Genomic DNA, 143456 nt, shown 5'->3' on the forward strand with positions numbered 1-143456 from the left:
CGTGGCACTAACGGCTCAGTGCCCAGGGCCTCCGGGCTTTTCAGGGGCCTGTGAAAACATGTGAGCCCCAAGAAAATTTATTGGCTCTAAAATATGAAAAGAAAACAGCAGAATTGGAATTAATAAATGTTCTATTATATGTCTACAAAATGTAATATAATACCAACCTCATTAATTGTTAAATTTAGTATTGCTAAAAATTTCATTACATTTGAAAACAATTTGTTGGTTAGATTTCCTCACTTTGCAAGAATTCCCAAGTATGCACAGTGATTACAAAGAAATCAGAGCCAATTGGGAATGAAACGAGTTACTCATAGGCAAATAATTTCGAAAGCGGAATTATAAAAATCCTTTGAAATATTTTATAGCAAAAATTACATTTAATATGGGATGTGGGAGCATTTTCATATATATGACATGCTGTGGGGTGAAGCCTCTAAAAGTGAGAGTGCCTAGGGCCTGCCCCAAGAGAGAGGGAACAAGAGCCCCTCTGAGGCACAGTGGGATGGGGGAAGCATCCATGCACCATGGTGGGCACCCACCGCTCTGGTTGTTCCCCTCATCTCCTAAAAAACAAAAACAAAAACAAAAAACAACCAACCAAACAAACAAAAAAACACCAACCAAAAAACCACCCTGGCCACATGCGTATAGGCGCTGGCAGAATGGCCCTTGTGGAGCAGCCCTTTCATGTACTGCCCTCGGCTCTTATCAAAGGCCCTTTCAAGAAACAGGCATGCCTGTGTGCCTCTCATAATCAGGAAGAGAAATAAACATTATCTGACTAAAATTGAGAAGAAAACAACCATGTGTAAACGGTGTCTGTTGGGTTGTCAAGCCATTGCCCAGGACATTGTCCACTGGACTGCTCAGTGCCCCCCAGGCAAGGGCCCACATGAGGTGTTTCTCTCCCAATTTAGCACCGGCATAAACTTGGGGTCCCTTGAGTACCTGTCAGTTTCTTCCTCTCCGATACCGAAAGCGGCAGAATGATCTGCTTCTGGCTGGCTCACAATGGGAGACCGCCCCTGCACAGGCAGGGAGTGAGAAGCACACAGGCCACCACTTACTTCTACGTGACCTCGGCCAGGTCCCTTCCCGCTGAGCCTCATGTGCAACACGGGGTTAAGTCACAGGGTTACCGTGAGGGTGCACTGAAATAATGAATGTCAAGTGGAAAGAACGGGCCTCCGTACTGTTAAGAACGCCAGGTTGGGAGCGGATTTGCTCTCAACTGCTGGGACTTGATGACTCAGGCCTCCCACCCCAAGATGCCTATCTGCTCTGCAGGATCTCTGACATCCCAGCTCTGTGACCAACACATGCCAGCAACTTGACGAGGTCAAGCCCCTCCCTTGTCAAATCTGCATGCCCATGGATCACCGATGAGCTGGGAAGATTCCACCATGGCTTCCAGCTTTCTGGGAGCTAAGATGACTCATTCTCACCTAGGCTTGAAGTCCCCTCTCTCGCTAGTTAACCTTTTCCTGGTTTCTGATTTCTGTCCTCTTCTTCTTACCTCTTCAATGCAAAAACACAGTGAGGATACAGTTCGGCCAAGAGCTCTTTGTCCTACTTACTGCTGTGGCCAATGCAGGGATGAACGAGCCCAAGCAAGAGGCTGGTGGCATAATGCCAGCTCATCAATGGCAGACAGCATTGGGGCTAATCCACCATCTGCAGCTGGGCCACCCACTCTCCAGGCCAAACACCTTGCTACCAGCTCAGAAAAGACTCCACCCACTCTTTTGAATGCCATTTCTCCACTGCCCCATCCTCTCTCCCTCAACCCATCCTCTGCCTCCTCTTGTCCCCCACACGCCACTAGCCTTCCCTCCTTTGTGCTTTTACCACTTTGTATGTGCCTCCATTGTGGTCCTTAGCAGCTCTTGGCTCCTTGGAACAGCATTTCTGGGCTCTCGCCTCTGCCTCTCTCCGACCACCTCAAGAACAGAGCTTGTGTGGTTTCATCTCTGCGTCTTTGGTGCCCTGCACAGGGCTTACCATGGGGTGTATCTACTGAAGGAACGGAGTTCAGCATAGGTGAAGGGAACAGGGAGAGAAGTAAGAGTGACTCTGTCCTCTTGGGTTAGTTCTTCCAACTCTGGGCCAGGACTCAGAAGATCTGGGCTCAAATCCCTTACCATTTTTAGTTGTGTGGCCTTAGACAAATCACCTCCCTTTCCTTTGAGCCTCACTTTTAAGACCAGAAAAATGAGGATCCCAGTCCCTCCCCTGCCTCCTGCATGGGCTGTTGTGGAGATCAAATAAGCAAATGATTGAAGAAGTATGTTAGACGTTGTGAACTGCTAAAGTTCCATGTATTTTCCCATCCTGGGAATTCTCTGAGTTCATCCTTGTGAAGAGACTGCAAGCTTCCTGGGAACATGCAGACTGGTCAACTGCACACACAAACACCTGCCCACTAAACCACTCCATTGCAAGGGAAACCCAGTTTGTGTGCTTATCACATGATGACTCACATTTGTACTGTGTGATCCAGTTTACAAACAACATCTAGAGGGCTTTCTGTGCCCTTTCATTACCTTAATACCTGCTTTTCCCCCACGTGTCAGGCAACCTGAGCGCCATTTGGCAGTTGACGATCACTAATAATAAAGGCAGCTAGCACTTACTGAGGACTTACTAAGTTCTGAGTGTTCTGCATTTATTAACTTACTTGACAGGTACCATTATTTTCCCCATTTTTAGAGATGGAAAAACTGAAGGTCAAAGAAGTAACTTGCCCAAGATCACAGAATTAGTACACAGCAAAGGTATGGCTTGGTCCTAGGTATTCTAGCTCTAGAGTCTGTGAGTTTAATCACTGAGCTGTACTACCAGACAATAAATTGAGGTTCAGAGAGGGGAAGTGACTTGCCCGAGGTCATGCATACAATGGGTTAGTGGCATTGCCTGGATCCTCTAACTCAGATCTTTAGCACTTTCTACAACCTGGACTTTTCTGTTAAATACGTAATGATCTGTAAATGAACATTTCACTGTGCTCTATGGATGGAAGGGAGGTGTTGTATGAGGGAAGCAGATCAGAAATATTTCTTATGCTTCCAATTCAATAAACACTTTTTCTTGCTCTCAAGGAGACCCTAATTATAATATTCAACTGCAGGCACCAGAGGTTCATCCAGTAACTAACAATGGCCTTGGAAACAAAGGAAGGATCCTTCACTTTCCTGCTTGGGCTGGACCTGGGAGGGTGGAAGACCTGGGGATGTGGGAGTAAACAGAGAGGCATCTCCAGCAGACGAACTGCCTGAGCAAAAGTGTGGCTGTGGGAAAAGGCCTGATGTGTTCTGGAAATAGTGCTGGGTCCCAGGCCACTACAAGACTTTGTGGAACAGAAGTGGGGACTTGAATACCAAGCGAAGGAATTGGGACTTCATTTCTGCAAGTGACAAGGAATCCACTTACTTTCTGGTTGCCGAGAGAAGCTACACCCAAGGAGTAATTCAAGGGGAATAGACTCAGACAGTCATGATATGTCCCAGCTAGAAAGGACACTGAGACCTTCCAGAGGTGCCAATGACTCAGACAAGGTCAACCAGTGAGATTGTAAGAATCAGGCCTTTTTATTATTATTTTTTTTATTTTTATTTTTTTTGAGACAGAGTCTCGCTCTGTCATCCAGGCTGGAGTGCAGTGGCACGATCTCGGCTCACTGCAAACTCCGCCTCCTGGGTTCAAGTGATTCTTCTGCCTCAGCCTACTGAGTAGCTGGGACTACAGGTGCCCGCCACCACGCCCGGCTAATTTTTGTATTTTTATTGGAGACGGGGTTTCGCCATATTGGCCAGGCCTCGACCTCCTGAACTTGTGATCTGCACACCTCAGCCTCCCAAAGTGTTGGGATTACAGGTGTGAGCCACTGTGCCTGGCAGGAATCAGGCCTTAAGTTGGATCTCGGCAGACCTTGGAGATTTGTACAAGCAGAGACAAGGGAGGAAGGACCATAAGAGTGGGGAGTCCGGTAAAAGGGAGAAAAGGGACCTGACTTGGAGCAGCCCCACATCCCATCCCTATACCCACCCAGGCTGTCAGGTGTGACTTTGGGTAGGGGGCTTCCTAAAGGGGTAGTCAAGTCCCTGGAGTCTTCTTGGTTGCCCAGAATCCTGGGCCAAGGCCCACGTCTGGGTGTCGGGGAGGGACCCCAGAGCCACGCCCTTGGTCTCCTTCTCTGCAGGAAGCCCTCAGGGAAGAGCTTGTCAGGGGAATAGAAGGGCTGGCTGGGCCCAGCTGGCCAGGCAAGTGTCCTGGTTTGAGAGAGGCCAGGCCTAACTCAGAGCAGGCAGCTATCCCCAGCTGGTGGGGGAGCCAATTAGAGCCAGGGTTAGGTGGGGTCCTGGTGGCCTCTGCCCTGAGTCCTCCACTCCCAGCTGGCAATCATTAGGTTTGCTCAGAGGATCCCTTTCAGGAGAGGTCGACTCTGGGATGGATCAAGGTGAAGGAGAGGCTGGCACAGAGGACCCCACTACCTAGACCACACACTGAGCCCCCCACCCCACGGCTGCCGGCTACCTTGAGCATGTCAAAAAGACATTTAAAATACCTAGTCAGCCCCTTATCAAGCCATGTGTGCCCACATCCTCCCTGCCCCTCATTTGATAAGCACGTGTCCCGTTGTCATGGGGAAATGTGGGCGCTATAAGCTCACGGGCCTGCCTCTCAGAGCAATGGGCCCATTAGTCAAACAAAAGCTGCTAGGGGAGTGCTCCACTCTGGGACTGGGAACATGGGTTCCAGGAAGCCCCAGGATACATAGTCCCGGGGAAAACATACACAGGGGCTGAAGCCATGCCCCTTCTTCCTCCAACCTTCAGACCCAATGGCCTGTTCTCCAAAGTCCCAATGTCCTCATCTGTAAAATGGGCACAATTCCTTCCTCACAGGGCTGTTGTGAAGCTGAAACAAGAGACTGGATACAACATTCCCACCACAGTCCCAAGCACAAAGTAAGTAGTACGTGCTAGGCCAGCCCACCCACTTTTTGTACCTACAAAAGGGGTCAGGATAAAACTGGTGAAAATCCACCAGTCCATGAAGCACCTACATGTTAGAAGTTGGAGGAGGCGGGGCATATCCTCTGAACTCTGCCTCCTCTGCTCTACTGATGCAGCAGTAGAGGCCAAGAGAGGTTAAGTGACTTATCCAAGACCACATAGCTTATCAGTGGTAGGTCTGGGACTGGAATCCGGGTTGCCTGTATCATAGCACACTAGAGTGCTGCTCATCTCACAGCCCTGATTTGGCCCCTGCAGCAATATTGGGTGTTTTTCCGTACCCCTCTTTTGAATAGGATGTGATGAGGACACCTCTAGGTAATGTCCTGGCAGGGCTGGGCCTGCAGATAGGGGGTCCTCTGCCTTTACTCTGTGCTACAGCAGTGTGGCCCCATTGCAGGCAGAGAGAGAAAGAGAGGGAGAGAGAGATGCTGACTTCAGTGGGCTACCATATCGCATTGCAAGCTCATATCTCATTTGCTGTTCACCAGTCCCTGGCCCCCCTTTTCTTGCTCTTTCCCGGGCAGAGCTGCATGGTTTGCATTATTCCCCTTCCCGCCCACCTCCATCCCCGGATATCTTGGTTCCATATTTTCCACGCTGAGGCTCAGTTTACTCCTGGCTGGGCTCTGGGCCTGCACCTGGATTCTAAAAGGTCTGGGGGGTTGTGAGAGAGAGAGAGAGTGAGAGAGAGTGTGAACGTGTGTGTGTGTGTGTGAACGTATGTCTGTGTGTGTGTGTGTGTGTGTGTGTGTGTGTGTGTGTGTGTGTTTTGAGTGGGGGAATGCTGCTGTTATCCAGCCCTTCTCTCTGTCCTGGGTGCAGGCCACCAGAACATCCTCCCTACCCTCTGCCTTTCACTTTCTGCCTCTAAGATGACATTTCTCAGAGTAATGACCACAGACCCCTGCTTCTGAATCACTAGAAATAAGGACTTCCCAGCCCCACCCAGACCTATAGAATCCACATCTCTGGGGCCAGGGCTCAGAAATTTACATTATGACCAGTGTTTCATTCATAAAGATTCCGCTTGACTTTTTGCCTTTAAATCTTCACTGGCAAGGAGTTCATTTTGATACCTGATGTTGATCACTCCTGTCCCAAGTTCACTTAACAAATATTCACTGACCACTCAACATTTTCTGGGTTTAGCTACTAACTCTCTGGCTCTCAGAGCAATGGGCTCATTAGTCAAACAAAAGCTGCTAGGGGAGTGCTCCACTCTGGGACTGGGAACATGGGTTCCAGGCTACTGTCTCTGTTTCCTTTGCCAGCTCCTCTTCCTCGCCTATTCCTTGAATGCTGGAAGGCCCCGGGGCTCAGTCCTTCCCCCTCTTTTTCTGTGCTACCCAGCCTCCCTGCGTGAGCTCATCTTCTGTCAGCTTCAGTTCCTATTTGTGTGCTGAGAATCTCCACCCCAGGTCTCCCACCCAGTCCTCTCCCCCGAGCTGATTCAGCCCCATCCCAGCTTGAATGACCTCCAGGCCCCTCAAATTCAACAGGACCCATACTGAGCTCATCTTCTTCACACACTCAGTGAACTTTCTGAAGCACACATCTGATGACCTCACTCAGAAACCTTCTGGGACTCTCCTTGGCCCACAAGATCAAGTCTATACTCCGTAGCCAAAAGACAGAGCCTGGCCGCTATTTACCTCTCCAGCCTACCCTCTCCCCACTCTCCTCTCCTTGGCCTTCATCCCTGACTGCCCCACTCCAGATCGGATTGGCTGAATGACTCACAGTTCTATAAATGTACCAGGCGCCCCTCACCCCTGGTCCTGCATGTGTTACTTCCACTTCCTGGAACACAGGGGCATAGTGAGAGGAGGGCCAAAGGGGACATCTGTCTTTGAGCACCAGTCTATGGGGGTGCTTCTGAGATTCTAGTGGTGGTGTCCTTAGCCAGCATGAGAGGACAAAGGGGGCAGACATTTCCTTAGCACAATTGACTCTAGCCATGCCATTGTTGGCACACCCTTCTCCCACAGCTTCACCAGGCCAAATTCCATTTCCTCTAGGAAGCTTTTCCTTACTCTTCCAGGCTGAACTGTCAGTATGTTAATGATCAGAGATAAACCTCTAGGAATAGTGCCTGGTACACACTAAGCACTCAATAAATATTTGTTAATGACTGAGCGAATGTGTTATCTTATTTTCCTCTGTCAACGTATTCTATTATGATCCACAATTTCAAGACTATCTCCCACCTCCACCCTTATCCCATCCCACCCCCACCCCCACTCCAGACTATGTGCTCACCAAGAGCAGGGCAGCATCTTCTCTATATATCCATCCCCAGTGTACAGCAAACAAGAGCAGGTGCTCACCAAGTGTTCGATGAATTAGCTTATTGAGACCCCTCTCTGCCTGGCACTAAACTATGTCCTAGGGAAGCAAGCAATGATTAAAAGACAGAATATCGTGTCCCCTGCTCCTGAGACACTGGAAACTCCAGCTGGCATACTAAGGGTAGACAGGGCAAGTTGTTTGCTTTTTGGAGGCGAACAAAGTGAGGAGGAGAGAGTAACTTTTGACCAGTGCCTTGTTGGATGTGGAGGGCTCTTCTAGTCTTTGTCTTTGATTATAAAAACCAAGGCTTTTTGGTCAATTAAAGCTAAGTGCTGCTCATTCAATATCTCAGTTAATCCAGATATCAATCCCAAAAATAGGGATTCTCATCATCCCTGGTTTACCAATGACCAAGAGGAGGTGCCCCTGGTCATTCGTGTGGTGAGTAGCGAAGTTGGAACTTGGTCCCAGATTTCCCTGATCCCAGAGTTCACATGCTTACTACCACATCCTCTGCATCCAATTCCATACATATTGTAGACCATTTCAAACACACTATGTTCTAAAAAGAATCCCCAACTTGCCCCATTAGGTAAAGTTAGGCACAGATGCTTCCAGGCCTTTCCTCTTGCTGTTGCCCTAGAAATGAGAGGCAGCAAAGTGTGATGGTTCAGAGCATGGACTCTGGGGCAAGGCCACCCCGGTGTGTGCTCCAGCTCTGCCACTTACAAGCTGTGTGTCACGGAGCAGGAGGCTGTACCTCTCTGGGCCTCTGTTTCTTCATCTGTAAAATGGTGATGATGATAATGATACCGAATTCATAGAAGAATAAATGTTATGTCCATTGTTTAATGCTTATCTATTGTTATGAAGATTAAATAAGGTATAAAACACTTAGAATAGTACTTGGTGAATCTAAAGACAAAAAATATAGTACCTGGAACATAGTAAGTGCCCAACAAGTCTAAGTCATTATTAGGTACATTTTCTACAAAAAAAAGGGAACTCTACTAAACATGTAGCTTGCTATCCTGCTTTTTCCTGTGCAGCAGGATTCCGTCAGGTGGAGAAAAGCATTCTAAGCCAGTGGGGAGACATGTACAAGAGCATGGAGGTGGGGAAATATGTGATGTGTGTTAGGAAGATCAGAGAGGGTGGAGATGTAGACGAGGGCTGGATCCCAAGGGCCTCAAAGGCTCCCTTTACATGACAGGACTGGGAAGAAAGCCCAGGACTCCTCAAGACACTGAGAGCACTGCCCTCACATCATAGATCTGGCTTCTCAGCCCTCATCTCAGCTTGTCTGGCAAACCTCTAGCAGGGTTGCTGGAACAGGGACTGGACTTCCCCAGGCACCAGGGTTTCCGCTGTCCAGACAGCTGTTTATCTCTGTCTGCCCAGATCCGGCCTCCAGGACTGGTTCGTACTCAGGCATCTAAAGCATTCTCTTCTCCTCAAAAGCCAGAAGCAGGGGGAGGAGGTTGGCAGGGGCAGGGCCCTCTCCACATCTGGAGGTGCCACATTGGGGTGAGCTCACCTCTGAAAGCCAGGATGGGGAAGGCAAGGTGAAGGGGCCAGGGCAGCCTGCCAGGATGAGCTCCCCTTCTCAGCCGAGGTCTAATGGGAGCTGACAAGAGCAGCTGTGGGCCTTTGATCTGCCCTTCAGGTATGTGTCCCAGCTCAGGTTGGGGAAGCCAGAATGAGGAATGCTGATGAGGGTGGAGATAAGAAAAGATCAGTCCAACCAGGCAGAAAGGGCCTGGACCACCAGGCCAGGGTGCAGAAGAAGAAGGAGAGAAAAGCCTATGCTAGAGAAAGGCCTGCACAGCCCCAATCAGTGGCTGCCTGACCCCTTCCTTCCCCACAAAGGCGAGAGAGGCTCCTCTGGACTCAGCCAGGCCCCACTTGCATGGGTGGGGTTCACCCTGCCATGTGGTCTTCATTTCAGGTCTTCACACACACACACACACACACACACACACACACAAGTTCCACCCTGCCCTGGGGAGACATAAGGTGGGCTGAGCTTGGGACTTAAGTCAGCCTCAGCAGGTGAATTGGGGTGGGGGCCTCCTGGAGCTGCCAGCCCTGAGATGAAGGGTCCAGCCCAGGCCCAGTGGGTATTTTTCCAGTTGGCTTTGTCCCAGGAGACACCAGCTTGGCATGGTCTAGAAAGATCCTCAAACCTTTTGATTGCAGATTCTCAGGCCACCAGGACTCCCTCAACAGTGCTCTCCCAAGCGGTCAACCAGCATTTTCTTGAAGAGTGCCAGGGACAGGTTGCTCATCACCTCTCTAGGCAGGCCAACTTGCGGACTTACTTTGTCACACCTGGCACCTCTGGTCACACCTACAGCCCCACCATGGGCTGACTCTGTCTACCTTGCCTTCTGCCTCTTTAAACGAAATCCTCAGACACTGACCCAGAGAAAAGCATATGAGCCCACGGAAAATCAGGCAGCAGAGGGAGAGGAGCCAGCTGCTTATGTGAGATTCTAGGCTCTGATCATTTCTGTTGCAAGCAGACCCTGGTGAGATCCGAACCCAGGCCTCAGGGAGGAAAGCCAACCATTGGGCAATGAGGAAATGGAAGCTCAGAGAAGGGAGGAAGTTGCCCATGGCACATAGCTCTTTTGTAGCCTAGTGGACCATGGTCATTCTGGGTCCATTTCCCAGGCTGGCAGGAACCCTGAACGCCATCCCATTCCACTCCCACCTAATGCCCTGCCAGAGGACTTCTTGCATACCCCTAGCTTTGGGGTGCGGTTGGGGGGACTCAGTACCTTTCCCTTCTTGGACCACTCTAGTTGTCACAAAGTGGTTCCCTATTAAAAGTCTGGAGTCACCTCCCTGGAACCTTCCCCCTTGTGCCTGTTCTGCTTTCTATATTTTTCATAGATGGGGAGGGTACTTGGCCAGGGGGATGGGGTGGAAAGAGCAGTACATTTGAGAGCCAGCCTCCCTGGCTCATCTTTGGATGGTCCCTTCCCCTCCAGATTACATCTGATGATTTTTATTGAGCTCTAAGATTTTTTTGTCAGTGTTCTGCCCTATGACAGCCTTTCAGACTTCTGAGGATGAAGACCACACCTCCCACACTTACTCACAGCTTTCTCTTTTCCAGGATCAACAACTCCAGATTATTCAACTGATCCTTCTAGGGCATGAGTCCCTGTCTCCTCCCTGCCAGGGAACACCCCTCAGTGACAGGGGAAGTGGGGGAATCCAGAGTGACCTATACGCAGAACTGTGTGCTGAGAGGAAGAAGGAGGGAAGGAAACAAATTTGGACTTTCGTCTTCTCTATCTTTTTTTTTTTTTTTTTTTTTTTTTTGAGACGGAGTCTCGCTTTGCCGCCCAGGCTGGAGTGCAGTGGCCAGATCTCGGCTCACTGCAAGCTCCGCATCCCGGGTTCACGCCATTCTCCTGCCTCAGCCTCCCGAGTATCTGGGACTACAGGCGCCCGCCACCTCGCCCGGCTAGTTTTTTGTATTTTTTAGTAGAGACGGGGTTTCACCGTGTCAGCCAGGATGGTCTCGATCTCCTGACCTCATGATCCGCCCGTCTCGGCCTCCCAAAGTGCTGGGATTACAGGCTTGAGCCACCGCGCCCGGCCCGTCTTCTCTATCTTTATGCAGTCTTCTCCTTGACCTTATAGTTGCTCAGTTGCCCTTATTACTAAAGCCCCAAGAAGCAAGACCTGAAGCAGACACCTGAGACACTCCTGATGCCTTCTCCCCTCCTGTCAGGGCTGAAACTAAGATCCCCAGGAATCAACCCCCATCCAGTTTCCCTTCCTTCTGGAATCCTGTCTGAAGATCCTCAAAGGCCAGGCCTAGAGATCTCCTACAGAGGCTGGTTTGGGGGAAATGGAATCTGCTTCCATTTAGAAAGTAAGAGCTGGCCACCTTGAACTCCTGGCCAGCCGGCCAGCTACTGCTGCAGCAGCATCAGAGGTGGAGCTGAGATTCCAGGCTAAAGCCTGAGGCTCGGCCCAGAACCCCAGGCTCCTGGGACCCTGGCAAGCCCTCCAGGAGATAACAGCATCAGCAGGAGCTTGCAAGTGAAAGAAGTAGGCCAACCTCCTCTCCTGCCCCCTCCTCCTACTCTTCAGGCCGCTGAGGAGTTGGAATGTTGCCCTTTCTCCCTGGGGTGGTCACCTGCTTCCTCCCTACCTGAGCGCTAGAGCTGCTGAGTAGGTGGAGGAGGGCGGGGGAGGGGCTAGGAACACCAGCTAACCTTGGCTTAGAAGAATGTGCGGAACAAGCAGGCCACAGGGCCCCTTTCCCCGCCAAGGACCCAGTGATAAGGAAACGGGGAGGGGGCAGCTGGAGGCAGCAGCAGGAGGGAGAGGGGAGAGTGTAGGAGAATGTGCTGTGTCAGCCGGTTGTGCTCAGGCTCGGCCCTGAACTAACAACTCCCTCCCCTCCCCTCACCCTTTTCCCTCCCTTCCTTCCTTCCCTCCTTCCTCCCTTCCGTCCTTCCCATTCTATGTCTCCATAAGCCTTTCTTTCTGTCTCCATGTTTCTTGGTTTCTTTCTCTCTTTTGTGTCAGCCTGTCTTTCTGCCTGCTTCTGTTTCTCTTTCTGGCCTTTCTGCCTGCCTTTGTCTCTCTTTTTCATCTTTGAACCCACTCTCTGTCTCTCTGGCCCTCTCCCTGGCTCCTTCTCCCTCTGTGTGTGTCTCTGGCTTTACTTCTCTACCTGTCCCTTTCTCTCTCTCTGTTTGCCTTTCTCCAAACCTGTCTTCTTCTCTAGATGGGTCCATCTCTCTGTGTCTCTGAGCATGTCTTTCTCTATCTTCTCTATGTCTTCTCTCTCTCTCTCTCTCTCTGTTTCTCTTTCTGTCTCTCTTCCTCTCTGCCCCACTGCCCTCCTCTGCGATATCTCCCTTTCCCTCCCCTGAGTGGCTCCCAAGAGGCTTTCAGCAGCAGCAGAAGCACCAAGTGTGAAGCCTGGCCCTGTAGTGGGCTGGCCAGCCATGCTTCTGAGCAAGGCCAGGCCCACGGCTGCTTTTCCCAGCAGAGAAGGAGCAAAGAGGGGAAGGAGAAAGGCACCAGTCCCTGCACACAGGATCCTGGGAAAGATTTGGGAAGGAAGGAAGCAACCTTTTGTAGCACCTCTGCTCAGCAACCCTTTTTACCATGTGATGGAAAGACTCTTTTATCCCCATTTTTCAGATGAGGACACTTAGTCTCAGAGAGGGAAGTGACTTGTCCAAGGTCACAGAGTGAGTCTGTGGCAGAGCTGCTGGATTTGAACCCAGGACTTTCTGCCATCATTTCCCCCTGGGAGAGGGCTTGCTCTTTGGCTTCTCTTAGACCATGCTCTCTAAGTCCACGCTGGCCTCTGCCTGACAGCTCTCTCTAGGATCCTGGTCTTTGGGCTTTCTTAGTAAGAGACCCAGTTGAAAACCTCCTGGGAAGCAGGGCTGGTGAGGTCCAATGCATCACAATGATGTCACCCAAAGCTGACCCCCAGGACAGAAACCCCCAGGGCCTCTTGGGAGACATGGCTGAGAAGACGGCATCTGATGGGGTGACATGGACAGTCTGAGCTGAAGGAACCCTGGGAGCCACACAGTCCAGCCTCACTCACTGCACAGATGGGGAGGTTGAGGCCCATGCATAGGGAGTGAGTCCAGACCACCTCAAGGCACAGCTCTCAGGGGAGCAGGACAACATTTGAAGAGAAAAATTGTCAGGGACTAGTCTGTTCTGTATAAAGAACATGAAAAGTCTACGTAAGCAAATCCACCTCGCTCACTGCCACCAAGCCATTCATATTCCATCTCTGGACAAGGCACTTGGAGAAAAGCCTGGGGCTAGTCCCTGTGCCCAGGCCCTTCTCATCTCTGGGGATGACTGAGGGTAGAGTCAGACTGTCTTCCGGGTCTCATGGTCTGCAGCGCTGGGCTTGCCTGCTCCTTTCCCTGCCAGGGGCGGTATGGAGGCAATACCAGCCCAAGTGGGCAGTGCAGCTGGTGGGAAAGAGCATTTGCTACCAAGACATGATGGGGTGGTTGGGGGGCGGCAGGGATTATGGGAAAAAATGATCATAAAAGAGACAGAGAGAGACAGAGACAGAGAAGGAGAGGCAGAAGGTGTGAGCAGGCTGGGCCGGGGGCCTGTGCACAGGCCTGCAGGGAGTTATCAAAGGACAGCGACTGCCTTGGCGGGTCAAAGCAGCACCAGTCTCACTCAAGTAGGGCTTGCTGTTTACACACACAATCTAATTTTGCTTCTCACCACAGGCCTGTGACATTGGTGAGGCTGAGATTACTGCTGTCCCTTTGCCAGAAGGGTAAACCAAGATCCAGGAAAGCAAAACCACTTTAAACTCTGGGGCAGCGAGTGAGCTGCTGACCCAAGCCCTTGAGCAAGCTTCAGGTGGCCTTTGCCACTTTGCCCTCAGTCCTGCTCTGGGAGGCAGTGGCATGTGGGTTCCACTGAAGAATTCTCCAGTGAAGTACAGTCAAAGTAGAGGAGCAGGAGCCAGACTCGCTGGAGGGCATTTAGAGGGAGAGAGAAAATGATTTAGGCAGAAGAGGCATTGGCTGCGAGAGGAAGATGAAAGGATCCAACAGACAGGGCTTGGCTCAGGGATGAGTCAGGCCTCCCGAGATAGTAATCTACAAATATCTCTGAGGTGTAAACAGCCAAGTAGGCTTCAAGGAGGAGGAGGAGGAGGAAGGCAGCAGGAGCTGGAAGGGGAAGGGAGGGGTGGGAAGTAGATTGCCTTGACCAGTCAGTGCAGGGACACCCACCTTGGGAGCTGCGCTGGGAGAGGTAGGCTGAGTCAGGGAGCAGGGCCCTGGAGGACCGCCCTGATGAGCTACAGAATACCTCAGTGGGAGCCCCATCCTGCAAGGGTGCTGACCTCCCACCCTAGGCCCTCCCATGGAGTGGGCAGGCCACTTCCCATTTTCTGCCCCGCTCCCTGGAGAGGGGCTTAGTGCCAACTTGGGTCTCTTCCATCTCTAATAGGACTGACTCTATGAGCACATACTGCATATTCCCAGGTCTGGGCCTGATTGTCCATCCACACGTACTGCCTCAGGGTTGCTTGGCAGCCCAGGGCTGGGAGCAGGAGCCCACCTTTCTAAGCCTGTCCCCTCCTGCCTCCCAGGGGCCCCAGGTGCCGGGAGACCTGGCTTGCCGGAGCAGGGCTTAGCCCCCTTGCATCAGCTCAGAGAAGAGGCCACACAGAGATGCCACCCATGGAGGGGCAGGGGCCAGAGCCTCAGCCTCACACTCACATACTTTTCTATGCTCTGCCCAATGTCCTGGTGAGAGGGCCTGGGGAGCTGGTCCTGCTTTAAGCAAAGAGGGAAACAATGTTCCTGGGTTTGAGATGAAATGTTGCTTATAGAAGGCAGAGGAAAGGAGACAGAAGCCATTTTTCTTGAGGGGTTGGAAATATTGTTCCACCCCACCAACAATCCACGTTTACACAAAGCTCACACACACAGCCACACACGTGCACATATGCATGCAGGCATCTCTTCTGCACTCTCTGCTGGGGTAAAATGGAAGGGCCTGGACAGGAGCTCAGAGGAGACCAGAAAGGCCGAGTATAATTCTTGTGTAGTGGCTTTCCACCTAGCTCACTGGTGCCTCGCCTCAGCTCTGCAGGGTAGAGCTCATAACGTCCATTTCACAGACAAGGAGACTGAGGCTTAAAATGATGAGACTTACGCTCCCTCAGCTAGAAAGTAATAAAAGATGGGGCATCAGACTCGGGTGTGTGTGTGTCTGCCCATGGGCTTGGCCGCCTCCTGGGGGGCAGTGTGATGGGGACCCTGCCGCTCCCTCCCTTCCTGTTCACTTTGATATTGCAAACCTAGCCCCTTGGGAAGTTATCCTCTGGGTGTCCTCTAAAGCTCCACTTTCTGGGGAAATGAAAGCCTGGCCAAGTCCACTAGCAAGAGGGAGGTGACCCAGTTTCTGCTCTTCCAGCAGGTAAGATGAGCCCCTGGCTGCTCCTCTTTGACTTCCTGCCTGGAAGAGGGGTGGGAGGATCTGGGAAGTTCCTTCAGAGCAGGCGTGCTAGGCCTTCCCATTTGAAGCCCATGATCTGCACACTGGAGGCACCCTGGCAGAGCCCACAATGGATGCCAAGTGGCAGTGAGGCCCTGGGGAAGAAACAAAAGGATGTGGGGCAGGCATAGTGAGAATGATAACTCCTGTGTGTGCAGCATGTGTCAGTCTTCAAAGTGCTTCCAGAGGCATGCCATGGAGACCTAGCCCCTATGAATGAGGGAGGGAGGAAGGGATTGCCATCTCTATTTTCCACATGAGAAAAATGAGGACAAGAGAGTAGAAGGGGCATAGCTAGACTATGGACCAGTGCTTTGAGTTGCTATGGTTGATTTTTCTTTTTGTTGTTGTTGTTCTTCTTCTTCTTTTTTTTTTCTTTGAGACGGAGTCTTGCTTTGTCGCCCAGGCTGGAGTGCAGTGGTGCAATCTCACTGTAAGCTCCGCATCCCGGGTTCACGCCATTCTCCTGCCTCAGCCTCCCGAGTAGCTGGGACTACAGGTACCCGCCACTACTCCTGGCTAATTTTTTGTATTTTTTTTTTTTTTTTTAGTAGAGACAGGGTTTCACCATGTTAGCCAGGATGGTCTCGATCTCCTGACCTCATGATCTGCCCGCCTCCACCTCCCAAAGTGCTGGGATTACAGGCGTGAGACACCGCGCCCGGCCCGTTGTTGATTTTTCATTGCAACTCATGGTTACAAAACCAACAATAACAATATTTATGTGTGCGTATAAAATCATTTTTTACATCAAGACCCAGTACACATTTATGTAAAAATATATAAGTGTATATAAAATGGAAACAAAAGCTTCATGAAACTACTTATCCTTACTGCATGGGATGTACTCATTTTTTATTTTTATTTTTTAGAGATAGAGTCTCACTCTGTCGCCCAGGCTAGAGTGCAGTGGCGTGATCATGGCTTGAACTCTTGGGCTCAAGCAATCCTCCTGCCTCAGCCTCCTGAGTAGCTAGGACTACAGGTGTGCACCATCACACTTGGCTAAGTTTTTAAACAATTTTTGTAGAGACAGGGTCTTGCTGTGTTGTCCAGGCTGGTCTCAAACTCCTAGCGTTAAGTGATCTTCACACCTCAGCCTCCGAAAGCCCTGCGATTACAGCGATGAGCCACTGCACCTGGCCTGTGTGGGATGTACTCTATTCCATTTTTTAAAATCCTGATCTAGACTCACAGAATTGATTGTATGACTTGCTAATGAGTTGCAATACGCAGTTTGAAAAAGACTGCTCTGGGGGCTACAGGCCACAGCCTCAGTTCTGCCTCCAAAGAGAGAGAGGGCTGTTTGCATCATGCTGTCCTGCCTCATTTTGAAAGAGAGGGGATGGGACCAGCCATGGTGGCAGAGGATTGGACTGGGGTGCTGTGGTTCATTAGGCCAGAGGAGGCCTCTTGGTGAGGGCTTCCTGCTCCTCTGAGACAAACATGGAGCACTGGCAAAAGTCATAGAGATCTCAAAATGCTGGCCCCTGAAAGAACATAGAACCAAGATGCTAATACTGGGGCCTGATGGGGTGAAGCCTGTGCAGAAGGAAAGGGATCTGACAGAGGGGAGAGGGAATCATCCTGTGAAAGGTGCAGACACCCCTGCACATGAACTCACACATTCACTCACACACATGTGCACATACATGCACACATGCACACGCACCTTCCTTTGCAGCCCCCTCCCACCCATCCTCAAAATTCCAGTTCATCCCCTCCCTCCTGCATACACAGACACACATGCATGCCCTCCCATACCCTCATACCACATACACAGGTGGCTGTGGGTGTCAGGCCTCTGGTGCTGGAAGGGGAACGGCTGCCCCTCCTTGGTGGCCCTTGGTGACCATCGGCCTCTCAGACGGCAGAGGGTGGGAGAGGCCAGTGGCTTTTCTGGCCCAATTCTGGCCCACAAAAAGGACCTAGCTGGGGAGAGAGAGGTGCTGGGCGCCCTAAGAGGAGTGAGAAGGTCTGCTCAGGGCTGTTTCTCACCAAGAGGGCATGGACCCTGGGCACCTGGAACTCAGAGTTCAGAGAAGCCAGGAAAAAGATCAGAAGTGGAGGATGAGAGAAGATGATTTCATAGCCCAACACACTCAAAAAGAAGATGGTTCAAAAGCTCAGGAGGCATAGGAGAACCTAGACATTGGACTTGAATGGTAGAACTGCCTATAGTCTAGACAAAATGGGGCAGTTATTGGAAGTAAGAAGCACAACAAAAGGATTTTCCAAAGGAACTCAGAAATGGCAAGGTTATACACCAAGGCTGCAAAGTAGGGCAGAGAACCAAGCCATGGGAGAACGGGGTAAAGTCAGAAGGACTAAAGTCAGAAGCAATGAGGACAGCAAACAGCGTCAGGCAGCAAGAAGACTGACAGGAAGTCCACAACCTAGTTCTTCTACCTTCTGGCTTCTCTATCCCTGAAACAGCTGTATATTGAGAAGGAAAAGCAAACACCAACAAGAGGGCATTGAAGCTCAAAAAGAGCTGAGAAACAGAGACTCGAATGACTTATTAGTTAAGAATATGTGTCTTACAGTCAGACAGCCCTGGCTCAAAGGCCTGACTGCCACATCCTAGTCATGTGACCCTGGGCAAGTCAATTAACGTTGCTGAGCCTCAGTTTCCCCATGTGTAAAATGAAAATGATCATGGTACCTACTTCACAGGGGGGATGGTGATTCCATGATAATGTGTGTAAATTGCTTGATGCAATTTCTGGCACATAGTAAATATTTAATAAATAGCAGCTATTATGATTACTCCTCATTTTTCATGCTACAGACCTCAAGCAAAATCCCCCACCTCCATGCCTTCACTTGGGCTCTTCCACCCAACTAGAAAATCGTTCACCCCATTGCCACATATCCAAATCTTGCTCATGCCTTAAGGCCCAGCTCAACTGTTAACCTCCTCCACAAAGCCTTCCCTTATCACCTCCCAGCTGCCTCTCAGCTCTTTCTCCTCCAAACCTCTTAACACTGTATCTGTCCCTCTTTTCTGGCACTTGCCACCTTCTACCTCTTATTAGAACTATTCGTTGGCATGACTTACCTCTCCTTCTAGACAGATGGGCAGCTTGCTGAGTAGAGGAATCACATCTTGCTCAGCCCTGGTTCGCCACCGTTTCCAGCCCAATGATGTTGAATGCACTTGTTATTGTAAATGACTTTGTCTCCAAGTCCAGATACCAAGAGCAATTGCAGATACAAGGTTAGAACTATCATTATCCTTCTAAGAACACGTGGAGACTGGGAGGTTTACAAGTACAGCAACAATTCTCCAAAATAGGGAAAGGTAGACTTTGGCAATATCAAGCCACTTTGCTCAGTCTAGAACTTTAACAAAATTCTCAAAAGAAGTACTAAGTTGCTGGTTGTCAGGAAACCTCTGAATGAAGCTGGGAACATAAGGAAGCAGTGCGTTCACTACGAACATGTCCGGGCCAGTTAGGCCTCATTTGATATTGTGACTATGTTTGTCTCGAGTTCAGCAAAGCTTCTGACAGTGACCCCTACGCTGTCCTGGTGAATGAGATAGAGAACTGTGGGCTGGAGAAGGTCAGGCAAGGTGAGTTAGTAGCTGAATAGTTGAACTTAAAGTGTCTTGACTGATGTCAACCTGGAAGGAGTTATTTAGCAGCTGCCACAGGGCCCTGGGCCTTGATCCCATCCTGCACACCAAGGTTATCAGTGATCTGGAGGAGGACACAGAAGGCCTGGTCACCACCAGATCTCTGAAGACCAAGAGCTGCACGAAACAGCTAATATGTTGATTGGGAAAAAAAAAATGTTTTTTTAATTCTTGACAGGCTGGAAGCAGGGGCCAAAACCAGCCAGATAAAATTGAACAGGGGTAGATGTAACGTCCTGCTTTGAGATTCAAAGTCCAACTGCACAAATACAGGCTAGGGAGACAGAGTTTAACAGCCGCATGTGTGAAAAAGACCGAGGGCTTTGAGTTGACCACAAGCTTCACAAACGCCAATAGTGTGACGTGGTGGCTAAAAAAGCTAATGAAATCTCAGTCTGTATGAATAGAAATACAGTTTTCAGATATGGAGAGGTAATAGCTCTACTGTACTCCTGCCTGTCCAGACCATCTGGAATATGAGGCCTGATTGTAGGCCCACATTTGTCAAGGCACATTGATAAACAGCCAGGGAAGGTCACCCAGGCTGGGGAACTGCCACATGTGAGAAGTGGTAGGAGAAACAGCGGCCATTTCCCCTATCCAAGAGTACTCATGAGCCTTGGCCTAAAATAGCAGTGTTCCGCAGAGACTACTCACAGTGAGCGCTTACTCTGTGTTACTCACCATGGGAGAAGGCTTTACCAACATGAAACCCCCAACAGCAGCCCTAAGGGGAGGCGTTCTCACTCTCACTGGACTCAGGAGGTGTGGAGTAACTTGCACAAGGTCACACATCTAGAAAGTCCCAGAGCCAGCAGCACACAACCCAGATCTGCTTAGTTCCAAAGACTGTACTTTTGTCCAAATAGCTGAAGACCCACATGGGGCAGAGAAAATAAGGGTGGTCTGTATGGTCTGAGAAGGCATATCTGGGCTCTGTGGGTGAAAACCACTGGAAAGTATGATTTCAGCTCAATACATAGATGGTGTTTGTGGGGTTTTGCTTGGTTTTGTTCTGTTTTGCTTTCACTTTTTATTATGGAAAATTTCAGATATATGTAAAAGTAGACAGAACAGTTTCACCCCCATGTATGTACCCATCACCCAGTTTCAACAATTGCCAACTCATGGCCAGTGTTGTTCTATCCCCGCCCCAACCTACTCCTCATCCAAGGATTATTTTTGAGCCAATTCCAGACATCCTACCAGCATGTATACAGAGGGTGATTTTAATGGTCAGCCCTGTCCTGAGCTAGAACTGGTGTCCAGGAGAAGGAGGAAAGGGGCTCATTGGCACTGGAGGGCTATGAGTATCCCTGAGGCCATTCTCCCTTATGACCAGTTCCCTCTTCTTTCCAACATAAATGAATTGACGGGGTGCAGGTCAAGGAGCAGAGAGGGTGGTGCTGCCATCTGAGCAGTGAAAACTACAAAAGTGCCTTGGGCTTGCAAGGTTTTTCCTCAGCTAGAGAGCTCCCTACTCTCCCCAGCCTGCAACTGGCACTGTCCTACCGCCGGTACCCCAGATTTGCTCAGAAAGAAAGAGGCACATATCTCCCTACCCCTAACACACACACACACACACACTCTCACACACACACACACACACTCAAACACATTCACATACTCACACACCCTATTAGAGACTTTGGAAGGCATGTCCTAGGCCGCCTCTCACACCTTGCCCTGGAGCCCGGGATGAGTCACCTCCTCACCATGGACATGCAGGCACAGGTCTTCATGAGAGCCGTGGGAGCAAGCAAACTTCAAGGCTTTAGGGGCCGCCAACCGCCAGGCCTGAGCTACACTTCTAGCAGCTGGTTCCTCTCAGCCATGCCCAGCACCCCCAAGTGCCCTTTAAGAGTGCCCCTTCTTTATCAGTTCCTTCCCTGGCCTTCAGCAGGGCCTCCAGCCCTAGTAGGGGACAGTTGGAGACAGAGGTGTGGTGGGTGCAGTACTCACATCAACCAGGGTAACAGCATGTGACCCATTTAAGGCCCAATATGCCCTTGACCTTGGCAGGGTTCTGGCCTTTGACCTGAACAGATGGTCACAAACAGGCAGTAGCTCCACAGGTATGCACACTGGTTTTGGTGGCTCCCAAATGCCTGTGTCTATGTTAGTTTATCAGCCTTTAACCAGAAGGCCGGGATTGGCCTCCCGCTGTTCTCTCCAGAGACCAATGGCAATTTGGCCTTTAAATAAGTAAATATATTCCAGAGAAGGTGGTGGAGGAAATAGATAACAACAGTGAGTGGAAATTATGACTGGAAATATTGGTAGTTGTTGTTGATAACAGTAATAGGACAAATAGTTAAAGTTGCTGCTGATGGTGACGATGATGGATTGTGTTAAGTTGGTGATAATGGTGATGGAAGCAGCAGTGGTGACAATGAAAGCAGTCACTTACCAAGTTTGTGCTCTTGTGAAAGTCTTTGCGCTTCCCTACACCTAGTTTTCTCATCTGGAAAATGGGCTAAAATTCATACTTTGCAGAGGATTGTATGACATACTTCTACACTGGGCCTGTCCAGTGTACTTGGCCAATTCCCAGTACATGGTGGGCATTCCACAACTAGCAGTAGGTCCTTTTCCTCCCTTTGAATCTCACCGAGAGACTGGTCTTCCCTAACACGTTATCCATGTGGTGCACCAGAACACCCCAGAGAGGGAGACTAGGTGGCCAAGAGGCTCATCTTGCTACCACTTGACCCATTTCACTGGGAAACCTCCAGGTTAGGCTCTGGTCCATAAGGAGATCTCCCAAAATGCCAGTGGGTGATGATCATCTCTTTGTGGCCAGGAGAGAGGAAAATGGCCCTTCCCCACTGCCTTGGGCAGATGTGGCAGGATTGACCAAGAAGAGGACACTGTGTGGCTTCTCCCTGCTCTGTAGTCTTCTAACAAGCCCCTCCATGTGGCACAGAGAATGTGCTGTCTGGAGACATCTCCTGCATTGTTGTTAAGTCCCTTGTATTATTTGACTTGGCGTGCAAATCTATGTGTGTGTCTGGGTGTGTGCAGTCTCTTCAACTAGACTGCAAGGCCCCCAAGACCTGGAAGTACCCCTTCATCCATTCTGTCCACTCTTCTCGCAAGGGTGGCCACCTGGAAAGTTTCAGGCCAAACTAGTTCTTGCTTCTGTGGCTGGGCAGCTGTTAAAGGTCCTTCCAAAAAGGGTGAAGATTCCAAATCCTTCCTAAGCTCTAGGTCTCTGGGCTGAGGGGCCTTCCTGGACCTTCAGAGACTGTCTTCCTGGCTCTGTCTTCCTCTAGGAAAACCTGTACAGACCTCTGAACCGAGATTTCTTGGGTGTATCTCTGTGCCACCGTCTCTGTGAGTGAATGTCTTCCAGTCTCTGGGAAATGAGGGCGGAGCCAATGCAAACATTGCCGCTGAATAGAATCTTTGTGGCCTAATGATTTTGGAAAACGATTTCCACGGCGGGCTTATTATTCTGAGGATGGGAACCAGCTGTTCCCCCTCTCCCTGACAGCAGGATAAGAAGGAGCAGATGAAAACTCCAGTTGGAGAGACTGAGGTTTCTGACCTAGAGGGCTCAGTGACGCAGGGACCATAGGCCCTAGATTTGGGTGTGCAGCATTCTTTCTAGAAAGCTCTAAGATCAGGTCACCTTCCATTCCAACTCAATCTGGGCAAAACATTCTTCTCTCTGGAATCAAGGCGTGGACATCATGACCCCAAGAGGCTCAGGGAGCAAGAAGGCACAGCATAAGCGGCACTGGGCAAGAGTTTGGCAAGACCTGAACAGGAAGCAGGAAGTAAGAGGGCCTTGTGAAGCCCTGGGATAGAAATTTGGGACTCTGAACTGGGAGCTCCACTAAGCAACTGTGGATGGCCAGAGGTGAATGGCCCCATTTCTCACTGCAGACCAACTACAGATCAGGACGTGCCCCTGGTGCTTCTGAATCTATCGACCTCATTCACCCCTCAAGGCCAGCCTTTGAAGCAAAGGGATTATTGTGCTCGTTTCGCTGATTAGGAACCAACCTGAGGCTTATTCAGAAAGGTGAAGTGATTTGTCCAAAGTCACACCCAGACAGCAATGACAGGGCCAGGATTTGAGCCTAGGTCTCGCTCCTAAGTCGGTGCTCTTTCCACTGTTCCAGAAGCCTTAGTGTCCAAGGAGAGCAGTGACAAGTTGGGCCACGGCTGCTGGTGGAGAGGGAAGTGGAGAAGAGCGTGGCACTGACCTACTGGCACTTGTCAGGAGCAAGCCTGCTGCATCAGGCCAGGCCATCACGGATGAGGTTCCTCATGACCCAAGCACCCTTGACCCTTGATGTCCCAGGGTACCAGGGCTGGCTGAGGGCAGTGTCTATGCTAGAGCCCTTTCTGACTCCAAAAAGAATAGGTGTAAGGGCTCTAGGCTCAGCAGTTACTGAAAATGGATTTGTTCTCATTCAAGGCAAAGCTCCACCAGGGCATCCAGGGTTCTCTGCCGGTGCCAAGATAGTGCCCCTTGAGATACAAGGAGGCTAGTCCCACTCTCACAGAGCTATTGAGAGGCTGAAACAAGAAAACACATGTGCTTGTGCCCAGAGATGGTGCCATGCACCTGGGTGCTCCACGAGTGTTAGAATCTACATGGCCGAATGAAGGACAAAATAGTGAGGAGATCTGAACCCATGTCAGGGAGGCAGGGGGAGCTAGAAATCCATGGGGCCTGTGGCTGGCACACTCCAGAGCCCACTGCTTCCTCGAGGGGGCCTCTGCTTCCTTCCATAAGCCACAAGCAATGGGTTCAGCTCTCTTTCTGCTTCTCAGCTGCCCCACCTGCCCCTCCCCTGCCCACTGGGGAAAGGGAGATCGTTCCCAGCATCTCTCCTCCCTCCTGTCTCTGCAACAAATCCACAGCCCTTTTGTGTTTTAGCTTTACGGTTACTCGGGACAGAGAAACAAGTAAAGAGTGGGGGGTGTCACCAGAATAACAACCAAAGGGAAGCCTCAGAGGGTCAAGAGAGTAGAGTTCCAGTTGCTTTTGGCATTCATTGAAATGGAAATGGGGCTGGGGCAGCCGTTCTCATAGGCCTTTCCCAGACTCCTTTTCTTCCATGGTCCGTGGACATCGCTTGTTAACTTCATTCTATGTTTTATGCCTGAGCTTGGGGCTCCTGTGTGCCCTAGCAAGGTGCCCTCATGATCAGCTCCCACCCCCATCACTCCTCACAATCAATAGAGTCTGGGGGGTAGCAGAGACTGTCTTAGGGCAAAATAATAAGCATCGTGATTAACACCATTCAAGCTCGAGCAGACTCAAGTGCGTCATTTACATGGACCCTCGAATGCTCCTGCTGAGAGGGAGCTTAGGGATCATCTAGGTCATCCCCTCCCCCGTTCCTACCCTTTTGGGGAACAAAGAAGGAAACTGAGCCCCAGAGAAGGGGAGACCTCAAGGTTCTACAGTGAGTAAGAGGCTGAGCCAGAAGCAGAGGTCATGGTTCCTGATGGCTCAAAGGGCTTCAGCCATGCTTTTTGTTTCCGACCCTGACGGTTTGTGGCCTGGGCCTCTGAGAATGAGCCTTAGAGGGTGCATCAGAACCAACTTTGGCCTGCTTTACACAGGGGGGGCCAGAAGAGCTTTTCCCCTAGCTAAGGGCGGCTTAGGCCATCCTCCAAGGGGCAAAGGAAGGAAATTCCCATCCGCTGCTGGTCTACTATGTGTAAAATACTCCCACATTGGTCATTTTATTCCATCCTCATAGCAATCCTACCTAGGAAGAAGGCAGCATGATTATTCTTATTTTGCAGGTGAGGAAACTAAGTGTCAGAAATGTGAAGAGACATTTCAAGGTCACCTAGCTTGAAAGTGCTGTTCTGGCATTGGAGCCTGTGTCCTATGACCTCCATCCTCCTGCCTCAGAGGGCTCCTCAGAGCTCATCTCAGCCAGGCCCCAGCCCGGCCCATGCTCCCTTCCCCTTCCACCTCCAACCCACCTCCAATTCACTTAGCTTGACCCCGATAGGAGTGGCCAGGTGGGGGATCCACAGCTCAGTGCTCCTGGGAACACACAGGCTCTGACTCAGCCACTTCTAAGGACTCAGAGGACTTAGGAGGCAGCTCTCAGCACACTGTGGAACAGACAGGTGTTGGTGACAGGCACTGTGTTCAAGTCTTGTCTAGGTATGGTTCTGTGTATATGCACATATGCGTGCACGCAGGATGACTGGGTGTCTGAGTCGATTTGCAATTGTGCAGGTCTGTAAATGTGTCTGACTCCAAGCACTTGGGGCTCTGTTTGCCTGGGTGGAAACAGATGTCTGGATGTGTGTGCCATTGTATACATGTATCTATTCACACATACCACTGTGTCTATGGATGTGTGTTTCTCTATGTAAATCTGTAACTACAACTGTGTGTGTGCAGGATTGCAAGCACGTGAGATAATCTTTCCAGTGTCCGGGTGTGGCTGGGTGTGGACGCAGGTGCCTATACCAGTATCTGTGCCTGTTGACTGTTGACTCAGATTTATGTGGGTGCCAGGTGTGTATAATATCATGTGTGTAATTTATACGAGTCACTGTGTCTGCAGGAGTGTGATCATCAGGGTCTTTGTGCATCTGGGAGAGCGTCTCCACGACATGTGCCTGGGTCTAGGGATATCTGTAATGGCATATATACGTAGAGCACACACTTGAGTATGTCTGCACGTGCATCTGTCTGTGTACACCTGAGCCTCTGAGGGAGCCTGGTACATGCAGACCTCGGTGTATTCTCAGACCTGATCTCAGTCTCCACTGGGGAGTCTCAGTAGTCCCCCAACATCCCCTGCAGCCTCCATGACCCTCCCCCACATGCCAAGGAAGCAGGACCCATCCGGTGCAAGCATCCCTCTCACACCCTGCCAAGTGCACTAATCCCCCTGGGGAAGTGATTACCAACAACCATACACAGCCGGAGTTGCTTAATCACTCTTAAGAAATTTCTTTATAATCTGAGTAAATTACTTTAATTACTTGCAACTACCAATTAGTGTTTGAAGGTTTCCCTTCCAGAGAAACAAGCCTCCCCCTCTGGCCTTCCAGCTCCCTCCTCCTTGAGGCTGAGGGGTGCTCACCTGGCTGCCCCTCCTACCAGGCGCCAGACTGCCCCCTCCTCCATCCACAGGGCCCAGGCACAGTGGCCCAGACCCCGGCTTGGCTTCAGGAGGGCTCAGTCTCTCAGTGGTGCTCTGGGCCCTCCTTCCTGACCCCAGGGCCCATGCCAGAGAAGGAGGCTGGAGAGACTGGTGGTTAGCACACCAGCAGGCCCCAGCCCGGCTCACCCGATACACCCCCATGGGGCCTGGCTCAGCTCTGATCCTGTTCCGGGCTCTGCTGCCAATGGCCAGAACTTCCCCTCTCTGGGCCTCCCTCCTCTCCTGCCATCGCCTGCCTCTTCCCTGGTATGCAGGGAAAATGGCTGCTGCCTCTGAGCTCCTTGCACAGACGGGGCAGAGTGGATGTAGGTGTCTAAAGGCCAAGCAGTCCTCCAAGTCAGGCTGCTGCCAGCTTCTGCTGAAACCCCAGAAGAGACACTGACTTTACCCAGCTTCCACCCCCAGCCTAGGGAACCCCCTGGAGATTTCCAGAGAAAAGGCAGTGTGCTGTAAGAGGGGGAAGAGGAACACTGGCTTTGGGTTGGAATCCTGGCTCTGCTTCACCTGCATGCCCTTGCACACGTCATTTCCCACTCTAAGCCTCAGTTTCCTTATCTGTAAAATGTGGAAGATGACATTGACTTCACACTTTGGTGTGAAGATTAAACCCCCAGCCCCACGGCAGGATGCCAAGCACAGAGAAGACATAGAGTACATGCTAATTCTCAGCGTACTATAGGCTGCAGACACAGAGAAACAGGACCCTTTTGCTGCCTTCAGGAAGCTTCCAGTCTCGTATGTGGAGAACAACCGGAACAGAAGAAGAATTGTGGTACTTGTCCCTAAAAACAGACACACAAATTATTGGGAATGGTCAGGAAAAAAAAAAAAAAAAAAGTAGGAAAAGTAGGGTTAGTGAAGGAGATAATTTCATTTGGCATTCAACTCACCACCCAATTCCCGTTTGTCCTTCCCTGTGTTCATTAAGACCCTGGACACCTGGGCAAGAGCGTCTTTGTGTGGCACAGCCATCTAGGAAGCCACAAGACCCCCCACAGTCTGCTCCAGCTCATTTGGTGCCTTTGTGCACGTGCATATGTGTTTGCATGTATAGGACAAATGTGTATGTGTGTGTGCACATGTTCATGAGAATCTTGGGGGAGAAAAAGAGTGGGTGAAGACGAGGCAAGAGAAGCAGGCGGCAGGGAGAACGGCTCCCGTCTCCCCTCTGCCAGCTCCTCTCTCCCTCTTCCCAGTGCTGGGTGGCAGCCCCTGCTTACAGAGCTCAAGGAGGTCGACTACCCACCCACTGCCCCACTTCAGGCCCCTCTCTTCCACTCGGCACCCCCTTCCATCCCTGATATTCCTGATTTCTTCCCATCTGTACTTGTACACACAGTTCTCAGAGCATTTGCCCCTCCCCTGTCCCATTAGATTGGTCCCACAGTTCTGACAAATAGGTGCTATTAATATCCGTTTTAAAGATGGGGAAACTGGGGCACAAAGAGATGATATGACACATCCCCTCCAAAACTTGTGCTCGAAGATAAGCTTCTTAGACCCTAGTCCCTTGGCCTCTAGAGGGGAATCCCACCAACTCTTTGAGGGGCGGGGAGGGGGATTGAAAAGGAAAGCTGCTTCTTTGTCTGGGGGCCAGGGGTCACTTGGGTTCCAGCTCCACGTCCTTTCTTCGTGCTTCAGTTTCACTGCCCCCCACCTTTTCCTCACCCCACAGAGATGAGGGAACTGGCAGGCTCCTGAGCAGGCAGTAGGGCTGTGGGGGTTAATTAACTGTTTCCCAAAATGCTTTGAAGATGAAGGCTCCTGCAGGAGGCAGGCAGTGCAGGCCAGCTTGCAGGCAGGCAGAACTGCCAATGAGTTGGGGCGCCAGGTTGTTATTAAGGAAAAATTCCCAGCTTCTGGCCTCCACTCCACCCACCCCCTGCCAGGTGCTCTGTACTCCGCAAGCTCTCGGGACTCCGTGGCCTATCATGCCTGGGCGAGCTTTTTGAAGGTATGCAGCCCTGGTGGAGGGGGAGCTGAGACCCTGGTCTCCAGTGGGCAAATGAGGAGGGAGGGGAATGACCCAAAGCTGGAGGTTATACAGGTCCCAGAGCCACGTGGAGGGGAGGCTGGAGGTGCTGCCCAAACATCCTGCCTGTCCCGGCTCGATTTGGCTCTGGCCTTAGTTCAACTACACCAGGTTAGCACGGCACACTCCTCTGCCATGTGCCTATGTGTGGGCGTGATCCAGAGGGGCAGAAAGATGGCTCCTGATTCAGTGCCTTGGGTCCTCAGAAGGCCAGAATTGGGATCTGAGATGTTTTTCCCCAGGAAAACCAGGTGAAAAGTAAACTTGTTCCCACCTTCAAGCCAGAAAGTTTCCATAACTGCTTTTTTATTCTCTTTCTTGCTTCCTTCCCTCTCTCCTGGTGCTGCAAATGTAGAAATGGCAATACCCTGACCCTGGACTCCTGGAACTTACAGTCTAGTTGGAGCAACCGAGTTGTTAGATAAAATACAGCCATTTAACCCAGCATTCCTCTTCTACGAACCATCCTGTACTCATGCACGGGAAATTGTACACAACCTAAATGGCCATCATTAGGGGGCTGGTTTTAAAAGCTACTCCATACTATGAAATACAATGCAGCTGGTCAAAAGAATAAGACAGATCAATACATGCAGAATGGAAAGATGCCCCACACATACGTTAAGGTTATTTTTATTTTATTTTATTTTGAGACAAAATTTCATTATGTTGTTCAGACTGGATTCGAACCCCCAGGTTCAAGTGATCCTCCCGCCTCAGCCTCCTGAGTAACTGGGACTATAGGCACGCACCACCACGCCTGGCTACCATTAAGTTTAAAAAGCTGTAAAACATTGGGTGCACGTGAAGTCGGATCCCACTTGTGAAAAATGAAACCAGGCTGAGCGCAGTGGCTCACGCCTGTAATCCCAACATTTTGGAAGGCCAAGGCGGGCGGATCACCTGAGGTCAGGAGGTCAAAACCAGCCTGGCCAATATGGTGAAACCCCGTCTCTACTAAAAATACAAAAATTAGCCAGGTGTGGTGGCAAGTGCCTGTAATCCCAGCTACTCAGGAGGCTAAGGCAGGAGAATTGCTTGGACCTGGGAGGCAGAGGTTGCAGTGAGCCGAGATTGTGCCATTGCACTCCAGCCTGGGTGACAGCAAGACTCCTTCTCAAAAAAAAAAAAAAAAGAAAAAGAAAAGAAAAGAAAAAAAAGAAACCAATTCTACATGTCTATCTGTACTTATTCACGTATGTGTGCAGATATACAGAACAAAGTGCCGGCTTTCCCTCGCCCCTCCTGGACAGCTCCACTAGCCCTGGCCTGGCCTGCAGGTGGGGCCTGACACTTCTTCACTGATCTTCGTCCCACAGTGGCACAACTACAAGACAGGAACTAAGAAGAAGTAACTGAATGCTCACTCTAGGCCAGGTCCTTGCTAGGACTGAACATGTGTTTGTTGAGGGTGGCTAAGTCTCAGCTGAGGCTGACCAGCACCGCCAGAAGTCATCCCGTTGTGACTCCTGCCTCCACACCAGATGGCTTCTTCCCACACCAGTCAAACCAGGGTCTCCCTGATCTCTGGCAATGCATGTCTCCCTTTCTCCAGGTCTGGGACCAGGGGTCAGCAAAAGGGTGTGTGCTCTGTGGCCCATGCTAAACCCTGGGAGGGGAGATGGGGAGCCAGAGGAAAGAGTATCTGCCCCCACAGTCTGCTGGGGGTGGTAAAAGAAGTAGGGTTCTGATGGCACATATGGAAACCAAACTTCAGTCAACTTGAGCTACAAAGGAATTATTACCGAGACTCACGGAAGGGGTACTGACAGAACTCATGGGAACCAAAGAGCCAGACTTGAGAGCCAGTGGAAGCCAAGGTTCAGGAAACGTGATGCACAGTGCCTGTCTTGTAACCAGCACTGCCTGGTCAGGACGCTGTCACTGCCACACAGCCCTCATGGCCAATATCCACCACTCCATTGTGTACCTTGCTTTCATGGCCAGCCCCCTCAACCACCTTAAGTTGAAGCAGTTATCTTAGGTTACACCCCAGTAAGACCATAAAATAGGAAGAGGTAATTCCTTCAAAAAAAAAATCAGGTTGCCAGCCAGGGTGGTTCACGCCTGAAATTGCAGCACTTGGGGAGGCCGGGGCGGGCAGATTGCTTGAGCCCAGGAGTTCGAGACAAGCCTGGACAACATGGCGAAACTCCATCTCTACAAAAACATTTTAAAATTATCTGAGCAAGGTGGTGCATGCCTGTAGTCCCAGCTACTCAGGAGGTTGAGGTGGGAGGATTGCTTGAGTACCGGAGGTGGAGGTTGCAGTGAGCTGAGATCACATCACTATCACTGCCACTGCACTCCAGTCTGGACAACAGAGCCAGACCCTGTCTCAAAAAAATAAAATAAAATAAAAAAGAAAAAGAAAAAAAGAAAAGAAATCAGGGGGCAGGTGGACGGGAAATGGGCAGCTTCCAAATGGCAAGTGGCCAGGACAACGGATGCTAGGACATAGGTATCAGACAGAGCTACCCTAGACCAACAAAGCCTTCTGTGCTGAGGTCATGGGTAATGGCCATCCAGGCATGTGGGGAAGAAGTGTTGAGCACCTCCTCAAGGCTGGCCTTGCACCAGGCTCTTTCCACATATCATGACCTTCATCCTCACTTCAGCCCTAAGACATGGGCAGTATCATCTCCAAATACAGATGGGGACCTGGCGGCTCAGAGGCAGGAAATGACTTGCCCGATGTCATCACCTACCAACAGGCTGAATTGGGACTTGAACCGGGATTCTGGCTGTTCTCTCCCCCTGCTCCCCACCCACAATGTGGGAAAGCCACTGCACTGCTGTTTGACCAGCTCCTCAGGATCGCAGCAGGGCCTTCAGAACTCTGTGTTAGCGGCACTCTCTTGGGCTCTCTTCTCCCTCTCCCTCCTTTCCTCATTCCCACCTCTAGAGCTCAATCTATCTAATCTAAGCAAATCTCTGAGCTTGATTTAGAAAGGGTGCTTGAGGCCTTTGGTGCCAGGCGGCCTCGTGGGCAGAGGCAGGGTGAGCTGTGGTCACATTTCCTGGAGGCTTTCCTGCCAGCTCTCTGCAAGGCTGGCCTGGATCCGTTGGCTATGGGCAGGGCCTGGGAAAGAGCTTCAGTCCTGGAGGGGACAGAGCAAGGAGTTCCTATTTCTCTGCTGCCTTCTACCCACTCCAGCAGCACTGAGGCAGGCATGAGGCTGCGTGGAAAGCAGGGGGAGTGCAAGATGGCTACAGAAGGTAACCCAGGCTATCCAAGGGAGAAGGAGAGGATTCTTCTGGCTGGAGGGTGGCCTGGAGGGTTCTCGTGCTATCCTACCCCTCCTCTGAGCTGACTACTCAATCAGCCACATTGGTGGCTGGCTCTCCTACCCTCCCTCCCCACTCCACTGCCAGAGCACAACTATCAGGACTCAAGCCCTTTCCAGGCACTTAGACTACTTCATGGGCTCCTGGCTTCTCACTCACACTAGGTGAGTTGCCTTCTTAGAGAGATGAGTCTTGGGGGACCCTGGATGGGTCTGTTCAGGGCCTCAGGCAGGTCTAGGCCACTGGCTTTGAGGCTTATACTCTACAGCCACGGTTCAGGGGGATTAGCAGTTCTTTGAACTCACACTTAGAAATCCTTGACCTGTTCCTCTTGGCCCATCAGCTATATGGTAAAATTAAGGACTGTAGCCTGGAGAAAAAAGTTCCTTCCCGCTGTTGCTTGACTGAGCTGCCATGGACAATGCCAGGAGGTACGTGGGTGTCAGTGAATAGGACAGAGAGACCTGCAGGTGCAATTCCAACCCTGCCGCTATTCGCTGTGTAACCTTGGGTAAGGCCCTCCCCTCCCTAGCTTCCTATTACAACCCCTAGGTCACAGAATTGCTGGAGGCTCAAATGAGTCAATGGTTATAAACAAACTTTGTAACACAAATAATTTATTGAGTGCTCACTAACTGCCAGGCACTATTCTAAGCACTTTCTAGTATTAACTCATTTAAGTCTCACAGCAACCCTGTGACCTAGGAACTTATGGTTATCATAATTATACAAGGGGACTGGGGGAGACCTAAAGCACAAAGAGACTGTCTAATTCACCCGAAGTCACAGAGCTACTAAGTAGTAAACCAGGAGTTAAGCCCAGGAGACAGGAGTTAAGCCCAGGAGACTTGGCTCCAAACATTTCCCTTTAAACACTACGCTACACAGACAGTCCCTAACTTATAATGGTTCGACTTAGATTTTTTTGACTTTCCAAAGCTGCAAAAGCAATAGGCATTCAGTAGAAACTGTAATTCAAGTACCCATACAACCATTGTTTTACTTTCGATACAGTATTCAATAAAATACATGAGATATTCAACACTTCATTATAAAATACACTTTGTGTTAGATGACTTTGCCTAACTGTAGGCTAATGTAAGTGTTCTGAGCACGTCTGAGGTAGGCTAGGCTAAGCTAGGATGCTCAGTAGGTGAAGTGTATTAAATGAATGTTCGACTTAGGATATTTTCAACTTATGATGGATTTATCTGGACATACCCAACCTTAAGGTGCATCTGCACTATTAAAGGCTGCACATGCCTCCGTATGATTTTTAAATAACTGCCTCTAACTAAGGCTGACTGTGGTGTTCTTCAGAGAGGAGGCTCTAAGGGAAAGCAAATGAGGATTTGGGGAGGAAAAAACAAGTGAGTGCCCGCTTTTTGAAGCTGGTGGAGGTATGCAGAGGTCAGCTTGTGCCTGTCCTGGCTAGGAGCCTGGGGTCCCTTGGATTTGGGGGAGCCTCTGGGCGGCTCCCGTTCGCTCAGGTCGGTGGGACGGGAGCAGCGGGTGAGCAGCTAATCAGAAGCAGCGGGCCTGCCCAGGCTGCGCCCCGACCGCTTGGCTCGCTCCTATGCAGCAGCGAGCGCCTGCTGAAAGGCCTCCGCTCCACCCCGGAGCTACTGGCCGTGGCGGGGGCGGCGGTAGTGGCGGCGGCGACGGTGGTGCGACGGCGGCGGGGTGAAGATGAAGAGCCCGCGAAGCCCCTCCCCAGGGGCAGGCTGCCCGCCACTTTGCTTTGATAGCCTGATCCAGGAGGCAAGTCCGCAGTCCCGCAGCTCCTCAGGCGCAGCACGCATTCTTCCCGGCCGAGAAGGAACGCGGCGAGCTAACGGGATCCAGATGTAGGAGTCCTCTGGGCTTGAACCCCAAATACCCCAAATACCAGCCAGGCCACTGGGAGACCTGGGGACGTGCAGGAGGCGTGCTGGGGACTCCCGGCCTCATGGCCTCATCGAGGGCCTGGAACCCACCCTCAAGCCCCCTCCAGTTGTGCTCCAGTGGCCTGAGGGCAAGATCTGGAGCCTGGGCCCAGGCCTCTCCTCCCTCTTGATTCTGTGCTTGGTCCTGGTGGTTAGCCTGCCAGGCTCCCCAGCTCTTTCCCCATAGGAGATGAGGAGCCTGGTGGGTAGCTCTGAGGCCCCAGAAGAGGTTACATGCTCCTGTTGGACTCAGAAGCCCTATCCTCTGACACTGCCACCACACTCGGTTCTGTCCCCAACCTGAGCTGTCCCTCTTTGTCCAGAGGGGACTTTGGGCAGCCATGACACCCAAGGATCACAAGACTTGAGTGCCAAGTCTTGGGTGCATGTCACTTCAGTTTTCCAGGGCTCAGTTACCTCATCCCTAGAATGGGAGTATGTGTGGGCAGTTCTGCCATATGAGGAAAAACGGATCCCAGCCCTGAAAGCTGAACCTGGCACCTGCTGGCTCAGAGGGAAAGGAGGCAACTCTCCAGAGACCTCTGGAGTGGTGCCCCGACCCCTACTCTTACATGCTTGCTTCTTCTCCCACAGGGCCTGGCCACGCTAAGCAGAAGGAAAGGGACTGGCAATGTGTGTTTGGGTCCCTGCTGCAGGAACTAGAGGCTGGAAGCAAAGTTTGGGCAGGCAAATCTGGGTGCCTCCTTGGACATACTCCTTTAAGAGCGGTGCGACTCAACCTATGGCGGTAAGCTGTGATCCCAGACCAACAGGCATTACCGAGTATGTGGCAACACAGAGTATTGGATAAATGGTGTGTAATATAATATGATGGACTCTTAAAACTTCCCTCATCCTCAAGCTCTTTTTCAGTCTCCAACAAGCCCAGAGAGCCTGAAATTGCACCATTAGCACTTTACAGCAAGTTATCATTTGCCATTGACACCACAGTGTGAATTAGTTGATTAGCTTGCTGGAGGACCAGGAGTGATGGGCGTGGGGGAGATCATTTCAGAGCCTGGAAGGATAGATCTGGGCCTGACTCAGGTGCAGAGACAAGAGTGCCAGGCCCCCAAGGAGCTGGCACAGGGGGACTGCACCTTCCAGAGCGCTGGACTGAGAAACAGAAAACCCACGTTCAAGTTCTGCCATTGTTACTAAGTTGTATGCCCACAGTCAGGTCATGCCCCCTTTCTGAGCCTCAGTGTCCTCATCTGTGCAGTAGGTAGAGCCTGCTCTGGATGGGGACAAGGAAGGTAGAGTAGTCTCTAAGTGCTATCTTAAGGAGAACATTCAAAGATTTTAATGTCCCAGCAAAGCTCTGAGCTGGGCCCAGCCCAGAGTCTCCCTATGGTCTTGAGAAAGCGGAGGAAACAAGGTCTTAGGGGGAGAAATTCTGGGCCATAGGAGTGGGGAGTAGGGGGTTCCTGCTTTGTGGGAGACCCAATCCCTGGTCTATACAGACTCAGAAAGGTAGATAAAGAGGGGAGGAAAGAAGAGGGAGTGAGAGGGCTAACTCCAGCCTATTCCCCTCACTGCATTCGCTTTTAAAATAAAACCCATTTATATATAAATGTTGGCCTGATGCCCAGTCTCTGTAGAAAAGCTTTTCTGTATTAAACGCTACAATGAATTAAATTAACCATAATGATTTCTTTGTGAATGGAAACCTCTCTCTCTCCTCTCTCTCTCTCTCTCTCCCTCCCTCTCTCTCTCCCCCCACCCTTTCCCCCCTCCTTTGTGACATGGTTTTGATCAGGTTTTCTCCTCCCTCTTCAACTCCAACACCCCCCACCCCATCTCCCACCCTCCACCCTTCTACCCCACCACCACCCCTGCCAGCAGCACTGCCCTCCCACCAGTGACTAGTTCTGTGGGCCCTTCCCAGGTTAAACTGATGCCTTCTGGCTTTCAATGGGGAGCAGAAATCAGCCAACTTAGGGGACTCGTGTGCACAAATGTAGCTGAGGGCACGCCCTGGGAAAGCATGTGCCCACCGTGGCTTCCATGTGAGGTTTTCCAGCTGTACAACACTTCTCTCAGTCTCACTTCACCTGCAAACTGGAGTGAGTGGTATTGAGGTCAACAAATGAATGCGGGGAAAGTGTAAGGGGGCTATTCCTGTGGGCATGTGTGTACACTGGCTGTGCACAGGAAAAGAGTAGATGGGGGTCCTTTGTGGGACATGCCTGAGAACATACCTACCCACAGAGCAATCTCCAAATGTGGGTACCTGGACTCTTGTCCTTGCTCATACATTTAGCCATGTGTGTGTGCATGGCAGGAACATGAGTGCATATGCAGCTTGATCTTCTAGGAACCTCCCCCAGGGCTCTGTGGAGAGAAATCAGACATGGGCTTTGCCTTCGAGGCACTCACAGATGCTGTGCAAGGAGAAATGACCTGAAGAGAGGCTCGGGCTTCCAGCTGGGAATAACCGAGGAAGGCTTCCTGAGGGTGGTAGCTCTTAACCTGGGGGCCAGAAAGGGCGGGCCGAATAACAATAACCTTTCCCATAGACAGAGAGCTTTACATGTCCAAGGCCCTTTTATAGGCATTATGTCATTTCTCCCACACACCAAGCCTATAAAGTATGTGTTATTATCCCCATTTTAGAGATGAGAAGACAGGACTTCAAGTCTCCAATACCAGTTTACTCTACAGCCATAGCCTGGCCCCAGCCCATCACACATTTGATCTCCACCAGGCCAAGCCAACCAACACAATGACTCCAGTCCTCAAGCTGTGACCCACACAGCTTTCCCCTCCTTTTGCACCATCACCTCACAGGTACATCCTTTCCATACCTCAGTATCTCCATCTGTACTATAAGAAGTGCCCCCAGAGCCTAACCCACAGCCCTCAAAATTACCAGGCCATTGTATGCCTCTGAGTCTCTTCCCAAACTGCATCCTCTGCCTCCTTGTCCACCTTCCAAACACCTGTTTACCTTTCAAGTCTCCCAGCACCCCTCAGTACAATGCAGTGGCTGCCTCTTTTGCCCTCCCTCCCTGCACTCTGAACAATATCCCAGCAGGACACCTAAATAAGACATTTGAATGCTTTGTGGACATGTCTGTGCCTCCCACCAGATGGTGAGCTCAGAGATGGTGGGAGTGATCTCTGATGCATTTCTGTTTCTCTGGGGCCCAACGCAGTACAAATCACTGGGATGTTTGTGGAAGGGGTGAGGTGTAGGGGGCTGGGGAGAGGGGCAGATGGTCTTTTCAATGCAGAGTCTACTGAGGTACTTGTGGCCTTCATTCAATCAAAAACTGTTAGGATAAATGAGCCTTTATGATAGTTCTAGGATATATCAATTTTGAGATGGTGAGGGCAAAGCCAGGGTGCTGCCATCCATTGATTGCAAGCTGGAAACAGGAAAGACAAGTGTACTAAGGTTGGGGGTAGTGATGTGAGATGGATGACTCCCAGGGCTATGAAGCCTTCCTACTGAGGCTAAAAAGCCTCTGGAAAAATAGGTCCCAACAGCCACAGGGCACAACAGGCAGATGCTGCCGGCCCAAAAGAACAAATCCATCACACAAAGGCAGATTTCTTTCTAGAAGGCTGGAATCCTCTAGAGACTTTGTGGAGAGGGGAGACACAGGAGCCTGATAAAGGGGCAACATCTTAGAGTCTCACAGGCATGAAGGGCAGGGACGTGGAAGGGAAGTCTGCCCCTGCCCTTTCTGTTTCACTCAAGTGCCCTAAAACTGGTGGGCACTGGCCCAGCCCCAGGGCTTGTAGGGTTGTGCCTGGATTCTAAATGTATAGATAGCCGTATCTGACAGAGGCCAGAGATGTTAATGAGGCCATTCCCCAGCCTCTATGCCTTTGGAGGTCCCTCAGTAGATGGTGGCCATGGGGGTCACATAGGAGGGAGACCAGGCTATGGGGCTGGCTCAGAAGAGTTTGGCAGGGTGCCAGCGGGCCTGCCCTGGCACAGAGATGTGAACGCATGGCCGTTGCAACTGGTCTAATTGCTGTCTCATCAGCTCTCCCAGGGGCTCATTCCAGAGCTAAGCAAAGGGAGGTTTCTGCTGTGAGACTTGAGGAAGCCTGAAGAGAGGTGGAGGGGCCGGCACTTTGAAAGGCACTGACAAACCCCAGCACGCCCAGGGCAGAGACCCAAGTCTGGGGGCTATGGCGGGGAGAGGCAGGGAGCAAAATGGCCAGGAGGGAAGGGACTAACTTTCCCATCAGCTGCTCTTGGCTCCCCCATTGATCCTGTGTCTCCCTAGTTAATGTTCCATATCTCCTTTTCCAGGGTCTTCACTGGGCTGTCCCCACTTCCCCATCTGTCCTCCACACCTAAGACCACTGCTGACAGCTTCCCACCCCTACTTCAGCTCTCACCCAGGACCTCAAAAACCTAATTACAAGAAGTCAGTGGACACTTTTTCATCCTTAGCTCGTGGAACCTCTCAGCCACATTTGATATTTGTGACTACTCCTAATCCTCTACTCTCTACTTAGACATGGCTTTCCTAGTTCTCCTCTGGCTTGACAATTCTTTCTCAGTCTCTTTCCCAGGCCCCTCTTCTCCAGTATGCCCCTTAAGTGTTGGGTCACCTCCCCTACAGATGCTCTCCCTGGCTCTCTCAGCCCCTCCTGCGGCTTCCACCACCTCCTCTCAGCAAGTGAATTCCATGTAACCTCAGCCTGGGCTACTCCCCCAAGCATCAGCCAGTACAGACATTTACCCAGTGGTCATCTTCAAAGACACTTCAAACTACCTTGCCCCAAACAGATTTATACTCCCAGACCACACATCATTTCTCCAGACCCACACCACACTTCATTTCAGCTTTATTCTCCAGGGGTAACCCCACCATCCACCCAAGTTCCTGGCTAGAAACCTTTTCTCCTCCCTCTCCCTTGCTCCTCACATCTAATTAGTTTCTGTGACCTGCCAATTTTACCTCCTTAATAGCTCTGGAATCCATCCCAAGCATTCCATCCCTACAAACACGGCCAGAATCCGGGCCTTTATCATTTCTCTGCCACCAGAGTGCGTCCTCCTCAGACCAGCCTCCACACAATAGCCACTCAGACCTTTTCTGCAGACAAATCTGAGCATGTAATTCTCCAATTCAAATCTGCCAGTGACTCCCCACTGCCCCCAGAGGAGAGTCTAAGTTCCTGAGCCTGGCGCACAGGCCCTTCAGATCCGGCCCCTGCTCACCTATCCCACCTCCCAGCCCTGGAAGGGATTGTGCTTTCATGCTATGCTCTATAATCTCACCTTACTCTTCTGCTGGCAAGTTTCTACTCACACAAGCAGCTTGGTGGAGTGGTTGAGAGTGTGGGCTCAGGGCCCTGACTGCCTAACCAGGAAAGTCACTTATCCTCTCTGGGCCTCAGTTTCCCTATCTGTAAAATGGGGGTGAAGACTGTTTTTACCTCTTAAGGTTGTATTTGTCTTACAAGGGAATTAGATCATGCATGTAAAGCACTTATAACAGTGCTTGACACACGTTAAGCACTGTATAGTGTTAGCCACTATTTATTATTCCCCTTCAAGAACCAGTGCAGACTATACTGTATCTGTGAAGCCACACCCTACTCTGAGACTACGTGCTCCTCTTCTGGTTCCTTCTGGGACTCTAGAGCCCTGGCTAACTTCTATCACAACACTTGAGACCATCTGCCTGCTGTTTGACCTTTCTCCCTTGCTATTTGATATCAAGGACTGAAGTCTACCCATCTTTGCATCTCTAGCACCTAGCCCATGTCTTCTCATATGGGCCTCAGACTAGCCTGAGATCAGACCAGTACTGTAATATTATCATGTCCATTTTGTAGATGAAGAAACTGAGGCTCAGAGAGGTAAAGGCAATTTTCCAAGATCGCACAGCTAGAAATTAGCAAAACGTGGGTTTAAACCCAGGTCTGCAGGATTCTGAACTCCATGATCTTTCTACTTTATCTAACTCCTTGGGGGAGGGGAGTCTTGAAATCTTGTCCTAGAAGGAAGGATTAAAGAACTAGTGGATGCTCTGCCTAGAGGACAGACAACTCAGGAGCAAGGAAAATCCCTTCCCTTCCCACCCATCTGTCTGAAGCCTACTGGTGCTTATATGTGTGTTTCAATGTTGATGCCAACGCATGTGTTGGACACGTGTGCAATGAGGTCATGCCAGAATGCTAGAGATGGAAACCTTAATCTCAGAGCCCCTGCTCACCTTTATATGGTTCTCCAGAGTTTACAAAATGCTTTTGCGTCTCATCTTGTCATTTGATCAGCCTCACGCACCTGGGATGTGGCAGTCATGCCCTAGACAGGGCAGTGAACTGCCGCAAGTCACCCAAAAGTGGCAGAGCTGGGACTCCAACATTTAGTCAATGCATAAAGTCTGCAGCAAGCCCCTTCCTTCCAGCAGGAAGCCTGAGGATTCTGAGACTGTGGCTGGGGAAGTCATTCCCCCAAAGAAAAGGGGATGTGAATGCTGGGTGTGGCCCAACCTAGAGAGAGGAGAGGTGAGAGAGAAGGTCTCTCAGACTCAGGGTTCCCATCTACAAATGGAATAACACCCCCACCCTCACGTGGTAGGTGTTAAGTCTCAAAAGAGATGATATACGTAAAATGAAACAAATGCCTGGTGTGTCCTAAGCACCCAACAGATACAACACTGCACCTTTTTTTTTTTTTTTTTTTTTTTTTTTTTTGAGACGGAGTCTCGCTCTGTCGCCCAGGCTGGAGTGCAGTGGCCGGATCTCAGCTCACTGCAAGCTCCGCCTCCCGGGTTCCCGCCATTCTCCTGCCTCAGCCTCCCGAGCAGCTGGGACTACAGGCGCCCGCCACCTTGCCCGGCTAGTTTGTTTTTTTTTGTTTTTTTTTTGTTTTTTTTTTTTTTGTATTTTTTAGTAGAGACGGGGTTTCACCAGGTTAGCCAGGATGGTCTCGATCTCCTGACCTCGTGATCCGCCTGTCTCGGCCTCCCAAAGTGCTGGAATTACAGGCTTAAGCCACCGCGCCCGGCCAACACTGCACCTTACCTCGTGGAAAGTTTGTTTGAAACAGTGGCAAAGGTGTTCAAGGAAAGTCTGCCTGTCAAGAATTAGGCAGAGGTGGGTTTTGAAATGCCATCTCTGCCCCTTACCAACTGTGGGGGCTTGAGAAAGTCACATAAACCCTCCAAGTTTTTGCTGCCTCATTTGTAGGATGGAGACAATGAAGTCTACCTGACAGAACCGTTGTGAACGGCCACATGCCGAGTTTGTGTGTAAAATGGCTGACACAGGAGCTGGCACTAATAGTCATGATTATTGTTCTCACAGATTAGATGGCAGAGCCAGTGAAGATGACTCTGGAACCATACCACCTGGGTTCTAAGCCCAGCTTTATCTACTAGCTATGTGACCCTCAGCAAGTCACTTCACTTCTCTGTGCCTTGGTTTCTTCAGCACACAGATGGTTAGGATTAAATAAGTGACTACATGTCAAATGCTTCCAGCACAGGGTACATGCTCTGAGTGTTGGTGAGCATTGTTGTTATCAAAGGCCCGAGAGGCATGAAATAGCGTCCCTCTTCGCCCAAGGCATCACATCCCCTTCATGAACAAAGACATTAGCTGAGGCCAGTTGGAACAGATTAATGGGGTTCCTTTCATTCAGCTTCCTAAAGGCATAAAATGACCCCTCCCTAGCTGGGGCCCTGCTTGTAAGGATAGCTGTGTGCAAGCCAGACTTCAGCCAAAATGCCCTAGGCTCTCCCCCAGATTCAGCCAGAACTGTCCAGATTCGTTGCAAAGGGCTTTGTTGGGCTCGGAGAGCTCAGAAACCATTACCTGCTATCCCTCTCCCTTCTTGGGAGGCCGGAGGTGGCCGTTAGGGAATAGATGCACCGCTCACACACCTAACTCTGGCCCCCATGGCTGTGGGCGGTAGGGGTTTGGCTACATGGGCTCAGCAGCAGCAGCAGGAGGGCCGGGTGGGGCAGAGTTGGGGGCCAACACCTGGGGTCCAGGCCCAGACGGTGGAGGCCCTGAAGTTCCTGTTCTGGCTCCATTTACAACAGCCTTCCTGGAGTCACGGTGCATTTTCCCAGGCGCCTGCTCTCGGCTTTCATAGCTGCCTCCCACCACCCAGACCCAGCTAGGCCGGCCTTCGGGCACCCAGAAGGAAGCAGGAGCCCAAGTCCTGGCTCACTTCGGTCAGTGCTTGGGCTGGCTCGCCGCGGCTTTCACACACAACTCTGCAGCCGCGAGGAGATGACCCCTCCCCTCCCCTCCCCAGGCCAGCCCGGCCCCGCCCCGCCCCCAGTGCCGCGTGGAGGGAAATCAGGAGAAGCTGAGGAATTGTTTGTAATTAGTGTGTTTTTAAAGGCTTTTCCGTGAGCCTTCAGCCGATTTCGGGGGAGGGCAGCTTGCCAGGGAGCATTGAAATGGAAATCCTGTGTTCTAGCCGGGACCCTCTTGGAAGGAGATTCTTCCCAGAGAAAAGACCAGAAGCCCCGCCCCGTCCCCCGGGTCTCCCGTGCGCGGCTGTGGTCATGGCGGGCTCAGCGATGTGTGGCGGCTTTGTGGAACGGCATTCCTGGCCAACGGGCCTCAGCTCTGCCTCGGGACCCCGCCATTCAGCCCCCGCATGAAAGGCCGCTGCCCGGGCCCGCAGCTCCCACTCTCCCCCACCCCAAGGACGCACCCATTCACCTCCTCTCCCCACCGCATCTCCCTTTCCCCCATTTTCCCCAAACGGGAGGCGCTGGCCCTGGAACATGGCACATCCAGGGCTACCTCCTCCCAAGTTACCCAGAGGTCATGTGTACAAGCAGCAATTCTAAGAACAGTCCCTCAGGCGTGAGCGGCATTTTACAGTTTGCAATGCCTTTGCACATCCACCAGGCCAGTTATTCCTCGTAGCAACCTCGCGAGGAGCTTCTATTATTATCAGTTCTCAAATGGGACTGGGGGAGGGGAATGCCTTGCCCAAAGCCCCTGGGCTAGCAACTCACAGAGCTGGGCCTAACCCAGGGGTCTGCAGGATGTCTCCTAACATTCCCACCCCAGGCTGCCTCTCCCACATGCTGGCTGACACGCAGTCAGGACTGTTCTTCTGGTGCAATCCCTGGGCCTTGTGGTCTGGGATCATTTCCTGTGGCCTAAAGTACTTATTTGCAAGTTGTAAGGACTGCTGGGTTTCTGGAAGCCTCGCTGAATGCTTCCAGCTGGGAATTTAACCTTCTCAGACCCAGCTGTGGATCATGAGAGCTCTCTTAGTTCCCACCCATTTTCCTGGAGCCCCCTGAGATAAATTAGTTGTGTCTGGGTGGGGACAATGGAGGAGTACTGGACTGGGATCCAGAAGACCTGCCTGGGCCTGGCTCTGACACCCACTTGCTCTGTGACCTTGGGCAAGTCCCTTCACCTCTCTGATCGCAAATCAAGGCTTAGAAACTGTGCTTCCCTGCCTGAGTTTGCAAGCCCAGCCTCTTGTTCTCACTGAAGTATGAACGGAATTGACCTTCCCTTCCGCAGCTCCTCCACAGCTCAAGGTCTTGTGAGAACCTTGGAATTGTTGCACCTGAGAGCCGATTATGTAGGCCCCTGAAGATAGTGGAAACCACTCCCCCCATCCTCCAGCATCGGACAGATGGGCAAACTGAGGCACAGGAAAGGGGAGCCAGTTGCTCAAGGTCATCCAGGCAAGCTAATAGTAAGGTTAGGATTAAAATCCAGATCAACAGAGGTGATACCAAAGGTAGTGTGAGAGATTTTAGCTTCCTATACTTTTCCACCACTTTCCCAAGCCTTCCTTTTATTCACATTTTACACATTATTATTAATTATAATAACATTAAAAATAAATGCATAGTTAAAATCCTGTGTAAAATGTTTATAAAGGTATCTTCAGAAAACTTCCCTCTTTTTATGTATCTGTAACACACATCCTCTGAGCATATACAGTGTTTGCTCGGCACATGCAGCCTCAAGGGGTGGCTAACCTCCCACCAGATCTCTGCTGCCCTCAAGGCCCTCTTATAGAGAGACTCAGTAGGCATGGGCCCCTTGCACTCTTCCCAGAAGCCTCCTCTTTGTGTTTGGGAACACACAACACCCGTGGGTACCTTCTTTTAGCCCAAGATCCCACCCCTCCTTAACTGGGGGAGGCTTCTCAGACAGAGCCCCACCCTCCTCCACTTCTGCCCTTACATTGGTTCTAGGAAGACAAAAGCACAAGGAGGAGAATCCGAGATTTACAAAGGAATAGTTTCATGGATGTTTCAGAGGTGACTCTGCCTGCCTTTCCCTCATGTCCTCCTCCTTCATAAAGGAAGCATTTTTTTTTTTTTGGCAGAATCTCACTCTGTCACCCAGGCTGGAGTGCAATGGCATGATCTCAGCTCACTGCTGACCTTCACCTCCCAGGTTCAAGTCATTCTCCTGCCTCATCCTCCCGAGTAGCTAGGGTTACAGGTGCCTGCCACCACACCCGGCTAATTTTTGCACTTTTAGTAGAGACGGGGTTTCACCGTGTTGGCCAGGCTGGTCTCAAATTCCTGACCTCAGGTGATCTGCCCGCCTCGGGCTCCTGAAGTGCTGTGATTACAGGCATAAGCCAACGCGCCCAGCCCTAAAGGAAGCGTTTCTGAGCTTTCCCTAGTCCACAGAACATCAAGGAACTAGAGCATGCTACAGCTCCAATAAGCCCTTACACATCTCCATTTCAACTTTCTCAGGTTACAGATGAAGAAACTGAGGCCCAGAGAGGGGGCAGAAACTGAGAAACCTGGCAGAAGAGTGAAGACCAGAAACCTCTTCTGCCTCCACAGCCAATATTTTCCCACCGTCCCCTGTACCCTGCTGCCTCCTGCATACACGTACAGGCTCACCCATGTGTGTACTAATGCAGGTTGACGGCTGCTGGGAGGGTCACACATGGAGCCACACACTGGCCCATTCACTCTGACACATACCCCAGCTGGCCGTCCCCAGATACACACTCCACCATCCCCACTCGCCCACTTGCCTGCAACTACCCATCCCATCCCCTCCCCGCCATCCCCTCACACAGGCACACCCACACTGATTCACAGGCCTCTCCCTGCTGGCTGCCCTGGGTCTCCCTTTGTTGATATGACTGCCCAGAGCTGCGCAGAGAAGGTGCTGAGGCAGGGGAGACAGGGAGGGGTGTGTTGGGGGGTTGGGAGGGGTGTGTTGGGGGGTATGAATGTAGACTGGATCCAGAAGGCTCCGACTGGTAGACGTGAGGCTCACCCACAGTTTGGATAGAGCAAAGCAAGGGGAAGACTCTCTAGTGTTTGGAGAGGGAACAGGAGAAGGAGACAAGGGCTAAATAGCCCAAGCAAGGTAAGCTCAGGAGTGGAGGGGCTGGAGCCCCATTCTGACAAAGCTGGGATGAGGTCCTGGAAGAGTAGCCTGGCAGCCATCCAGAAAGTGTCCGTTCGGGGACCACTGGACATTAGTCTAGACTGGAGGTAGGTGAGGGATGAAAGTGGGGGGCAGCCTCTCTAGAGCTTGGGGAAGAAATTGCTGAGCTGGAGAGAGGCCAGGCAGAGGTCCCCAAGCAAAGAGCTATGAGTTTGATAAGTCTCTTGGGCTTTATGAGATTGGACATTGCCTGACACCCTGTGGGTGGCAATCTGTGATTATTAGATAAATGAATCAATGAGCTCTGTCACCCTTTGCCATTGTCATCACAACGGCCTGGGCCTGAGCCCACCACACAGTCCTGGCTGACTTGGTGTGGCTGGCTGCATGGGGAAGGTTTCAAAGGACAGTGCCTTGAGAAAAGGAACTGAGCCCTTGGGCACCACTAGGTGGGATGGCACAATGGGGCACAGCAGGTGGGGCCCTGGGTCATCATCAGCCAGAGCTAGCAGGGCCCCTCCTAGTCTTTTTTTTTTTTTTTTTTTTTTTGAGATGGAATCTCACTCTGTTGCCCAGGCTGGAGTGCAGTGGTGCGATCTCGGCTCACTGCAACCTCCGCCTCACAGGTTCAAGCCATTCTCCTGTCTCAGCCTCCCGAGTAGCTGGGACTAGAGACACATGCCACCACACCTGGCTAATTTTTGTATTTTTAGTAGAGATGGGGTTTCACCATATTGGTCAGGCTGGTCTCGAACTCCTGACCTCAAGTGATCCCACCTCGGCCTCCCAAAGTGCTGGGGTTGCAGGCATGAGTCACTGTGCCCAGCCCCCTCCTAGTCATCTAATTTAACCTCTTCCCCACTCTCTTAGGTGAGGAACCTGAGACTCAGACTGGGAATGAATTTTCCAAGATCCTGCAGCCCACTGGTGACAGGGCTCAGCGTGGGGCTTGCCTTGCTCACCCAGTTCAGGCAGCTTACTGCTTCCCCTAGCTCCCGCCTCCGAGCTGCCTCAATCGCAGCACTCTCAGCTGCTGAAGTCTGCTTGGGAGCCTTGACCCAGTGGCTTCTGGGCCTGGGAGAGATGTGAAGAAACCAGGAAGGATAGCGAACATATAAAGTAAGAAGAGAGATGAACTTCTCTGGGGGAGCAGAGGAGGAACTACCGGGTCATAAGTAGAGTTGTGCATCTAGGAGACAGATGTCCATTCCAGCTCTTTTCTGCCACTCTGATGCCACTGAGGTGGAGCCAGTTGTTCCTCACTCTCAAAAAGTCCACAGGGCAAGGTTTGTGTTCCCCATACACCACACTGTGTGCACCCGCATGCACACACACACTGATGCACATGCACAGAGCCCTAGGGGGGAATCTGTCCCATTATGTGACAGAGGCAATGGTTATAAAGACAGTCTCTGTCCCTCCATCTCACAGTAGGGCCTAGCATTGCAGTTAGAAGGGAAGTACCGGGTGGCTTGGGGGACAAAGGCCCTTGGATTCCATACACCCCCGATGGATATTTTTCTTGTTAACATACAATGCTGCTTGCATAACTGGAACTGGCTAGACACTGTGAGAAATGTTTAGTGCTTGGGAAAAAAGCAGGAGGAGGAATAAACAGCCACAAAGCCACAGGGTCCCAGGGGCTGCTTTCCCAAAGATGGCCTGCTACCCCCACCCTCCCACATTCCATGAATGGGGTTCTGGAAAGGAGGCTGCGAGGAGCGAGCAAGCGCTCCTCTCAGCCACACCAAATGGCCCACTGGGTATGCAGGGCTTGTCTCTTTGCACAGAACCCAAGGTTCTCCGTGGCCTCTCATCTTTTTGTCCAGCTGACCCAGCAGGACCCTCTGGTCCTGGATTCTGGTCAGATCCAATCTCTAGGTTGGGTCCAGGCTGGGTGAGCAGCAGTTGGACAACTGTCAGGGCCTAAGCCGAAGGGATGTCTCCACATGCCTAATCAGGTCTATGTAGAAAAACCAGTTGTTTCTATTCAACCCAAGCCCCAGTCTTGGCCCTAATTCCAGCGATAAAGTGATCCCTGAGATGGTAAGCAGTGGCTTAAGGATGTGGGAAAGATGAGGGGGAGATGATCAAAGAAAACTGATTTTATCAGATGATTTGGGAAAACTTCTTTGGCGAAAATGTGGCAAACTCCTTTGTCCCCTCAGCTGGCCCCCTTAGCATTGTCAAATGCATAGGCCTTATCTTTAAATACAGGGCTAGGATGAAAGGACAAGGGAAAATGGGCCCAGATGCCTCAACCCAAGTGTGCAAGGAGATGCATATGGGTACGTGTGCAAGGCCAATGAGCAAAGATGGCATGATGCCCGTCCTCAGCCACCAGGGCCAAGCCATATGAAAACCACCTTCTTGATGCTTCCCTGGAGCCAACAGGCCCAAGGGTAAATAGTCCTCAGAAACTGACATTCTCTTACTGTAGGCTTTGGGGTGGGGAGGGTGAGAAACATTGTATCCCCTGGCCCCTGCTCCTCAGTTCTTTTGCAGACAACTTCCTGTTGCCATACCCTTAAGCCTTTTCTGGAGGCAAGACTCCCCAGAACTTCATTTTCTTCATTCCCACCTCTGCCTTTCCCATTACCTTTTGGGAGGTGGACTCCTTGAAAAGAGGCCGTGCTAGGCCCCAAGCATCCCATTCCAGTTCTCGTTCTGCCTGCCCCCTGGAAAATGGGTAAGGGGGATCTGGTGACTGGCACCCCTGGGTCCTTAAATGAGAAGCATGTTTGTTTATAGCCAGAAGAAATTCATCCCTACTCCTACCTACCCCCTCCCACGTCTGTGTATACGTCTCAGAAGTTCCTGCCACGGCCTCTGCACCAAGCTGGCTGGGGAGGTGGGGTCCCCTCCTCCCACTTCTCCCAACCTTCCCACCCCTGGATCCCCGAGAGGCGGGGCTGAGGCAGCTGCCACATTCAGCGTGGCAGAGCCGCTAGCTCAGTACAAATCAGAAACACATTGGAGGCATGCAGGCCGGGCGGGGAGCAGACAGGCCGGGGCTGGGGCCCATTAAGGCCGGAGCCCGGCCGCGCTGTTTACCGTCTCAGCACAAGGTTTCAGGTTTGCCTCTTGATTGTTTGTTTGTTTCAGAGATGAGAAAGGCCAAGAAGGCAGCTGACAAGGACCATGGGGGGCATGGCGGGGAGGGGGCACGGAGGCCCTGGCTCTCACAGGTTCTCCCCACCCTGTGTAGGAGAACTCACCAAGTGTAGGAGAAGCAAGCTGCCTCTTTTCCCTACCCCCACCCCCAAATTTCAACCAGATGTGCAGTCAAGATTCTTCCTCTCTTGGTTGGGGGAAACAAAAGAAATTAAAAATGGGACCCTAGAGACACCACTTTAAAAAGAACCCTAATATAAAGAAGGGATGAAAGGGAGACACAGGAAGGACTTCCGGAGGTGCAGGTGAAATGGGAGAAGTGAGGGGGGTAGCTCACCCCTTTCCCGAAAGACAAGTTCCTAAAGATTCCTATCTGGGGTTGGGTGGTTGCAGGGAGAGTGGTGCTGCCTGGAAGGATGATTGCTCTGGGAGGTCCCACTGAGTCTCAGATGTAAAGGATTCAAAGATGTCCGCAGACATGAATAGAGTCTATGTATCTTGATTCAGTGAGTCCTGACTTAATCAGGGCTGGCAGTAGAGACCCTGGAGCCCAGCCCTTCACTGAGAGACAGAGACTCTGAGACCCAGGGAGGGGAAGGCATTGCTCAGGATAGCACGGCAGATCAGGTTCTGGACAAAGCCTGCATCAGAGGTCTGCTGGCTCCCAGTCCAGTGCTCTTTTCATTTTGTGCTGCTCCCCTTGCTCAAATGTTGTGATTTTGTAGGAAAGCAGATTCCGGGCTTCTCTCACCCAGTCTCACCCCAGCTCAAACCTAGTGTCTCGGCGTTCTCTTTCAGGGGATCTCTGCAAAGTCTGAAAGTTCTCTCTGGATTTGCCCTGCAACCACAGCTGCCTGTGAGGGGGTTTCTACTAGTGCCTGCCTCTTCACCCAGGCCAGTCTCAAATTGGTTGTGAACCGTGTTGCCAAATGGTGAGCACCTGAGTTTAGGTGACTGGGCCAGTGACCTTGTTCCTGGAAGCAGAGCTTCCAGCCTGCCACTGGCTAGGCCAACCCAGGCTACCAAGAGTTTCATGCCCAGCACTGTTCAGTCCCTACTCAGCTCCTCCCTCATCTCAGATCTGTCTGCCTCCTTGCTAAGTCTGTTGTAAACCTGGTCTCCTTCCATGCCCACCAGAGGCCAGGCTGAGGGAGTAGAGACCCTCTGGTCTAGCCTGTAGCAGACTCCAAGGCTGTCTCTGGATGCTCTCTGGACTCCTGGAGGGACCTGGACAGAGATGGTCCCCACAACATATACATACTTGCACACATACACTGTTTCCAGAAGCATCTGGTGACGGCTATTCTTCCACTTGTGCCTAGGGAACTGGCCAAGCCTCACCCTACTGTTAAGACTACTAGCCTTGCAGTAACCCATGGCCCATTGTCTACACAAAGCCCTTACCCCAAGGGGCTTTGAAAACGCCTGTGTTGGTGTCCATGCTAACAGCGCTAAGGATCAATGCTAAAGAACAGGTTTGGGGAGATGGTGACCAAGGAGATTACATTCTCTTTCAGTGACCCCCTCCTCTCTCTCTCTCTCTCACACACACACACACACACACACACACACACACGCACACACGCACATGCACAAACATCCTCCTCGTTCCTCTCTCTCTCTTTCCCCCCTCACTCCCCAGTTCTCTTTTTTCTTGCAATAAATTCTAAACAGATGGGCAAGTCTTCTACCCCCACTTCTGAAGTTGAGAGGGAATATCAGCCATGGGGGAACAAGAAATCACTCCCTTCCTCAGACTGGATCATCCCAGCCTCTCTGGGCCTCCCTTTCCAGTGTCTCATGCCTCACTGGATTAGGCCAGATATTACAAAGTATTTCCTTAGTCCTTTTTGTTCTGCGTCTACTATTGACACTTGTGCTTTCCTCACTGCAGGGCCTTAAACACAGTGGGGGGTGAGGAGGAGGGAGGGGGGAGGACACACTTTCTAGGATTCAGCTATCTGAAGGGCCAGACCCAGGCTGCAACCCTATTATCACAGGGGAAGAAAAGCTAAACTCTTGGGCATGACTGAGAATATCAATGGAGTGTCGTGTCTGCCTATACAATCTCTCTAAGCCTAGAGACAAGCACAAACAGAAACAGCAGCATTTGGAGCAGTCAAGTGCTGCTTCTTGCTTTGCAGCAAGAGCTGGGTCTTGTTATTTGAGCTATAGACAGAGGGATTTCTATGTCTCTATGTGATTTTCCCTCTCAGTGCCAAGGCCCAGAATCCCTATGCATAGGCAGGGCTGGGACAAAGCCTCTCACATCTCAAAGACGTTCCCAGAATCAGCAGCGGGGACAAAGTTGGGCTGAGCTACCTGGTTTCTTCGGCTTGCAGCCCCTTATGGCTACGGCTGTGGCCACAGAGCCAGCACCCTGGCCCCTGGGGTTGACCTTTAAACTCAGCTGAAGCTTCACCTGGACTCTTAGACCCCTGGCTTGGGTGTCATCATCACCTGCAACTGGTTTCACAACAACTTGTGCCTCTGCCTTGCACCCCAGATCCAGCAGCTAACCCCCAAGCTTATCTGTTTGGGCCCATCATAGGACTATGGAAGGATGCCATAAGAGGGACACAATCGCTACTTACTTCTCTGACAAGTAATAATAGCAATGATAACTAACACCTTTTGAATGCTTACTATGAGCCAGGCACTGTTCCAAGAGCTTTATATGTATGCTATGACATAGAAACTCAGCATTGCTCTCATTTGAGGCGAGGGACCTGAGGCACAGAGAGGTTGAGTAACATGTCCAAGGTCACACAGCTAGCATATATAAGAAGTGGGATTCAGCCAAGTATAAAGATCATGCCCTCAAGCACATAATCACTGCCTTCCAGGGCTGCTGCCCTGTTTTCTCAGTCTTCCCAGGATTGCAGTCAGGCCTCCAAACCCCATGCCCTGTGGCTATTCTTCGATTGGCTGCCTATCAGAGTCTTACCAGATGCCACCCACCTGCCTAATACCTCTCCAACTTTCCGACCCTAGGCTCACTGGCCCTCCTGCCTGCCAGGCGGGGCCTTGGCTTCTTGCCATCTGATAGGACCTTCCCCCATTACCTGCCCTGCTCTATCTAGGGCATCTCTTCAGAACCGACAGCATTGTTACCTCTACTGGAGATTTAGCATGGTGCTGTCCAATAGAAATATAATGCGAACCACATATGGAATTTTCTAGTAGCTCAGTTCAAAAAGTTTTTTTTAAAAACAGGTGAAATTAATTTTAGTAATATATTTTATTTCACTCAATATGTCCAAACTATTATTTCAACATGTAATCAATATAAAAATTATTAATGAGATGTTTTACTTGTGACCTTCCACAGTAAATCTTCAAAGTCCAGTGTTTATTTCTGCTTCCAACACATGTCAATTCCAAGTAGGCACAGGTCAAGTGCTGACTAGCCACAGGCAGCGAGTGGCTACTGTATTGAATTGCACTGATCTAGAGACACAGTGTGGACCTGGAGGGGCCCAGAGTACAGAAGATAACGAAAATAATGCAGAGGCAGGGTCAGTACACTGTGCAAGGGAAGCAGGAAGCAAGAGGGATATTGACTTGGGAGCTAAGAGTCCTGGGTTCTACTCTCAGTGCTGATGCTACATGACCAGGGAGTTTGAATAAATACTTCACCTTCTCTAGATATTACAACTGTATTACAATGAGAGGATTGGCCTGAAGACTCTTCCAGCTTAAACATTCAACCACCACCGCCTCCTATCTCCCCACACACCGAGGGTATCCAGTTATTAGTAAAAATAGAAAGTCCAGTAAGTGATGCAGTTCTCAGGAAGCAAGATGAGCACTGGTAGAGCCCCATTTCTCCAGACCATAAAACTGTGGCCTCTTCTGGAAATATCCCTGGTTTTGTGGAACTTGGCCCTTCATTCCTCAGAACCAAAGGACACTGAAACTCGGCCTTGGACTGTCACAGATAGACACTTAAATCGATGCAGAGTCAGGTCACCTTTCCAACAACAGGAGCAGCTTAAGCACAAGTCAGCCCAGGAGTATATCAGTCAGTCGGTTCTCAACTTTTTGAGAACCCTCCTGGCTCAGTGTTTCTCAATCCTCATTCATGCGCATCCACCTCCACATTCTGTGTATCCCATATCAACCAAAAAGGTTTGATACAAGCTTGACTTTCTGGAGGTCAGATCACGGGGAAGAAAATAGGTATCTTGAATCTGCTTCTACAAATTACACATGCCCTTGGGAATTCTGTAATCCACCACCAGCACATCCCTACCTCCTGACCAAGCTCACAGTCATTGGCCTAAATGAAAACACTTTTTCCATTAGAGAAGTGTTTTTAGTAGAGTTCTAATCCTGAGATTTCAGAAGACAAGGGAATTTTCCAGTGATTTGGGCTAGTTATAATCCACTTGGAGCCATGTTGGCCTATTAGAATTATTCTTCTAAAGAAAATATAGCCTGCTCAAAGTTATTACTGGAGTAGCCTTATCACCAAGGTCAAATGTTGTAGAATTAAAATAAGTATTCTACTTCCAGTTCATAAAAAGAAATAATTTTTCTTTTTGTTTCATTATCATTATTTTGAGACAGAGTCTCACTCTGCCACCCAGGCTGGAGTGCAGTGGTGCGACCACAGTACACTGCAACCTGGATCTCCCGGGCTCAAGGGGTCCTCCTGCCTCAGCCTTCTGAGTAGCCGGGACTACAAGTGTGTGCCACCACACCTAGCTAGTTTAATTTTATTTTTTTTGTAAATACAGGGTCTCGCCATGTTTCCCAGGTTGGGCTCAAACTCCTGGTCTCAAGCAATCCTCCTTCCTCGACCTCCCAAAGTGCTGGGATTACAGGTGTGAGTCACCACACCCTGCTAGAAGTCATTTTTCTTTGGTAACTTAAGACTTTGTTTATGACGGTGGGATGGGCCAGTGTATGTATTGATAGGGGAAAACCTTTGCAAATGTGGTCCAGGACACAGAAAAAAAAAATGGACATTTTGCTTGGACATTGCCCCTGAGACAAATATTTCAAGACTTGGTTACAGCTTTTGGCTATGGGACCTTGGGTAGGTTTCTTCCCTTCTCTGAGACTTGGCGCCCCCATCTGTAAGGTGGGATCAACAGAGCCAGCCTGCCTGAGTCCCAGAGTTGTTATGAGGGAAGGGCCTATGAGATAACTAACTTGCAAACAGAATTTGTAGACTTCAAAGTGTTGAGCACATGTGAAGGGTTATCTCCCCACCCAGAGGAAAACAGGGGTACAAACGCAGAGACTATCCTGTCTTTTGGCTATCTTCTGCACGTTCAGTGTCAGTGGGGAGGCTCAGAAAATGTTTTGTCTACTATGGTTGAAGGGTAGATTGGGCACTGGGAAGCAACCAGTGCCCAGGAGGAGTGGAAGGAATTCCTGAGTCAGAGGTGAGAATGGAAGAGGCAAAGGATGTAAAGATCTTGGGTAGGATCTTGAGCAAAGTTAATAATTTTTAAAGCTTATAGTTTATAGCATTCTACTTTTCGAGAAAACACTTGTGCAAATATTAATCATCATAACAACTCTGAGAAGTGAGAGCTATTATTATCTCCACTTGACTGCTGAGGCCCAGAGAGGGTAAGTCATTTATCCAAAGACACACAAGGCTAGTAAATGACAGAGCTAGGATTTGAATCCTAGGCTGTCTGATGACAAAGTTATCCTCTGTTCACACCATGCTGCCCCTGACCCCAAGAGAACCGTGGACAAGCACACAATAATACTGACAGACTCATGGCACTGTCCAGGCACTGTTCTATGTCCCTTGTGCATATTATCTCATTTAATGCTCATTACACCCCTGTCAGGCAGGTATCATGATTATCCTCCTCACTACATAGGGAATACTGAGGCACAGAGACACTAAGTCACTTATCTAAGGCTACCCAGCTGCCAAGTGGCAGAGCTGAGATATGAAGCTGGCCATCTGGCTCCGGCATCCTTAACCACTTCCCCATGCAGTGTTTTAGGCCAAGCTGTCTTGCCCAGGCAGTGGCCTAAAGGAGGCACCACCTATGAGCCTCTTAGTTAGTGGCAGCTGGGAAACAACCCAGGCCCTCCTCTGCAGGCTGGATCCAGCATGCCCTCCCCAGGAGTAGTGAGCCACCATGCCCATCTTTTTTTTTTTTTTTTTTTTCTCGAGGCGGAGTCTCACTCTGTTGCCCAAGCTGGAGTGCAGTGGCAAGATCTCGTCTCACTGCAACCTCTGCCTCCTGGGTTCAAGCGATTCTCCTGCCTCAGCCTCCCAAGTAGCTGGGACTGCAGGCGCGTGCCATCACGCCTGGCTAATTTTTTGTATTTTTTTTAGTAGAGATGGGCTTCGACATGTTGCCCAGGCTGCTCTCAAACTCCTGACCTCAGGTGATCTACCCACCTCGGCCTCCCAAAGAGCTGGGATTACAGGCATGAGCCACCTGCCCGACCATACCCACCTTTTAAGAGAGCTCAGCCAAGCAGAAGCAAGCTCAGCCTGACAGAGAGGCAAGATGGTGTAGTGGAAAGAATGTGGCCTCTAGCATCAGACAAACCTGAGTTGAAATTTTGGCTTTGGAAATTACTTTGTGACCTTGGGCAACTCACTGAACTTCTGTGGATTTCAGTGTTCCACATCACTAAGGGCTGTTGTGAGAAGTAAATGAAATGGCTATATAGAAAAGTGAATTATATACTCTAAAGTGCTCTTGAAGGTTAGTTATAATTGTTAGTTGTTCTATAGGGCTAAGTTCCTTGGCCGAGGCTGGGCCACAGCGGCGACACGGAGAAGTGGGCTTTAGAAATGCTAATACCATGGGTGAGTGACAGTGCGAGGACAATGGAGGAGGGCGCTGTGAATGGGGCCGCCGAGGCCTGGGAGCCGGGCTCCCCACGTGGGAGCTAGGTGGGGGAGGGGCGGGAGGGGAGAAGCGGGTCCCAGCCTAGGGGCTCCGAGCCTGGGCTAATTGGAAGGGGCTGCAGCTCCGGGGGCAGGAAGGGGGAGGGGATTACCTGCTGGTCGGCCGCGGAGGGGCAGGGCTCTGAGGAGGTGGCGGGCCCTGCCGGCATTGGGAGGGGGCGCCGGAAGAGCCTTGGACCCGCTGACCTGGAGACCTGGAGAAAAACGATGGGGAAGCCAGCGAAAAAAGGCCCTGGGCCTAGGCCTGCTGGGGTGAAAACTGAGCAGGGGTTTTTGGGATGGGCAACTCTAGGTCCAAGCCTCTCCTGAAGGTAGGAAAGACATGACAGCTAGTTTCCAAAGTCAGCTCGGATCCTGACCACCTTGGGTTGACTTGGGAATCAGCCTCCCCAGAGAGCGAGGGAGCGAGCGAGAGGTGTGCGGGTGCGTGTGATGGGTTGGAGGGTAGGGGGAGGCAGGAGCTGGGTTCTTCTCTTCTTCCCCCACTCCTCACCCCGTCTCTTCCCTCTCTTCCTCTTCTCTCACCCCTCTCCTTTTGCCCTCCCCTCCCCCTCCACCATGAAGGCTGTTTTTGTTCCTCCTCCTGGCCTAGCCCCTGAGGTGTGCAAACAGGAAGGACCTCTCCCTGGGCAGTGAGTAAGGAGGGAAAAATGAGGTGTTGAAAAGATGACAAGTCGCCCTGTCAGAGCTCACCTTGGCAGGGAGCAGGCGGCAGGGGCCTGTGGGTGGTTGGGGGAGGTCGGCCCTGGAAGCCAGCCTACATGTGCCCAGAGCCAGGCAAGCTGATACGCAACAAGCAGGCACTGTGTATGCGTTTGTTTGGTTTAGAAAAGTCTAGCCCCCTCCCATTCCCACCATCAAAGATTCCTTCCTTTCCTTCCCAGTAGGAAGAGTAAAAGCCGCTGGGCCAGCGGTTTAGTGTATGACTGAAGGAGGAGGGGCACTGGGAGAGGGCTGGGCAGGAGGCCCAAATCTGTCTTCTAAACTCCGAGACTTGGATCCCAAAGCCTCCTGGACATCCCTTGCATGTTTCAAAGGCTCCTCGCCCTTGACACATCCTAACCTGAATTCATCAATGCCACTTTCCACACCCGTGCATTCGGTCTCTCCTATATGGCTCCTATCTCAGTAAATGACCTCATCCTTCAGCCACCCAAGCCAAAATCTTGGGAGTCATCCAAGACTTCCTCATATCCCCGTTTGGATTGGTCTCCCAATCTGTTCAGTTCTCTCTTATCTCTCAAATCTGTCTCATCTCTCTTCCCTGTGGCCACGACCCTATTTCAGCTTCCTTCATTCATTTACTCATTCGGCAACTTTTCATTAAGCCCTTACCGTGTGCCAGGCACCGTGCTAGCCACTGAAGATTTGGCTGTGAATAAATCTGATCTGGTTCACACTCCCATGGAGTTTTGTGTCAGGCACAGCTGGGCTCACTGCAGTGGGATGGGGCCGACAAGACGAGCCAGAACACGATGGTTAAAAGCAGGGATTCAGGTCAGGCATGGTGACTCACGCCTGTGATCCCAGCACTTTGGGAGGCCAAGGCAGGCAGATCACCTGAGGTCAGGAGTTCGAGACCAGCCTGGCCAACATGGTGAAACTCCATCACTACTAAAAACACAGCTGGCTCTACCACTCATAACTGTGTGGCCTTGAGCAAGTCACTTAATCTCCTTGTGCTTCAGTTTTCTTGTGTAGAAGATGCAGATGATGATAGCACCTACCTCACAGGGCTAATCTCAGGGTTGACTACATTGATATTTTAAAGTGCCAGGTAGCACAGTGTTCTATTCGCATTGTTAATTTTATTATTTAAAATATGCAGTGAGGCAAGGCCTGACCATAAACCAAGTTCCAGGAGTCCAGGGAGAGGCCAGGCTGGGCTGGGAAGCAGTGGGTCGGATTGCAAGAATATGACAGCAGGAGCTTGCCATGGTCCCGTCAAGAATTCAGCACAAGGAAATCCAACCGAGTCCTCATTAGCTGGCAGAGGCCTGTCATAGGACCTCCAGGTGCAGCATCCAGAAATCCAAAGGATATGAAGCAAAGGGTAGCATAACAGTTACTGCCAAGAAGGCTGGACTAGCAGCTCCAGCTCTGCTGCTTCCTAGCTATGTGACCCTGAACAGGTCATTTCCCCCTCTGAGCCTCAGTTTCCTAAGGATGGCAGTTGGCAAGTGCTGAGAGCTTAATATGTGCCAGGCACTGTCCTATGCACCTGCTCCCTGCAAAGGGAGCTACTATTATTTAACTCCCATTTTACAGATGAGAAAACTGAGGCACAGAGCGCTTCAGCCTCTTGCCCAAGGTCACAGAGCAAGTGAAGTGCAAAACTCAGACCTGAAGGCAGGTATCTTTGAGACTAGTGATCAGAGCACCTTCCTTATAGAGCTGCTGGGAAAATTCCCTGAGATGATACTTAGGGAAGTGTTTAACAGGCTGGCAGGCTGCCCAGGAAGGACTGTCATCAGACTGTGGGCTCTTGCCACTGGGCTGAGGCTACAAAGGCTAGACCAGCAAAAGGAAGCCTGAGCCTCAGGCATCAAACAGGCCCTGAGGCAGCATCAGCAACTCCAGAAACAGGCCAGAATTCCGCTGGTCAGAAGCAGGGCTCAAGGTCAATCCTGGGCTAGTGGCTAATAACCCATGAGACTGAGGGCAGAGACCATTTTCCTCACTTTTGGATTTCCCAGTGCTCCACAAAAGGAAGTACTTAATAAATATAGGAAGGAAATGGCACTTTTAGAGTGCCTCCTGTGTACCACCACGGCACTAGTCCCTCATGTCCTCTTTGAAGCAGTTCTGTGAGGTTATCATCCCCCTTCAACTGATAAGGAAACTGAGGCTCAGAGAGGTGAAGTGTCTCACTAAAGATCTAGAGCTGATAAATAGTCAAGTGACTCTTTCAACCTAGAGAAGAGAGGGAAAAAAAAAAAAAAAAAACAGTACAAAGAACCCCTCCCATTCATGGCAGGGGAGGAAGGTGCATTTTAAAACCCCAATTGACAATTTTCTGGTGATCATGGGCCTTACCACCTCTGCCTCACACTACCCATCTATAGCCAATGGACGAGCTCTACCTCTGCAGAGCCAACACAGGACGAGATTTGCACTTACATGTCCTAAGCCTTCACTGACAACCCTTGGGGACTGGGCCATAGAAGCCCCCATCCTCTCTGGCCTAAAAACTTGGTGCTGTGGGACTTTTCCACGTGAGAACAAAGAGACCAGCAGGAATTTCCGACTCTCACAACCCTAGATAAGATCCCAGGTCAGCTACCCTCTTAGCTGAAGGGACTCTGGGCAAGCTTTGGGCTTTTCTTTTCCCAGTGCCCAGCCTGGGAGGGAGGAGTCGATGTGGCAGCCATGTCTAATCAGGCGGGGCCCCATGACACAGAAGCTCCTTCATCTAGGCCTGCGGAGGGGTCAGACTGGGGCTCTGGGAGGGGCCACAGGAGACACAGAGCCCATCCAGCCTGGACCAGCCCACATTCCTCAGCAGGCCTGGATGGGGTGGGCACGCGCAACAGGAAGCCAAGCCCTTCACCAAGAGGCTAAGCCACCATCTGTGCATGTAGACAGCAGTGAGCAAAGTGCCTGGGCCAGCAGAGTCAATTGCACAGAAAAAAAATAGCAAACATTTTGCTTCCTCCCCCTACTCCCGCCCCCACCCCACCATCATGCAACACTCCGCTTCCAAAGGGAATGTTGGAGTCCTGCTAACTATTTTTCTCCAGACTGGGGCCAGGCATCCGGAGCCAGCCTTGCTAAGTTGCTGAAGACAGAACGATGAAGTGGAGGGATTCTTTCTACCCAGGGAGTAGTTTGTTTGTTTGTTTGTTTGTTTGTTTGTTTGTTTTCCTTCTGAACCTTAAGCTCCTACTGCCCCAGCCCAGAGAAAAAAGAGCTAGGAAAAACAACAACAAACAACAACAATCCCATTAAGATGGTATAGTATATTTTGTCTATCATTTGCTCATTCCCATCACTCTATGGGATAGGGATTTTTTGGGGGTCCCATTTTATAAATAAGCAAACCAAAGCTGAGAGAGGGCATATGCTTGATCAAGACTCGCAGTTAATTAGCACTAAAACTGCTTCAGACCCAGGTCTGACTCCAAATGCTGTGGTCGTTCCACTAGGCGACACTGCCTGGGTGCAAAGCCTCTTTGCAACTCCAACACAGGACCAGGGTGGCCAACAAGGGCCTGCTTGGCTTCCCTCAGGAAGATCCCGGCCTGAGAGGTTTCAGTCAGTGTTCGAGCAACATTTTAATTGTCTCTTAATTCTTTCTCCCCAATCATCTGCTTGTTGAAGAGAATTTAAGAAATGCCCTCAAAAAGGAAAGACAATTAAAATTAACTACATCCCACCACTAAGAGAGAATCACTGTTAGCTAACTTCATGGTAGGTTTCCTGATAATCTTTTTATTATGCACATATACAATGTGGAGATCTCTTTTACATACCTGAGATCATGGTGGACCTGCTTTCAGTGCTGGGCCACCTTCCAGCCCCCACATCATGTCTTCATGAGGCTAGCTCAACTGCAGTTCTTCTTCTCCGTTGGAGACCTGCTGGAGCCACAATTTCTGGTTCCCCGGCGGGGGCCTGACCTTGTAGCTGAAAGTCCCGACTGGCGTTTTTCCATTTATATCCTGACAATAGACTCCCCACTTCATTACTACATTGCTAGATGTCACTTGGGAGGGTCTTTCTTTCACAACTCAGGGTCTCACGTGCACAACACAAACACGCGCACACACACACACCCCACACCACACACGGTACTGTTTCATACCTCCATGCCTTTGTTCATTCCGGCCCTTTGCCTGAGATTTCTGCCCTTTTTTCTCCCTCCCTCCCTCTTTCTCTGTTTCTGTCATGTATACACATGGTAAAAAAAACAACAACAAAAAAAAGAACAAAAATAAAAACAAAATCAAATTAACATAACAAAAACTCCAAAAGGGAAAAAGCATACAGTGAGAATTGAGGCTCCTCTTGTCCCTCACTTTGGCCCGTTTCTTATATATCGTCTTTCCTGAGATATTCTGTATATTCGTTAGTACAAATGAATATGTATCTTTTGTGAAACGTGAATGATAATAACTGCCCACTGTTTCACACCTTGCTTTTGTAACTTCTTGATTTTTTGATACTGCTGCACGGCAATAATTGTGGATGTGCCTCATGCTGGGTATAGGCTGTCTAGCGAAGTATCTGATGGCTGTGCCATAATTTATTAAACCAGGCCCCTAGTAATGGACATTTAAATGCCTTTCTGTCTCTTGCTACTACAAACAATGCAACAATAAAGATACTTGTACAAACAACTTTGTGCTTTTGCACATGTAGCATAAATTCCTACTACTGGAATTGCTGGGTCAAAAAGTATGTGGATTTTAAATGTTAATACATTTTACTAAAGGGCCCTTCAAACAAATGGTAACAATTGACACCCCCACCGTCAAAGACAACCCGACAATGTAGAAAGGGCCCATCCTACACTCCCTTTCCTTACCTGTTTGGTGCCTCTGAGGCCCAGCCCTTCCCAGCTGGGCCAGCCAGGCTCTTTGCTCTCAGGTCACCCTGTGCCTGCCTCCACATTGCCTTTCACAAAGAATATGGCAAACCTATGTTTGTCTGTCTCCCACACTGGACTATGAGCTTTTTGAGGGAAGGACTAAGCCCTACTCATCTCTTGCAGGCCCCAGTTGAACACACCACAGGCAGGAGCTCAATCAATATTTGTTGAGCTAAACTAGCCAACTCTGAACCTCCGTTTTTGAGTGCAAGAGTGGGCAGAAATGTGTTTGCTGAATGCAATTCGAGCATGGTCCTGACTGAGCAGAGCCTTGGGCTTGGTTCCCTGGGTCCCTGCAGATCTGTCTCCATGGGTTCGGTGGCCCAGTCACACACCTCTGACTATGAGCAGACACTATCTGCTAGTCCCCAGTTCTATGTATGAATTCTTCTACGTATGTGTCTTGTTTCTCCTCTTCCTCCTACCAAAGTGCCTGACTTCTATTGTCTGCGTGCCCCTGGGCTGCTCTTGCCCTGGTCCCACAGTGCTGTGCTTGGACGCAGGTAGCACACAGTGCTTATGACCAGAGTGCCTGAATGGGGTCTAGCTGCAGCCAGTTGGGGGTTCTACATTGACGTCCAGATCCCCAGGTGCTCCCCACCACGCTGGGACTAGGATGGATGGGGAGAAAACATCTCTGCTGCCCTCCCCCACCAAGCAAACATGCTCTTGCTCTGTCTTCAGAATGTCATCACCTTTCTGAACATTGGTCTCCTTACCACTCACCTGGGGTTGATGGCAGGGTCTAGTGAAATCAGTGAATGCAAAGGGGTCTGGGGAAATCTTATCCAAATGTGAGAGATTGTGAAGTCTCACTAATGTTTTACCACCCTTCTTGAGATAGTGAAGTACCCAGGGAGGAAACAGGAGGAAGGGGGGCCTCCAGGGGTCAGCAAAACCCACAGCAAAGGGCCTAGCCACTAAGTTCCAGGCTGCAGAGGCATATGCCAAGGCAGGCTGAAAGGGTTGCCCAGGGGTCCCAGAATCTGGCTTGCTCCACACCAGACCTTGTGCAAGGCTGGGACCGTGTCGGCAAACACCCTATCAGCTTCATTTTATTCAGAGGTTCAATCCAGGCCAAAGAGGGGTGTGCTGAAGCTTGTTGCCATGTATTTCTCCATCTTCAGATAAATGCCACCTTCTCTCCACAGGCCTTGGGTATGAGAACAGCCTCTGACACACTGGGGATTCCACAGGACAAACAGAAAATGGGATAGAGTTTGAGGGTTGAGAGGGTGGCAGGAGGGGAGGGGGGCGCCAGGGCCTCAGAGGCTGGGGGTGGGAGTGGGGCTAAGCTTGGTCCAAGTCCCCATGACCCCTACTGCGTTCTCTGAACACAGCCCCTGCTTGAGCCTACCTTGGGAGAGGAATCTATTCACGCTGTCACCCAGTGTTGCAGAACACTTTTGTGCCAAGCAGTGCATGCTGGGACTGTAGAAATGGCTCACACATAGCTTTTGACATCAAGAACTTAGAGATGGGAGACACAGAGAGGCAAGGAGCTAGGGGATATTGAATTTTTCTTTCCAGGAGCTGGCAAATTAGTTTTTTTTTTTTTTTCTTTTTTTGAGATGGAGTCTCGCTCTGTTGCCCAGGCTGGAGTGCAGTGGTGCGATCTCGGCTCACTGCAACCTCCACCTCCCTTGTTCAAGCCATTCTCCTGCCTCAGCCTCCTGAGTAGCTGGGACTACAGGCGCGTGCCACCATGCCTGGCTAATTTTTGTATTTTTAGTAGAGACGGGGTTTCACCACATTGGTCAGGCTGGTCTCAAACTCCTGACCTCGTGATCAGTCCACCTCAGCCTCCCAAAGTGCTGGGATTACAGGCATGAGCCACTGCGCCCGGCCACAGATGAACTTTTTAAAGGATGAATAAAATTTAAACAGAGCTGGAAAGGACACTTCAGGTCAGAGATCCCTAGGCACTTCCATGGAAGGGTTTCACTGAAACAAAGGGCTAAGAGAAGGGTAGGGCCTTAGGGCACAGTAAGAGCCTTCTAATGGTTCAGCTGTAGTGCCAGCTGGGGAGACCACCTCAGGAAGTTACAGTGCTCTCTTGCAAGATGTAGTGCTTTATGCCTCAAATGATTGACCAAATCCGGGGTTTTTTATTTCACAGCCAGAAAACAAGACCAGAAACCCAGAAGTAAAGTGTAGTGGGTGATACCTTCAATGAATACCCAAACAACTTATTTTCATAAATGACTGCTTCATGTCTGGAGGCCCCTGAGGCCTGCTGTTCTAAAACCATGGCCCTGGGTGCCAATGACAGGTCCACTGCATCATAAACAGAAATTGCCTGACCCTTGGCCATGTGAAATATCTCATATGATGAGGAAAACAGCCACAAAAGTGGGATATGGTATTGGCAAGTACTTGGGGTTCCTAGTTACAAACAACAGAAACCAATGCTAGTTTAGTTGAATCCGAAAAGTTTTATTGGAAAGCTATAGAGGAGATTGGGGAATTGTCAGAGAGGCTGGAGAATCAGAAACTGGCAAGAGCAAAGGAACTGGGCAGCCAAGCACACAGCCACATCCTGCCATAGGAGCTATTGGCTGCCAGCACTGTCAGCACGGGACCCACATCACTGCCACCCTGTACCACTGCTGCTGCCGCCCCTGCTGCCACCACCATCATCACCACAGCAGCATGGGGACAAATGCTTCAGGATCCCTGCTTCTCTGACTTTCTCCCTCCAGCCTTAAAGTACTGGGCACGAGTGTATGATGGGCTTAGTTCATGTCCCAGGTCCAAGTCACAGCTACTCAGGGCCCCAGGAGTACAGGTCCTGGGGCCTGTGGGCTTTCCTGGTAGAGCACGCCTCAAGTCCACCAAGACACTGCAGTAGCAGGTTGCTCCAACACACCAGCAGGGGGCTTTGAGCACTGGGTAAGTGTCCCTTTCTGTTTCTGTGCAGAGACTAATTCTGACTAAAAGGCAAATTAGGGTCACTGCTATGCAATAGCAACAGAAAGGAAGATGATTAGGACCCAAGCGTGCTCCTAAAACACCTCCTTAGGTGGTGCCAGTCAGAGCACAGCAAAGGTTAATGGTAAACCTCCAAAACCCCACCCTAAAAGGGCTCTCCAAGGACTCAGACTCCTGAGCCTCCATAACCAGCTGAGGTGCTGGCTGAAGGCCAAGGGGAAACCTAGAATGACTTGTGAGGGATGAAGTCATAAATATCAGCTTGACCAGTTGCAGAAAAAAGAGCTGCAGTTTCAACCCACATTTCTGTACTTGCAGTGAGAGAAGAATAACATCCTGCTTTTCCTAATTGGAAAATTTTTTGATTTTGCTTATTTTGTTGTAATAATATTCATGAAAATGCACTGACACTGTAAAAAATATGAAGCAAATTCATTATTTCAGGTGAAAGACAAAAGCCTCCTTCCTGACTGCTTTCCCCCAATCCTCCGTCCCTCCCTAGAGGTAACCCCTGCCATCAGTTAGGCATGTCGCCTTCCAGACATTCTTAGGCATTTTCATATAAAGTTTGGTTTTGTAAGGTTTTATTTTACACAAACACTGTACATATTACTCTACACTATGCTTTCATAACACTGTCTTGGAGATCTTTTCGTATCAGTACATCCAACTTTTAACTGCTGCATAGTTTTAATTCCATACTAGCAAGGAACCCAGGTTGGGCTGAAGTGCACGCACCAATTGAATATGCTGATAGATAGCTACTACCCAAACTGTTCTCCAAGAAGACCGCTATAGTTTATATGCACACCAACCCCATGAGTCTTTTCATTTCATCTCTTCCTAGCCCAAACTAGATATTATCATGAAGAAAAGCTATTGGCTTCTGATAGATGTAATATGTTTCATCGGTGTGTTAATTTACATGTCACCGATTATGAGTCAGGTTGAACTTGAACAACATCCAGCCTGTTGGAGATGTGCGGAAATAGCACTCAGAAACTGTCAGTAGGAGCATGAACAAGTACAATGACTTTGGAAAGCAATTTGGCAATATCTAGTTGGGGTGAAGATGCTCAAACCCTAGAACCCAGAAATTTCACTTCCATATACTTACCTCTAGAGAACTTCACACATGTGCACAAAAGGACATCTGTTTAGTATGTTCATTGCCGCAAAATGCTGGGAAGAACCTAAGTGTTCACCAGTAGGGAAATGGATAAATAAGGTGTGGTAATTCATACAATTAATATTTTGTATACAGCAGTTAAAACTGCATGAACTAGATCCACATATATCGGAATGGCTAAGTCTCCAAAACACTGTTGAGCGTAAAATTCAAGTTGCAAAATGATATATATAGTCTATCAATTATATCCATTTAAAAAACATTAATACTGTATTTGATTATGAATATATACACACATATACATACATACACACACTCATATATATGTCTAAAGACACACACAAGAAGTAAACACACCATTTTCTGGTGTGTTTCTTACCTCTGTGTAAGAAAGAAGGTAAATATTATGGGCTGAGGAACTTCACCTGTGCTTAAAAAATATATATTTATTGGAGAGAGAAAGAGAGAAGAGAGGGGTGGCGGGAGAGAGAGAGAGAAAGAGAGAGAGAGAGAGACACATCTCTGAAGCAAATATAGCCAAATGTTAAAACCTGTTCACTCTGTGTAGGTGAGTACCTGTATTTTCCTGTAGCACTTGTGTGGCATATTTTTTCTATTCCTATCTGTGTCACTGTGTTAAGCTATAAAATTCGCATATAGCTTTATTTTTTTGGACCCATTCCCTCTGAGAGTTTCTATTTTCTCAAAGGTGATTTCAACTCATTCATCCCTACATTCAGTTTGGACTTAATCCTGCCATTGTTTTGTTTCTTTACCATGCTTTCTTATTGTTTCTCTCTTTCCTTCTTTGTTTTCTTCCTTCTTCATCTATTTGACTTTTTCCCTGTAGTAGCTGGACAACCATACACTTTATTCCTACTTTTAAAGTCACTGCCCTCATTTTTTTTTTTTTTTTTTTTTGCGATTGTTGAAGTCAGCATTTCCAGTGAAACTAAAGTTTTTGATGCAAATGCAAGGGATCAATTATAAAGTCATTCAGTACCACTGTTTCAGACAAAACCAAAGAATTCCATTACACCATGTAAAACCAAAAGAAAAACTTTAATAAGCTTTTACAGCACTGCAATTACAGGAACATCGACCCATAACATGCAACAAAAATGATTTTGCCTTTTGGACATATTTAACAGATACACTTGACATTACAAGTAACAGCAACACATTCTACTGAAGAAAACAAATGCGATTTAACTTTCAGGTTAGAAAACGTATGTTCTTACTGCAATCTCAAGTAGCATTTATAAAGTTTAGTTTTCCCTTTTCTAACCTCTAAAAGATGATATGATTTTTAATGCAATCATACACAACTGTTTTCACATTGGAAATAATCACGAGGAATCAATAGGTTTAGGCTAACTGACTGACTGGTTTTGTTTCCATTGTTAATTTCAAGAGGGCTCCTGCAGTATTGTGGATTTCAGATGGGGAAAATAATCAGACCAGGAGTAAACAACCTTGGTCTTTAGAGTGGGGGAGGGAACATGCAGCGGCACACAGGGCAGGTGCCTGACTTCTGAAGCCAGATGGACACACACGGCTTGTGGAAATAGTGGTGGCATGGCAGCTCAGTTGCCACCTCCCCCTTCACATATTCGCTACAGCAGATGGGGCAGCACATCTCCTGACCAACTGCGCCATGATCTTCAGTGACCAGGATCTCGGGAAGAGCGTCAATGCTCTCCTTGCTTGCTGGTGGATTGGCCACCTCCACATCCACTGCAAGAGACTCCAAGTGTGCAAGGGCAGTTTCCATTGCCTGGGCCAGGCGTTCTTCAAGTGCCATGTAGGTGAGGAACTGAGGATCCACATAGGAAATGGCTTCAGCCACTCCTAACCCATCTGCAAATCCATCAAAGAGGCTCCAATCCACTTCTAGGTCTTCGCTCACACTGGAGTCATCTTCAAGGTTGTTGTTCCCATCCAGCATGAATACCCCAGGCTGCATCAACTCATGACCAGAATCATTATCCCCCTCACTGCTACTCTCATTCTCATTGTACTGGAGCCAAGGAATTTCTCCTTCTTCCAGGGATGCCTGCTCTTCCTGAAGAGATGGTTCTCGAACTTCTTCAAGGTAATTGTTGCCATTGCTGCCAGCACTGGCCCCAGCGCCAGCCCCGGCACTGGCACTAGCACCGGGGCCGGGGCTGGCGCCAGTGCTGGCACTCACCTTAGCCTGTGGAGGTTCCCGCTCTTCTTTCCCCGGCAGAGTCTCCCAGCTTTCGCCACTGGAGGACAGGGCTTGCTCTCGGCTTCGATATTTCCGACGCAGAGCAGCAATCCACTCTTTGTCACTGTCAGAGTCTTCCTCGCAGTATTTGTAGTAATCATCACTGTGCGTCCAGAAGTCAGGGTCGGCCATGGTGTGTCGTCGTCTCGGCACCTTTTCTGGTTTCACTTGGTCACTCCTCACTTCCCGTTTGTCTTCAGGGTACTTTGGCTCAGAATAGCCACTTGAACTCTCGCCTCTGCCTCTTCTTGCTGGGCCATCTGAGTGGCCTTCATTGTCATTGGCAGTATCCCTCCACCTGGAAGTACTGTGTGGCATATCATCATCATCATCAGTATCAAAAAAAATTTTGGGTTTCACGCAGTTTGGACTTGCCAGGTTTCTGATTTTGGGCCTGACCACAGGTTCCTCTGCACTCTTTGAGGTGTTTTCCCCACCACCACAAATACTCACAGGAGCCCTGCTGGGACGTGCAGGTAAATTTTGCTCCCTTTTCTCCCTCTCCAAGCTGTCACCTTTTGTAGCCACCTTGCCTTCAGCAGAAGACGACTGTGAGGCCACACTACTTTGTGGCAGGAAGTCAGCTCTGCTAGCTGAGCATCTTGCTGCAGGGACTGGGTCTAACTTGTCTCGCTCCTCTCTCACATCACGGCTAAAACTAGAGAACTGTGGAGGTGGCCCAGCCAAAGACCTTGCCCCTTTCTCTGGGTCATACAGCTTATCATCTTTAAACTTGCCAGTTTTTCCTCTCGCTGGCGGTCGCTCAACAGGCCCAGCCCCCTCCTCCTCACTATCATCTGCCCCATAAGAGTCAATATGTCCATAGGTCATTCCTCTTCTGCTACCCGAAGCTCTGTACTCTCTTGGCGGATACCTGGAATAGTCCTCATTATCAATATTTAGGTTGGTTCCCGAACTCTCGCTGTCGTCCCAACTACGACGAGTAGTGGAAAATGGCGATCGGCTCCTCTTGGTGGTTTGACTGGAGGCTGATCTGTGCATTGGGACTTTGGAGTTCGTCTTTCTCTGGCTGGCAATCCTTTCCCGCTGGCTCGTGGGTGGCCTGAAACTGACATAAGCATGCCTTCTTCCATACCTCCTACCTGTATTGGACTGATACCCTCCTGTTGGATTGGGCCATACAGGCTTGCTAGATTCCTGACCCATCACTCTGACTTAGGAGGGTTTTCAATACAGCTGGGGCTGGGGCAGGAAGATTCCTGCTCCCTGCACACGTTTTTCAGATGGGAAAGTAAAATCAGTTTAGAATAAAGGAGCAGGGAGATTTATTTTCACTTCAGCAGGCAGGTAACTGAAAGAATAAGGGGCCTTTAAATTTAGTTTCACTTTCTTCTAAGGCCTGGAGTAGCATTCCAGTGACAGGTGTAGACCTGGAACACATTTTTAATGTTGGCAAAATGATTACAAGACTGGGTTTGCAGGAAAGCCAGACTTAGGGGAGAATCTGACGGAAGATGGGGGGTGACCGGACACTTGGAAGGTGGGTGAAGTACTGTAGAATTGTGCCAATGTGGGGAAAGGAAAGACTGCTGTAGTTTTCTTTTTATGGGGTGTCTGCCTTTTTCTGAGTGCTGCAAACATACAGGAGAAATGCAAATTGGAATAGAGTGGAAAATACAGATCGCTGTGTGCGCACAAGTGCCTATGTGTCTATCAAGAGGAGAGGGACAGGTGGAAGGGGACCAGCAATCCTGCAACAGAGGGATGTTTATGTTTGTAGGGGGAAAGGGTATGAGTGTTAGAATGATTCTGGATGTGGGTATGAAAATGACAGGCATGGGTGGGGTGGCTTTGGAGGAGAGGGGTGTGTGTATGTATGAGGAAAGGGAAGGTGTTTATGTGTGTCGCTGTATGTGTGGCAGCTGAAACTACAGAAGGATGCCCATGTTTATGTGTATGTCACAGGCAGGGGAGTGTATGGTTGGCAATGGAGAGGAGTGTCTGAGAGTTTGTGTGTGCGTATGTTAGTCAAAATGGGAGGCAACAATGGAGAAATGTCAGTGTGAGCAAATGCAGCAGGCACAAACGGAAGCGGGGGTCGGGAGTGGCGCAGCACTGGAGACGGATGCGCTTGAGGTGGATGGAACAGAGGCCGGCAATCAAAGAACGATGCCTGCCTGTGTGGATATGGCAAGCAGGGAAGCAGGTGGTGTCCCCATAGAAGGATTTATGTGAGTGTGTGTGTGCACCTCAGGGACCAGCGAAAGAGCTGTGTCTGACACACGTGGCAGAGAGATCAATAGAGGAGAGCATTTGAGGAGGGGGTATGAATGAGCACATGTGGCTGTATATGCATGTCACTGGCCAGCAATAGAAGGATGTCCTTATGTGTGTATATGACAGGAAGGAAGAAGGAGAGCAGCCTGAGGGGGTGTGTGAATAGGCATGTGTTCGCGAGAGCACGCAGAGACCGAGCAGGGAGGGGGCCGGTGCTAGAGGTGTGTATGTGGTAGGCGGATAGAGGAGGGGGAAGGCATGGGAGGATGTGAGGGTGTGAGGGTGTGTGAGAGGGTGTGTGAGAGGGTGTGTGAGAGGGTGTGTGCTGCGTGTGCCTGCGCATGCGCGGGAGAGAAGACGCACTGGAACCTTGAGGATGGAGGGGCAAGGAGGGGGCTGCAATGGAAAGCTTCTCTGCGGGGGCGCGTGCTCGCGAGACACGGAGGGGTGTGGGGTAGGGGGTACGCAATGTCATAATAAGAGGTGGGAAAAGGCCATCAGCTCAAACGGGAGACCCAAACCGATGTAGCAGGGAAGAGGCAAAATGAAAGAAAAGGGCGTGCGTGGGTCTAGTTTTCCCTGAGAATAATTATTTTTTCCTCCTTACAATTTTTTCCCTGGGAACAGTATTTTTACCTAAAAATCTTAACCATTTACCATTTGGCAAAACAACAGCAAAATATGGGAAGAAAGGCCACGGAGTGCTCCGCAAAGGGGCCGAGGAAGGAAGAAGGAAGGAGAGGGGAGGAGAGGCAGGGAGAAGTGGGAGAGGGCCGCGACCACCACTACCCTCCCAATAGCGATGAAAGCCACTCGAGTGGGGACCGCGCCACACGAAAGGGGTTCCCGGCAGCGGAGGATGCGGCCCCAGAACAGGCCGATGTAGAACATGGGCCTCACTCTGCAGTCAGGTCCCGCGTCCGCCCCACCCCTTCCCGAGGGGCGAACCTGAAAAGCAGTTCCCAGGAACCCCGCAAAATCCTCGTCCCCGTGCCCGGCCACTCGCACTGCGCCCGACCACTCGCGCCACCGCCAGCGCCCGGATGAATCGAGGAAACAATCAGCCTTTCACTCACCAAGTCCAGAAAGCCACACGCTTTTCAGAGAAGCAGAGCTCTCGGACCTCCGACCGCCACGACCGCCAGAGCCGCTGCTCCCGGTCTCGAGCTCCTCCCCCGCCAGACAGCAGCGGGGCGGGTGGCGACTGCGGCGGCGGAAGTGATTGTGAAGTCAGCTGGAGCCCGCCCCCTTGATGTGGCGGGGGCGGCAGCTGCTTTCCACAAATCAGGGTGGGCCCGAAAGCATTATTTCATCTTAAATGATGAAATCGTCAAGGATACAGCAAAGGACAGCGAAAAATGTCACGAACACCCAGCTTTAACTAATGTTAAATATTTAGCTATATTCCCTTCTGTGTTTTTTTTTAATAAAATAAAATCTGCAAATTCTTTCTGATTAAGTCCAATGTGAGAGTAATTACGTTACTACATCACATCCTATGTTACGTGTTATGGTTGTACCGAAAGTATTAAACCTGTGAAACTATATTTAGGGTTGCAGTAAGCTTAAATTTTTTTAACCTTATTGTTAAAGCAAACTGAAGCTGTTTAGTGTTGAATTTGTTGCTGCTAATCACAAAACCAAGCTTCTCTATTCAAGAGATCATAAGACACAACACAGGTTCATATTCTGGTATTGCATTGCAGTTAAAACATATTACAGTTATGCCTTTTGGATTTATACCATTTTACTGAATTCTGAAGTCTTTAAATTGCGCTTTATAATGGAACTCTAATATTTACAGCCAATGTAAACATTTCCTATGTTCACAACAGTAGCAAAGTTTTGTTCTTACTGGAAACAAAATGCACAAGAGAACAAAAATCTTAGGGGTAGCAACATAATAGAAATAGAATGTATAACTTTCAAACCATTAAAGTAATAATATGTGGAACAAAGAGAAAAACTCATTCTGAACAAAGGTCAAGAAATGTTGCTGGGGGTGTGCAAAAAAAAGGATGCAAAAAGTAAACAAAAACGCAGGAATCTAAATATATCAGCATGCATTATGGGTTAACATCTCCTAATAAAAACCAAACTCTTATTTTGAGGATTTTGTTTTTAAAAGTCAAGTTATATACTATTTCTGTGAGTTTCACCTAAAGCAGAAATAGAAAAAATATATATATGACAGTAAAATACTAGCAGAAAAAAAGGAAGGGAGGGAGGGAATGAGGGAAAGAAAGAAGCAAAAAAAAAAAAAAAGAAAGAAAAGGAAGGAGGAAAGAAACTCGTAACAACATCAATATCCTAAACATCGAGAACTCAGAGTAAAAAGCACTAAAGAGAACAAAACAGGTTGTTTTATTCACTCAGAAAGATACGACAAGCTGATGGTGTGTGCCTGTAGTCCCAACTACTTAGGAGGCTGAGGCAGGAGGATTGTGTGAGCCCAGGAGGTTGAGACTGAAGTGAGTGGAGATCACGCCACTGCACTCCAGCCTGGACAACCAAGCAAGATGCTGTCTCAAAATAATGATGATAATAATAATGATAATAATAATTGAACTTCATTGGCGAGAAATCTGAAGCTATCAATTTTTTAAATGGAGATACATTTTCTTTCTTTTTTTTTTTTTTGAGATACATTTTCATCTAGCAATTCTACTTCTAGTCAACTTCTCTGTTGTGTGTTCTATTGAGACACACAAGTGGAGAAAGATATGTGAATAGGAGTGTAGCAAGATAATGCAAACCACTTTAATTCTCCTCAACAAATAAATTGCTTAAATTTACTTAAACATGTTGCTTGGTGGCTCATGTACAGACATGGTGGCTGACACCTGTAATCACAGCACTTTGGGAGACCAAGGCAGGAGGATTGCTTGAGCCCAGGAGTTTCAGACCAGCCTGGACAATATGGTGAAACCCCATCTCTGCAAAAAAATGTAAAAATTTCCTTGGCACAATGGCACATGCCTATAGTCCCAGCCACTTGGGAGGCTGAGGTGGGAGAATCACTTGAGCCCAGGAGGTTGAGGCTGCAGTGAGCTAAGATTGCGCCACTGCAATCCAGCCTAGAAAATAGACTCAGACCCCGTCTCAAAAAAAGAAAGAAAGAAAGAAAGAAAGAAAGAAAGAAAGAAAGAAAGAAAGAAAGAAAGAAAGAAAGAAAGAAAGAGAAAAAGAAGAAGAAAGGAAATAAGGCAAGTATATACATACTGATCTAATATAAATATATTAAGTGAAAAAAGCATGTTGCAGAACAACGCATTTTTTTAAAAAAAATATGATAGTCACAAAAATTTATGTGCCAAACAACATAGTTTCAAAATATATAAAACAAATACTGTTAGAAATATAAAGAGAGATCAGGAAGTCTGCAATTATAGTGGGAAACTTCACCTCATTTCTTATGGTATAGATAAATCAAATAGACTGCAAAATAAATAATGATATGAGGAAATGGGACAATACAATATACTGAATGTATATGTATTTTTGTTTTCTGTTTTTTTGAGACAGAGTCTTGCTCTGTCACCCAGGCTGGAGTACAGTGGTGCAATCTTGGCTCACTGCAACCTCCACCTCCCAAGTTCAAGCAATTCTCCTGCCTCAGCCTCCTGAGTTGCTAGGACTGCAGGTGCTCACCACCACACCCAGCTAGTTTTTGTATTTTTTGGCAGAGATGGGATTTCACCATGTTGACCAGGCTGGTCTCAAACTCCTGACCTCAAGCGATCCACCTGCATCGGTCTCCCAACATGCTGGAGTTACAGGCTTGAGTCACTGTGCCCAGCTTGTATATGTATTTTTGGACTCAAGAGAGGATACATTTTCTTTATAAAATATTTTTAAATATGTCAACTATACAGAAAAGTAGAATACAAAATACACATTTGAATGCACCTGTCACATGGATTGCGCAAATTTTATTTTCTCCAGATCCTCAGATCCTTCTGTTTTTGAAACAAAATAGTACAGTTGAAGCTCTCACTTCATCCTATTCACTTGACCTCTCTCTTGAAAATAAGCCTTATTTGGAAGTTGATGTGCTCTCGTCTTGTTCATGTTTGTGTGTGTATATATATATATATCTATGTATAGATAGATGTGTATATATGTATATGTGTATATGTATGTGTATGTGTATATATATACATATATGCATATATGTAGTATATATTTACAGATGTGTATATATATATCTGTGCATATATGTAGTATATATTTATAGATATATATATATCTGTGACCAATACACAATTTTTTTCATGTATTTAAATTATGCAAATGGTATCATTATAAATATATACTTTTGCAACTTAGATTTTCACTCTATTGATTTTTGAAACTCAGCAATTTTGATACCTGTAGATCTAAGTCATGCATTTTAACTGCTGAATATTACTGTATCAATTATCCAATATATTACTATAACGTATTATTGTATGGCCTTCTTTTGCATAAGTTATCTAATTTATCTCTTTTCCTACTGTTTCTGTTTTGTGCAATTATAAGTGAGGATTTCAATGAACATCCTAGTGCATGGCTCCTTGTGCCTACATAGAAGAGTTTCTTCAGGGCAGAGCTTCCCAACTGAGTTATAAGTGTTCTGATATATTGATCCCCTTAGATCTACAGGAAGGTAGCTCTGGCTTCAGCAGCTGCCCCTAGGGACTGTTGCCTCTGGCCAAGAGCACACTGTCTGTTTATTCCAATGAGCTGACACAATATTAGCATTTTAAATATATGTTCTGATGTGAAAAGGATTGAAATAAATTGCTCCAGTATAGAAACACTGAAATAGAATTTCTTGGTCAAAGAGTATGTTGTAGTTATCTATTGCTGTATAACAAATTTCCCTAAAACATAGCAGCTAAAAACAACAAACATTTATCATATCACGGTTTCCATGGGTCTGGAATCCAGGCATGGCTTAGTTAGGTGCCTCTGGCTCAAAGCTTCTTATGAGGTTGCACCCAACCTCTCATCTAGGGTTGCAGTCTCATTTGAAGGCTCAAGTAGGGTAAGAGGTCCACTTCCAGGCTCTTTTACATGGTTGTCGACAGGCCAAAGAAGACCCATTTCTAAGCTAATTCATGTGACTGTTGTCAGACTTTGTTTCCTCGTCATGTGGACCTATCCGTAGGCTTCCTAAGTCTCCTCACAGCATGGTAGCTGGAGAGAGGGAGAGAGAGATCCCAAGAGGAAAGATGCAGTGAGAGCCCATCACTTTTGCCATATCTTATTCATTAAAAACAAGCCATGGAATTTGTTCATTTTATCTAAGTTACCAAATTTGTGGCCATAGAGTTGTTCATAATACTTTGTATTATCCTTTTAATGTCCATGAGGTCAGTCGCAATGGCTCCTCTGTAATTTCTGATATGAGTAACTCTGTTTACTCTCTTTTTTTCTTGGTTAGTCTGGCTATAGGTTTCTCAATCTTGTTGACCTTTTCAAAGAACCAGCTTTTGATTGTATTATTTTTTCTCTACTATTGTTCTGTTTTCAATTTCATTGATTCCTGTTTTAATTTTATTGCCTGTTTCTTTCTACTTACTTTGGACTGAATTTACTCTTTTATTTTCTAGTTTCCTAAGATGGAAGCTTGGGTGATTTATTTAAGGTCTTTCTTATTTTCTAATGTATGCATTCAATGCTACAAATTTCCCTGTAAGCACTGCTTTTGCTGCATCCCACATATTTTGGTAAATTATCTCAAAATACTTTAACATTTATCTTGACACTTCTTCTCTAACCCATGTTTTATTTGAAAGTGTATTGTTTAATCTCCAAATACTATATGATTTTCCAGCTATCATTCTTTTATTGATTCCTAATTCAATTTCATTGCGGTCTGAGAGGATACTTTGTATAGTGTCTATTCTTTTAAATTTGTTGAGGCATGTTTAATGGCCCAGGATGTAGTCAATCTTGGTGAATGTCCAATGTGAGCTTGAAAAGAATGTGTATTCTGCTTTTGTTGGATGAAGTTATCTATAAATGTCCATTAGATCCAGTTGATTGATGGTGCTATTCAGTTCAACTATATCTTTACTGATTTTCTGCCTGCTGGATCTGTCAATTAGTGATAGAGTGGTGTTGAAGTCTCCAACTATAATTATGAATTCATCTATTTTTTCTTGAAGTCCTATCAGTTTTTGACTCATATATTTTGATGCTCTGTTGTTAGGCACATACACATTGAAGATTGTTACGTCTTCTTGGAGAACTGACTCCTTTTTCATTACATAACACCCCTATTTGTCCCTAATAATTTTCCTTGTTCTAAAATCTGCTGTGTCTGAAATTAACATAGCTAATCTGGCTTTCTTTTGATTACTGTTAGTATGGTATATATTTCTGAATCCCTTTACTTTTAGTTTATCTCTGTCTTTATACAGTTGGTTTCATGAAGATAACATATAGTTAAGTCTTGTTTTTAAAATCCATTCTGATAGTCTCTTTTAATTGGTGCATTTAGATCATTCACATTTAAAGTGATTACTGATATAGTTGGATTAATATCTACCACACTTGTAGTACTTGTAACTATTCCCTATTTGATGCCCTTGCTCTTTTTTTTTTTTTTTCTTGTTGATGGAGTCTTGCTCTGTCACCCAGGCTGGAGTGCAGTGGCTCAATCTCGGCTCACTGCAACCTCCACCTCCTAGGTTCAAGCGGTTCTCCTGCCTTCACCTCCTGAGTAGCGGGGATTACAGGTGCCCACCACCACACCCAGGTAATTTTTGTATTTTTTTAGTAGAGAGGAGGGTTTCACCATGTTGCCCAGGCTAGTGTTGAACTCCTGACCTCAGGTGATCCACCCACCTTGGCCTCCCAAAGCGCTGGATTACAGGTGTGAGCCACCATGTTCAGCTTTTTTTGTTTTGTTTTGTTTTGTTTGTCTTTTTGTTTTTTTGAGATAGAGTCTCACTGTGTCACTCAGACTGGGGTACAGTGGTGTGATGTCAGCTCACTGCAGCCTTGCCTCCCAGACTCAAGTAATCCTCCCACCTCAGCCTCCTGAGTAGCTGGGACTGCAGGCACACACCACCATGCTCAGCTAACTTTTTAACTTTTTTTGTAGAGATGAGGCCTCCCTATATTGCCCAGGCTGGTCTGGAACTCCTGGGCTCAAGCGATCCTCCCACCTCACCTCCCAAAGTGCTGGGATTACAGGCATGAACCACTGCACCCAGCTTCTCTGATTTTAATTAAGCATTTTATTCTCTCCTCTCTTAGCATATTAAGTTTACTTTTTATTTTTACTTTTTTAGTGATTAGAGCTTACAATATACATTTACAACTAGTCCAAGTTCACTTTTAAATAACACTATAACTTCTCATGAATAGTGCAGGCACCTTGTAACATACTATTTCCAATTCCTTCCTTCAGTCTCTTATAACAGATTTAATAATCATTTCTGTCATTCGTTTCATTAGTATATATACTATAATCATTCAACATATTGATACTATTATTTTGAACAAGCTGTTATTAGATCAATTAGTAACAAGAAAAACAAAATATTTTATTTTATTTATACCTTAATTTATTTCCATTTCAATGTTCTTCCTTTCTTTACGTAGATTCATATTTCTAACCAATATTATTTTTCTTCTCTCTGAAGAACCTCTTTTAACATTTCTTGCAAGGCAATTCCTAGAAGTGACATCATAATACTTTTGCCACATTCTATTTATTAAAGGTGAGTTACTAGGCCTAACCCACATTCAATGGGAGGAGATTACCCAAGAGCATGCATGGGGGCAGGAGGAGGCCATCATGAGGCATCATGGGGGCAGGAGGATGTTGGAGCATTTCAACCTTAATAAATATTCCCAATCTGTTTTCCAAAATGGTTATAACAATCACATTTTCACCTGAAGTTTATTCACATCTCTGCTTTTGGTGAGTATTCGCCAGATCCTCACCACTCTTGATATAAGCTTTAAAACTGTTGCCAATTTGATGAGTATGGAACACTGGCTTTGCTTTTCCCTGAATTACTAGAGAAGTTAAGCATCCTTTCACAGTTGTTGACCATTTAGATCTCTTCTCTGAATTGCTTGGTCATATCTTTTGTCCGTGTTTCTACTGGGGTTGTTTTTATGGTTATTGATTTCTAGGAGTTCTTTATATATTCTGAATACCAGATGTCAGCTGTATTTGTACCATTGCAACTATCTTCTCATAGTCGGAGTTTTCTTTAAATGGAAATATGAAATTTTAAAAGCAGTTAAAATAAACCATGGGAGAATGTTTTTTTTATAATCCTGGAATGGAGAAGACCTTTGTAAGTTCGATGAAATATACAAGAGAAAAAAAGAGAGAGAAAGAGAAAAGTTTCAACTACATCAAAAAAATCTTCTGGCCAGCAAAAAATAAACAATTCTAAGTAAAATAAAAGAAAAATGAAGTGCCAGGCACAGTGGCTCACCTTGACAACTTGAAGCCAGGAGTTCAAGACCAGCTTAGACAACATAGCAAGACCCCATTTCAATTAAATATTTGCTGCTAATTGCATAAAGGACTAATTTCCCAAATACATGAAGAGTTCCTATAAATCAATAAAAGGCCAACAAACCAATTTTAACATGAGCAAAGGATACCAATAAACATTTTATTAGAAAGGAAATACAAATGGTATTTCAACATGTGAGAAGACGTTCAAGCTCAATGATACAAATAAAATGGAATATGATTTCACCCATCAGACTGAGCAATGAGAGAAAGTTTGATAAACACTGTTGTTGAAGGTGTGGAGCCACAGGCAGGCACCCTTCAACATTGCTGGTGGTAGGGTGAGGGTACTTGGTAGTTAGAGCCTCTGTAGTCAGCAAGTTGGCAATAGCTATCAAATTACTAATGCACATACTTTTTGGCCCAAAAATTCTACTTCTAGGAATTTGCTTACAGATATACTTGCACATGATTGAAATGAAATATGTGCCATTATATTCCTTACATCACAGTGTTGTTTTGAATAGCAAAAAACTAGAATGAACCTAAACATTTATCAAAAGGGAAATGAATAGTTGTGACGGTGGAAGACCTACTGTAACACAGCTAAGATGCAGACTCTAATGCTAGTTGTATCAGAAGGGATAAATCTAGAAATCAATATTGAATGCAAAAAGTGAGTTGTAAGAGGGTATGTATATTACAATAGCATCTATATATGTTTTAAAAGCACATAGGGGGCATTGTAGGTTTGAGATTGTTCTATCTTCTCAGAGAATTATTTATTTGATCACCAATAAATGACATAATGATATACCTCTAATAAGACTTTTGGTATAAAGGTCAATCCTGCCAGCAATTCTACTTTCCAGTTTTTGTTGTTGTTGTTGTTGTTGTTTGAGATGGAGTCTCGCTCTGTCGCCCAGGCTGGAGTGCAGCAGCATGATCTCAACTCACTGCAACCTCCACCTCCTGGGTTCAAGTGATTCTCCTGCTTCAGCCTCCCGAGTAGCTGGGACTACAGGCTCATGCCACCATGCCATGCCAAGTTAATTTTTGTATTTTTAGTAGAGACGAGGTTTTGCCATGTTGGCCAGGCTAGTCTTGAACTCCTGACCTCAAGTGATCTGCCTGCCTGGGCCTCCCAAAGTGCTGAGATTATAGGAGTGAGCCACCACACCCAGCCTCCAGTTTTCTTTTGTTAAGATTTTTTTCTGGCATATTTTTACTCATCTTCTAAAAATATTTTTAAGGTAATATCTTTATAATTACACACAAATATTTATGTAATTTTAGACCCAGTCATAAAAGAAACCCTATGTGCATGCTTTATTAAAACTATAGTCCTTTCTCGGCTTGGGCGGCGGGAGGGCTGGCAGCAGCCAGCCAGCCCAGCTTCGTGAAGGCTCTCCAGGCGCCGCAGCCCACAGGCACCCGGCACGGGAGGCACGCGCCCTCCCCGCCGCGAGGATTCCCAAGAGGAAGGTCTGCTCCGCCTAAGGGGCCGCCAAGGAAGAGCCCAAGAGGAGATCGGCGCGGTTGTCAGCTAAACCTCCTGCAAAAGTGGAAGCAAAACCGAAAAAGGCAGCAGCAAAGGACAAATCTTTAGACAAAAAAGTGCAAACAAAAGGGAAAAGGGGAGCAAAGGGAAAACAGGCCAAAGTGGCTAACCAAGAAACTAAAGATTTACCTGCAGAAAACGGTGAAAGGAAAACTGAAGAGAGTCCAGCCTCTGATGAAGCAGGAGCCAAATCTGGTTAGTGCCATATAACATGTCTTATCGGTGGTCCCTGTCTCACTTCTTGTACAATCCAGAGGAATATTTTTATCAACTAAATAGTTGGTAAATTTACAAAATTGCAAATGTAAATGCAAGTTTTTTAGTAGCTCTAGAAACATTTTTAAGAAAGAGGGAATCACACCTCATCCCATTTTTTAAGTGTAAATGCTTTTTTTTTTTTTTTTAAGGTGAAATCATTTGCCGGTTGTTTATTTTTTGGTACAACCAGAAAATAGTGTGGGATATTGAATTATGGGATGTTTTGACTGTCTCGGGTGTCAGCTTAACATTCCGTAGATGGGGGTTAGTTTTTATATCCTGTAATACAAAGCATATTAAATGGCAATATGGAGTCAGTCCTGCATTTAATGTCTTGAACATTTTAAATTACTTCTATTCCCATGGTTTTTTTTTGTTTTTGTTTGTTTTTTTTTTTTTTAGTAGAATTGTTTCCTAGAGAAAACCACTCTTTGATCATGGCCCTCCCTGTCAGAATTGTATGCACTCTATAACATCTTTGGTTGTGGTAGTCCTGTTTTCCTGATAACTTTGTTACTGTGCTGTGAAAGATTTAAAATTTGAATATGTAGTGTACATGCTATTCAGTTGTGAATTGGTGGGATATATAATAGCTTATCAACATGTGAAGGTACTGGTACTTGATAGCCTCTTTTTTTTTTTTTTTTTTTTTTTTTTTGAGGCGGAGTCTTGCTCTGTCGCCCAGGCTGGAGTGCAGTGGCCAGATCTCGGCTCACTGCAAGCTCCGCCTCCTGGGTTTATGCCATTCTCCTGCCTCAGCCTCCCGAGTAGCTGGGACTACAGGCGCCCACCACCTCGCCCGGCTAGTTTTTTGTATTTGTTTTAGTAGAGACGGGGTTTCACTGTGTTAGCCAGGATGGTCTCGATCTCCTGACCTCGTGATCCGCCCGTCTCGGCCTCCCAAAGTGCTGGGATTACAGGCTTGAGCCACCGCACCTGGCCTTGATAGCCTCTTAAGGAAAATTTGCTTCCAAATTTTAAGCAGGAAAGTCACTGGAATAACTTTAAAAAAGAATTACAATACATAGCTTTTTAGATTTTTGTTACATGTGTTAAGAATTGTGTACAAATCGAAATGTCTGTACTGATCCTTAACCAATAAAATCTCAATTATGAAAGAAAAAAAATCATAGTCCTTTCTATTTTTACTTGCCTCCCACCTCGGCCTGTATCAGTACTCCCTCCACAACCTATGTCAATAAACTAGTATTCATTATTCCATATTTTTCTTCATACTTGTGTAATCACATACAAACATATGCATACACATATATGTATACTTTTGTGTGTATATACATATACACATATGCAATACATGCACAAGTTTTTATTTGTCCTTTTTTATTAAAATGAGATTATATACATACTCTTCCAGTTCATATTCTTCTCACTCAACAACACTCCCTGGAAATCAATCATATGGATCTAATTACTAATCTTCAATGGTTGCCTAGTATTTCATAGTGTGGATGTGTCATAATCTACTCAGCTATTAACCTATTGATAGGTTACTATGATTTTTAGGGTTTAAAAAAGCTATAAGTAATTATGCAATACACATCTGTTATGGTTTGAATGTCTCCTCCAAAACTCATGTTGAACTTTAATTGCCAATGTAATGGAATTGGGAGATGGGGCCTTTAAGAGGTGATTAAGTCATGAGGGCTCCACCCTCTTGAATGAATTAATGCCATTATTGTGGTAGTGAGTTAGTTACAGAGGGAATGGGTTCCTGATAAAATGATAAGCTTGGCTTCTTCTTACTCTGTGCTTTGCATGCTCACTTCCACCTTTTGCCGTCCACCATGGGATTACCCTCACCAGATGCCAGTGCCATGTCCTTGGACTTCCCAACCTCCAGAACCATGAGCCAAATAAACTTCTGTTCTTTACAAATTACCCAGTCTGTGGTATTCTGATACATCAGCAGAAAATGAACTAAGACATCTTTGTCCATATAGGACCTTAAGTACTGGGGTTTCCATTCTTACAGGATGATGTCCCAGAAGTAGGATTGCTAGGTCAAATGATGTGCATCTTTTTATTTTAATAAATGGTGTCAGACTGCTTTCCCCAAAGCTTAGAGCCTTCTCACTTCCTCAACAATGTGTGGCCCAGCAGCCTGGCTAACTTGACTTATTCTTGGCAGAGATTCCTCTCCAAAGAATTTGAAATTCAAAAGGAGACACACAGAGATTGAGAAGATTGGAGCTGTGTCATATTCATATCAATCAATTCTGAAAACAAGCCCAATATCTTGAAAATACAGTCTTAGTTTTTGCCCAAGTTAGCCAGAGTTGAATTCTGTTGCTTGCAACCAAAAGACACTAATAAACCGTAGTCATGGACTGAGACCTCAACCTGGTCACAAATCCAGCCCTGATCCCAACTACGAATTCAACTCTAATCCATGCCATAGACTTAATCCTCACCCAGGTTGGAAACTGAGGGTCATTCCTGGCCCCAGACTTCACTGTACACTGCCTGCCAAGAACTCCTCTCCAAGGGATGTTCCTGGCTGCCAGTGGATACATTTCAGTGGAAACATTTCGGCCAAACGTATCCATAGCCTGAGACCCAAAGTTAAGGCTTCTTTGTGGCAACCAGTGCTGATTACTTCTGGAGACGGGGGAATTTCTTGTGAAGAAAAATTTGTAAAATCTAAGAGATATTTTGGGGACATCTGGGTTGCAGGAAATAAAAGATCAAAAGGGAACACGGTTCTGGGGTGAAGGTTTAGTTTGTGGAGGCAGATAATAGGGATATGAGGGAGCCAAGTGTCTGGAGCTGAATGGGGCTGGGCTGAATCCCCTGCTGGAGCCTACATGGGTCTCTATGAGAGAGAGATCCCGTGCTCCCAGGATAAGCTCAGAGGAATTGTCACCAAGAGGTCCGGGCAGCCTGTGACCCACAGTCTTCCTTCTTTGTCTCTCTCAACATTCTGGCACTGCCTCAACTGGCCCAATGGGCCCCCATGAGGCTCAGGCCCCTTTCCCCACTGTTCTGACACAGGCCCCAAAGCCACCTGCCACTTTCTCCTTCCTTCCAATTTCCCTCCCATCATCTTTTCCCCTGGTGTATCTTCTCACTGCATGCCTCCTGCTGAATTTCAGGGATTAGGACTGTCTACCATGGGACACAGCTCCCTTCTCTTCTCCCTGGAGCCAGGAGGTTCTTGCCAAATCTGGCCCCAGCCTCACCCCAAGGATCTCTGGAAGGAATTAGGCAGAACTTGCTGGGTGTGTGACTGGAGAGACAAGTCAAGAGTGTGGGGAGGGAACTACCATTTGTCAAACACCTATTATTATATACCAGGTAGGGAGTTAGTACTTAGCTCCCCTATTTAATCTCCACAGCAAGTCAATGAGATAGCAATTTTTATGGTCAGATAGGGAAGCTGAGGCCCAGGTATGTTCAAAGATTTGTCCAAGGCTACTCAGCTAGAGGTGGCAGAGCTGGGATTTGGACTCAGGACTGTTGAATCCAAAGCCAGCTCCTTCCAGGACTTAAACAAGAGGAATGTAGTGGCCTCAATTTCTGCCTAAAAGGGAGGCCCTACCAGGTAGAGAGTTCCCTGGTGGAGGCCTAGAGCACCTTCCTGGACCCTGGGCCCACTCTGTAGGGAGGGCTAGCTGGGTAAGAGCTGTACTAGAGGGGCAGAGAAGCAGGTTTCTCTCACCCCAACCCCTGCAGGTTCCACTCAGGCAGTGCTGGTCTCCCTCCTCCCATAGTGTCTCCCCACTCCCCTTATTCCTCTGTGCTTCCATCAACAGGGAGAGAAGAGAGCCAGCAGACAGTGCTGAGAGTAGGGTAAGCAGAGTCAGAAGACCAGACACAGTTCATTCACAGGCAAGAACTCTGGGCTGCTCCCGCTTCACTGTTCCCATCAGGGCAATGGGGCATGGGGGGGGTGTATAAGACGATGGCTGAGACCATGTCAACTCCACCAGTGCATGTGTGGTGAGGCCTGCCTGGGCAGGCAAGCACTGTGACCATGTCAGTGGAGATGACTTTGCCCACAGAACATGATTCAGGGGATAGCAAGGGCAGGAGCTAGGGTAAGCCAGGAAGACACATCAATAGCTGGTACAAGAGCTCTGTTAGGCCCTGCCTGGGGTCCAAGCCCTGCCTCTGGCTGCCCCATCATGACAGAAAGGTGGAGGATAAGCAAATGAGAATCTGTGGTTAATAGAAATGGGGACTTTTTGAAAAGAGGAACACTACAGGAAGTACAAGAAAGTAAGAAAGGGCTGGAAACACTCTCCTGGTTGTCCTGAGAGGGAGAGGAAATTACACCTGTAAGAAAAAGCTTGCCTTTAGATCTCCACAGAGGCAAGGGGCACTGTGTGGCTGATTAAGCGGCGTTCTAGTTACAGATCTGATACCCCTGCTTGCTGTACAACCCTGAGCAGGTCTTTTATTCCTTTCCGGGTCGCAGTGTTTCCATCTGCACAGTGAGAATTTGGACCCAAATGTTCTCCAAGAGCTCTGTCAGCTCTCAAATTCCAGCATCTTCTCCAAACCTGCTCTGAGTCAAGCCCCTTGAGCATGGCTGTGCCTCAGGCACTGATGGTTGTTTTAATGTGCTGATCAGTAGTGGAAGTCACAGTAACATTGTGACATAGGGGTGGTGTGCGTTGGGGTCATCCTAGGATCCAACATGAACTCCTCACCACAGCCTAGAGGCTTGAGTGGATTAATGCCCTGCCCATCTTTCCAGCCTCCCCTCTCCCTCTCCAGTTTCCCCTGACCTCCTTTCCTTGCCTGGGACATATCAGACTCGTTCTTGCTTTGGCACCTTCACATACACTGTTCACTGTACTTGGAATGCAGGATCCCCACCTCTTTGGTAATTCTCTTCCTTTTGATCTTAGCTGAAATGGCCTCTCTTCCAGGAAGTCTTCCTGGGTCCCTAGCCTAGGCCAGCTCCCACTCTGAAACACACTCATAGCATCATGATAAGATCACAGTAGTAATTGCTTGTACCATACAAGTATGTTTGTATCTGTCTCCCCTCCTCAATTATTATCAGCTCCCTGATAGCAAGACCCTTGTTTATCTCATTCACAGCTCTACCCTTGGTGTCCAATAACCCAGGAAACTTTTAACCAACAACTATTTCTTGAAAACAAAACCCCTAGAAGCTGCCATGTGCTATAGACTTACTGGGCGCCAGGCACAGACATACAACATCTCATTGGATCCTTGGATCATGCCCTCCCTACTTATTTCTTAGGTGCAGAGATAGTGTGGCAGAGAGCTGAGGGGTTTTGTCCTTTCAGAAGTCTTTGTCCTGGACCAGTTGGCTGGGATGCGCAGAGCTGGGCCTGGCAAGCAGGTCTGCCTGTTTTGCGCCTCCTTTATTTGCTTGCCACCACTCTTCGGAGAGGAGCAGCAGCTGTGGCCGCTCCTCGTGTTCCCATAGCAACCAATGCTTACCTCCCGCTCACACTGGTTCCTAATTGCCTGATTACGCATCTTCTCCCCCACCAGCTCGCCAGCTCGGGAGCTTCTTGAGAGCAGGGTCCATGGCAGGCTTTGCTCACCATTGCGTGGCTCCAGACTCAGTGAGTATTAGTTAAATGAACAAAAATGAATGCATGACCATCCATGCACATGGGTTTTTACAAGCTTTCATCAAAAACAAGGCACCTGGCAACCTGTAGTGGCTGAGGGGAGGGCGAATTTGAGATCTCAGTGCTCCTGGCTCACCTCTGCTTAGTGGCGTGGGTGGCCAGCCCCCCTTCTCCTTTCTCCCCTGCTGCCTGGGGAAGCTCTTTAGAAAACAGGCAAGACAGCCTGCACGGTCATGGCTGCTGGCAGGAGGGGGATGCTGGAGATGGTGTGACACCCTCCCCTACCAATCCCCCCACCCCTGCTCCGCCATGCACAGGCACACTCGAACTCCCTCACCACCTCCTTCTGATGGAAACCATCTCAAATGGCCAGTTTTTGTTTTAAGAATTACCAGAAACAATTGAGCAGCCTATCCAATTCTAATGCTCTGTTCACAATCTCACCAGTCAGCCCCTTTACTCTGTTCCCATTGCCATCATGTTAATCCCACTCACCACCATCTTCCACCTGAGCTGCTCCAACAGCTGCCTCTCTGTCCCACTTCTGTCCTCTTCTCTTCCCCCTCCTGCCCTCCCTCACCCCATCTTCCATGGCACAGACAGAAGGAGTGTCCCAAACAGAAATCATACCATGTTATTCCCAGCCAGACTCACGAGGGAGGCAGGTGCATTTTTTACTATTTTTGTGGCATGACAGAGTCTGTGTAAGTCACCGAAGTGCCTAGAGGGGGAGCAGGCAGAGCTACTAGTCCATTAACTTAGTCTTTAAATGTTTGTTTCCTTAAATGTTTGGCTTTGGACCACACATAAGCTGGTGAGTCCAGAGCTCACAAGGATGGGACCAATATGAGTTTTTACCCTAATGGAAGAAACAGAAAAAAAAAAAACAAACTGAGACGTGATCTGCACTTTGTAGAGGGTGCTATGGGAATGTACAGGGAAGTATGTTTGTGCGGAACCAGAGGAAGAAACATTTGAGCTGGACTTCCTATCAGAAATTGTTGGTTGCAAGCAACAGAAAGCATCTCTCATTAACTTAGGAGAGAAGGGAATTTGTGGGGTTGGAGGGGTAAGCTATAGGGAGCTTACAGAATCAAGAGAAAAGCTAGAGAACCAGATATGGAAATTGACATAAGCAAAGGCACTTCTTGGGGAGGGGTTGGGAAGGAATAGGAAGCAGGAATGGTTTGATCAGGATGCTGCCAATAAAATGAATGAAATATGTTTCCTCTATTCTTATATTCCTTGTTCCAGATTCAAAGTCCAACGAGAGTGTCCAGTCACCAAGCTTAGTCACATGCTCTCCTCCTGGCTATACTGGGCTGGGGAGGGGAAGGCAACTTCCCTTTGGCTTCTATGAAAGGAGGCATGCATAGATTTATTGTTTCACCAACATCACCCACAATCAGGCAGAGACAATTCACTAAACAGGAGCCTAAGGAAAGGGGAGGAATGAAGGCTGGGAAGCCACAAACCAACAAATGTCCACTCTCTGCTTGATGGCAGCAAAAAAAGAGGAAGAGGGCATTCTAGCCAGAGAGAACTGAATGGACAAAGAAAAAGCTGAAGCCTCCTGTGCTCATGGCAGGCAGGCAGCAATGTGTGACTGGGGTGTAAGAAGAGGAAGGCAAAGAGCTACAGATGAGATGAGAACAGGGAGAAGACAGATCACAGTGTGTCCTGTGGAGTGGGCCCTAGGGAGCTAGTCTCTAGGGGTGGGGGGGTGGTTACCACATTGGCATTTTAGAAGCTTCACGCTGGGGGTGTCAAGAATGGATCAGAGATGGCAAAGTTGGAGATGGGGAGACCTGCAAGGAACTCTTGTAGGCAAGAGATGATGAGGCCTGAATTCCAACATCGGCCATGAAACGGAGAGAAGACAATGGATTCAAGAGCAATTCAGGACCTAGAATCCTGAAGTTTGAGAGGGTGGAGGAGGGAGAGGAGTAAGAGATGACTGTGTGTCAAGAGGGAGGAGTCAGTTTGGGAGAGTTTGTGCTTTCTTCACGGACTTCAAGAAGCCCACAAAAAATGGGTGTTCTCTCAGCACTCATTCAATCAGTAGTTAATGTCAGACTGGCCCCACTAGTATGTACTGTATTGAAAAAGGTGGGGAGAGAGAGTGAGAACTTTTTTTTTTTTTTTTTTTGAGATAGAGTCTCATTCTGTCGCCCAGGCTAGAGTGCAGTGCAACTTCACTCGACTCACTGCAACCTCCACCTCTCGGGTTCAAGTGACTCTCGTGCCTCAGCCTCCCGAGTAGCTAGGATTATGGGCGCATGCTGCCACACCCAGCTAATTTTTTTTTTTTTTAGTAGAGACGGGGTTTCACCATGTTGGCCAAGCTGGCCAACTTGTGACCTCAAATTACCCACCCGCCTCAGCCTCCCAAAGTGCTGGGATTACAGGCATGAGCCACCCGCGCCCAGCCAAGAGTGAGAACTCTTAATGGACCCTCTCATACTCTGCTGGTGGGAACATATACTGATGCAGTTACTCTGGAGAACAATCTGCAAGTATGTTTTACTGTTTTAAATATGCATACCTCTGCACATTGATTTCTAGAAATTTGTCCTTACAAAATAACAAGTGTGTACAGATAAACATAGGTACAAGGATGGCTCAACAGTGTTTATAAGAGTAAAAAACTGGAAACTACCTCAATATGCATCAGCAGGGAAACTGGCTAAATAATAAGCCAGTAGGGACAGAAAAGAGAGAAGACACTGACCACATCCCTGGCCTCTGCAGCCTGACAGGCCTCAGTGGAGGAGAGGGGTAAAGCTTTCACTTTTAGTGAAGTTTGGGTTTTGTCTGTTCCATTAGACTGGACATGTTAATTCCTGGAAGTAATCGGAGGATTTTTTTAATTATCTGAAAGCACCTCAAAAAGTTCTGGCTCTTCAGGAGATTTCACCCAAGAAGCAGGGGAGAAATAGGTCACAGAGAGTGTTTAGGAAGAAATAGGAGAGAGAAAATAAGTTTTCTGCTTGTGATTTCAACCCGTTTACTAAAGTTACAATAACAACCATTACCTCTGGGGAATTCTGATTGAAAGAGGCAAGACTTTTACTTAATATTTTAACAACTTTCGCATTGTTTGAATGTTTTACAATGTGCCCAAATCACAGAAATAAAAAGATAGTAAAAACAATAAAGATACTTGCATTTGTGGAGAGGGTGGAGATGCTGACAAGCTCCCTGAACCCCTGGAGCTTCCAGAGCAGGGTTTCTCAACCTGGGCACTATTGACTTGTTGCAAGGGCTATCCTGTGCATTGCTGGGGTGGGTGAGGCAGACTGTTAGCAGTATCCCTGGCCTCTGCCCACCAGGTGCCAATAGCATACCCCCACCCTGAGTTCTGACAACCAAACTGTCTCCAGACATTGCCAAATGTCTCCTGGGGAGCAAAATCACCCCCAGTTGAGACGACTGCTCTAGAGGGATTATTCAGAATATGTGGGCGTCTTCTGAGCCTCTAAGCCTGGTGACCTCATTAATCCTATCTCCTAATGGCTCCCTGCCAGCACCTTTCCATGACTCCATTGGTCTGGTAGTCAGAAGATGTAGCTTCCAGTTTCGGTTCTGCCACTTACTAGCGATGTGATCTTGGGCCTTCCAGAGCCTCATTTCCTCATCCCTAAAATGGAATAATTAACAATGACGTGGCTCAAGGACAACCAGGTTCTCCCTTTCAACTGGATCTTTCCCTACTGCTTTTCAGGTGCCCAGGTGTCTCCCACTGAAACCAACAAACCAACCCACCTTCCTGGACCTTACTTCCTTCTGCAGCTACTGCCTTGCCTCTCTCTTCTTCACATACAAACTTCTTCAAAGAGTCATCTCACTCTTTGAAGGCATTTCACACTCAATGTGTCCTAAACTGATCTCATGATCTTCCTCCCCAAACCTACTGTCTTTTCCTGTCCCTTACATCTAGTTACACAAGCCACAAGCCTAGGAGTCATTTTCAACATCTCCCACATTACCAACCTCATAGCCAACCCTGCTCATTTTACTTCCTATGTTGCTTTGACTTTCAAGGTTATTTATCTCTAAATAGGAAATACATTGAAAAATCAAAATAAATATAAAACAAGATTTAGTAAGGAGTCTCACCCAACTCCATCAACTTCAGTACTCCCCCTAAAACACACACAGATAAACCACCTTTATTTGAGGGGGTAGGTATCCTTCTAGTGCATCTTTATGGAAGGACAAACAATAGATATTGCTCCCTTTCTTCCACAAAATACAATACTGTACATGCTGTTTTGTACCTTGCATTTTTCACCTAAAAATATATTTTGTCAATCTTTCTGTTCAGTATTAGAAATCTTTAGCTCTGTTTTTACAAATAGTATTCTACTGGGTGGACCTAATAACATTTATTTTACCATTCCCTTATTTACAAAAGCCAGTTATAGGTAATCTGCTATTCTAAGCAATTTCTAAACATCTTTTCAACCCATCCACTTGTTTCAGTCTCCTTTGTCTCCCCTCTAATGCAAGCTACCACCATCCTTTCCTGGACTCAGCAGTATCACTTTCTAAATACTCTGCCCAAATCATCTCTTGCTCTATCTTCATGTAGTGGCTGGACTGGTATTTTCAAAACAGGACTTTGATCATATCCTTGCCTTGATTAACGACCTGCTGCAGCTTTCTTGTGGTTTCAGGGTAAAGACAAAACTCCTCCTTATGGCCTGTGAAGCCTCATTGAGTCTGGCTCTGCCTCACCCACCTCTCCCTGCTCCCCTGACCCTCTCTGCCCTTCTCCGCCCCTCTCCTTCTCCACTCCACTCCCAGTGGCCACCTCTTAGTTCTTTGCATATGATGTTCCTTCTGCGTAAAACACTCCACTCTGCTCCACTTACCGAGTTCCTTTCTATGTGTCCTTCAGATCTCAGCTTCTTTGTCCACTCCTCAGGAAGCCTTCGCTGAGCTCCCTGCTAGGTCAAAGCCCCAAATTAAAGGATCTCATTAGTACCACATGCTTCTCCTGCATAACCCTAGTCCCAGTTGTAAGTTCACATTCATTTGGGGGACACTTTGATAAATGTCTGGCTCCTATTCCCATGTGGACTATGAGGTCCATGAGGGCAGAGGCCGTACCTATCTTTGCTTTCCATAAGGCCCTGCATCTAGAAAATTGTTGACCAAATGAATGAAAGGATGAGGCATATAAGGGCCCCAGCAGAGAACCTGACACATAGTAGGTGCTCAAGAAATGTTGCTTTCCTCTTTCTTGCATTCACTGTCTGTCTTTGCTCTGGAGCCTGTAACGGGTTGCCTTCCATGTGCGCTACTCAAAAACGCTGCTCTCTAAACACTCAGCCTGTGGCCTTTGCTTGGACTTCTCCTTTCTTGATATGACTCATTTAATGGCTGATCATTTATTCCTCCTGAAAATCCTCTCTTGGCTTGGCTTGATGCCCTGGGATCCCCTTACCCATGGTGGCTTCCTCTCTACTTTCTCTTCCTCTGCCTACCCCTGAGATGTTGGGATTCCTCAGGTTTTATCTCAAACCCCTTCTCCTCTCATTCTATACACTCTCTTTTGAGCCATCTCATTTATGCTCATAGCATCCATCACCACATATGTGCAAACTTTGAGTCTCCCGCTCAGGCTTTTGTAATATGCCTCAAGCCCCCATATTAAATGCCAGCCTCTGCCTCTAGAATGTAAGTGGAGCAAGAGAGCAGAGATTGTGTCTGTGTTTGCTTATTACAGTGTCCCCAGCCCCTGAAGTAGTGCTTGGCACATAGTAGTCGCCCAATAAATACATATTGTCAAATACATAAATGGCAGGGCCCATGTTAGCATAGAGACAGCTGCCTTCCCCAGAGGCAGCCTTTTTGTTGGCAAGGCAGTGGGGCAGAGAAAAAGGCTAGGGGCTAAATGTCATGTCCTGGCTTTTCTCATGCTGGGTCTTAGCAGATATCTCACACCCACAATCAGGGTGAAAGATGAAATTCCAAGCAGGATTTGCACCCCGGAGCCAGCAGTCTCTGAATCAGCAAACTGTCCTATGGGATTGTTTCACTCCATTTGCAAACCATAAGGCAGCCTTTGAGAGAGAAGGCAGCTCAACAGAACATGTGCTAGCATCATGTCCAGCCAAGTAGCCTTTAAGGGGAGCAAATAGCTGGCCACCGTGTGTGGCAATGTTGTCAGAGGGGAGGAGGGCACTAGGCTGAGGCTGCACCTGCCAGGATATGGAGATGAGGTGGAATCCTCCTGCCCCACTGGAGAGGGGAGCCAGACCACCCTGCTTGCAAACCCAGGGCCTTTCCAACAAAGGTCAAGGGTGGAGGAAAGCCAGGTTGAGTGGGCAGAGGAATTCTGCTTATAGCCCTGACACACTGCCTGTGGCACAGCCTCCTACAACAGGCTGTTCTGAACTCAGGCCAGGTCCTGCCTGGTCTGCCATGAGAACTGACACAAAAGTACAGACTGTTCTAAGTCAGAGCTGAGGAGGCTCTTTGAACCCCAGTTCTACCCACCTCATGATTCTGATGGAAAAGCTGAGATTTAGGTTCAGGCAGAGACTGTCCTGTAGTTGGTAACTAGCAAGCCAGGGCATCTGGCTTATCTCTTAGCCTTTAGCCTGCTTGGCCCTACAGACTTGATAGTTTCTTCCTGCTTACATTTTAGAGGGAAGAGACAGACCACAATTTTAAAAAGAATATGCAAGTAAAATATGTAGCATGAAAGATGGTGGCAAGGGTTATGGAAAAGAAGAAAGTAGTGGAGGGGAAATGAGGGTGCTAGGGTTTGTGATTTTAGATGGCGTTGTCAGGGGAGGCCTCCTTAACAAGGGAGCACTGGAGCAAAGCCTGAGGGAGGTGAGTGGGTGCACTTACTCTCTCTACAGTGTACTGTGAGGACACCTGAGACGGAGCTCGAACCTCCAGACTGCCCCCAACAGGGCCATGGTCAGAGGGCCTCCTGGGAGGTTTGCCTATGGATTTTGGCCTGGCCACAGGGACAGGAATAAGCATATCTTCTGAAACTGAGACTGGACACAGAACCAAAGGCCTATGACACCCTGGGTCAGGTAATATTAATAACGACAGTAGTAATAATAATAATAGCACCATTTTATCTGCATTGAGCACATACCATATGCCAGGCACTGTTTCTAGCATGCTACTTGTGTTATCTATCTTATTGCATTCACACAATGACCCTATGAAAATTGTGCTGTTCTAATGCCCATTTCATAGATGAGAAAACAAAGTCTCAGTGTGGTTACAGAACTTGCCCAAGGTCACAAAGCTAATGAGCAGTAGAGTCGTGCTTTGATCCTAGGTCTTTGGACTCCAGAGCCCGTTTTATAGACAGAAGCAGGTTTTAGGCATCTGGGCTGGAACGGTTGTCTAGAGGCAGAGGGTAGATGAGATGATCTCTTGGGTTCTCTCCTATGGTCATAAGGGCCAGGCAGCTCAAAGGCAGTTGAAAGGGATGTCTAACATGGCAGCCAACCTCGGGGTAGGATTGTGTCTGAGGCCTCTATGGAAGCGGTAGACTTCATCTTCTCTGGAATGTGAGCTCCATGAACAATAAGCCTTGTCTGTCTGGTCTGGTGCTCTATCACCAGTGCCTGACATTTTGTCAGTGATCAATAAATATTGGAGTAAATGAACGAATACAAGAATGAATCAATAATTCACTCTCACTTATCGAAGGTGGGCCCAGCCATAGACACTGCCATCTTTCCAAACAACCAGGGCATCTGGACTTGTGTCTCCCTGAGAATGTGAGGCAAAGAAAGAAGGCATAGCAGAACTAGGAGCAAGGGAGATGCTGCTGGGGTCAGGAGCCAGGACAGAGCCCAGAGCTGAGGACTGGGACAGTGATGGGTGCAGAGAGGCCACCCTTTGTGAACACAGTTCTGCGTGCTTTACGTGTGCTTCCTCATATCATCCTTCCCACAGCCTTGGGAGATAGAGATTGCTACCTCATAGAAAGATGAGGAGACTGAGGCATAGAGAGGCTAAATGACTTGCCATGGGTCACACAAGCATTATGGGGTGGAACTGGGTTTAAACTGGGATTGGCAAGGCAGGCCAATTGCTTCATGTGGTCCCTGACTGGGGTGCAGTCAGAAACTCTCTCCCCTCTGCTATCTACCATCCCGCATTCCAACCTCCCAAGCTCCTTTGCTCTGCAGCTGTCTCCAAACCTCAGTCTGGGAGCTGGACCCTGCCTCTTCAGTCTCCCTAAAGAGGGGAGACTCCAATGCAGCAGCTTTTCCCTCCCTCCCTCCTTTCCTCCCTCCATGTACCCTAGAGGTCTGAGGTCAGGGCAAAGCCAGGACCAGCAGTAAAGAACAGACCTGGAGTGAGACAGATCCGAGTTTAAGTCCTGGTTCTTCCACTTAATACCTCAGAGAGGAAGAACTACCTTGCTGATCCTCAGTGTCCTCCTCTGTACGTATGGGATAATATCACCCATGTCATGGGGTTGTGGGGACTAACTGAAATCACTCAGGGGAAGGAACTGGATTCCAGGTGAGCTGAAGACAGGAGGAGGCAGTCACAATAGTCCACCACATTACAGCTTACACAGCACGTTTCCATTAATTTCTAGGCTCCCCTTTTTTTCTGTATCACCATTCCATTGGGTAAAGTTATGGTCCCTCTTTTGTAAATGAGAACACTGGAGCTTGGAAGTGACTTGCTAACCAAAGGCATGCAGTTTGGAAGTCGCAAGGCAGACATTCTAAGCTAGATGCATGTGACACCCGAGTGTGTGGGGAGCCCCCTTCACCTTCCAAGGCGAGCACTCCTTTACACTCCTATATCAAGTCTGGTGGTGAGAGTACTGGTCTTGTAAAGGGCTGGTTCTCCTGATCCTCTCCTCCAAAGCAAGACTCAGTGGTGCACTGAGAGGATCTCCTCCAGGCCATGGCCCGCCTCACTCTGCAGTAGCAGCAATGAGGAAAGGAAAATGGTTGTCCCAGCACAGGATGGGAGAGTCAAGCATGGTCACAATGAGGGCCAGAGAGGGAGCAGGAGGTAAGCAGAAACACTGAAGTAGTGCACCTCAAACCTAGGAAAAACCATGTCTTTGGCCATCTTGAGAGGCGGCTTACCAGAGAAGCTGCAACAAGACCCTTCCCCGTCATCAGGTCATAGCAGTCATCCTGTGTGCATGGCTCTGTCTCATATTGTGAACTTGTTCTTTGTATAGAATGGGTCTCTTTTCTGCTGTAGCCTGTGAGGTTTTTTTCCTTATCTTTGATGGTCTGTGAATTTCCCACAAAGTGTCTAGGTATAGACTTATTTTTATTTATTTTGCTTAGTCCTTGGCCTGCCCTTTCTCCCTGAAACTCATACCTCTTTTCCTTTCTGAAAAATTCTCAGCTATTATCTCTCAATGATTGCCTCCTCACCATTATCTGTTTGGAGTTTCTGTTAGACTTAGGCCGAAGCCCCTCCATGCAAACCCTTCATGCCTACTAACTGCTCTTTCAAAGTTTGTTTCTATGCTGGTGTGAATCCCTCAGCACTAGCTTACAATTCTCTAATTCTTTCCATGATTGTGCCCAGGCTAGAGTTTTCCCATTCATTGAAGTTTGCTTTCTTTTTATTTCAATGACTATATTTTTGACTTCCAAAGTTTCTACTTGATTTTCTTTTTTTTATCTCTCTTCCTGTTTTTGTGCAATCCTATTTTGTCCTTTTAAGGAATGTCATTCCTTCATTTCTCTCTGTGAGCATCCTAGGCATGCTTATTTTCAAAATCTGTCAGCCTATTCTCTAAAACTCATCTGGAGTAAATTTATGTGCTGATTGTAGATTTTGCTGGCTCTCCCTGAGCATTTGATTTCTTTATGTGTTTTGGAATTTTGGTTTGGAGAGGCAGTGTTGGTGTTGTTTTGTTTGTGTTTGTGTCTTATTGTCTTTCTCTCTCAGTGCTTACCCCTCCCTGTCTGGTGGTTTCATGGTGGCCTCCATTGGCCCCTCCAAACCCCTCAGCCCAGAATCTGATTTTATGACACTCAGGGCTCTTGCCCTATAGGAGATGTTGGGAGCATTCTCCTGCTTCAGTGTAGAACCTTGGGGCTCGGTTCACTTCCTTGTCATGAGGCCGAGTCTCCCTCCGCCCAGCTCCTCATGGCCCAGGCTGCCTTGTAGTCAGAACTCTCAGAAGCAGCTGGAAGCTGTCTTTTCCAGCTCATAAGGGGAGAACCTTGCCCCTCCTCCCCCTGGTTTCTGCCTCCCATCCCACAATGGAGCACTTGTAGTACTCACAGGAGCTGAGTCTTGGCCACTCCTGCCCACCCCCCGCCACGGTGCCCGTGTTCTGACCCAGAGACTGGCAAGTTACAGCTGTGCTGGTTGCTTTGCATTTCTGTATGTGCTCTATATCTCATTTTTTCAGCCTGACTCTGTCTTTGGGGTTTTCTCTTTTTATAGTGTATCGATCTTCCATCACTCCGTGCTTGGTACAGAGGGGCTCTGTTGCCATCTTAACTGGAAATGTACTCTAATTGTGTACTGTATGTACCATAACCAGAAATGATTTAACCAATCCCCCATTGTTACACTTTTATGTTGTTTGCCATTTGGGGCTACTACAAATAAGAAGGCAATAAACATCCTTAATGTACTTGTCTAATCCCTGATGCGAAGTTGTGAGATCAAAGGGTAGCCATGTTTCCATTTGATACACATTTCATTTTGTATGTACTACCCCAACCATCACCACCACCACCAATACACCATCACTGGCATCTGGTTGGTTGAACAGAACAAGGGAAACCCTGGAAATAAATGAGACCGTGCTGTTGTAAAGTCTAACTTGGTGTACACAGGTGAGGCATTCTTAGACAACTTGTTCCCTGTTCCCATCTCTTTTGGAGCCCCAGATCCTTCTCATGGGTTATTTCATTTAATCTTCGTGACATCCCTACAGGATAGGGAAATCTCATTTTGCAGAGGAGGAAGCCAAGGCTCAGAGAGCTAAGACGACCTCCTAAGCTTTTACTGATAGGAAGAGGAGTCCACATGAAGTTGAGGAGAAAGGTAGGGTGCTCCCCAGTCCACTGAGCTGCAGAAGGGAGTCTTTCTGGCCTTCACTGATCCATACGTTTAGGAATCTGGCTGCCTCCATGAGACCGTGGTACAGCGATTGTGGGCCACTCCTAATCGTCTGGGTTTGGGCACACTGGGGCAGCCTCCACTGTGTGTGGGACAAGTGCTGGCTTTGCAACTCAGGCTCAGCCCCTCTGTAGTTAAGTAATGATGAGCTCCTCCTTATCCTCTCATTTTTCAGTTGGAGATAGCCAGGTATAGTGAAAGCACACAGGCTCTGGATTCAGTTAAAAACCAGCTCTACCACTTTCCTGCTGCTTGACCTTGGGCAAGCCACTTCACCTCTGTGGGTCTCAGTTTCCACATCTGTAAAGTGGGGTAATAAGGCTTCTCTTGGAGAGGCATTGTTAAGATGAAAGAAAGACCGGTGTGCCTGGCACATAGTAGAGATTCAAATAAAGCCTGTTTCTGACAAGGGTGAAAGGTCACATAGCTAAGCCTGCTCAGCCAATCAGCTGGGGCCACACCCTGTCCTGACTCCACACTCAGTGTTGAAGCTCTGGTCTCTGTGCATGCTCCCACAGCTTCTGCTGGGCTGCCTGACATGAGCATGGGCCCTGAAAGCTCCACATGTGTCCCTGGACCTCATCACAGGTGTGAGCCTGGATGCGTGACTCTGCAAGATGCTACACACTGAGAGGACTGGAAGTTTGAGATTACTGTGGAATGGTAGCTGCTGACGGGGCTTCCGGCCTGCCCATTGCCTAGACCTGTAACCCTCAAGCAAGTCTCCCCTGCTGTCTTGGAGGCACTGCCAGCAGCCTGTTGGAAGATCACAAAAAGCAAGAATTGGCCCTTCCTCTTCTGGCAGAGCCTGCACAGCCTCTGGGAGGCAATTAGGGCTTGGGCCTTCCTTGGGAATTCCCAAGAGTACCCCAAAACACTTCAAAGTCACAAGCCCATCTGCCTGCTTCACCCTGGGGGAGAGGGGCAAGGGGGTCATATTGCAATCACTCCCCAGATGGGAAGCTAAGGAGACCAGTCTCAGGCCCACGGTGGCCTGGGATGGAAGCTCTGGCCATGTGAGGTTCTTCCTTTGCACAGTGCTGTGGCACATAAAGGTGTCTGGTTGTGGGCTCAGTGTGAGGGAATGGGGTGGTGGTGAGCAGAGGTGAGGCAGGGATACTTGGAGTCCCAAATGCCTGCAGCTCTCACAGCTAATGACCTGGGTCTCAAGATAGGCAGAAAGACTCTGTCACAGGGAGATGGCACTGGAACGTCATGAGATTAGAACTGAAGACCCAGACCCTTCCAGTCTGGTCACTGGCACACTCCTGAGGTGCTCTCTGCCCATCACTGGCAGGTTAGTGCTCCTTGAGCTCTGTACCAGGCTCACCTCTCTTCCATCCTTCACATGCCTCTGGTGTGACCTCATCCACCCCTCAGATTGCAGCTACCACCTCTGCCCTAATAAGAGTTCAGATGAAGTGAGTGCTAACTCTGTGCCAGGCACTGATCCAAACATTGTGCTTGTGTCAATTCATTTAATCTTCACAGAAACCTAATGAGGCTGACCTTACGCCATCACACAGATGAAGAAGACAATGAGGTCTGGGAGGCTATAGAACTTGCTAGGAAGAGGCTGATGACTCCCAAACTGCTCTCTTTCCAACTGGTTTCTCTTCTCATCTCCTTTCTTCCTATTGCTCGTGGCACATCTAGGCTGGAATGTCCCACAAGCTCCTCAAACCCACCACAGCCAAAACTGCACTGGCATTTCTCCTGTACCCACACCCCATCTCAAAATCCTCCTTCTCCCAGAAGCCTCATCCCCCACAGTGACTTTCCCATCTACTACATCCCTGGGTGGTATATCTTGCATTCCTTTCTCCTCCCCCTGCAACACCTCAAGGGTCTTCAGTCCTACGCATTCACATCTCTTCAATCTCCCTCCTGTTTTTCTCCTTCCTCAGTGATCCTTCCCCCTGGGGTCTTCTTCTCCTTCTTCTTTGGTTTTATTTTAATTAATACATAATAATTTTGCATATTTATGGGGTATAGTGATGTTTCCATACATGTATACATTGTGCAGTGTTCAAATCAGGGTAATTGACATAACCATCATTGAAGCATTTATCATTTCTCTGTGGTGGAGACATTCAAAATCCTCTCTTCTGGATATTTTGCAAGTACACTACATGATTGTTAACTGCATGGCCTTGCTGTACAGTAGCACACCAGAACTTACTCCTCCTGTCTAATTGTAACATAGTTACAGTTGGAACAACCTTTCCCCATCCTCCCTCCCCAGCCTGTGGGAGCCATTGTTCTACTCTCTACTTCTATAAAATCAACTTTTTTAGATTTGTCATCTCATATTTCTACTTTTGTCTTCTCCCCTCACATTTATCTTCCATAGTGCCATGGGGAGAGCCCATGGCCCATCCCCTGCTCAAAATCCTTCTATGGTTTCCCATAGCCTACAGGATCAAGGCCAAATTCCTGATCCTAACATGCAGGGGCCCCCACAGTGGGAACAACTATCTGCTGAGCTTCACCCTTTACTTTCCCGGCCACTCTCTCTAGCCAATCTGGCCTCCTTGCTGTCCTTCCAAGGTACATTTCAATGCCTTGAGCGTACTCCATCCCATCCCCACACTCCTCCACACCCTTGGAAAGCTCTCCTTCTTCCCATCCACCTGTCCCAAATGTCCATCCCAAATGCCACCTCCTTGGTGAAGCCTTCCTGTCCTTTCCTGTTGAAAGTACTCTTGGCTGTTTTGAGACTGCAGCACTGCAATATGGAGATCGGACAGACCACGGGATTTGGAGACAAAACTGAGCCATGGGACATCTGAGAAGGCCCTTTAATCACTCTACCTCAGTGTCCTTCCTTATAAAATGCAGCCATGAAGACCTCTCCTCTGGGTTGTTGTGAAGGTGGAATAAGAGGCAGCAGACAAAGCTTAGCACACAGTGAACAGGCCATGGGAGAGCCCATCACCTCTTCCCAGGGGCACTCCATGTCCACAGCCCTCTGTGCCACAGCACACTGCCAAGGACTGTTCTACCACCCCCGACCCCTGAGATTGTTTCTCTCTCTTTGCTTTCTTCCTAGCCCAGCATGCAGTGGTCCTCAGAAATCCCTGAGGGAGGAAAGTCCTGGCAGGAAATCACCTTGCTGGGCAGCCTCAGTTTGGGGCCTGATGGTAGAGATTTTCCCCAGTCTCAACAAGTGAGACATGCATCATTGTATTGTACAGGTCAAGATGGGTTGTTTCTGATTCCACTGAGCACTGAGGACTCCAGGAGTAACACTGACTGGCTCGGGAGGCCAAGCTCAAGCCCCCATCCTTCGTTGGCTGGAGAGGCTGTCATGACATGGTCATCTCCCCTAAGAAAGGGAACTTGGCCTGAGCAGTACTGGGCTCTGGGAACAAGGTATGTAAGTTATGGTCACAGAAAACCTGTTCTTAGAGGAGACCTGGACACCTTGTTCCTGGATTTATCAACTATCAGGTTTCTTAGCTTTTCTCCCCTGGGCCATGGGTCCAAGAACCAATGGAGCATTTCTGGGTTTGAACAATCTGTACTTCCCTCTGTTCTTCCCCCCAGCCTGATCAAAGCTCACTCTTGGACCTTACTCCCTTGTTCCTTTAACAGCAAGTTCAGGAGCATGGTCATGGTGCCTGGAGTGCCCAGACAATCCAGCTGAGCCCGACAGGACAGAGAATAAGCATTCCCTTATATGTGATTGAGTCATCAGTCACAAATCACATTCTCTGATTCAGAGACTCTCAGAGTAGCAGTGCTAGGGCAGTTCCATAGACCTTTCTCCTTGCATTGCAGCTGGGCAGACTGAGGTCCAGTGAGGGTGAGGGACTGATTCAGATCACACAGCAAGACAGCGGTGGAACCCAGACCTCCAGACTCCCAGTCCAAGGCCATTTTTCCCACACCCAGGACTCTATCTGAGAAAGTGATGGTAACTGGTAGGAGAAGCCAGGGGTGAGGGCTGCAGGAGGCAGGAACTTGAGGGGAGGAATGTGGGACTGGAAGGTGGAGGGGAAGCAAAGCCCCCAGCGTTGAGTGGCAGCCCACCCTGGAGACATCAGCCTAGCTATCACACTGCTTCCTTTGCTGAAGATTAGCACAAACATCCCCCAGCTGTGGCCCTCCCTGCTGGCCAGCTGTGCAGGCTTTGGGTGGCGTGCCCCAGATGCAGGAGGCCCCAGGCTGGAGGCTGGACTTTCTCTCTTGTGACGTTGTGTGCTCTCCCGGCATCCAGAGGGCATGGGCCAGCCTCTGGCTCATCTCTGCTGTCAGGCCTGGTGAAGGACAGTCAACACTCCTGACTGATCAAAGGCACTCCCACCCTCTGGCCCCAGGAGTGCCGGGGCCGAAGGGGAGTGGGAGAGCTCAGATGCCATCCTGTCATGCTTTGAAGTCCCAATGCATTCTGGGATAGAACTTGCTGTGGAGTGAGACCTCTGGAACACAAACTTAACAAAAATTCCTGACATGTGTTATGATGGAGGCAGGAGAGCCGAGTCCTGACACCTTTGGCCAGACCTTTCACCTCTCTGAGCCTTGCCCTTTCCAACTGGGCCAGGAGGGCACTGGATTCCGCAGAGTAAAGGCCAGGCCAGCTTGCCGTCCCATGACTCTGTGACTTTCTCTTTCTTCTCTCAGAGGCCAGGTGGGTAGGGTGGCCCAGAAAAGGCTTATGGGCAGGAATAGAGGTAGTCTGGCACCAAGGACAGGGTACGTGGGATAGCTAGGGGTAGGGGCTATTTATTCATTCATTTATTCATTCATCCATCCATGGAGCACCTACTGCATTCCTTAGCCCAAGGACTTGGAAATCGGGCACCCTACCATGCTGATCCACTACTCAAGGGACCTATTAATAGATTCTGAACTGGCTCCTCCCCTCACCGTGCATCGCCTCTGTTCTAGAGTTAGGATGGGCACCCTGGTTTGTGACTTTTAGTCATCAGGGGCCATATCCAGCAAGAATTTTGGTTGAATCTGAGTCCAGCTAAGTTAAACCAAAAATAGATTTACTGGAAAGCTTTGGGATGGCTCATAGTCTTGTTGGGGAAGGGGGAGAACCAACCTCAGAGAAAGGGCAGGCACCCAACGAGGCAGGGAAGTATGTTACAGAACCAAGGGACAGTCAGGCTCATACACTACTTCCAGTACTGCTTCTCCTCACCTGACCTCTGCCAATGGACCCTGACATTGGGAATCATTTCTGAAATGCTTCTTTTCATAAGGAGTATCTGTCTGTCAGGGACTTGAGGAGGAGCTCTTTGAGCTTCTGGCCTTCTCCCCTTCCTCTCTGAACTCTCTCCAGCTACTGCAGCCGATGCCCAAGCTGATACTGTTTTCTGACTGACCAAGCTCTTTGGCTTCTCCAAATGCCCCAGCAAGCCCTGAGCTTTCTGAACTCACTATATCTCCAAATAACTTCTTTTCCCCCTCCACGTATGTCCTTTAAGGCCACAACTAAAGGGGCCAACACAGACATCTCCCTCACTGGTCTTGATCATTTTGTGCCTGGTCCCAGCCTAATTTAAAGCTCTGTAAACTAGTACATGTCATGACCTCAGGGTACAGGTGAAACCCCCTGCTGTCTGCTGAGGAGTGGGGGCGGGGCTCTTGCTGGAGGAATGGTACAGTCCAGACCCATGATTACCCCAGGAGAATCAGCCAGAGGCGAGCCGGTCTGCTCAAAGCCCTGGGGGCTGAGAGGTCTGGTGGCAGCCTGTCAAGGAGCCAACCATGCAGAGGGCTGGCCAGACTGGATGTGGGAACCACACTGGAGACTTATTGGTGTGGATCCCTCTCATAGCTATGCTACAAGCCCTCTTACATGATACAAAGGGGATCTTCTGTTCTCCACAAGGGCAACGTCCTACCAAGGTGGGGGTAAAACTGGCCTTGGGACATTAGAGACATTATGTGACTTGCTGAAGGTTATGTAGATGATAATGAGGAGAGCTGGAACTCCCCGGTCCTTAGTCAGCAACAAAGCACTCCAGCGAAGACCACATTGTACCAACTCCCCCAGATAGCTTTCAGGAGCCCCCAGCTCCCCAGCCAGCCTCCTGCCTCAGGCCTTAACTACTTCATTAGAACCACAGTGTTGAAGCTTGAAGAGACCTCAGAGGTCAGTAGCCTAGCCCTCCCCTCACACACACATATGCACACACACACAAGTACACAAAGTACAGCTGGAAAATTCAGGCTTGGGAAAGGAGAATGCCAAAGATCGGCAAGCGAGTTGATGGGTCTAGAAGCCAGATCCCTGGGCTCCTCTGGCAGCCATGGTTCTGTGTACAGGCCCGGCTACATTCCTGTCCTTATCTTACAACCTAGCTGCAGCAGCTATTCCTACCTGTCCTCTTTTCACCCTGTCCTCGAGCTGTGCATTCCGGGCCGAACCTACTGCTGGAGAAGTCCCCGCCCTCCACCTGAGCACCCATGGATCAGCTGGTACCCCCACGGCTACCCCTGGTGGAAGAGCCACCCCACTTCTGGCCTACTTCCTTCTCTTTTAGTAGTATGTGTGAAGAAGAAGCTGTTGGTGCCAAAAAGATTCCAAGAAAATAGGTAGGTCCAGGCCAGGCAGCCCAGGCTGCTAATGCAAAGAGGCAGCTCCTACCCTTCCATCAAAGCCCTGGAATCCAGAACTGCAAAGGCCCCAGGGAGGAAGTAAAAGGAAGCTGAGTTGCTAAGTGGCCTGCCCCCAGCCTCCACGCCCCTGGGGATGCCTGGCTGACTGGAGAGGAGGGGACTAGCAGAGGAATGATGATAACCATCCCTCCCATCTGGACGGCCCTTTCACACACCACTAATAGGCTTCCCTCCCCTTCCCTTGTCCTAGCCACACAAAACGCTTGGTAATTATCCCCAGCAGCCAGATGGAGGCTCAGAGAAGATAAGAAACCTGCCTGAGGTTGCACAGCCAGTTGGTGGTGGTATTAAGCACAATTTGCAATCCAGGAATCCACGTCCCATGCATATTCCCCTTAGCTTTCACCTGGCTTACAAACCCAGGCCTTGGGCTCCTGGATCTCTGCCCCAGCCAGAGGGCAAAGGGGATAGGGCACCTGGGCCGGAAGGGACTGTAATAGAAGAGGCTTTAAGATGGGGGAGGGCACTGAGAACCGGTATGACAGAAAAAAGCAAGTCTACCCCTGTCCCAAGTTTCCCTCATTGCCCTCTTGACTGAAGAACTTTCTTTAGCTTTTCTTTTAGAGCAGATCTGCTGGAAACACATTCTCTTAGTTTTTCTTCATCTGAGAATGTCTTTACTTCTGCTTCCTTCCTGAATGATATTTTCACTGGATATTGAACTCTCTGGGTTGACAGTTCTTTTCTTCTGGAATTCAAAAAATACTGTGGCACTTCCTCTGGTCTCCATGGTTTCAGGCAAGAAATCCACCATCATTCATACTCAGGTCTCTTCTGACTCCAAGGGTCTGCTCCAAAGGAGGCCAGGCAGGGTAGCAGAAAGAACTCTGGAGGACTGGGAGTTGAGCCACAGCTCCACCACTTCCTATCAACGTGACATTGCATGAGTCCCTTCACCATTCCCAACCTCGGCTTTTACATTGCTGCTATAAGAGGGTAGGACTGGATTGTCACACTAAAGACCCTGACATTCCCAGGGTCTCTGAGAATTATCCAATTCCCAGGGGTGCCAAGCTCCTGGTGATGAGGAAAGAGACCCCACAGAGACACCTTCTGTCCCTGCTTTCCTCGGGGGATGTGGCTTGAGTCCTGTACTTTTTGCTCCCTCGACTCATGCCTACCCTGGCCTCACCTGGTCCATTGAGGCAGGGAGGGTTCTTAGGATGTTTCAGGCTTCCCAACCCAGCTCTCAAATCCTGAGCAACCGGGAGAACCCCCTCATTCCCTCTCATCAGGGCCATTGCAGAGCGCTCCTTCAGTGGGCAGGGGGGCAATCTCCAGGACCACCCAATGTCTCTTGCCATCCTACCCACCCTACAGTACAGTCTGACTGCTGGGCTCTCCCAGACACTGCCATGCTGTTTTCATGCTTCCATTTTGTTCCCTCTGCCTTGGAAATCCTTTCTCCCTTGTCTACTTGGCAAGGTCTTGCAGAAGCAATACTAGCTCTTTACTTCTCTCTGCCTTGGTTTTCTCATCTGTAAATTAGAGATTACAATAATAGTGGTAATACCTACCCCATAAAGTCATTGGGAAGATCAAACAAGCTACTCCCTATGAAATCTTTTGAACAGTGGTTGGCCCATAGTAAATATTCAACAGACACTAGCTTATTATTACAGTTATCATTAACACTATTATAGTGTGATGGTTAAGTGCACTTAGAATCAGACTTCCTCTGTACAAATCCCCTGTGCCACCTCAACCAACTACTTGACCTCTATGTGCTTCAGTTTTCTCATCTTTAAAAGGTGATTAATAATAGCCCCGCCTCATAAGGTAGTTATGAGGATCAAATGAGATAACACTTTGCACAGAGCCTGACACATAGTAAGCCCTCAAAAAATGTTAGCTGTGATGATAAGGAAGCTCGTCAACATTTCAGCTTCCTTTCCTCTTGAGAAAGAGAGGCAGCAGGTACTCTTAGGGAACGTGTTCACTGGAACATGAGCTAGGGAGAGACACCCATGCACCCATGCAACTCTTAGACCACATCAGGTTCCTGGTTCTGGCTTGTGAGATTCCCCACCTCTGTGACTTCATGTGGCCTGTTCTCTATGCCTAAGTTGCCCTGTCCCCAGGCCCAGTTCCAAGGCCTCACCTTTGGGATGCCTCCCGCAGCTCCTGCATGTTGACCGACTTCCAGGTTCTTGTAGGACACACCCAACAGGTCATCTGAAGCTCCATCCAATGCTCCCCCAGGTCTGCTTGGGGTGGAGTTAGTTCTGCACTGCAGCCCTCAATTCTAGTCCTGGCTCTGCCCCTGACTTTCTGTGTGACTTGGGGTCAGTGTCTTTTCCTTTCTGGGCCTCACTTTTTCATCTATAACATGAGAATTTTGACCCAAATGGTCTTTAAGGTTTCTTGCAGATGGGTAAATCCTAGTATTACTCGCCACTGTCATCCCAGGTCTAAGCTAGTCCAGTGCCTGATGTTAAACGTTTGATGGGGACTCAGGCTGAACTAAAGTGGACTGATTATAGAACCACAGACAAATGCCTCCACCCATTCCCTCCCATACCTCCTGTATGTCCTGTCACCCAGGCTTTAGCCATCCTTGGCTGCCCAGCTCCCCAACCTCTGCAACTCAGGGCTTGAGGACAGAGCCTAGCTGCTGCCTGAAGGCTGGGCTCCTGGGGCCCCAGCAGGAATGTTCCTGGGCTTATTTTGGTCCTTTAAATTAGAAGGCTGGAGGTTCTAATTTACCACTCCCTGCCCGGAGTGGGAGCCTGGACTGGAGTGGCATGCCTCAGCTGCCAAGCATGAACCCCACTCTCGACCACAACCCGACCTCAGAGCTGTCTGTGGCTGTCCCTGCATAGCAACACCACAGACAACAAAGGCCCCTTAACCCTCCTCTTCTAGCGGTGACTGTAGTAGTGGCTGCTGCTGCCTGGGACTCAGCAGGATGAGGCACAGAACGGGGAATGGGCTGGCTAAGTCAAAACACTAGGAAGGTACAGACAGTTCCTGTGCCCACACTGGAGACTCACCCTTTGGGCATCTTGGCAGGGCCACGTGGGCTGCCCCCACAGAGCTAGGCCAGATGGAGAAATCTGGCCAATGGAAACTAAGGCCTAGGACCTAGAGGGCCACTGGGCTTTGAGGGAAGAGCCAGCTGTTTTCCATCTTCACTGAGGACTGAGGGAATAGAAACAGGCAGGAAAAACAGTGAGAAGAACTGCTGGTTTCAAAAGGCAAGCCTTCTATCCTAGGCATACTGTGGAGAGGTGACTGGACCTCCAGTCATCCCCCTTCAATCCACCCTCCAGGCTGCCATCAGAGGTACCTTGCCAGCAAAGACTTGATCGGATTATTTCTTTAATTAAAACATTTCAATGGTTCCCTATCGCCTACAGGGGAAAATCCAGCCTTCCATTCAAGGAGCTAAGGCCCTTCACAATGTGGCCCCAGCCTACCTTTCTGCACCACTCTCAAGGCCTTTCCTACCCCACAAACCCTACAATACAGCCACTCTGGTGGCTGGCTTTCCCCCAGACCTCCCATGCTCTTTCACGCCTCCATTTTATTCCTTCTGCCTGGGAAGTCCTTTCTCCCTTGGCTCCTTAGCAAACTCTTTTTTATGGTTGAAGCCTCAGCTCAAATATTCCCTATTCTTGTACAAAGGTAACAGTTTCCTCTCTTGTGCTTCCAGTGTTTCTGTCAGACTTTTATTCATTCAAGCAGCATGTATTGAATACCTACTATACAACAAGCATTGTTCTAGGAACCAGGGATACAGTGGCAAAAATGACAAGCCATAGACCCTGCCCTCATGAAACTTCATGTGGAGGAGACATACAGCAGATCAGTATGCTGACAAATACATAAGATGATTTCAAATAGTGTTGTGTACAGGGTGTACTGGAAAATGCTGAGTGATCTGCTTGGAGGAGGGCATCTGCAGCACCTGCTGACTTCCGTGGTGCCGACATTCCCATCACGGCTGATCTCAAGCTGGCAGTGTGAAGTCATTGAATACTGAGTTGGGAAGAGCCAGTGAAAGCCAGCTCTAGCACACTGGTACATACTAAAAGGAAAAGAAAACCAGTTAATAGAATAGAGAGCAACTGAGGCACAGAGGTGGGGAGTGTTGCTCAATTCGATTAGGTGCAGGGGGGACCAGGGAAGGCCTCTTTGAAGAGGTGATATTTAGGGGATGGCCTGAATGACAAGAAGCCAGTTATGCAAAGATCTGGGGAAAGCTCTTGGCACTTTTGGTTTTTAAAAATACTTTTTCTATTGAGGCATAATTTCCATACATTAAAGTGCACTAATCTTAAGCATACAGCTCCATGAATCCTTACATATGTATCAGCCTCTGTAACCACCACCTAGGTCAAGATATAGACCATTTTCAGCACTCCAGAAGGCTCTTGTGTGCCTCTTCCCAATCAGTAATCCCTGCCCCAAGGGAAACTACTATTTTGACTTCTCTCCCTGTAGGTTGGTTCCACATGTTTTTGAAGTTCATATTCATGGAATATAAATATAGCATGCCATAGTATGTTCTTTCTTTGTGCTGTATTTCCCTCACTCAACATCACATCTGGGAGAGTCACCCATGTTGTTACACGTTACATGTGGCCATGTTCTTTTTCACTGCTGTATGGTATTCCATTATATGACTCTTTCCTGGTGCCTTCCATGTTAGTGATGTTTTCCTGTCTGTCTCCTCCTCAGGGCTTTGTAACACAGCATGAGCAGCTATGAGCTCTGATGTGGGCCCGGCCACCACTGAGATCAGGGATGTGGAGTCCTCTTCTCTGAACAGGATGTTCCCTTCTGTCTTTGTATCTGTGAAACAGATAGTGGCAAGCCCTCCTACATATGTAGCAAAGAGTTAGCAAGATGATCCACAGCAAGCACTTAGTGGAGGCCCTGGTCTGGAGGGTCTGCTCAAGGGCACCCCAGGTGCCTTCTCCGCCCTTGGCCTGTGCATTTGGCGAGCAGCAGGTATAGTTCGTGCATGTGTGTGGGGGAAACACAGCACACGTTTGATTGTGTGTTGTGCTATGAAATGACTGCCGAGATTGCTTTGGGGATGATTGGAGTGAGGGACAGTTTTGAGGGACCAGAGGCACTTCCATTGCTGAGAGGGCCTGGAATGTGAGCTGCCACAGAAAGGTCTTCAGTACCCTCCCCACCAGGCTGGACCAGGATGTATTGAGGGAAAGAAAGAGGCGAGGAACTCAAGACCCCTGCCACAGTGCTTGCACAGGAAGGAGTGCAGAGCACTCCGTTTGGAGAGGGAGGCAGGGCAGGGACCATTTTCTTCAATTTACAGTTGCATGAACCTAGGTTTGGAGAAGTAAGGTCAAGTTCACATAGCCTAGAAAGTGTTGGAGGAGAGATTCAAACCTAGGTGTGTTTAACTTAAAGCCAGTGGGTTGAGGGCATCTTGTGAGACCTTGAGGGTTCCGACCCAGCCTCAAGGAGACAGAGTAGCTGGGCGAGCAGGCTGGGCTCTGGCCTGGAGGAAGGCCTTGGGCCTGGTGCTGCCAACTGCAGAAGGGGCTGTCTGGGGAGTCCCTACCAACACGTCCCACATAATGGGGCTCACCTAGGCATCACATCCTCTTTTTTCTCCCTTTACTACTGAGAGGAGACAGTGAGCAGTGGAAGAGGAGTGCCTAAAAAGAAACACGTGTCCTCAGCATTCCAACTACAACTTCCTGCCTGCCCACTCCCCTGCGCCTCTCCCTCACTTCCCCACCAGCCCCTGCCCGTGAGCAGCCTTGTCCTTGGTGCTGCCACCTCTGGCTCTCCCCACACCTCCAATTTGTTTCCAGAGGCCTTGAAGGCCAATCTTTCTTCATGACAGAGCCTCGTCCTTCATTCACTCATTATCTCTGTCTTTCCCTGACTCCTGGGAGCCCTAGGCCAGGAAGGGAGAGTGATGGGGTGGGGACACAAGAACATGTGGCTCCCAGTCCTGACTCTACCACAGATTCCCTGCATGCCATTGAGTCAGTCCCTTCTCTTTTCTGGCCTCTTTCCCTATCTGTGCAATGGACCAATCTCCAAGGGTCTTGTCAGCCTTGGGTTTCTCACCAGGCAGCAGAGACTCATTGCCCTAATGGAGAGAAGCAGAATAAACTACAGCTCGAGGTCAAGAGCAGACCTGGAGGCAGAGAGGAGGCCAACTGGACTGTGTTCAAAATGGAGGGCTGATTCAGGCATAAGGGCATAAAAAGGCTGGGATCTGCTCACCCTGGGCCCCTTTTCCTGTGACCGCTCCCTCAACATGCATTCAACAAGTCACTATGGAGCAGCAGCTCTGGACCAGGCAATGAGTTAGGTGCCTAGGGTACAGCAGTGAGCAAAGTGGACATGGTGCAACTGCTAAAAATTGCAACAAACCCTTGGTTCCTTACTTTGGCCTTACAATCCCAGCCACAGCTTCTACTTCTCTTCCCTACAGACTAGGAGAAATGTGGGGCCTGATCATCCAAGGCCACACAAAGAATTAAAACCGAAAACTGGGCTCAAATTCTCATCTCCTAACCACCCCCACCTCCCCACACCTTGTCAAAATTTTTCTCCCTAGAATCCTAGACTCACTGTGTGATCCGGAAGGCACTTTAATCATGCCTAAGAGCCTGGAGATTTATAAAGGAAGCTGTAACTGGGAACAATCCGGCCTGCGGGGAAGCTGCTTCTACCAGGTACCCACAAGCAAGACACGTGGCTTCACTCCTCCGCACCCCCACAGTATTTTGTTTCCCCATGTAGGCACAGCAGTGGTGCAGGTTGCCCCCTTTCATCATTTACTCACATGCTTGTCTCTGGCACTGAGCAGAGCCTGTGTCTCCTCCATCTCCGTATCTCCCAGGCCTGGGCCAGGCAGACATGAGGAAGCAATTCAGTGGGTGCCTGTGGCATGGAATTGACCATGTTGCTCCTGAAACACAGTTTCTTTTCCTTCCTTCCTTCCTTCCTTCCTTCCTTCCTTCCTTCCTTCCTTCCTTCCTTCCTTCCTTTTTTGAGACAGGGTCTTTCTCTATTACCCAGAGTGGAGTATAATGGTGCTATCTTGGCTCACTGCATCCTTGACCTCCCGAGTTCAAGTGATCCTCCCACCTCAGCCTCCCAATTATTGGGACAACAGGCACACACCAACACAGCCAGGTAACTTTTTGTATTTTTAGTAGATGGGGTTTTACCATGTTGCCCAGGCTGGTCTTGAACTCCTGGCCTCAAGTGATCTACCTGCCTCAGCCTCCCAAAGTGCTGGGATTACAGGCATGAGCCACTGCACCCAGTGCCTGAAATGTAGTTTCTTCTGTGCCTGCCCTCAGTGAGTGAGCTCTGGAGGAAGGTGCCCTGGATTTGTGCTGTGGTTCTGTCACTAACCCCAACTTTGACAGTAGCTTAACCTTTCTGTGCTGTGCCTTGCTTTCCTACTGGTAAAATAACAGCAATTACGGTACTGATTCATGGGGTTGCTGTGATGCACCCCAAATAGTGTCTGGTACATAGTAAATGTTCAGTATTTATTACCACTATTACTGCTGCTCCCAATCCTACTACTGCACTCACTACTACTACCATTTTAACTTAAGGATGTATGAAGCTATTTCCTGGATAGGCTTCCAGAAGTGGATATTCCTCATATATGATTGCCAGCCTAAAGGCTGTGAACTAGCCTCCTCTTCTCCAATTTTCTCGTGCCCAGGACTCACCTGGGGATCTCATTAAAATGCAGTTTCTGATTCAGCAGATCTAGGGTGGGGCTAGAGACCCTGCACTTCTAACAAGCTCCCAGGTAGTGCTGACACTGCTGGTCCAGGGACCACACTTTCTATAGTAGCCCTTGCCAATATTAACTACCAAAGAGAACTACTGTCTATTGAAAACCCAGTAAGTGACAGACCCTGTGGAAGTGCTCCATATACATTATCTCCTTGAATCCTTGCATCAGCCCTGAAGAGTATGTATTTTCATCCCTATTTTACAGATGAGAAAACAGAGGCTCAGATAAATCAAGTGACTTTCCCAAAGTTACACAGCTTGAAAGTGGCAGAGACAGGGTTTGAACTCAGACCAGGCTGACTCCCAACTCCTATTTTTTTCCATTCTTGCAAAGAGCCTCCCTGTGGCATGGCATACCCCAGAAGATGTCTGTCCCCCCACAGAGAGAGGACTGCAACGCAGCACCTGAAGTGATAGCAAAAATCACTCTCTGGGCACAGCTCTTTAACATATCCAAAGCGCTTGCCTGCCCACCACAGGCCTGGTAAACAGGCAGGGCAAGGACCTGGATCCCTGTTGAAGCTGGTGAGGACTGAGAGCTGTTGGGGTGGGTGTGAGGGCAGGCAGAGGGTAGAGGAAGACGCTGGCCTGGATTCACCAAGGGATGGCCCATGACCCAGGAGCTATTCTTCATCTCTGTGTGCTCAGGAATCCTCCAAGGTTGCAGACTCAGGGCCACTGAATGCCACTGGCCCAAAGCCCAAGATGCTGAGGTCTCAACCAAAGGACCCATTTCATGCACTGGGGGCGGGACAGCAAGCCAGCAAGAAGCCCCTGTATTCTCACTGGCTTCTTACCATGAGGTAAGCCCACAGCCTCAGCAGAGAGAGCCTGTTGCTTCTGGCAGCTCTGTGGTTCAGGGCTGCTATGTCCCAGCCAAGCCTAGAGACATCCTCACACCTCTGACTACATGATTATGCCCATTCCTATTCCTGACTAGGCCCATAACAACCTGTTTTCACACAGTGCATAAGACGATAAACATGTGCTACTCTCTTGGGTCTTTCTGGGTCTCCTAACGGGACCATGGATCTGTTGGGTATCTGAGAGACAGGTTTCTGGGGTCTGAGATTCCCCTAGAATTGTAGGCAAAACCGTAGGGGGATGTGACATTTTCTGAAGGGGCTATTCGTAGCTTTTACCATTCATCTACTGATTTAGCAAATATTGATTGAATGCTTACTCTGTGTGGGGCACTGAGTTGGGCACTAAGAGTGCAGTGATGAGCGAAACAGAGATCCATGCCTCCAGGAAGCTTCCAGTCCAGGGGGCAGTCAGTGAACAAGTAAACAAACCAATAATACACATAAGGACAGATAGTGATGCTGGGTTCTGTCCAGTCCAGTGTCATTCGCTACATAAACAGGCACTGCTAACATTTTTGAAGTGATGCCTGAGTGAGGGCCAGGGTGAGGGAGGGGCAGGGCCTGCCAAAGGTCATACCCCCAAAACAGACCCTCGGGCTTCCGGGCATGCATGTGGACCATGACATACATGAAGTGTTTAAGTGGGCATGGAGCTAATCAACAGAGCTGCAGAAGAGAATGACCACCTTGGGCCTGGCATGTTTTTCGGTAACCAAAAAAGCCACCCCCACCTCCATTCCTATACTGAGCTTCTCTGTTTCCAACACAGATTGCTTATGGGGGAACCTCACCCCCTAGCCCTCTTACCCCAAAGGCAGCTGTTCTCCCTCTAGCCTGCTGGGTGGGCTCTGCACCTTCCTCGGGCCTCACTCCTGAGAAGGTCCAGCTGGTGGGCCCAGCTGGGGATTTCAAGGACGATGGAGCCCATCTGGAGGGAGCTTGGAGTGAGTCAGAGGGGCCAGTAGAGAGGAAAAGCCCCTTGGGAACAGAAGCCTGGGCTAGGGGAACTCTCTCAGAATGATGCGAAGAAGAAAAGGAAAGGCCGGAAACCTGGGTTGGCATTCATGAGAGCGTTCTGAGGCCTGAAAGAACTCTGAGAGGTCACCTTCACTCACCCCACCTTCATCTAGGACGCACTTCCACTGTATCTGAATCTGTGTCAACGTGCAGTTTCTAAAGACTCCTGGCTGGCGAGTGAGCCCTCTCCCCGCCCACTGTGCCTTAGCACTCTTCTCTTTCTTCTCTTCTGGCTCCTGTGGCCCAGACACCGGGCAATGTGTGGGGAAAGGTAAAGAGTGGATCCACAGCTGAAGAAGTCCTCTCTCTGTTCTAGAGGACTTCAGTCTCATGCAGGAGACAAAGCCTAAAGAATTTGCTTGGATACAATGTGGTCAGTGCTTTCGGTCTTCTGAGGAGGGAAAATTATGTCTGTGGAGGGTGGGGTGAGGGGACCAGCAGGGAGAGTAAGGAAAGGCCTCCCAGATGAGGCCTCAAGAAGTGAGAGGCTCTATGGACAGAAGGCCATCCCAAGCTTCCAGAGAGCTGCCTGCTCTGATCAAATCCTCATTCAGATGTTCAATTCCCGTCTACCATGTTTCAGTCAAATGCTTGCCCAGCCTCTCCTTTCCCACTTCCCGAAGCAGGGAGCTTATTCCCTCTCAGGACAGAGATCATTTCAGGACAGACTTAACTCTAAGAAAGTTGCTTCCTTTTTTTTTTTTTTTTTTTTTTTTTTTTTTGTCTTTCTTTCTCTTTGAGATGGAGTCTTGCTCTGTTGCCCAGGCTGGAGTGCATGGCGCAATCTCGGCTTACTGCAACCTCTGCCTCCTGGGTTCAGGCCATTCTCCTGTCTCAGCCTCCTGAGTAGCTGGGACTACAGATGCCCGCCACCACGCCCAGCTAATTTTTGTATTTTTAGTACAGACGGGGTTTCACCATGTTGGTCAGGCTGGTCTCAAACTCCTGACCTCAGGTGATCCACCTGCCTCGACCTCTCAAAGTGCTGGGATTACAGGCGTGAGCCACAGTGCCCGGCCCAAAAGTTGCTTTATTCAACTTAGCTGAACTCTGTCTCTTTGTGGTTTCCATCCATTGGTCACAGTGCTGCCTCTGGGGGCCACCTAAGCTCTGCCTTCTCCCTCTGCCCTCCAGCAGCCTCTTAGAGGTCTGAAGCATCACCATAGCCATAACCCCCAAGTCTTCTCCAAGCAAAACAACTCCACTTCCTTCAACTGTTCCTCCTGAGACCAGGGCCCCCGCTTTCTCCACGGCATGCTTTTGCCTCCCTGGTCATGCTCCAGTGTGACTCTGGTACCCTTAATACGTGGCACACAGAGCTGACACCATATTCCAGGGCAGTCTGTCACCTCCTTGTTCTTGAAACTTCACTTCTATACTGCCTACAGATGCAGCTGAAGGTTCCATGGATGTATTTGGTCAGACCATGCATATGACAGTCACCTCCTCAGCTCTGCTCCTTGCCCTCTCACCTGGTTCCCCCTTGCCAGCCTACATTTGAGGACTGGATTCAAGAGCAAGACCTAACATTTCTCCCTGTCATATTTCCTTTGTAAGCTTCAGCCCCTCCTTCTAGTCTGTCAGGAATGGGAATGCTTTTGAAAACAGACTCTGAAAGCCAATGAGATGTGCTCCTCCTGCCCACAGTTGGACCCAGGCTCCAAATTTGATCAGTGAATAGCCATGTCCGCACATGTACCATGAGGCACTTGTCTGCAAATTCATCCGGAGACCTTGACAGATGCCTGGAGGCCAGAAATCAGCCTCTTCTATGCTACCATGTGGCCCCAGGAGCCTGAAGAAAACACCAAGTACATCTAGAAGTTGATGGTTGACCGATGGGAGAAGGGGCAAGATGCCAATCACTCAGTCAGTCAACCTTTCCTGAAGATTGTTGGAGGCTCCAAGTGACATAGGGGATCATGCGAAGAACATTCAGAGACATCATCTACTGCCTCTGCCTTCTGGAAGTTTCTAGTCTCACAAAAAGGAAGACCAGGGAGACCCTTAAGACAATGTAGTAGGCTAAATAATATCCCCCAAAGATATCAGGTCCTAATCCCTGGAACCTGTAAAAGTTACCTGATTAGGAAAAATGATCTTGGCAGATGTGATCAAGTTAAGGGTTTCTAAATGCAATCACATAAGAGGGAGGCAGAGGAGACTTGACATAGACAGAAAAACAAAAGACCACGTGACCCTAAAGGCAGAGATTGGAGTGAAGTGGCTACAAGCCAAGGAATGCCGGCAGCCACAGAAGCTGGAAAAGACAAGGACCAGGTTCTCCCCTACAGCCTCTGGAAGGAGCATGGCCCCATCAACACCTTGATTTTGGCCCAGTGATACTGGCTTTAGATGTCTAGCCTCCAGATCCGTGAGAGAATACATTTTTGTCGTCTTCAGCCACTAAGTTTGTGGTCATTGTTACAGAAGCCACAGGAAACTGAGATAGGTAATGAGGGAGCTACACAGGCAGGTGAGGGGCCTAAACCACAACCAAGGTGGGCCAGGCAACTGATGGCCATAAATCTCAGGCAAGGCTTCCTGGAAGAGGCAGGCCTGGAGCTGGGACCTCAAGAGTGGTAGAGGAGGGGGCTTGGCAGAGGGAAGAGACAGGGCTCCCTGGGTTGTGACAACTGAGCAGATCAGGCCTGGTGTGGCCAGAGATCACTGAGACTGCAGAAGTGAAGGGTGGTGGTGTGTATGTGAAAAGGCCACATCCTGCCAAGTTGCCACTTTACGTTCCTCCCAGGGGAAAGTTAGCAAAACCCTGCATCGCCAGCAGGGTGGCCCTTGGTCATGCTGCAAAAAGCCAAGATGTGAGGTCAGACAGACCTGGTTCTAGCACCACCACATACTGGTGCCTGCTGCCTCCCTGAGCCTCAGTCTCCCCATCAGCAAAATGGGGATGATAATATTGGTGTAATTTCCAAGGTTATTTTCTCATTTTCCAGCTTTCCCTTGTCACATTTCTTCTTTAAGCTAGATGTTCATAGGCAAGAGGAGGGCTGCTGCTTTTAAATGAAGGGATGCCAGGGGGGCATGGAAATGCCAAGACCCCCCTCCTTGGGATGAGGCGGGGATTGGGCAAAATAGTAGCCGGCTCTGATTCTGTGCACACTGAAGGTCAGTACCCTCCCTGCTTGCCTCCAAGAGCCACCTGCCAGGGCAGGTGCCCCTTCCTCCCCAGAGGATCTGGCTCCTCCCTCCTGACGTCTGCCAGCCCAGCCCCCAGGCAGCCTCAGGAAGGCATGGAGGAGAGTCGAGCTTGGCTATTTATAACATGGGATGCGATAAACACTTCCAAGAGATATTTCCCTATAGACCAAATTCAACGGAGATTACATAAGCAATTAGATCTTTTGAGCTCTCTGCTATCTCTTTGCATGGAGGCTGCCAAAAGCATGTGCGAGCAAGTCTTTCTTTATAGTCATACATTTATACTTTATGAGAATGTAATTGAAACGTTTCAGGTGAGCAAGCCCACCCTCCCTCCCTGCTCCACGACTCACCGTCTCCCTCCAGCTGCCACAGGCTGGATAGGGAACCTCGGGGCCTCTTCTTCTCAGCCAGCTGTATGTTCCTGGCCAAACTTCTGCCCCTCTCTGTACAAATACAGGGCTAGACAAGCTGGCGTCTTGAAGGATGTTGGGAGATTTGAGGACTCCCCATGCCAGGGGCTACGGGAAGAAGAGCACTAGGCAGGGAGCCCCAAGCCTGAACTGAAGCCTTACTGCCACACTGACTTGCTGAGTGGCCTCAGGCAGGACCCTTGCTCATTCTGTACCTTGGTTTTCCTTCTGTACAATGGGGAGAACAACATCTAGACCATAGTGCTGTCATGAGAATTCTGTGAGAATGTACATGTAAAGCTCCCAGCCTGGCCTATGGTAGGTTCTCAAGATATTCTGAATCCTAGGGTCCCTTTCCTCTCTCTGGTCCACCATGGGCAGAGAGGACGGTTAGTAAGGAGTCTGGCTCCTAGTTCATCTGGCCTACCCTCCCTGGACCCACCTTTCTCCTATGCCACTCACTTCTCCCCAAGTGCAGACGCTGCTTTCTCATTTATCAGGCTGCGGTGAGCCTGAACAGTGGGAGTTGTCTTGCTAAGGGTGAGAGCTGTCTACTTTCAACAAGGGTCGTGCCTCCACTTCTTCCTGGCCCAAGTGCCCAGACTCAAGCTGATCCTCAGGTGCTGACGCTTCCCACCACAGCAGGATCTTTTGTTTGTCAAAATGTGCAGGTCCAAATCCCCCAAAGCCTTACAGCCAGCAGCCCCTGGGTCCTGGCTCTCATGAGTTTAGCTGTCATGACTCGGCACACAGTGGCCCAGTAGGCCTGCCTGCCCACTTTGTCCATGGGGAACTGGGCAGAATGGCTGGCTGGCAGCAGCCCAAGGTGGCTGGGGTGCTGAGAGGAGGCCTGACCCTAATTGTCCTCTCCTTCCTCAGCTCTGGTTGTTCTCTTCACGCATCCTGAGCTCCTGCCACACTCAGTTGCTTACTCTGTTCTTCCCACCTCCAGGCCTTTGCCTATGCTTGTCCCTCAGCCTCTGCTCCATCTCCATGTAATAGGTCCCCACTCATCATACAGGTCCCAGTCCAAATACTGACCTACTCTGTGAAGGCAACAATCTCCAAGATCTGCACTCCCAGGGGCTTAGTGTGTCACCCTCTCCTGGTATCAGGGTATACTGTGGGTCTATGCTCTCTGTGGTCCTCTATGGCTAGCCTGGAGCACCTAGCTCAGAGGAGATGCCCTGGGGCATTTTGGGCAGTAGCATCAGGGTGATCAGTACGGGAGACAGTGAGGCAGGTGGAATCTCTTCCCCCAAGGCCACACAGAAACGGGCCAGCACAGCTGGGGGCTCCTTTCAGTGGAAGAAATGAAAGTGAGGGGCTGAGGGAGGGTGGAGCCTCTTAGAGCTAAGATGTGACTTTAAAGGTATTCAGTAAGCACTCAAAGAAGGTTACTGTGGGACCCCTGGAAATACTTCTGCTGTGTAAGTGGCAAGGGGTCTGTTTCAATGTGGTGGACAGAAAACCGGCCCTAGGATCACAAGACCACCATGCAACCAGCTATGTGATCTTGGTCAAGTCAACTGTTCTGACTCTCAGTTTCTTCATTGTATGATGGGGTAGGAATCCCTACCTTACATGGCTGTCTCAAGAAGTAAATGATAGCATGTGAACACTAGTCGGGACCCCAATAAACCACCATTTCCCTTCCCTACCAGGCCCCCCAGGGAGCTCACAGTGTATCTGGGGGCCTTATCCAGTAGAGCCCAAGTAGATTCCTAAGTTTTGAGGGCCTCAAAATTTGAGTAATGAGTTCTGTTTTTGTTGTTGTTTGTTTTTTGTGACAGGGTCTTGCTCTGTCGCCCAGGCTGGAGTGCAGTGGCGTGATCTCAGCTCACTGCAACCTCTGCCTCCCAGGTTCAAGTAATTCTCCTGCCTCAGCCTCCCGAATAGCTGAGATTACAGACACCTGCCACCACACCTGGCTGATTTTTTGTAGAGACAGGGTTTCACCATATTGGCCAGGCTGGTCTCGAACTCCTGACCTCAGGTGATCCACCCACCTCAGCCTCCCAAAGTGCAGGAATTACAGGCATGAGCCAGCACACTTGGCCGAGTAATGAGTTCTTAAAGGGACATTTTATGAGGACAGGGGTCATGGGAGTGAGGTTAAATGACTATAGCACAGATGCAGGTAAGACAACAGGAAGAATTCTCAGATGACGAGGACTTGGAACCAAGAAACTTTTGGAAAGGAAAGATCCTGTAAGGAATTGACATCTGAGCTCAAATCTGTATGACATGAAGGACCTGGCCATGAGAAGTGGAGCAAGTATGTTCCAGACAGAGAGAACAGCAATGCAAAGGCCCTGAGGCAGGAACCAGCTTGTAGGTTCAGGGCACAGAAGAGATGAGTGTAATTGGAACAGAGTGAGTAAGGGGAAAGTGATCCCAGATGAGGCCAGCGGTGTCAGCAGGGACCACTGTGGAGAGCCTTGCAGACCATAGGTAAGGCCTTCACATTTTCCTCTGAGTGACATCAGAAGCCTTGGGAGGGTTGTGAGGAGGGGAGTAACATGACTGACTTAGGACTGCCACAAATCATTCAGCTTTTGCGTGACTAACAGTTGGGAAGGGACAAGCCTAGAAGCAGGGAAGCTGAGAAAAGGCTGCTGATCCAGGCTAGAGGTGAGAGTGACCTGGACAAGGATGGCTGCAGTGGAGGTGTGGGGAAGAGATTGGGTCTGTGATTTATTTAGAGGTAAAGAAAGAATACTTACACTGGGCACGGTGGCTCACACCTGTAGTCCCAGCACTTTGGGAGACTGAAGTGGGTGGATCACTTAAGGTCAGGAGTTCAGACCAACCCAGACAACATGGTGAAATCCTGTCTCTACCAAAAATACAAACATTAGTGGGCATGGTGGTGTGTGCCTGTAGTCCCAGCTACTCGGGAGGCTTAGGTGGGAGGATCACCTGAGCAGCAGAGGTCACAGTGAGCCGAGATGGCGCCACTGCACTCCAGTCTGGGTGACAGACTGAGGCCCTGTCTCAAAAAAAAAAAAAAAAAAGAACAAAGAACAAAGAACGCTTACTTGGCATCTATTATATGTGCATCCGTCATCTCACTGAATCCTCCCGACTGCCCTGTGAAGTCAAGCTCATTTACCTCCACTGAACTGAGGAGGAAATTTAGGCTCAGACAGGCAAGTGGCTTGCCCAAAGTCACACAGCAAAGTGGCAGACTAGGACTAGGACCCAGGTCTGTGTGATTCCAAAGCTTATATGCTTTCCATGACACCGTGACTGGAGGCCCTGCTTTCCCAGACATCAGCTCTCTGAAGAGAAGTTTCTTGCCACTGCTATGTTCTAAACCTGACCTGGAGCCCTGTTCAGCCCACCTGATTCTCCTCCCTCACTCCTGAGACCAGCCTTCATGTCTTCATCTGTAAAATGCAGGGACAGCCCATTCTCACTCTGGCAATGTGAGGGCTAAATGAGATGGGATGAGATAGCAAAAGCTCCCTGTCTAGAGTCTGGCACACTCCCTTCCCTCTTCCCTCTTAGCTGCAGGATTCACCTGGGGCCCAGATGTCCAGCAAGCTGCCCCCACTGCTTTGGTGCTCCCTTCCCCACCCAGTTCCCCACTCAGAAGCCAGCATCCCTAGGCAGGGCCCAGTCAGGCACACGCTTTCCCTTGTTCTCACCGTCCATTCCTCAGGGCTTAGGCAGATGGGATGAGTCCTGTCTTGCAAGAAGGATGCAGAAGCAGGAAGAAAAGCTCTTTCCTCTGGCATGATGTTTTTTATCCCCACCAAAAACAAACATAACTGACACTGACTCTGTGGGGCCCAAGCCCCTCTGGGGAAACAGAGAGGGAGCAAAATGTCCATCCCATGCCTTTCCTCTCCACATTCCAACTCTCCTGCCACAAAGCTTCAAGAATACTTCAAACCAAAAGGAAGCAATGGCTTGCTCTCGGCGCAGCACTCTTACGGTGCATCCGGAGAATCTCAGGCTCAGGAAAAAGGGACTTGGACACAGCTACTTAACAGTGGCACCAGAAATGAAATCCTCGTCTTCATTCCCAGAAGTATGCCTTTGCCTCTCGTCGTGACCACACGGCAGCCCGCAGGTACCTGGCATGTGAGACCATGTGCCCCCCACTGGCTTCCACTATTCTATGCAAGGGCCATGCAAGGGGGATTGGTGGGGGGGGTGTCTATGTTCAGAATCTCTTACAAGCCCCTGACCCTTTCTCCCTGTCCCCAGGACAGAGGTTCCATCCTGGGTCACCCCAGAGTAAGGACTCATTCCCCAAGCTGCGTGGATCAAAGGCCCAAGAATGGATGCCACCACTGTTCCCTTGCCTCAGCCACCCACCTCCATCCCTGGAGACTGGCTTCTCCCCAGATTACCTGGCACCCACTATGTCCCCTCTTGGCAGCCCCATCATTGACCCCAACCCAGACTCTCTCCCACTCAAGCCAGGAAGAGCGGGAGGGCATGCAAAGGCCATGAGGAAACTCGTGCTGAGCCGGCCCTTGGGGACCTCACATTGGTGAGCAAGAAAGGGGCCATGGCCTCTGGGGGTGAGAGAGCCAGCACGGGATTATGGGCTCCTCGCTTGGAAATGATTGGTCGTGACAAGCTCACTGCAGGAACAAAGCCATGTGAAATTGACCTCATCACCAGCGATCAGATCAGATTGTTTAGTGTGAGGGGAATGTGAGGGGGTGTTCAGCTGGGCGATGACCTAGTTAGGGCCTTAAAGAGGCAGAGCAGCTGCCCCACTCTGGGGAGACAGAGGCAAGAGGCCTCCCAGGGGAGGCCCCCACTGAGCTGCAGGTAGAGGAAGACCCATTCCCATGCAGGCCTTTCAGCATCTCCAGAGGGTAGCTGAGCATCTGGGCTAGGGTCTAGCCTCAGAGGACTAAGGGACAATGATAGAGGGGGCCAGGGTAGGAAGCAAGGGCAGAGTTCATATATTTGTCCAGGGAGATTAATGAGATAGAGCAAAACCTGGGGCAACTCGGAGGGTAGGAGTTGGGGAGATCCTAGGGGACAGGGGCTGAATTTATTTAACAATTATTTGTTTATTTACTACACCTCAGATGCTATTCTGAATATTTTACATATATTAACTCAACCCTCAAAACAACCCAGTGAAGTAGATACAATTATGATGCCCATTTTATAGATGGGATAAACAGACTTGCAAATCTATTATGTGGCCCAGCCTGGGCCATCTGGCCTGGTGTCTGTGCTATTAACTGCTACATTCTACTGCATCTCCTCTCTTTGACAGGGTTGACCAAATGCGGCAGACCAAATAGAAACTAGGAGGAGGTTCCCAGTGCCTTTAAGGCCTTTCTTTCCCATCAGTCCCTAGGGGCACCAGGAGGCCCAGAGGCTGGGGCAGGGAAGAGGGGTCCTGTCAGGAACAGGTGCCTGTTTTCTCCTTGGATCCTGTTTCCCGACACTTGCTTGAGGAACCGAGAGGGGAGGGAAAGTAAAGGGACATGTGGCCAGCTGGGCAGAGCAGGCCCCTTTTTGCCAAGTGCTGCCTTGGGGAATATGATTCCTGCTGCCTGAGAGGTATAGAGGGATGCCAGAGAGGGGGCAGGACTTCTGGTGGGGCACATGGTGTTAACTCTTTCATCTGTGATATGTATGCAAAAAGCTTAGCACAGGGCCTGGCACGGAGAAGTAAGACACTCACTAAATGTGCAGTAAACAGCAAAATCCACTGACGGTAGGGCCAGAGCAACAGCTGCAGCATGAAGGATCCTGGTTGGCTTCTGGGAATCATTCCAGGGAGACCAGAAATCTCCCTTTAAGGGCTTGAAGCATAGAGAGACCCCTGCCACCCCAAGGAGTTTGGGAACACCTGAGGCCAGTGCCTGGGTGGAGCTGGCACCCTTGCAACTCCTTGGGGTGCCGTCCTAGTTTGGTGCAAGCTGAAGAGCCCAGGCTGGCAGGATCTCAAGACTTCGTGCCTGCTCTCTAGGGAGTGTGTGGCTGAAAAGCGCTCTTGCTACTCCTGGGCGCTGGGCTGAAAGGGCTGACTCAATGCTCTGTGCCTCTCTTCTTAGAGGGCATCCAGTCCTGAATGTGCCCCCAGAGCAGGCCTCTCTGCTCTCTGGCTCTTGGCTGCCCAGTTTCCTGGGCACCTGAGGTCTCCTATCATGGGTTTGGGTCTCAGGCAGGGACGGGCCAGCCTGCCTCCTGCCCTGGCCTTCTTTCCAGCTGCCTGCCTACTTTCCCTATGTCCTCAGGCTGGGCCAGTTTCCATTCCCTCACCTTATCTCAGACTGAGGTCCACGAACATGACCTGGTGGGACATCATTTCTGACCAGTAGCCCCTCCCTGGAATATTTCTGATGCTCCTGCCAACTCCCTCCCCAATTTGGTTTAGCATGGGGATGCCCTCTTCAGGATGCAGTGCAACTACGATGTGTTGGAGGGCCTCTCATTCTCTCCTGAGAGCCCACATTGAGAGAATGCAGGCAGAAAAGGACCTTAATTCTTTGGGGAGACCTCTGAAGGACTGCCAAAGGGCAAAGGGAGCTAGGGTGACCTGGATGATCCCAAGGACCACAGTTAAGACTTGTGGGTGGAAGTCTCAGAAATAGCAATTTTAGTCCACTTCCAGAAAGGACCTCCTGTCAGTTTGAGCTGTTCTGCAAGGGGGCGGCTGAGTCAGGGCATATCAATACCCCCGTTCCCAGAGGTTTGGAAGTGGAGGCTGGATGGACAACCATGAGGGATGCTGTAACAGGGCCAGTGAAAGGAGGGTGGGACAATTCTATCCCCATGTCCTTCTCTGTGTTTCTTTGTTGCAATTGCTACAGCCCCATGCGATGTTGACCTCTGGTCAGCTCTCTTCAACAGAATACCTATGCAAGTTCTTGAAGTCAAAGACAAACAAAAAGGCCAAGAGCAAATTCAAGACATGGCTTTGGGGTGGAGGGAAAGAGAGGAGGAAAGATACAAGGAGAAAAGAAAAGTGGGGGTGGGGGAGACAGCACAAGAGCAATGACGGAGAAAGAGAGATAGATACATAGAAAAAGGGCCAGAGACATCAAACCAGAGGCAGGGACAAAGTTGGAGACAGAGAACTGTTCCCTGGACTTTATTCTCCTTTGTCTCCAGCCAGCAGTGTTGAGGTTTCTGAGGAGCGTATCTGACCCCTAACCCTATGTGTTGCTTCAAAAGCGAAGGAGTGGCCCCCAAGGGCAGCTGTGTCAGTTGCATTGGTCAAGGCCTTGGAACATGCCTGGCTCAGGCCACCACACTTCTCCTCGGTTGTGCCTTTGGTCAGAGAGAGCTTTCAATGGGGCCCCAGAGGCACCCAGGTGGGAAAAGCCAAGAGAGGGCTCTGGGGGAGATGGTCTCTGGCCTCATACGTCTAAAGAGTTGCCACCGGGTAGAGAGGGCAGACTAGGGTCTGGTGGCCCCAGGGTACAGAGGTGTGATCCACAGGTGGCAGCCACGCAGAGGTAGCACTCAGCTCAATCCAGGGAAGGACTCGATAGTCATCAGGGCTCTTCACAGAGGGATGGAGTAAGAGAGGCAAGAGAGGCTGGCTGACAGCCTGGTGGTGGAGCGGGAGGGCCCAGGATTGCATGGAAACGAGACTAGACAGCTTCAGAGCCTCAGAGCCTCAGAGAGGAGCTGATTCTGTGATTCCCTGTGTACTGGGTGACACACCTTTCCAGCCCAAAGGAGGGAATCCTGCATTACTTTACATAGCCAAGCTTTCTAACAAGGCTTTTACATAAGAATGTTTCTAATCTGAAGAATTTGCATGTGTCTATGTTGTAATCTCTATGACTATGTAACTATCTATCTATGCATTTATAAATTTCCATAGCTCTGTATCTCTATATCTATCTATATATCTAAACGCCTCTATATCTAAGTAACTATAGGTCTATTTATGCATCTCTTTGCTCCATATCTATTCTTTATGCATCTCTCTCTCCACTTCTGAATGCGGCTGATGGACATCCTGGAGGTTTAGAGCCCCCTGCTTCCTCAGCTGCCTCTGTCCATGGTCATTGCCCGCTTTCATGCCAGTTGTTCAAGGCCTGCCCTCCCGGCCTCCTTTCCCACAGGACAGTGGCCATCCTGGGCTTGGGCCAAGGGGTTACTGGGAGGATCCTGGCCAAAGTCCGGAAAGCCACCCTTGTAAGCCAGAATGCACCCTCTGCCTGCATTTGGGGGTCAGGAAGACAGGAGAAGCAGGAAGATAATTCTGGGGAAGTGTCGGGGAGGGGAAGTGTGGGGAGGGGAGGGGAGGAGACAGGGAATGTGGGAGCAACCCAGCACTTGTTAATTTTCATTATGGGAGGCAGAACATCCAGATTAGTGGCCCGGTGTTGTCATGTACTTGCTGTGTGATCTAGGACAAAGTCCTGTCCTTCGCCATGCTTTAGTGTTTCTGTCCACGCCATGAGCATCTTTAAGGATCCTTCTGGAGCTGCTGCCCTCGAGTTTGGTGACAGGGCAACAGTCACCAAACTTTTAAAATCATTAACTCTTATCACTAGAGCATTTTGAGCACACCAACTCAACACATTCACAGAAATTTGTTTATACATAATAGTGGTTAAGAACACAGACTTTGGGCCTGGCCTGTGTGAGTTTGCATGCTGGCTTTTTGCTTGGGCAGGTGACTCCATCTCTTTCCACATGCTATGGAAAGTGGAGCTGGTAATACTACTTACGGCCATAAGGTGTTGTGAGGATCTTGTGAGTTAATGCATGTGGTATCTGGGACACAGTAAGTGTACATGGGTTGCTATTATTATACATGCATTACTTTACTAATTGATTAGGTATATCACAAATGGCATGCTGAAAGTCAAAACTGTTAAAAGATGAGGTAAAAATAAATAAAACATATATTGTGATATTTTTCTGTCATTCCCCAAATGGGTTGCCAGGTACAGTTGGAGTTGGAGGTGACTGTTGTAGAGTTTGGATGGGACCTCTTCTCTCGCCTTCTGACTGACTCTACTAGAGGAGCTTGAGTTTGACGGTGGGCCCCCAGGGGCTGACTGGGATGCCCCTCACAACCACTCCTGGGGCTGTTGCATCTTTCCAGGAGGCCCAAAGGGAGCCCTACTTCCCTAGACCCCAAGGGCCAGCACCATCCCAGGGACCCTCCCACACAGGTCCCCAGGCTCTGCGGCCCACACATCAGGCCTCTGGTTTTTCCACAGACCAGAGCCTGGTGTCCAGGTGGAGCCCCTTCTTCTTTCCCTCAGCGTAGCCAGCCTCACAGGGTAGGGCACCAACCTCTGAACCACAGATGAGCAAGCCAAGCCCAGGGCTCACAGTTGGCATGAATCACTATTTACCAAATTCATAGTAAGAGCTCACCACTGGCCAGGCACGGTGGTTCACACCTGTAATCCCAGCACTTTGGGAGGCCGACATGGGTGGATCACGAGGTCAGAGATCAAGACCATCCTGGCTAACACGGTGAAACCCCATCTCTACTAAAAATACAAAAAAATTAGCCAAGTGAGGTGGCAGGTGCCTGTAGTCCCAGCTACTCGGGAGGCTGAGGTGGGAGAATAGCATTAATTCAGGAGGCGGAGCTTGCAGTGAGCCGAGATCATGCCACTGCACTCCAGCCTGGGCAACAGAGCGAGACTCCATCAAAAAAAAAAAAAAGAAAGAAAGAGAGAAAGAGAGAAAGAAAAAGAAAAAAGAAAAAGAAAGAAAAGAGCTCACCACTGGCCGGGTGCAGTGGCTCACAATTGTAATCCCAGCACTTTGGGAGGCCAAGGCAGGTGGATCGCTTGAGGTCAGGGGTTCGAGACCGTTGGCCAACATGATGAAACCCTGTCTCTACTAAAAATACAAAAATTAACTGGGCATGGTGGCAGGCACCTGTAATCCCAGTTACTCGGGAGGCTGAGGCAGGAGAATCGCCTGAACCCAGGAGGCAGAGGTTGCAGTGGGCTGAGATCCCGCCACTGCACTTTCAGCCTGGTTGACAGAGCAAGACTCTGTCTCAAAAAAAAAAAAAAAAAAAAAAAAAAAAAAAAAAAAAAACGGCCGGGCACGGTGGCTCACGCCTGTAATCCCAGCACTTTGGGAGGCTGAGGTGGGCGGATCATGAGGTCAGGAGTTCAAGACCAGCCTGGCCAAATGTTGACACCCCGTCTCTACTAAAAATACAAAAAACTTAGCGGAGCGTGGTGGTGCATGCCTGTAATCCCAGCTACTCGGGAGGCTGACGCAGGAGAATTGCTTGAACCCAGGAGGCAGAGGTTGCAGTGAGCAGAGATAACACCACTGCACTTCAGCCTGGGCGACAAAGAGAGACTCCACCTCAAAAAAAAAGAAAACAAAACAAAAACAAACAACAACAAAAAAACCCCTCACCATTACTGACCGCTTGTTATGCACTTTCTTAAGTACTTTACCCGCGCTGTTTCTTTCCATCGTCCCAAGGATCCCGTGAGGCAGGTGCTCTTATTCCAATGTGACTGATGCTGGAGAGCACATGGTGAATAAGCGAGGGAGCCCGAAAAGACTTCCAGCAGTGTGACTGAAGAGCAGCCTCTTAACCACCTTTTGATGCGGCATGAACGAATGAGGGAACGGGCTCTCGGGCCCCCTTCACACTATTCCAAGTCACCTGCTGTTGCCTTCCTTAATTCTGGCCTTATCCAGACCCCTCAGCTTCCCCGCCTTTTTTTCTAGGGGTCTTCAGGTCAGCAGGTCCAAGGTTCTTCCGGCGCCCACTCCCAATGCCGGCAGGGCCCCCTTACCTCCTCGGAGCCCCGCCCCTCCGCGGCCGACCCGCAGGTAATCCCCTCCCCCTTCCTGCCTCCAGAGCTGCAGCCCCTTCCAATTAGCCCAGACTCGGAGCTCCTTGGCTGGGACCGGTTTCTCCCCTCCCGCCCCTCCCCCACCCGGCTCTCACGTGGGGAGCCCGGCTCCCAGGCCTCGGCGGCCTCATTCACAGCGCCCTTCTCCATTGTCCTCGCACTGTCACTCACGCATGGTATTAGCATTTCTAAAGCCCCCTTCTCCGTGTCGCCGCTGTGGCCCAGGCAAAAAGGGACTCACTTTGAAACGTAAGTTTTGGGAAAGGGTGCTTCCTAGGCTGCTCAAAAGCTTATCTTTGGGTCCTTTGACTCCGGGCCTCAGTGTGTTCGCCGATGAAATGGGGAGAATTGTTTTCCCTCATCTCTAGGCTCAAACACCTGGAGCTTCTCAGCTCCAAGAGTGGTTGAGAAACGGGGCGGCCCCCAGGGGCCCCAATCAACTGCCTGTCCCTTCCTCTGGGTTTCTTAAGCCCTGCCAGTCTGGACCCTCCATTTCCCACCCACGTGCCAGAGGAGACATGGAGTTTTGTCAAAACTGGTTTTCCCTACCCTAACCCAGGCGCCTTTGTTAAGGGCCTGGCAGGATGGGGCATGAATGGGGGTGACTTCTTTGCCCAGGCATCTGAAACCCGCCTAAACACTTGGATGGAGAGACAGCGCCACCCAGTGGCTGCCTGGGCTCTATGCCAATGTTCCCTGGGGTGGGTCCTCGCATACCTGGCTTCTGGGCTGGCAACGGAGGAGTCTCACCAGAGAAACCCTTTTCACTTGGCGGAATTTCATTTGCATTCGTTTAGCTGCTTCAGACCCAAAGCTAAATAAAGAGCTGGTGGTTAGAATCCCAGCCGGCTCAGCTCAACCTCACACCCCACCCCACCCCTCCCACCCCCTGACCGCCCTCACCACCCCTGCCCTGGGGCTCAGTCCGTGAGGCTGGCAATGGCTCTTGCTGCAGACTTTGTTGCCAACGGCCAGACTTTTCCCCTCCCTGGGCCTCACTTTTCTCCATCTGGAAAATGGTAGAATATTCCCCAGCCACCCCCTCCTCCTGATGGGCTGGGGAAATGGGCACTAGCTCGGGAGTTCCCTTTTTGTGGGGTGAAGGGAGGGTGTGGATATGAGGGCCAGGCAGTCCTCCAAGTCAGTTGGCCACCTGGACCCTGAGAATAGGCTCTGGCCCCATCCGTACACCACTGCCTGGAGACCCATCAGCTGCTGACTAGCCCCTCTGAATACCGGGAAAATGGGATCCACCCCTCCCCCATGCCTGCTTTCTTTCTTTAGTTCTTACCCCCTGCTTCTAGCCTCTTCCTGCTTCCTACCCCCAACCCCGCCTGTTCAGCCGTATGCTGCAGGCTGTGGGCATTTCTCTTCAAGCCTCGTAGGGAGCAATATGAGGCAGGTGACCTCTGTCTCCAATTAAAGTCCCCTCCATACCCGGTTCCCTTCTGGAGCCCCTTTTGAACCTGCTCTGGCTGAAGCAAGTGTAGGGACCAAGGGAAAATTTCCCCTTCACCCTCGGAAGTTTCGCTGAAAAATCAACTCACAAAAGGCAGATTAATCAGAGAAAAGGCATACAAATGTATTAACATGTGCACAGGGAGAATCGTGGAGTGATTACCCACGCCCCCAGTCGGGGGCAGAAGCTTAGATACCATCTTGAGGTTACACAAAGAATGGGGACTTGGATCGTGGCAAACAGGTTATGGGAAGGGGGAGAAGAGGAATTCTGCTGAGGAGCAATAAATGATTACCAATGAGAATGACTGAATCAGGGAACAGAGATTAACGTGTAAACAGTTCTCTTTGGAATTTGAACGATCCTGAGAGACACATTATTCTGTGAAAGGGTCTGTTCAGGTGTGGTTACATTTTTTGTTTTCTTTTCTGCAATAGATAATGAGATAACAGGGAAGGGAAAAAGATTGTTCTCCTTGGAGGGTCTGTCCGGTTTTTATGTAGATGGGGGAAACGTCTCATCCAGTGCCTGTTGATGTCTAAAGACCTTTAATTCAAAATACTCCTTATACCAGGGAGCCATATTTTGGGGTGAAATTCCTTGTGCTCCTTCACAGGCAATGAGGAGAGAGGGAACCAACAGTAGGCCCCAGAAATCTGGAGTACTCAGCCTACATCCTCCCGAAGCTCCTGGCCTTCTCTGGTGGAGTCTCCCTCTGTGTAGGAGAGGGCAAAAGGGCTCCAAGCTCCCTCTGGCTTGGGGAGACGGAGGAGGTAGACTGGGCCTAGAGCTTCTTTTGTCTGAAATCTGCTTAGGCCTCCAGAAATACTGGACTGATGGAGAGAGGAGGAGAGAGGAGGAGGCTCAGTGGGGGAGGAGGCTCAGTATGGGAGGAGGAAGCAGAAGATGCTCAGCTCTGTGATGTAGTGTCACCTCTAAGCAGGCTCCAACCCAGACTTTCCCCCAATCCAGCAGGAGGTAGCAGTGAAAAAGAGCTGAGAACAGGCCCAGCAACATGGATGCTGCTTTCTGCAGCATCAAGGGTAGGGCCCTGCTGGCCTTCAGTCCCTCTCTATCTCTGCTCTGAAAAAAAAAATCAGAGAGGTCCTGGGACAGCTAGGTATGGGTGTGGCGTATTTAAGGGGAGGCCCCCCCATCCCAAAACAGCTCTACTCAGTCTGTCATTTTTATTAGAGTTCCAGATGAGATTTTGCCTAGAGAAAATATGCCACCAAAAAATAAAGTTTAACAAACCCTGATTTCACCCATCCCTGCATTTTACAAAGGGAGAAACTAAGGCTTAAAAAGGTAAATTAAGGTGGTCCTGGCATCTAGCATAAGGCACTGCACCCACGAACTCCTCAATCAACACTTGTAGAAGGAGCAATTGAATGCCATGAAATTTTCAAGTAAATTTAAAGCATAACTGAATTCACTTTCAATTTATATATGAACACACCACAAGACCTGCCACCTTCTTAAGCTATCTAAGTAAGTTATCATACAAGCAACAACAAAGAAACTTGATAATTTGTTCAAATGTTGGGAATTACCTAAAATTGGAGTGAACTCTCATAATTGAGGTGTAAGCAAAGAGATAATTTCTAAAATTGCCTAATTGTCCTTGCCTGCTGTCCAAGCCAGGATGTATATATATTCGTGTGTAAATTTTGGCTAATTTTCATCATGGGTTTAACATTAGCTTGGCTGATGTTTGACATGAAGAAGCCAAAAAGGAAAAGACTTCTCTCGCTTTGAGGTTGAAATGTGAAAGATGTAGTCCTGAACACAAAGACTTATTCACACCGCAAAAGGGTGGTTTGATACATGGGGCTCCTCATTGTCCCTGAACCCAGGCAAGGGTTCCAGTACTCTAGTTCCTTTCTCAGCCCTCCATGGACCATTGTGCACCACAGAACAACTTGTGAATGCACACTGGCATGATTTTTTCATCATCCTCATGTAGATTATGCCCAGGAAGGGTTTAATCCTGGGCTACTTTCTCTAACCAACTGTTGATGGACTATCAGGAAAGGAATGTAATGTTAGGAGTGGCTTGAGTAGGACATAATGATCAAGAGAAGCCATCTACCAAAATGGGATCGTGCATACCAAAAGCAAAGAGAAATAGTTGGTAGACTAGGCCCTGGTTTGACTTATCCATGCTGCTGATTTGCTCCACCCTCCCAGCCCACTTCCCTATACCCCCAGTATGGCTAAGTAGAAAGAGCTTTCTGCCACTGACTCTCACTGAATGTGACTTCAGGCAAGCCACATTTTTCTCTAAGCCTCAGTTTCTTCATCTGCAAAAAGGGGGTTAAGAGTGAACTATAGATCAAGAAAAGTTAACAGATAATCCACAGAATGGGTGAAAATATTTGCCAATCATATATCTAATAAGGATTTAGTGTTCAGAATGTATAAAGGACTCTTACAACCCAAGAATAAAAAGACAACCCAAATGTTTTTTAAATGCGCAAGAGAAATTTGGACAAATAATTTCTCCAAAGAAGATATGCAAATTTCCATTAGCACACGAGAAGATGTTCAACATCATAGTCGTTAAGGAAATGTGAATCAAAACCACAAGGAGGTACCACATCACACCCACTACCATGGCTAGAATAAATTTTTTTTGACTCAGAAAGTAACAAGTGTTGGTAAGGATGTAGAGAAATGGGAACCCTCCTGCATTGCTGGTGGAAATATAAAAATGATGCAGCCACTGTAGAAAATGATCTGTCATTTCCTCAAAATATTAAACATAGGAATGGCAATACGACCAAGCAATTTCACTTCTAGGTATATACCCAAGAGAAACGAAAGCACAAGTTCATGCTAAAACTTGTACATGAAGGTTCACAGCAGCATTGTTCATAATAGTCAAAAGGTGGAAATGACCCAAAAGGCCAGCAACTGGTTAATGAATAGACAAAATGCTGTATATCCATACAATGGAATACCACTCAACAATAAAAAGGAATGAAGTACTGATCCAGGCTATAACATGGATGAACCTTGAAAACTTTATGCTAACTGAAAGAAGCCAGATACAAAAGGGCACATATTTTATGATTCCATTTATATGAAGTGTCCAGAATAGGCAAATCCATTGAGACAGAAAACAGATCAGTGGTTGGTATAGGTTGGGGGAAAAGGGGGCTGGAGAGTGACTGCTAATGGATATGGGGTTTCTTTTTAGGGTGATGAAATGCTCTGGAATCAGATAGTGATAATGCTTGCACATACTAAAACTCTGGAATTGTACACTTTAAAAGTATGAATTTTATAGTATGTGAATTATATCTCAATCTTTTTTAGAAAGAGTGAACTGTAGCAGTAATTTACAAATTTGGCAGAATCGCAACTACTCCAGAACTACCCCTCCTCCTGGGGATTCTGGGCCTGTAAGTCTGTATCTTTAACATGCCCCTGGGGTGGTTCAGATGCAGCCAGGGTTGGGAACCACTGGACCAGCTCTAACATTCTGGGTCCCTGCCTGTGTCTGTAATGAGAGGTACCTGTAAACAGTTGCACACAGCCCCTTTCTCTGTGGGAGCTGCCCCCTCTCAGGTTCTGCATGCCCTGAAACAGCCAGACCTCACACCCCAAGAAGGATCTGTTGCATTAGCCACAGAAACAGACCCCTCTTGTGCTCCTCAGGCTGCAGGGGGTTTTCCGACCTCTGAGGCAGGTCTGCTGGCATTGCCCCCGCTCCCCGGGTGTGGGGGGGCCTTTCACTCCTCCCCCTCCTCCTTCCTCCAGGGTCTCCCTCAGTGGAGCCTGAGATCCATTGCCCTTTGCTCCATACCAATACCAGGCCTGCCCAGCAGGCCATGTGGTGGAGGAACTCAAACCCTGCTGGAGGATCTGGCGGGGGAGGGGGCCACAGGGATGACCCTCAGGTGCCTGGGAAACCGCAGGCCTGGGCCAGCTTGGCTCTGGTGCTTGGATCAGACTCTGAGGAGGGAGCTCTTGGAGAGGAAATCCAGGCCCCACCTTCAGCAGGAGGTGCAAGCAGATGAGTGCTTCTGGTCCCCTTCAGTGTGAATGAGGACAGGAGTGTGTGTACAGGCCTAGCAAGGCTGTAGTCTCCGCTGCAAGCCAAGGTGTTAGGGCCTCACCAAGAGCTCCTTATGAGCCTTGAGCCTTGCCTTGTCTGAGGCTCAGCTCATACTCTTTCCTCACAATCGCTGCAACAATAATAACACCGCCCACTGATTGAGGACTGACTATCTGCTTGGCCCAATGAAGCAAGCTTTGAGGTATTTCACTTCAATTAATCCTCACAACTTTTTCAGTAGGAATTACTCTTCTCACTGTACCTGAGGAATGAGGAAGTCAAAACTCGTATATTCACTTCATGAATATTTGTTGAGCACTTACTATGTGCCAGGCCCTCTGCTAGGTGCTGGGAATACAGAAGTGAGTAAAGTCTAGCCCCTCTTAGAGAATACATTCGGTCTTCAAGCAGGAAAGGAGCTTTCTAGAAAGAGGTTGGGCTGAGATAGCTAGCAAGTTCCACTTGAGTCCACAAGTCCTCCTCCCCCAGGCTGCCCCACCTCTACTACATGTGTAGATCCCCTCCACACAAAGCTCCCAGAAGCCCTCCCAGGGCTGCCCTGTGGCTGCGTTGGTCCAGGAACATGAGAGGAGCACAGTGCTACCAAATGTTAGTTGTTCACATCCCATCAGCATGATTTTTGCCAGAGTCGCACCACTGTTCCATCATTCAGCTGTTGTTTCTCTTTAAATGGACTCATTTCTGAAAAAAAGACTTTTCATACATACTTACCTTAGTGTCATACTAAGCAATGATATCTATGAAATCATTTGTTGGTGTGCTGGTTGTATTCCTTTCCTAATAAACCTTTAAATGAATTTATCACTATCAACATACAAATCTTTATTTATGTGCCACTTAAAATTCCCTCAACACCAGCAATATGAGCACTATACTTTGGGGAAACACTGGGATAGAAAGAAAATATGACTCCCTTAGCTGCTTGGAGGCGAACTTGTGTGGAGACCACCTTCGTTGGGAAGTGGCTTTGGTAACCCTGCTTTGGGCTAGACCCCGAGCCTCCAGAGCCCAGAGGTGCCCTGATTGAAGGCTTATTTGTTATTCTAGAAAGGCCAGGAGGGAAGCAAGAGGAAATGCAGTTGACAAAATGGTGGAAGAGCCTTCATACTGCCAAGTGACCCCCGCCTTATAACCCCCACTCCCCCAATCACCAGTTAGTCATTCTCCTCAAGGAAGGCTTGAGGCAAGTAGTGAAGGTTGTGGGCCTCTGGGCAGACTGAAGAAGGCAAAATCCCAGGCAGCAAACTGTCTGTGTGGTACGGAAATCCTGGGGAAGCCTTTGGATTCTCTCAAGGTTCAGGCCAAGCTCACCCATATTTGATAAGGGCAGGGATCCTCAGCCACAGTGGCTGTGTGACCCTAGACAACTAACTTCATCACATCTCAGTGTCCCCATTTTTTAAATGGGGAAATAAAAGGGCTTTCATTTCAGAGTGGTTATGAGGATTAACAGACAAAATGTGTGAGTGGACTTCTGTAAAGGCCCATCTAAATATTATCATTTTATTATAATCACTATTCAACAAATTCAATAAACATGCTTTGGCTCCTTTGGTGCACAAGGCAGCATTCCAGGCACTTAGGCATGAGGGAGGAAAAGAGACGGGTGTGGAGGGGTACACAGAGATGAGTACAATGCAGTCCCTGCTGTCTACAAACGGAAGCAGATAGACAAACAATTTGGGTTGAACCATATGAAATTGCCAACATTCAGCCATTTTTGGCTCACAAACCAGTACTACTTCTGACATCAGGCAAAGTGAAATAAACACAAAATAGAAACGAAGGAGGGAATGATTTTCTCTAGCTGGAAAAAGGAGGGAAGGTTTCCCTTGAGGAAGTGAGCTTTGACTGAGTCTTGAAGGATGGGTTGGACTCCAATAGGCTGAAAACCAGTGAGAAAGCCCTTGCAGTCTAGGAGGAAGGGAGAGCATGACAAAGACATGGAGCGGGGGTCATGCAGAGCTTGTCTGGGAAATAAGAATGGACCGTGTTGCTCAAGGCATAAGGTACCTGGGGGAATGCACTGCAGAGGAGCCCAGAGAGCTGAGCGGGACCCATTGTTGGGGGTTTTAGCTGCTGACCTCGTCTTCCCGTAGGAGTTGGTGGCTGTCCATCAGCAAACAGGGGATGCCATCATTCCTCCATGCTTATTTGGGCAACTGACCCAAAGTGGGTCAGCAGCCTTCCTATGTTACCACAAAAAGCTGAAATGGTAGCAGGAGAAATGGTAGTCAGCCAAAAGAAAGAACTTTCTGGAAGCGAACTATGAGAACCTATTCTAGAATGACCAAGGAAGGCTGAATATTCTCTTCACCTGGAGACCTTGAAAAGCAGGAGAAATTCTCATCTGTCTGGTTCCAGAACAATTCTGCCCAGAGGCAGGGGGTGGACCAGATGACCTATTTGGGTTCTTTCCAGTCTGCAGCCTTGATGATCTCATCTTTCCATTTTCCTCTGGACGAGGCTTCTTCGCCCCAGCTCAGACTCATGGGGATTACTCCTGTTGCTAGAGATCTCCCAGGCCCCCAAAGCCACAGTTCTTCCAGTTGGTGACTCACAGCTTTGTCAGCAAGATCATCCTAAATGTCTAGCCTCCATCCTCCTTGCTGTCAACTTGAGTAAGCTGAGCCTTTCTCTTCCTAGCTTCCCTTGGAGGTAAGAAAAGGCAGGCTATTCACCTTGTATAGCCAAGACCCTTCCTGTTCAGTCTTATCACTAGCCTTCCTCTCACCTTTGAAGAGATAGGGAGGACCTCCCACATACAATAGATTTTAGAGTCAAAAGGCCTGGGTTTGAATTGAGACTGGCTGTGTGACCTTGGGCAAGTTGTTTAAGGACACTTACCGTGTGCTTAGTGACAACTTGTTGAATAAATCCAGTTGTATGCATTATCCCCATTTTATGGGCAAGGACACTGAGTGAGCCTCCAAGAGGTTAAGTCTCTTGCTCACTGTCACCCAATTAGTAAGTGGTAGAGCTAGGACTGGAACTCAGATCTGACAGATTCCAAAGGCTGTGCCGTCTCCACTCTGTTATGTTACCTCTTGCTTCACTAACTCAACCTCTGTTTCTGCCATCTGTAAAATGGGGCTAATACGCTCTGCCCCACAGCTATTGGGACGATTAAAAAACAAATATACTCTGTGTGAAGTGATGTATAAGTTCAAAAAGTGCTGAGCAGACACTAGATAATTATACCTTCTGAAGCCCTGGTCAATTCTCTGGGCTTCTGCCCACACCTTTGAGAAGCAGTTTCTGAGGGCGGCAGGCAAAGTGAATCTCTCCCTTCCTTCCTACGGACCTCTCTTCCATCACAGCTCTTATCTCACTGGGCTGTCAATTTTTCGTTAGCATGCATGTTGGCCTCCCTAATTCAACTGTGAGCATCTCCAGGGCCCAGTGCTTGCCACATAGGAGCACCCAGGGAGTGTGGCATGAATGAATAAATAATGTAGCGACTTTCCTCCACAAACCTGCTCCTTCTCTGTCAGAGTTCCTGCCATAATCTGTTCTCTGTCGATGGTCCAGACTCCTATCCTCCCTCCCTAGACTAGAGCCCAGCTTTCTGACTGAACTGCCTACTGCTAGCCTGCTGCGGACCAATCCTGTGGTCACACGCTAACCTCAGCCAGCTGGCATTCAGTCCTCAGCATCTGGCCCCAGCCGCATTCTCTTTGAGACCTTTCCACCCACTCTACTGCCCTCACACTGCCAGGCTACTGACCAAATGGCCAGACTCAGTTTCTCAAACATGCTGGACATTTCCCTACTTCTCTGCCTCACCACTCCCTCTACAGGAATGTCCTTCTCACCCAATGCCCTCTTGTCAACGTGCATGTTCCGGCTTCTTTGTGAAGCTTTCCCTAACCATCCACCCTCTCCAAAGCTAAAGGTGATCTCATTTTCCCATGAATCTCCATTGTGCAGGGCAGATGCCCTTTAGAGGGCTCCTTCATATCTTCTGTTTTCTCAGGTATCATTTGCATCCTGCTCTGTGACCTTGGGCATGCTCCTACTCCTGTTCTGGGCTTCAGTCTCCAGTCTGTACAGATGTGTCCAGTGACTCTTGCAACCCTGCCACCCTGTGATCCGGCTCCTTTGGGAGTCAGGGAGGACAAGACACCCAAGAGGAAGAGCTCCAAGTAGGCTGGCCGCGACTGGGGCTTTCGACTCTTGACAGCACATACTCAGCTCCCAGTCCTGAAAATCAGCTTCTTAGATATTACATGCTAGTTGGCTTGCTTAATAAAGGGATAAATAAATATCTACTTAACATGATTACTGTCAGAGGCCTGAGCTCCAGAGCCTTTCCATCATTGGGGTTTTATTGCCAGAGAAGCTAATTAGCTCTAATTAGGTGACTCCCAGATGCTTAAGACAGCGGGATTGGGGGAGTTTGGGGGAGTGGAAGACAGGTGGAGAAGGGGAGGGAAAGGTGCTTGTTTCCTTATTCACCTCTCTCAGCTGATAACCTCCCATAACTGGGCTTGGGACACCTCAGGAACCTCAAGCTTAGTGACACCTCAGGTACCTGGTTCTTAACTCCTCACCCATCTTGGATGAAGGGAGGAAGACTCTTGAGAACCTACTATGTGCTGGGTGGTGCATTAAGCATGTTCTCTGCGTGATTTCATTCGATCTTCACAATAACCTTCAGAGGTAGGAAGTATTCATTGCCCATTTCATAGACGAGGAAAAGGAGATGCACAGAAGTTAAGCTCCTTGTCTGAGTTCATACCACCGGGAAGCAGAGGAGCTGGACCTGGATCTGATTCCAAGGCCAGGGCTGCTGTCTTTGGCTACTGCTGCCCCTAACAGGAAGTTTGTGCTGCGCAGAGAGGGGCTTTTGGATAGGCAGTGGCTTGCCTTTGCTGTGGTGCAGCTTTTCCAGGATGGGCCCAACTGGGCACAGCCAGAGCTTGCACAGTACCTGATTTGGTCATGTTTTGATTCAGGGACTCCTCCCCCATGAGTCAAGGCTCTGGACTGGAAATCCTGGATGACTCAGACTCCTGCCCTCAGGGAGCTCATGTTCCAGTGGAGGTCTATGGTCATTGGAATAGCAAGTCATTGAAGTACAAAGCTTATATAAAGAAATACATCTGTCTTCTATCACGGTATTACTCTGCTCAGACATTTTTCCTAGATTTTGAGGCCCTAAATCAGCAAATTTAGATTTCCATGAGACTGCTTGGGGTATGGGAAGGAGCATAAACTGTGGAGCCTCAATCTGAATCTAGGTTCTGCCATTTATTAGGTATATGATCTTGGTCATGTCCCTCTTTATCTCTGTCTGTCAATACTCCCACCATTCTGGACCTAGCATCCCAACTCTCACCTGGAAACCCAATCTCTTAACTGGTTTTCCTGTCTGCTTCCTGCTTCTCTGTAATCCATTCTTTATGCTGTAGCCAGAATCAGCTGGATAAACATGAGACAGCTCATGCGATAGCCCTCTCTAAGTCCTTCAAAGTCCTCGCCATGGCCTGAAAAGCTGCATAATTGGACCCTTGTCTATCCTGTCTACCTCCCTGGCCTCCTTTCAGTCCACTCTCTCACCAAACTCCACCATGTTGGTCTCAATGTTGCTTGAAACAAACTAAACCTCCCTTCTACCTCAGGGCCTTTTTTCTTGCTGTTTCTGCCACTTCAATGTTCTCACCCCAGCCACATGTGCATTGTTGGCTTCTTTTCATTCTGAAATGTCACCTCCTCAGAGACATAACAGCAGTATCACTTTTGTTCTGTATTCAGTACTTCTTTTGTCTCCTTCCAAACATGACAATTGGTCATTATTTTTATTCCTTAAAAAATGTGTTTATTGTCTGTTTCCTTCTACTCAAGGGAGGATAATGACTCTCTTTTCATCACCACTGTGCCACAGATAGTGTTCAGCACATAGTAGGTGCTGTGCTCCATATGGATGTGTTAGATAGACAGATGGATAGGTTGACGGTTGGAGTAGTGAATGAATCAACACTTCTTAAAGCTGTCATGAGGATTAAATGAGATAATGCATGTTAAATGTCTGGCACAGAGCCCAGCAAAGAACATAGCTCAATAGCTAATAGTTGAACCTGCATGTGACCTGCTGCCGGACGCCCAACTGCTTCCTGAGCCGGTCTTACCCTAGCCAGCTAGTCCATCCCAACGCTCTGCTTCGTTCAAAGCCCAGCTCCTACTGCCCTGGAAACAACCAATTCTTATCCATAGGCAGTGGTGTGCTGGAGTTGAGAGCTGGCTATTAAATATTCAAGAACTTTACATGCAGTTTGTTAAGCTATTGGTAGCTTAAGAGTGACCATGGTGGTAGTATTTATATCACAGAAATTGGCAAATAGTACGAGTTTGTACTATTTGCCACCTGCAAAGAGCCAGTTTCCCAGTACGCCACCACTAGGCTTCACCTCTGCTGTCCACCCTAGCAAAATACCCTACCCCATATTCTCTGCCTGCATCCAGCCTGCCAGCCTTCAAGGTCCACATCTAGCACTGAGTCCCCCAGAAAGCTGTGTAACCCTCTCTGATCTCACTCCTGCTGATATCCTCAGTGTGACCAGGCTAGAGTACCTAAGCCAGCATTTCTATGTATTGATTTTTGTCATCTTTTTCTCCAAGTAAACGTGAGAATCTAGTCCCCAAAGTTCTTTTAAAACTGTGAAATTAGCAGCATGGTCTATATATTTTTTCTTCTTTTCTTCCATGGTGCCTAGCACAAGACTGGGAACTGTAGAAGTATTCTGTAAAGACTCACAGCAGCAACTTGGTAGAGTGGCAGGAATCTAGGACAGGGAAACAGGAGCTTTGCATTATGGCTCAACTCAACCACTGACTTGCGGAGGGACCTGAGGTCAGTCCCTTTCCCTTTCTGGGCCTCAGTTGACCCATCTAAACTGATATTGATGATTTCAAAACTTCCTTCAAATTTCAGGCTACAAAGGGTTTATTCATTGACTGATATGCTGACAAGTGTTTATTATTTTTATGGGAAAAGTCAGGTATTTTCTTTTCTTTTCTTTTTCTTTTTCTTTTTTTCCGAGATGGAATCTCGCTCTGTCTCCCAGGCTGGAATGCAGTGGCACAATCTCGGCTCACTGCAAACTCTGCCTCCCGGGTTCAAGTGATTCTCCTGCCTCAGCCTCCTGAGTAGCTGGGAACTATAGGCATGTGCCACCACACCCGGCTAATTTTTGTATTTTTAGTGGAGATGGAGTTTCACCACGTTGGCCAGGCTGGTCTCGAACTCCTGACCTCAGGTGATCCAGGGGCCTCAGCCTCCCAAAGTACTGGGATTACAGGTGTGAGCAACTGTGCCCAGCCAAGGTATTTTCAAAGAAAGTGGCATCTCTCCCACCCCATCCACTACAATAGAAGACTTGGAAGGACCGTTAGGGAAGCTTAAACCCACCCATGACCTCCGTTCTGCAGATAATTTACTACGATTTACTAAGCATTTATTATGTGCCAGGTACAACTCTAAATACCTTATTTACATGGACTAACTAATTTAGCCTCCACAACAACAATGCTAAAATGTAGATGCTATTAACAGTATCATTTTACAGATGAGGAAACACTAAGGATCAAAGAAGTGAAACAACTTGTTCGAGTCACACAGCGGGGAAGTAGGCTTGAACTAGGCAGCCTGATCCTAAGCCCCACACACCTAACCACTATGGTGTACTAGCACCTTTTACAGTTTCTCAGAGGAAGTGGCTGCCTCTCAGAGGCCCTGAGGCCCCCAGGCAGACAGGTAGCTTTCCCACTATGTTTCAATAGGTCCCAATATAGCCCAAGCTTTACCAATAGGCCTTAGAGGAAACAGTATATATTGGTTTCTCCATGTCCTAGCTATGTGACCTTGGGCAAGCCCCTCTGCCTCTCTGAGCCTCAGTTGTCTCATCTATTTCATGCTGGGGTCTGTGAGGATTGAGAGAAGAAGGAGATTAGCATTTACTGGATGCCTACATGTGTCCGGGCACATTGCTTTAAATTACCTCGTCTGGTTCTCCTGGAAGCCTAGAGGGAAAAATGATTTTTCTCATTTTATAGAAGTGGAAACACTCTCAGACAGGCTTATAACTTTCTTAAAGCCACATGGTCAGGAGGGGCAGAAATGGGATTCAAACCCAAGACTTCATGCTCTTCTTGTTCAAACAAACATTTTATTTTAGAACAGCTTAAGATTTATTACAAAAAAAAAAAAAAAAAAAAAAAAAGCAGAGAATAGAGAGTTCCCATATACCCTGTACCCAGTTTCCTCTGTTCTTAGCATCTTCCATTAGGATGATATATTTGTCACAATTAATGAGCCAATATTGATACATTGTTATTATTAAAGTCAGATTTTCTTCATTTGTACTTATTTTTTTTTTCTGTCCCAAGATACCAAATTACATTTAGTCATCATGTCTCCTTATTCTCCTCTTGGCTGTGACAGTTTCTCAGACTTCCCTTGTTTTTGATGATCTGGACAATTTTGGGGGAGTACCAGTCAGGTATTTTAGAACATCCCTCAACTGGGATTTGTCTGATGTTTTTCTCATGATCAGACTGGGGTTATGGGTTTTAGAGAGGAAGACCACAGAGGTGAAGTGCCGTTCTCATCACATCATATCAAGGGTAATTATGATCAATATGACTTATCACTGTTGTTGACCTTGATCACCTGGAAGAGGTAGTGTTTGACAGGTTTCTCCACTGTAAAATTACTCTTTGTTTTTCCTCTTTCCATATTGTACTCTTTGGAGGGAAGTCACTATGTGCAGCCCACTCATAAAGAATGTGGAATGGGAAGATATGCTCCTTCTCCTTGTGGGAGCAGGATCTACATAAATTATTTGTAATTCTTCTACACGGGAGATTCGCCACTTCTCCATGTATTTATTTATTTGATCATTTATTTATATCACTATAGACTCATGGATATTTGTTTTATACTTCGGGTTATAATCCAATTCTACATTATTTATTTTGTTGCTCAAATTGTTCCAGTTTTGGCCATTGGAAGCTCTTTTAGCTGGCTCCTATATCCCTTTGACATAATCCCAACATTGTGGGTTTTATGTTTTTAGTATAATAATTCCTTTCTAGTACTACAAGATGCTCCAGGCTTATCTTGTATATTTTCTGTTATCTGGAATCAACCACTTTTGTGAGGAGCTCTGGTTCCTTTCATTGGAGAATGGTTTTAGAAACCAAGATCTGGGCACTGGGTGTGTTCGTTGCTACTGGGCCCGCTTGGCTAAGAGAATAAGGAGATATATGTGTATATACTAACTAGCGTATATACACATATCTACAAATATTTCTCTGCATAACCATCTGTACCTACATTAAGCTAAACATGAGTTCGTGCTGATGTCTCCCCCTCTAATGCATTGCCACATGGATCATTCCAGCCTTCTCTCTTGCTTATCTATACACTCTCCCTCCAACAGTGAGCAGCCTGGCTCCCATCATCCACTATCTGACTTTGTGCCCTTTTCTTAGCCCTTCCTCCCTCACTGCTGCCAAGTTCCCAAGGCTTACATGGCAACTGCCATGGGAAGTAGCTATGTTCAGCTTTCCTGGGCTATGGGTGGCCCTCAGTGGCTGGCTGTGATTTAGCAGCCTGGGAAAGCCTTGTCCTCAGGCCCCCTTTGGTTTGGTTTCCACAGGCAGTCCTTGGAGGAACCTCCTCCAGTCCTTTGGAGGACACAGGATGGTTGGCACCAGTGCCTGCCTGTGGATGACTAAACCATTAGACCTGCAGGAACTCATTGCTGGTGTGGCAGCAGCCCCTTCTCCACTGCCTGGTGTGCTAGTCTTACCACCCCTTCCCCTGCCATCCTTCCTCCTAGCCAGCCAAGGGGGTCTCTTGCTTAGCCTTGCTCAGACAAGCAGTCCCAGGCCAGTGGTCTCGGCTGAGGTGTGGTAGAAGATCCAGAGAAAATTAGAATCCCAGGCATAGGCAACCCACAGCATGAAGAGCTAAGGCTCCTTTGGCCAGAGTTCAAATCAGTTTGGCTCAGTGACTGTCACCTTAGAGCAGTACATTCTATAGCCCCATGCAAACAAGGCCCCTGCCCCAGTCCCACCACTCAGGGGCCCTTGTGCTTTGGAGGGCCTTCCTCCTTGTGTTCTCATTTATTTTCTGGTGCCTAGTACAGGCCAGGGCCGGCAGCACCTCTCAAATGGGGTGCTTCAAGCCCAAACGTGAACCCATGCACACCCCAGTCTCTGTGCCTCCTCTTTGGGGCAATCTCTGGCTGGTATGCATGGAGTCAACCAGATGCCCTGAGGAGCTCCAGGACTCGCATCTATGGTGTCTTCCTGGGGTTCTGCAGCTGGGCCCAGTTCCAGGAGAACGATCTGGCAGGCAGATAGCTCCTGCTCACTGGCACAGTACTTTTTTGTGCCAGATCATGAGAAAGATTAGGCTGCCAGAATGATGCTAACAGGCTGGTTTGGGGTGACTTGAACTGTTTATATAGAAATGGGCCCAAGGCCCACAACACTCTAAGGGCAGTCCTTCTTTGGAACTTAAGGAGTTAAAAGTACAAAATGTCCAAGCTGCAAGGGAGTTTGGAAGCCATTTAGCCCAAGGCATTATTGGTGTGTATTTGTCATTACCCCCTTGCCCCAGAATCTGCCCTGGGCTGGCCCAATCCTGGAGCTGCTGAGTTGGAGAGAGTAATAAACCTGATCCCTGCCCTCTAAGGGCCTCCCAGTCTAATGAAAGACACAGACACAGAAATTGTCACTTAGAATAATGTATTTAAAAGAATAGCAGTAATACTGGTAGCAGATAGCATGCATTGAGCTCTTACTCTGTCCCAGGCACTGTGCTGTGTATTTGGCATGCATTCTCTTATTATTTGCCCTCAATGAGTTATGAAGTGGGTGCTACTATTATTCTTCTCTCATGGAGGAGGCAACTGAGGCTCACAAATGTAAAATGGCCTAAGCACGAGAGCCAAGAGTCTGCCTCAGATCTGTCCAGCTCCACAGCCTGAGTTCTTTCACACTCTCACACCTAAAGCCTGAAGAAACGGAAGCCAAATGGGGTAAGGCGACTTGCCCAGAAAGAAAGAACTTGAATCCAGTGCCCTCTGCCCTCAGCCCTGCAGGGAAGCTGCCAAGCCTTGCCAGAAAGATAGTGGCATGTGTCCACGATGTTGGCTCTCTTCTCCTGCCATGGTCTCATCACCTGGCACGGTCCCAACCCCAGGCTGAGCCGGGCAGGCCATGTGGCTAGCACATCTCCCTTTCAGCTCTGCCAGGCCTGCAGCTGGCCCACCCCTCGCATGCCCCCTCCAGTGCCCAGCTCCCTCTCCTCGGCCAACGACGCAGCCCTCCTTCCGTTCAGCATTCCTGCCAGCTGGTGTGTGTGCCCTGTACGAGGAGGCTGGGTTGCC

The 143456-nt window shown here is 48.8% G+C and overlaps 1 protein-coding gene, 1 long non-coding RNA gene and 1 pseudogene across 4 annotated transcripts; 2 read left to right on the forward strand and 1 right to left on the reverse strand.

The window, feature by feature from the left end:
* Positions 1-65440: 65440 nt before the first annotated feature.
* Positions 65441-70066, reverse strand: PJA1 (praja ring finger ubiquitin ligase 1). 3 transcript variants are annotated; one of them, XM_005593831.4, is made up of 2 exons: positions 69963-70066; positions 65441-67711 (listed from the first exon to the last, which is right to left on the reverse strand). In XM_005593831.4, exon 2 carries the CDS (start codon positions 67648-67650, stop codon positions 65881-65883), a length of 1770 nt encoding a protein of 589 aa, XP_005593888.1. In that variant the 5' UTR covers positions 67651-67711; positions 69963-70066; the 3' UTR covers positions 65441-65880. The 3 variants fall into 3 exon arrangements, with proteins under 3 accessions (XP_005593888.1, XP_005593887.1, XP_005593886.1); XM_005593830.4 differs by having other exon boundaries at positions 65441-67717; XM_005593829.4 differs by having other exon boundaries at positions 65441-68039.
* Positions 70067-77970: 7904 nt separating this feature from the next.
* Positions 77971-79620, forward strand: LOC135969103 (uncharacterized; annotated as a pseudogene).
* A 5026-nt stretch (positions 79621-84646) lies between these two features.
* LOC102125092 (uncharacterized) lies at positions 84647-114620 on the forward strand. Its single transcript, XR_287311.4, has 5 exons — positions 84647-84745; positions 106158-106313; positions 109053-109170; positions 109497-109633; positions 112882-114620. It is a non-coding gene; the product is annotated as an uncharacterized lncRNA (long non-coding RNA).
* Positions 114621-143456: the final 28836 nt, after the last annotated feature.

The sequence above is a fragment of the Macaca fascicularis genome, chromosome X (assembly GCF_037993035.2).
Source record: "Macaca fascicularis isolate 582-1 chromosome X, T2T-MFA8v1.1".
In the NCBI taxonomy this organism is placed as follows: domain Eukaryota; kingdom Metazoa; phylum Chordata; class Mammalia; order Primates; family Cercopithecidae; genus Macaca; species Macaca fascicularis.

What these genes read in the sequence shown, in the direction of transcription:
- PJA1 (XM_005593829.4), bottom strand. Translation starts at nt 67,815, where the DNA reads ATGGGTCAGGAATCTAGCAAGCCTGTATGGCCCAATCCAACAGGAGGG.